General features: G+C 43.0%; 3 protein-coding genes across 5 annotated transcripts; 1 reads left to right on the forward strand and 2 right to left on the reverse strand.

Moving 5' to 3' along the window:
* Positions 1 to 27796: 27796 nt before the first annotated feature.
* SLC2A12 (solute carrier family 2 member 12) lies at positions 27797 to 62833 on the forward strand. 2 transcript variants are annotated; one of them, XM_030023298.2, is made up of 5 exons: positions 27824 to 28344; positions 36044 to 37366; positions 55571 to 55693; positions 57892 to 58024; positions 59919 to 62833. In XM_030023298.2, the coding sequence occupies exons 1-5, from the start codon at positions 28221 to 28223 to the stop codon at positions 60013 to 60015; spliced, it is 1800 nt and encodes a 599-aa protein (XP_029879158.1). In that variant the 5' UTR covers positions 27824 to 28220; the 3' UTR covers positions 60016 to 62833. The 2 variants fall into 2 exon arrangements, with proteins under 2 accessions (XP_029879159.1, XP_029879158.1); XM_030023299.2 differs by lacking the exons at positions 55571 to 55693; positions 57892 to 58024 and having other exon boundaries at positions 27797 to 28344.
* Positions 62834 to 65987: 3154 nt separating this feature from the next.
* TBPL1 (TATA-box binding protein like 1) lies at positions 65988 to 81263 on the reverse strand. Of its 2 annotated transcripts, none has more exons than XM_030022753.2 (7): positions 81058 to 81263; positions 74460 to 74646; positions 73720 to 73802; positions 72157 to 72220; positions 70307 to 70410; positions 70112 to 70206; positions 65988 to 67245 (listed from the first exon to the last, which is right to left on the reverse strand). In XM_030022753.2, the coding sequence occupies exons 2-7, from the start codon at positions 74592 to 74594 to the stop codon at positions 67175 to 67177; spliced, it is 552 nt and encodes a 183-aa protein (XP_029878613.1). In that variant the 5' UTR covers positions 74595 to 74646; positions 81058 to 81263; the 3' UTR covers positions 65988 to 67174. The 2 variants fall into 2 exon arrangements, with proteins under 2 accessions (XP_029878613.1, XP_029878614.1); XM_030022754.2 differs by lacking the exon at positions 81058 to 81263 and adding an exon at positions 80560 to 80863.
* Positions 81264 to 91296: 10033 nt separating this feature from the next.
* TCF21 (transcription factor 21) lies at positions 91297 to 94117 on the reverse strand. The gene is made up of 2 exons (XM_030022577.2): positions 93477 to 94117; positions 91297 to 91845 (listed from the first exon to the last, which is right to left on the reverse strand). The coding sequence occupies exons 1-2, from the start codon at positions 93924 to 93926 to the stop codon at positions 91756 to 91758; spliced, it is 540 nt and encodes a 179-aa protein (XP_029878437.1). The 5' UTR covers positions 93927 to 94117; the 3' UTR covers positions 91297 to 91755.
* Positions 94118 to 144179: the final 50062 nt, after the last annotated feature.

Here is a 144179-nt window from a genome sequence, read left to right on the forward strand (position 1 = left end):
TGGGTGTGTATAAATGTGGGTGCTCTTATGTGGTACAAATGTTGACAGTTCCTCAAGATGAGTTTCTCTACCTCTAGCAAAGTGAAGGTACTGCTCTCTGGTGTGGACAAAGCGTAACTACACTTGAAGAATTAAGTCCTTAGGTCAGCTGTATATAAAGACTTGAGCTGTTTTAGCACTATGCTGCAGGCATATGCTAAAAGCAGGTGGTTTTAAGGCTGATGGAAACTCCCTACCCCAGAGTCCATCCTGGAGCATCGAACGTTGCTGCTATGACGTGGGGCAGTGTAATGCATCCTGTGTTTACTGGTGTGACAAAATCTGTATCGGGAAGGCAGATTTCATCAACTGGTTATGTGCTTAGCTAGATGGGATATGCATACATGTAAAACTGAGCTGTTAAATACAGGTTTTTATTACCGAGTACTACTGGGTGGCCTGCAAGAGGGACTTTCAGCCAAGAATTAAGATAACCACTTTTGGGGTGATCCCATTCAATTTCTTCTGCATGGTGATGGATGGCTTCCTTCTATGAGGGACGGGGTGTCTGCACCTTATTTACGGCTCCCATTATCCACTGATTACTGCAGTTGGTGGTCTTAGCAATTTGGAGAATCAAAATGAGCAGTTGCTTAGAAAAACCTGGGCAAAGTTAACTGTTGCTTGGGCCACTGTGATAACAACAGTGTAAGCAAAGCTTTCATAGGGGTGATACTTCTGTTCATTATATGTCCAAGATAAAAGCATGCAGTTAACTTTCCATCTTTTATTCTCTGTTGGATGTAGGAACAAAAAAACCTGTATGGCTTCAGCTATAAACTGTGTCTGGGAGACCACACTCAGAGCTGAAAATGCTAATTTATAGAAACATCTCTCCTTTCAGATCGTGTTAGTATATGAAAGAGATGCAGCCGCCTCCCCCTCAAACTCCAACAATCCCAAATTCATGAGTTCACTAACTCTCTGAATAGTGTACTGACAGGCCTTGCAAGTCTTCCAGTGCTATAATGTGCCTGAAACATCTTTTGTGTTGATGACTTGTAGGCTAGAGATGTTAAAATGTATAGTGCTAATTTGCTCCTATAGAAAATGAAACTGCACTTGCTAAGCAATGAAGTTTTGTGATAGGCGTTATCTTTGCCTCACATTTCCCAGGCGTTAGCTAGGTGCTATGCGCAGATACACGAGCAGAGAACTGCAGCCCTAGGGTAACAAAACATTAAATACTATCTGTCATTTTCAAGGAAAAAAAACCCACTGGGGTATTAATAATGAAGAAGTATGGAACTTCAGCGACTCAGAGGTGTACCCTGGGTGTCTTTCATCTTTGCCAAGATGTAGGGTATTATTTTAATGGGTTACTTTTAAAAAACAATGTCTGATTCTAATTTTAACTGTTTTACCATGCGTAGGCTCATTATGTGGCTGCTGCTTTGTGCAAAAGTCTGCAACTGCTAGCAATGAATATTCAACACATGCCGCCTCAATTTTTTAGTGTAGAAAAGGTGAAAAATTTGTCCATGTTTTTAATCTCCCTGAATCTGATGTATTACAGTCATGTCTGAAGGGAGGGAGTCTATGGCAGTCAGCTGTTTTGGGGGTTTGTTGTTTTGTTTGTTTTACAGAATTCCCTGTCTGTAAGGTCTGTACTTCCTTATGAGAAAAATCTCTGAACTGAGAAGCAAAAGGCTAAGACTCCCAAAATCCCATCTGACATAGGTGTTATATGTTAATTTGACTGAGCTGAACCTGTGGTTTAATTTCACCCATTCGTAAAATAGAAGTAATCATCCAAATTTTCTGCTGGTGGCAGTGTTGTAACTGCCACCAGCTTAGGTAGCTTTACTTAGCAGAACAGTTGACCCAATGAACCTTAAAACAAACATTATATGGTATTTTGTATGGTGAGTGTGCCTGGGCTCTCATACACCCCTTGGATGGAATGTATTGATGATACACACATAAAAATTTAAATACATAAATTCAGACATTTCACATGGTTTAGTCTGTATTACTTATCTCTGTGTACCATAAGCCATGGACCGTTTCATGACTCTTGCGAAGATAAGTGAAACTTCTTAGTGACAGCATTTTTCTTGTGCTCTGTCTGTGCTCAGCAGGCCGTTGTTACTTCTGGAGGGCAGTCTGGATCTTAAGCAAGTTAAGCGGGAGATGCCTGTCTTGCCCCTGAAAGGTTTTCAAAAAGTAGTCTCTGCCCATCTTCTGTAGGCTTCTCATAAAGACTCTGTAGAAATTAGTGAAGAAAACCAAGGCTCTTGTATAGCCTTGCACCTCCAGTGAAACATTTTTACAGATAGCTGAAAAAAATGAGGGGTGCTGCTCAGAAAAGAGCTTTGGGTGGTGGTCCTAATTGGGCATCTTACCTGGGGTACCTAAAGTTAGGATAGATGAATCTTGGCCCAGCTGTATTCTTCTAAGAAGTGAAATTAAATATTCCACAACATTACTTTCCTGTTTAACTGCAGTACCAGCTCTACAGATGCTTCTGTGATACTATGCGGCTATAGTTATCCAGGTAGAGCTAGTAAGATGGCTTATGGTAAGGATGGTTTCTGACACTCCCCACATTGACAGTTTCTGCTATCAAGACCAACATATAAAGATTGGGATAAAATTTTCCATGCTGGCTGGAACTGTCTATGGAAAGTTTCTGCAAAAATGCTTCCAAAACTGCTTTCCAAAAAATGAGGGCTAAAAAAAAAAAAAAAGGTTTGCTATTTGGAAAAGAAAACTTTAAACAGTTAATATAGATATGTACTGCATTTATGTTTTGAATCAGAGACAATTTGGCCAGCAGATTGCTTTAGTGTCAGGTAAGGCTCTAAATGAAAGTCCTCTTCTTTGAGAGGCTGAAATTCAGTAGTTCGTGGCTTTTCTGTGTGGCTACAGGCACTACAGTAACAGTATATGACCACTACACATTTCTGTTTGGTCACCTGCAGTTGTGTGAGTGAGTTTTCCAACTGTGGATGCTTTCAAGCCCTGGATGGAGCAGGGTTCTGTTGTTTACTCAGCAGTTTCCTCCCGTTCCATCTGTTGGAGTGAAAGAAAAGGGGAAAAAGAAAAAAAAAAAGAGCCGAGACCTCTGTGCCTGGCGGCGGGGCAGGTGAAGCATGGAGGGCCCGGCGCTGAGCGTGCCTTCTGCTGCGCCGCCCAGGGGCCTTTGCCCCGATGTCAAAGGGCTGGAGAAGGGTGTCAGCATCCCCGCCGGGCCTCTGCCCTTCGTACACGGTACCCCCGACCCAGCGCAGCGGTGGCAGCGCTGTCCTGGCTGAGGGACCGCCTGGACCCGGGCACGAACCCCCTTGAGCTCTTTCACCGGCGGTGCCCCTCTTTGACGGGGGGGAGATCCCCGGAGGACAGCTGCCTGCAGCTGGAGGACTGCCTCCCCCCCGCGCCCGCACCACCCCGGGCTGCCCCGCACCCGGGGCTGCGGCCCATGGGTGTCAGCCTGGACCACGGGTGACACCCTGTGGTCACCGCCGGGCAGCGCTCAGCTTCTGCCGGCGAGAGGAAGACATCGGGGTGGCCGTAAAAACTCCGAAATAGGAGGGCGTGGGAGCTCCTGCATCCGGAAAATGATGTCCTTCTACCCCGGGGTTAGCGATCGGTTTAAGGCGCTCTTAAGTGAGGGGCAGGAGCGGTCTCATAGCTCCTATTCCTCTGCCACACAGGCCTCACCTCCAGGTGGCAGAGGGTTTTCTTTCCTGACGCTGTGCAGCCCAGACAAACCCTTCCTTTTGGCAGGTGCAGCCTCCTCCGCAACGGCCCTCTCTGGATCCACCTGCCTTTGAGAGGTACCCAGCTGACACAAGAGTTTCCTCCACATTGTTTTTTTGGTGCATAAATTGTTGACTGCTACAAAAAGCAATGTTTACCTGCTGTCTCCCTCCCTGTCCTCTAGCAGGTAGGGATAAGCAGCACATTGTGCCATGTCCATGGGCTCCTTCAGTAGTTCCTGATCTGGGAAGATTGAGCTGTTTAGGAAATGGTCCACAGCCTTGGCCTGCTTATTCGGTAAGGGTCTGTTCACTGAATCAGCTCTGCCCACCATGCCGGAGGATGTGGGGAACTTGGTATTCTGTGAATGGTCTCTCATGCGCTGATGAAGAGAAGATATCCCACAGGTCAGGCCATCTCTTATGAATGTAATATATGAAGCACACAAATAAGTGGTTTATAGGATAAGGCCTAAGCCGCCTTAGACTTTATCCTTCTTTCTCGGTACTCGTAAACATCCTTCCTTCTGCACTTTAGAATCTACACTTATGAGTGTTCTCTGGGGATTTGGTACCAAGATTTTCTGTACTGGTATAGCAAATATCTGTATCTTTACTTTTGTAAAGATGTAATCTTCTTTATAGTATGCTGGAGAGTGAAGTACAGCTCTAGTACAGTCCTGTATGGCTTCAAAAACATATTGTAAGTCAGTTAGTTACCATTTTTGCTCTTCCTGGGTAAATCAACTCATTAGTTCAGGTAAACGCACACACTACTCTGAAGACAGCTGTGCAGCTAATGTCTCCCCAAGTACAAAGTATATGCCATACAGAGAAGATTCCTGCTGAGAACTGTGCTGTATCAATTCAGTCATATATGCTAAAAATAGCCTTTGTGTGGATTTGAACAGAAGTAATATATGCCATACAACTGCAGTTAATGACTGACTGTGCTGAGACACACTGAAATAAGAAATAGAGATGATATGTAGGTATACAGCTTTTCCAAAGGGACAAAATAACCCATTTGCTTGTTTTAAGTGATGACCATGTAACGAGCTATGAGGCATGCTTTATTGAGTCATGGTAAAGAGGGTCTCAGATATGACCTGTTTCCAGATTTGGGCCTGAAGTTTCTCTGTGCTCCAGGATCATGGAGCTTCAGGATTAGGATCACATGCATAGCCCTGGCTAGAAACAGAGGTTGATGGTGTGGGTACAAGCAATTCCAGCCGTCACATTGGTTGTAAGTTATAATTTACTGATGTGTTTTGAATGACGAATTTGCAGACATGGACTAAACTTTGTAAGAACCATTTCTGCTTAATCAGTGGTTATCCAAGTACTATTTTATTCAATCCTGAATGTGGAATATCATCTCACTGAGAGATGTTGAGCCACACTTCAGTAAACAGTCTGTGGCTAAGATAATTAAATCACATTGCTTTATAAATACAGGTCAGACCTGAGCCAGCCACCTAGTACCCATATACAGTGACTTTACAGTTTACAGAGAGAAACAGGTACCCAGGGAGAGCAATTGATCTCGCTTGTCTTAGAGATGGTGGGCTCTCTGGAGGGGATGGTTTCATTCCATTGCCTATAAAGGGACTTTTCACTGACTAGTAAATGCAGTCAGTCAAAACAGATTCACCCCCCGCCCAAGTGATCATTCAGCATGTGCATATTTTGCTCAACGTAGATGTGTATTTAGCAGATCACATTATAGGCACATGGGATTGATATCACAGGGATATAGAACTAACTGGAAATCACGCAGCTCACTAGGGAGTTGAAGAACTTTACCTTTGCAGATGCTGATAAAACCTGCAAGCAATTAAAAACATTTAGCAAAGCAAAACTGTATTTGTTTAAAAAAACACCGCAAGCCCATAGAAGGCTTATCAGATGTGATGATTAACATACTTCCAAAGCATGGACTTTAAATTATGGTTTACAGATGACTAGTGATATACTGCTCCTTATTTTGTGGTGACAGAAAAATATTTCAGCAACTGAGAACAAGGAGAGAAGAAGAACAAGCAGCCTGTAAAAGGAAAAGTGCTAGAGAACAAGAGATATGAAAAGAGAAAAAAATTATTTTATTATTTCTAAAGCACCTATCACTTTGGCTATCTGCCCTGACATATACATGATATAGTAACAATTATTAACATGACATTGCATCTCTTGGCATGTTGCCATCATGCAAAATATTGTGACAGGTAATGGCAAAGAGCTGCAAATAGATAAGATGCTGGGACACTCCATTAGAAAATTATTTCCAGAAGAGTAGTTCTTATGTGAAACAGTGCCAAAATCTACAGAGTTATACTAAATCACATAAACCTGTAAACCATTTTTTCATGCAACATGAGAGCATTATTAGTGGAGCCATTCAGCTAGCATGAATCAAACCAAACATTTGATGAAGGCCTGTTACCATCTGGGTCAAAAATAATTCACCAACTGTTCATGCTAAAATACTGCGGTTAGTCCCTCTGAGCCAGATTATAGAGCCTTCCAACACACAGCACGCACAACATATTCACTCCAGTTCTCCCTTTGGCTTCAGTGGGACTATTTACATGAATAAAAGTTAACTCTGATGAATACTGTTCTACCACTGCATGTACTATAGGTCTTGCTAGTGCATTCAGATGAGCATTTCTTAATGTGATTTACTGTTTTCTTTCACTCCAACTATGCAACTTCTCTTGCAACAGAAAGGCCAGACGTACAATGACCATCGGTTTCCACGTCACCTTGATTGGAGCAGCCTGGTAAGAAAGACTGGTAAGAGAGCATGTGAGTTCCCATTGCCATTGCCCATCAGCTGAGGTGCCTTCTGTCCCTGCCAGAGGCTGCACAGTAAAGCTTACAGGGCTAAGCTACCCAAGACCTGTTTTACTGCACAGCTGGGTTAGGCCATCAGTGCTGATGTGTTTTCACAGACCACTGAGCCAAAATAGCAGTTCATTTAACCAAAACAGGAGGGTCCCATAACCCCCCTCCTTTCTATCCTGCCCTGGGGCTGGCACTCAATAAGGGTCCAGCACAGATGTGGAGATGGGAAGCTGTGAGGGGGAGCAGAACCCCACCATTTTGGCAAAAGTGAGACTTTAATTTGGCTCAGCAGTCTCATGCACATATCAGAACCACTGATGGTCACTCAGCTGGGCTATGGAAAATCGATCCCTTTGAGTCATGTGATTGCAGCTGGAGGTTATAAGTGGTGACTCCAGGCTGCAGGTGGGTTGTTAGCTGTGGGCAACAGGACTTCGTTGTTGTTTTGCCTGTGTATAACCCCACGTATCAGGGCCCAGGGCTATGGACCACAACAGCGATGTTCCAGCATGCGCTCGCCATGTTCATGAACTGTGCAACATTTTTAAAAGGTTCCTATGTTTCAACTATGGTGTTCACATGAAAGCTCTAAGAGAAGCAGTGCCGTCTTCCAGATAAGCATAAACGAACCCAGATAATATTCTCTTAAGTATGTTCACGCATCTGGGTTTTTCTTCTTCCCATTACATAGTCAGGTCTGCAGTCACTTTGGAAATCCAGGAATGTTCAACTTAAGTGTCTGAACACCGTTGGTGCACTTTAACCTGATAAATTTGATAAACATAATTTGCTAAAATTATTTTGGAAAGATCACTGATTGTGAAGTAAGAAAAAACAGAGTGAGCTTGATTCTCACCTCTGTCAGTTTCACTCTGGCACAGCAAGGTTAACTCTACTGACATTAGACTGAGCTTCTGTTGTGCAATTAAAAAAAAATAGTCCCACAACTGTTTTAAAATTACAAGCAGGTTCTTGTAGTGAGTATAATTTTTGACAATATATCCTTACCTTCTTCTGCCTGGGACAGTTTTATATAACAGTTCTAAATGAGACAAATCCCAAATATCTACAAAGTGTGAGGAATTGCAAACAGGTTATTTGCATCTATCCTCTGGCATTTTATGGATGTGCATGAACCAAGCAGTGGATATTTTTCCCACATGTAGCCAAGTATATGGTCTCTATTCAGTGCTTCCATTTCAGCTAAGCTCTTTCATCTGTTGCAGCAAATACACCTTTATATTATCATGTCATCTTGTAAGACCTCTTCAAGTAAAAAAATAAAAACGCTGCATGGGTCCCAGAATTGCCTTTTTGAAGAGACCAATTAAAAATAGAGATCAATACCCTTCCCTGGATGAGAATTCAAGAACTCAATTTTCAGTGCTCTTGTACTCCTGGCACAGTGCTCATCACTGATGGATGACACTTAGGTACACGGTATTAGTCATACAGGCACATGCAGTACCCAAACCCATTACACGTGGAGATAAAATAAACATTGCTTGTAGTTTAAAATCCAGCAGCTATCTATGTAACCACATATTAAAAATAGGATCTATTATACGTCTCTATTTATCCATCACTGAATAGCAAATTGTAATTGCAATTTGGTTTCACAAAGATGACAGCTGAAAACCCATCACCCCAGTTGCCCGTGACCCTCTCTATTTGTCTGCCCTTTGTCACACCCCTGTCTCTGTGTCAGACAAGAGTAGTTTCTCTGTGACCAGGAAATCTCACATCTTCTCTTTTCCCACCATAGATGGTACATTAGTTTCCTATATAAGGCACTGAAGTGCACCTTTGACAGCTTGCTTTCTGAGTCTTTTGATTCAGGTTCTGCCCTGATCATAGCATAGCAAACCCCAATAGTCTGACCCAATTTTTTTAAATTGTAGACATTTCTGACAATATGCTATCAGGTCTAAAAAGTAAGGACTCATACTTCTCAGCTTTTCCTGCATCTATCGTCCACTTTTTATTTCCAGGAAAGCTTTTATCCTACCCGAGATTTTTAATTCATAGACTTAACAAGATACTTGTTGCAGAAGAATTAGGTTCCACATTAGTCCTGGAGGCTTTAAATCCAAAAAGGAATTTAATCCTATTTGAAAGACTGAAAACTTTGTTTCAGTCCTTTTTAAAATGGCCAGTTTTCAAGAAGGGTAAAATTTAAAATAATAATAATAAAAAAATTTGGGAAAAATCTTCTGTTATTCATGTCAACATAAATTACAGTAAGGCTAAAGAGTCATGTGCATTTTCATAGTTAAAACTGAAAGCAAAATCTGGCCAATCATGGTTATTACTACTAAATAGGCGAGTCCTGCTAAAGAACTGAATAGCCTGACAGTAATCTGGTCCCATGATGCTATCCATTTTCCTTTCTAGCTCTAAATACAATGCTTTCCATTACCCTTCCTAAATTTAGACTCTCTGTCTTTACAGGTTTAGATTCTCCTCTTATGTTTGCCATAAATCGGGAGTCTTTTGCAACAGCCCTAAATAAGGTGAGGTGCTAATCCCAAATTACTTGCTGGCTAAGGACGAAAATACACTGATTACACCATCAGGATATAAAAAGGATGTTAAGAAGCTTGTGAGTTCGAATGTGGTATTTCCAGGAAGCTTAGTTCTCTATAAATGGGCCTTTTTTTATTTGTTTATTATTGAAATCTGCACTCTGAAAAGGCAGCTGGAAAAGCACTGTCACTAAAATGAAGAGTCAATTCAGAAGCTAGCTGATTACATCAAATGCAAAACCTACTCCCCTTCCCTCCTTTGAATACAGTGTCAGCTTGCCAGTATATTCCAGAGCTAGGATTATAGATATTTCATTCTATAACTTCTTCATCAGAAAAGCATTTTAATTCCATTTGTTTTAAATATTCTGTCCTGATTTTCCCAAAATAAGCTAATTAATGACATCTCCTTAATGACTTGAATGACAAGTTAATTTACACTCCGAATATAACAAAAGAGAATTTGTAGACACACAAACCCAAACACTGATAGCAGGCACATCTTGAAATCAGCAGAAGCATACCCTGATATTTTCTTACTGTAAGTATACTACTTCTATCTTCAGCCTTTTTACCTCAACAGCATTGAGAGCACAATAGGATAGGTTTTCTGCCCTCCAGGTAAGTGATACAAGAAGCTTTTCCCATCTGGATTAATCCAAAACCCCATGACAAAAGTACCAGTTTGCCATGTTTACCAATTTAAGAGGAGGCATGGTATTGCAGCTCAGAAGTAAGAAATCCTGTTTCCTCAACGGTAGCTCGAACCTGGCCCTGGTAGGATGTACACCCTGCAACCAGAGTGTGCCTGCGTGAGTGCACAGGCATCCTTGAACTAGATTTAAGGTACCTGTAGACTGCTCTCCCAAAGGAGCGCATGTGAACATCCCCAGCCCTTTGTGGGGGACTGCTAGCAGGGAGCTTGACTGGTCAAATACCTATTGTGCTTCTTAGCTGGTTTTGACAATCTGCACTCAATTCTGCCGCAGGAACATCGTTAGCTTGATCGATGCTCATCCCAGTTAACTCTGACAGCAACAGCAAGCAAGACACGACAGCCAGGCTTTCAGTCTAGGCTCAGCAGACCCACAGGGGACATAGAGTGCTCACTTCAGCAGTGAGCCTGTGCAGAAACCCCATGTACAATGTTCTTCACTACCACTTGTATTCAAGCTCACCAGATTAAGTTTCAACCAAGTGCATTTCCCTGTCCTGTCTTCACACCTTCTGGTGGCAACAGACTTCCCACCTTTCCTGACAGACAAGAGAAAAGTGTCAGGTCATGTGCCACAGGTCATGTCTTGCCTGTCAGTTCCTGCGGTGGGAGGACAGCAGTGGCACTTGACTACGGCCACGGACTATCTCTTCTCCCAGACCTCTCTTCTTCCTCTCTTCTCCTCGGTGACCTAGAATTATTGTATTAAGAGGATGGTGAGCGATCAGTCCCTGTTCACCTGCTCCACGCTACTTGTGATTGATAAGATGGTGAGCTAGAGGAGGGCAAAAGCAAATACCAAGGGGGGTGAGCATCCACAATTTAGTGAAAGGCCAATTTTATTCTATCCCAGAGTCTTACTTAAGCTATGCACATTGGGTTTTGACCCTGAACAAGAAAGGGCAAAAGCGATGTTGGCAAGGACCAAGAGAACTGGAGGAGCATCATGCTCTTCCTAAACTACACAGACTTCATTGCAGTGATAATGCTGCTGAGAGGCACTAGCTGCCATGGATTAAAGGCAACTGGTGCTTGTCAAGTGCCGTGAGGAGTAAAATTGCTCACATATACAGTGGTTTAGCTGTTCCTTCTAAATTTGTGGTGCATGGTAGGGCACTGGAAAGAGTCTGCTTCAGTTCCTGCTCCGGCCATCCCAAATGTGAGTGGCCCAGCTAAGCAGGTGGGGGTTTTGCAGTCTCTGATACCTCTAAACCACCACTTGATGCCGAAAACTTTTGGAAGTTTTGCAGCCACCTTCTCTAGCTCTCTGCCATGCTCCCCTCACAGCTGGAGGGAGTTGCAAGGAGTGACATTTGTTGCATTTTGGCACTCAGATTGCACAGTGACAATATAGCCAACACATTCGGTGTGCTATCATGAATCGCTCACTGCCTGACACCTCCTGCTCTCTCGCAGGCCAAAGTTGAACTGCTCCATAGCTGACAGGGACTGCAGTGGCTCCAAGTTTCATGCAGGTGAATGGCCCCTTGTCTCCTGACCTCCTTTGGTGGAGCACAGCCAAGGTGATGCCCATAGAGAGGGTGAGGTTAGGAAGGTGGTTAGACCCTAAAGTGGGCAGAAGAACAAGGAGATAACTGGGTTAAGGCTTTGCAAAGAGTTGGGGGCAGAACATGGGAGAGGAAAATATCTGCAAATGTGCATATGAACTCACTAAATAGTTTACGTAAGCCATCGCTCATGGAGCTGCACAATGTTTGGCATCTGCATTTGCCATTGCTATCAGGTGATTCATGAGCAATGCAGGACTTTCTGGGAAGAGACTCTTTTTGTTTCCCGTTGCCTGTCCCCTGACCCAGTCTGTCAGCAAAGGTGAAGTTCCTGGTGGTGTGCTAGGGGCTGTGCACCATGGCTCCGGGCTATTGTGTGCCCTTATCTCCTGGAGCAGCAGGATGTGTGATGGCCCTGCTCCCCTCTGGAAAAGCACACTGAGACCTGCAATTGCATTATTCATGGAAAAATACAACCTTCCCGCAACTGAACCAATACACATAGCCCATGGCTCTGCTATACAACCTGATCCTTTTATAGGATGAGGTGTCAAGGGCACACCATGTTAAGACCTTGGGATAACTGGTTAAGTAAGGCTTCAACCTGACACAGAGAGAGATAACAGCATGGTGCAGCTCTGGGGAAAGAAAAGTGGGCTGCAACATGGCCAGGGGGAAACAAGAGGGGAGCTGTGGGAGGCCTCAGATTGCTGCAGGGGAAAAGCAGTTTCGGTGCTCTGTTTGGGATACTCCTCTCGCTAGATGTGTGACATATATGGGGCCGATTTAACAACTGCTGCTGCCACCCCTGGCTCTGATTATTTATATGTTGCATAGCATATCACAACAAATTTGCTATTAGCCAGCTGCAATAGCACTCGCTATCGAGATGTGACAACCACTTGCTGAGCACAGGCTCCAAGCGCCATGGAAGAGGCAGCATAACTGATGGCATGGCACAGCAGCAACATGCCTGACTGAGCGTGTCCCTAACGAGTTAAGTTGTTGCTGCTATCACAGACCAGAGCCCCACATGGCTGCAGTGAGGAGGCAGCAGAAGTGCCACAGGCAGGGGTATCTGCCAGCATACTGCAAAGCCTTACGGACTTCGGAGTAGCCACAGGGCTAGTCCCAAATCTAGGTTAATGTTATCTTGCCTCAAAACATCCTCTCAGGTCTTCATTTACTCATCTGGCCACAAGAAAGAAGGAGCACAAAATCTAATTTCAAATCCTTATTTTAATTTGCTCTCCTATTAGTGAATATTCCACTTTTTATTTGTGGCCTAACCACTTCAAAATAACTGCTCAGTGTACTTATTTTGGTATGATCTAACTTTTCTAAGGTATCCTTTACGGTGTGAACACTCTAGTCCAGAATTAAAGTGATTTTTTTTTATTATTTTTTTTTTTTTCCAGAAGAATGCTTAGCTCCCAAAGCAGAAATCTGTGTAAGAAGTTTCTCCAAAGCAGTTTGGTACAAACAGTTATTCCAGAATGATCATCTGTCCAGATTCATCACATAGTTAAGTCCCTAGCGAACTTCTTGAACTGAAATTATCCTGCTCTTTCCTGTAGTGTTCCCTGTAAAAATATTGTGCTGGTGACCTCTAGTGGAATAAAGATAGACATATTTTATTCTTTTAAGATGTCTCAAAAAAATCCCCATTAAAAGCAGTGGATTTTTTTTTTCCCCAAACTGTATTATGAAAACCCCATAAAACAGGAGCCTATTTTGCTTGTCTACGCTCAAGAAACCCAGATCAACAATATGAAACCTGCTTCTGTGAGCTCATAGTTCCCATGAATTTATGTTATGGCGAAAATTATGATATCATTATTAACATAAAGGTGGTGAGTGACATCAGTGCAGTGCATTTAACTGTGGAGTCAGAGCGAAGGGGAAGAGCCCATAATGGGTAAATTCCCTCCACACCTCTGCTGAATCCCACCATGGGTCTCCTGTTCATCCCTGTCACCAGAGGGTGGAGAACATGAGGGCAGTTGGTCTCAAGGGTAGACCCTCAATGGACACCCAGTAAGCGGCACCAGGTATTCATAAAGTTGCCCCCTGCTTTGTGCTAGGTACCTTGTTTTGGGGTGCCTGTTGTCTTACTCACTTTAACAGCTTTGGTTGAAATTAAGGGAAAAAAAGTAAAAGAAAGACTGTCCTGAGGTGAACGTCAATAGCTGCTGCAAGTTCCCACACTATAGCTGGCCACAGACAGGGCTGCTGACGACTAAATACATACCAACCCAGTTAATATACTATACTGAAGAGATAGGGACTGCTTTTTTCCTTCCATTCATAAATATATGAGGCAATATCAGTAGTTGCCCATGGCTATAAAAAATGCTACATGTCTGTAACTGTACAAATGTGCCTTGCTTTTTTGGGGCACTTTGAGCACTGACTAATTCCTGCCATCTTTCCTTCTAGCTGAGCATCCTGTCCTGGGCTCTCTGGTTGCCTGCCCAGGTCCTTTTCATGTTTCTTGGACAGAACGGCAGCCTGGTACAACATCCGACTTTTCCAGTCCCTGACCTCACTTTGCCCTGGCTTTGAAAACTCGCTCCATCCACAGCCATTGTGATCAGCAGGTCCGCTGCATTTAAGATCTGCTTGCAGCAAAACTCACTGCACACAATGCTAGGAGAAAAATCTGCTTTTGCCAGTGCTCAAAAATATATTTCCTTTCAAAAACATTACTGTCGTAATTACTCCCCCATTTTGCCTCATACCAATCACTTGAAATTTAACAAGGGTAACCTTTTGCCAAGAATGTATTCTTTCCTCTTCCTGCAAAAACCTGTTTAGGTTTGGTTAAATCAGGAGTTAGGACATGTACAGACCTGCTAGAGCTTAAATGCTGAAGTATCTAAAGGTGCTATCCTCAGTGACCATGACCTTCCTTCCCAGCTCCTGGTGCCCAAGAGGCTGCACCTTGCTCTTCTTTCTCCTTAGGAGAGAGCAGCCCCTGGCCAGCCACCCCAGGCAGCTCTGGACTGAACGGGGGCCCAAGAACTGCCCCGTCCTGGAGGCAGATGAAAGTTGAGCTCCAACCCCAGCCTGTGACACAGAGTTGCTACCTGATGCTGGGGAAGTCACTTACACCAGACTTTCCACAGTAGTTTGTTCATTTGCAGATGCCTTGTTTCTTAAATGCTTGGAAAATAATTATGGTGGGAACTCTACTTAAATAATTATTTACAGATCATTGTTAAAATGGAAGAAAATCCACCGTTGTTTCCAAAGTGGTCTGCCCTGCGTCTGCTTCTCTTTTGTGCTTTCTGCTCCATCACTGTCATGGTTTAACCCCAGCTGGCATTTAAGCACCACACAGCTGCTCACTCACTCTCCCCCCTGCACTGGGATGGGGGAGAAAATCAGGAAAAAAAAAAAGTAAAACCCATGGGTTGAGATAAAGACAGAATAGGACAGAAAAGGAAGGGAAAATAGTAATAGTAACAGTAATAATAACAACAACAACAATAATAATAATAGAATAGAATAAATAAGTGATGCACAATACAATTGCTCACCACCTGCTGACTGATGCCCAGCTAATCCCTGAGCCACAGTGCCCCACGGCCAGCTCCCTCCAGTTTATATACTGGGCATGAGATGTTATGGCATGGAATACCCCTCTGGCTCGTTCGGGTCAGCTGTCCTGCCTGTGTCCCCTCCCAGCTTCTTGTGCACTCCCAGCCTCCACTAGCAGGGCAGTAGGAGAAGCTGAAAAGTCCTTGACTTAGTATAAACGCTGCTTAGCAACAACATCAGTGTGTTATCAACATTATTCCCATCCTAAATCCAAAACATAGCACTATACCAGATACTAAGAAGAAAATTAACTTTATGCCAACTGAAACCAGGACAATCACTCATGTCATTAGTGGACATGAGTATTAAATATTTGTGGGAGAACACAAACAACGCCCATCTGGAAGGGGAGCTACAGGCACACAGAAGGGCAGAAGGCTAACAAATTAGTGTAGTGAGTTGAAAAAATGTGGGAAATAACTCAGTAAGGAAGACCACAAAGGTCTACATTTAAATAAGAGTAATTGATTACAAAATTACAAAATTGGACCTGGCAGGATGGATAGTAGTTCTGCAGAAAAGGAACTGGAGTTGCAGCGTACCTCAAGTTATTCACGAGCAATAACATTGACACTGTTGTGAAGAAATGCAAGGATCACGTCGGGGACATAGAAGCAAAAAAGTAACACATAAGAGGCACAGAGAAATTTTTCTGCCTTACTCAGCACCCCTGAGGCCTCCACTGGTGTTCCGTGTCCCATTCTGGGCAGCGTTCCCCAAAGAGAAGTGTGAGCCAGTGAGGACTCCAGGGGCCAGCAGCAGACACTCAACATTTTCAAAGAGCAGAGGAATATACAGTTCTTCATGTCCCCTGCGGACACAGCAAGGAAAGATGGACTAGTTGTAGTACAGAGGGTTTAGTCTAAACACTATCTAACGACGAGCATAATTGGGCACTGGAAGAGAGCTGCCTCAGAAGACAGTGAAATCTCTGGGTTTAGGGTTTTTTTAAGAACAGGTTCATCAGGAACAAGTCAGCAATAGGGATATCCAGGGAACACTGATACAGCTGACCTTTTCTTAGGGCAGGAGGATGGACTAGGCGGCCTACAGAGGATGCTTTCAGACTTATCTTTTCTCTTTTTATGACCTGAGATCCTGAAGCTTTATTTTCAGCTGTGTTCAAGACTCCCAAGTGCGAACAAAGTCAATGGTAACTGCCTTTATATGTATTAAGACTTCTTTAATACTAAGTGACAAGGACAGATCCTAGGTTTTGCAGGCTGGGCATCTGAATTTAAGGGATATTTCTGGAGTTAAAATGATACATCCCAGTTCCTCAATCCTAATGCAGAGATAATGCTATCCCCTCATGTTATTGGCATGTCGTGAAGGTAGATTAACTCAGGCTTATGAAATTTTTATATATTACAGTACCATCTAGCATTTTATAGGGAAACTGTTAACCATACCTCCATGATGGATTATCTCCATTTCCAAGTTTTGGACCATAGGCTGGAACAAACCGAACAAAATCAAAATACTGACTAGCGCTGTAGGTTAGTAGTAATGTAGCAATGGCTGTGGTTTTGCAGTCTGAGCTCTGATGTAACACAGACTTCCAAATGATTATTAACTAAACATTATCTGCTCTGTGTACTGAACAAGGTGAGGGTGTGCAAGAGAAACTGTATGCAATAAAGATATTAAACAATGTATTGTGCATATGCACAAAAGAGCTGAGTTACAGAGGCATGACTACTCTCTATTTCTGGGATTTCCCAACTTCAACATAACTGCCTTTTGTTATAGTGTTTCTAGGTGCCCTTGTGCATGAAATAAACCTATGCGGTACTCAGACATGAAGAACGCATATATGTAAGAGTCATCGAGACAAACCTGTCATGTCATCGGGAGACTCAGCTTAAACAGGAGAAGCTGTTTGCTTCCTTTCCCTGTTCAGTTAAGGGGGCCGAAGCGGGGAGGTACAACACAAGCTGTTGCTGAGACAGCTGTGAATTGCTCCCCACCTTCCTCTTTCCCAGAGCGGTGCAGCCCAGGCAGCAACGATGTCCACGGGGACTCAGGGTGGCCCCTGGCCCAGTGGGCTGCCCTGAGGTCTCTCCTCTCTGAACTCACAGCAACCTACAGCAATCAAACCTCAATTTGCTCCACCAGTCACTTGGAAATGGATGGGGATGGAATGATGCAGGAGGTCTCTGAAAGCAGCCATGCCAAATCTGAGAGTGAACCACCGCTGTACTGCTGTTATTGCAGCCCGTGCGGCTCCTGCAGGCTGCAGAGCCCATGCGTTGGGTGCGAGCCCATGCGTTGGGTGCAAGCCCATGCATTGCACCCAGCCAGCTGCAGTTGTGTTGGCCAGCTACATGCAGTGCAGTGTAGCTCCTCTACTTTTTCTCCAAGAAGCTCCCTCCAAATCCCACTTGCTCCATGCCACCCATTATCTGGGAGGAAGCAGGATCTGACAAAGAAGAGGTTGAGACTTTGATGAGGAAGGTGGCTCTGCTCTTGCCCTGAGCTCCCAATGCCTCCAAACAGACACAGGCAGGAGATCAGCTTAGGGGAATACTGTTGCAGCTGTGTCCCCCAGCTCTCACTGCTCTAGCTTGCCACTGGCACCAGTGTCACTTGGCAGAGAGGATTTCAGGTGAATGAAGTGGTTTCAGGCTGTACTCAGGCCCTCCCTTCTCACTGGCAAATTGAAAACCTGACTTTCAGGGGTGTGTTGCAAAGGCGCTGCACATCTGAGCACTCTCCTTGGGGTATGTGCCCACCCCTGCCCCATCCGTGTCAGTGGTGCAAGGGCTGGACTGTTCCAACTATCCTGCAGTCATAATCCTGAAGGATTACATCTCTTCTATCCATAAAATTGCTTCTTCTCCTCAATTTATTTTTTTTTTTTTTGTATGTTCAAGCTGAAGGTGAAATGTGAAACACTTCGTATGCCTTTCAGAAAATCAAAATCAAAGGAGTGGCTTAGAAAACATGGCTTTTAAAAATAAAAAATGCTGAGTTATTTACATTCATATTCTCATTCTTGAGTTTCTATGAAGCTCAACTAACTCAGGCTTTCAAGTTTTTACAGCTAAGAGGGTGGATTGTGTAGATGTGATAATCATAATGCTCCAGGAATTAGGCGCTTTAACGTGTTGCCTCTGATGTCAGTGGCACATGTCCAAGAGTTTGAGAGCTGGCCCAAGTGTATTTGCTTTTAGAACTGGCAAGGGAGCCAAACACTACAGTGATAAATACAGATATGTATGTCTAAACATGTTGTTAGTCACAAAAAACTCTAAATCACAGGCAGAGCCATTTCAAAGTCAGATGTCTTGCAGCAAACTAGGACTTTTTTCAGAAAGGAACAGAAGGTCTGAGTTTCCCTCATTGCTGCTGTAACTGCTCTGTCCCCTTAGGTGGGCTGAGGGAGAGGAGAAGATGTGGTCAGAGAGCCAGGAGTGAGAAAGCATGAGTGTGCCTGTGGTGGGGGGTGTGAAGGCACGTTCACTGAGTACAACTGAAATTTCAGAGCTGTCCATCAGGAGAGTACAGACACCCACTTCAGAAAGCCAAGGTGCAATTCAGGGCAGTCACAGACAGGGAAGAAGAGACTTTTCCTTGGGTGGTGGAGTGCGTATTGGTCACTACGTAGGAAAGGGTAAGATTTGGAGAAAAAGGTGGAGCATGAGGGAAACGTTTGCCCCTGGAGGGGCAGACGTTGAAAGTAGTGCCAAAACTCCTCACCAGCTTCCCTGAAAGTCAGTGAGATTGGTGTGATCTCTCTGTGATGAGGTTGGAGAAGAAAATGGGTCCTTCACTTTCCCAAAGAAGCCAGGAAGAGACTAGCAAGTTCCCTTGCTCTCATAAAAGTAGCTGCAACAAAGCAGCTGCCCTAGTGCGGCTCTGGAGTTTCTGATTACTTTTTGCGGTATGCAAATAGCCTTCAGCCGAGTCAGTAACTCCTGCCTATTGATCCCACATGCGCAAAAAGCTTTCTCGTACGTTATGTCCACGGTAGAAAAGTCCTTACCAAGATCTAAACTTTATGACAGCTAACTACAAAACTGTGCTTTGTCCATGCTTCTTTGTCAAGACTTGCTGAAGTTAGAAGCTGTATTGGAAGGCTAAAACATTGTGTGCACCCTGTTTGCTGCGAACCCAATCTCAGACATCCCTTCCTCAGGGACATTCCTGCTCAGAGACAGTGTGGTGGCTCTTCAGGGCACCATGCATTTCCCACACAGCATATGCTGTACCACTGACAGCCCCTTGGCCTTTGCCAATGCCTATTTCATCAGTGTGAATTTAAACAACTAATGCTTCAGTGATTAGTCTGAAACAGAAAGATTTAAGCCAAACTGAGCAGCACAGAGTCTGAATCTGAATGAGAAGGGAGGGAGGAGGGTGTCTGCTGGATGGAGTTGCTCATAGGCTGGCAGCCCACGCTATGGAGAAGCCGAATGAGTGCACCAGGACTTCTGTAATCTTCGGAGAGGTCCAAGTCCTGATGCTAAGGTCTCTGGTTTCACAGGAGTAACTCAGCCAAGCAGCCACACTGGGGTGGCAGGGATCTTGGGGACAGGCGGCAGCTGCCTTCTCGCAAGGCTGTGCCCGCCTGTGCCAGCGGTGGGGAGGGAGGTGGCATCAGCCCCCAGGCTGCAGTCCTCAGTGGCTCGGGGAAGTCCTTTGTAAAAATCACACTGGTAAACTAAACAGAAAATTACAGGAGAGGGTTTGCTTCTACCCTGGAGATCACTAAACTAGCTTTGCCAGAGGTGATATATACCTTGGGCTTTTAAAAAAGCAAATAAAAGTGCAAATGACCGAAGAGCAAATGCCAGCTCCTGAACTGCAGCAGGCTGTAACCAGCACCAAGTGCTTTCAAAGGGTGTATGGCAGGGATCCGCTCTGATGCAGCGGCCCCACGAGCGTTTCCTCCCCGAGGAAGTCCCTGGGGACCCACGGGCACCCACCCAACCGATCCGTGTGGGATAACAACGTGGCGACTACCCCCACAGGCACAACCTGCCTTCGGGAGCTATGTCAGACGGTGCGAGGAACCGGAGAGCTGGTAGCCAAATGCCCTTCGCTCCCTCTTCATAGCAATCAGGAGAAACCATCTTTTTTTTTTTTTTTTTTTGAAAGTGGGAAGTAAACAGTTTCCACCCCAGCCTCTCTGCCAGCAAAGTGCATACCTGGCCCGTGGGGCTGACGCAGTGGGGGAAGTCACTGGCACCTCCCTGTCGAAGCACTGCCAGCATAGTATTTCCCCCACCTGTATACCAAAAGATGGGATTTTGGTGAGTACAGAGGCAGCAGGGAAGGATTCTGGGGCCCTCTGTTTTTTCCAAACAGCCTCTCCTATGTTGTCCTGGGTGATATCAGACTCGTCACTCCACCTGCTGAACTTTCAATGTCTCCTGCTGTGAAGGGAAATGATGGTCTCAAACCAAATTTCCCCATGACACCTCTGGATGTATACTGTCCATTGAAGGTGGTCTTTGCTACCTATTAATGAACCCATTGACTGAACAGATAAGTTAAAGCTTCCATCACATCGCAGGATTGTACGCTGCTTATTTCTTCGCACCTACCGGGTGAACGTGAAATGAGCTGTGCATTTGAGGCTGGTTTTGTTTCCTGCTTGCCTGCAATGACTTGAAAATTTTGATGGACTTTGGAAAGCTTTACCCAGACATTTGGTATTAATGAATGCATGTAAAACTCCTTTCAGGTTGCCAACTGTGGTCAAAAAACAGCAAGAAGTCAAAGCACAGCATTAATGACATTTAGCTGTTTATTTTTGCAACAACAAGATTTTCAGGAGAAAACAAAACACTTTCTCAGTGGAAATAATTAAAACCATGAAAATGACTGCATTTCCTGTGTGACTGACATATTCCATGCAGGAGAAAATGTTTCCCAGCAACAAAGAAAAATACACTTCAGCAGCTCACATTTTTCTTAGCACTGTGCATCCCTTTCTTTAATTGGAACAGGCAAGGGGAATTTCAGCTTACACATTTTTATCAATTCCTCACATGAGGAAACAGCAAAACCCTTTTTCCACTGCGCGGTGATCTAAAGGGCTTCCAATTTTTGGCACCTCGTTTGGAAATTCCTAAAAACCACCTGATTTCAGGCAGTGGGTAACATTATGAACTGGCAGCTCCTGGCCCAGCCCTTGCCATGGGACGGCGCACCGGCAGGCACTGCACCATGTAGGTGACAGCTCAATTATGGTGGAAGCAAAGCAAGAAATCAGGGCCATGTGCTTGCTGTTCCCCCCTCTCCATCTCTCTGACATCCCTCCTCCAAGCTCAGGCTCGAGTTCAGCCCCTGCCAGTGAAGTAGGTTGTTGAAATTACTCCGATCACACAAAGCAGTGTACTGGAAACTAATAAAGACATTTGAAATGTAGCTCTGGTACACCTCTTATTGTTTCATACTGGATTTTCTCCACTGATTCCAGAAAGTTATATCTAAAGCGGGCAAGAAAGAAATCAAGCCCATAAAAATTTCAGCCTGAGTAGAAAAACTGGTTTGCCACTTCCCACAAGATAATTAAATGGATAAAATTTGTACAGGTATTTTTACTAAACTTTCTGACATTCACTTTTTGCTCCCTCCCAATTTTATTTCAGATGGACCACTTTCAAATGTATGGTTTGTTAAAAAAAGGTATGTGTGAAATATCTGAAGCTGAGACAGGAAAACAGTGTGCGATGGCAAACCACAGACATGTTATTCAGTAACTGTCACAAGTGGCCCTTCAGGTTACCCAGAAGCTAGAAGACCTTTCCTTTTATTTGATGGAAAGGTGACACTGCCATGAAAGTAAAAATCTGAAGTAAAGTTCAGTTTTTATTGTGTTTTCTGAGCTCAATTCCTTTTGTCTTGTGCTTCCCAACCCCCATTCTTAACTTCAGTTTGATTTTAAGTTTTTGCCAAAACATAACTCTTAAAGTTGCTGACCCTGGCCACATTGTGTTTTTAAAGAGTACTTTTAAAGAAGATGCTAACAGAAAAGCAGCAGGAATAAATAGTTGTGCAGTGAGTCAGCAGGTGTTTTTCAGACCCTGGAGGGAGTTGTGAAGTGTGATGAGCTCTGGACTGTATCTATGATTTGTTCTATCAAAAGAGGTCAAGAACTTTTAGAAAACACTTTAAAGAAGTCAGATAGAAATACATTGGTATGAATCAGTGCCTCTCAAAGAGTAAGAACAAAACACAAACAGAATGACTTAGTAAGAAGCCACAGGACTCAGAATGAAGAAACTTGTGTTCTCAGTTCTGTCACGAATTTGCTATATGGTATCAGACTATATTATTTATTTACTTACTTAGTATTATCCATTTATTGATGTATTTAGAGTTTATTCATTTGCAAAATGACACAAGTGGCATAACCTAAATATTGCGTTTATGAAATGTATCTTACATTTATAAAAAGCATCTTTGCAAGGCTGACTCCTATATTACAATTCATTTGCTGTACAACAGTAATAACAATTATCCTCTCTATATTCTCAGTTCCTCAAGGATGGATCATTTAATTTTCTTGAGATAGCTCTCTCTGTCTTTTTTGTCTAGTTTTCATTGCTCTGTGACTGGAATTTTGGCACGTTTTCCCCCTTGTGTGTGGGTGTCAACGCGTCAACACTAATGGGAAAGGCTAGTCGTGCTTTTTTAAATTGGTACTTTTTTCCTGGAATAAATGGTACATTTTTTCTTGGGGTTTTTGCTCGGTTTCTTTCTTTTCTCTCCATCTCTCTTTCCTTCTCCCGTCCTCCCAGCTTCCCTCATGTCCCATGCTGGCTATCTTATGAACCTCTTCTGCAAACGGTGAACTAGTTTTGAGAGCAAAGCTCAGCAATCACAGATACAGGCAACATAACTTCAGCTGATACATCAAGAAAATCCTCTCCATAGTTTTGCTGAAAAGCTTTATTTCCATATTTTAGAATAAATTAATCAGGAGAGTTCCACTATCTTTTTTCTGAGAGTCGTAAAATCTATAGGGAAATAAGATGAGCTTCTTTACTCCAACTCTGATAAAAATGGCCTACAAAAAATGATTCAGAAAGTCCTTCACATCTTGATTCATTCTTATTGGCTTAACACCAACTTTTCTGTCTCTCCACAGTCCCAAATTTGAGTTATTAGATCACTGGAAACGCAGACAAATACAAATCATGACCAAAGATTTTAGAAGAAATGCCTACCTCAGCCTCACAGATTTTCCAGGCAGATTATTCAGCAATTTAATGTGAATATCTTATCTTTTTTTTTCTAGCCTAATCATGCCGCTAAGTATAAACTGTTTGGTCAGTTTTGAAATGAGGGAATTGAGAAAATATCAGAAAAGATGATTTCTTGCCAACTGCACGTCGACAAAACCAACAGGGGAACCTCACGACAGCATTACACTCATACCCCTGGCTTGTCTCCTGACCCTCTCCTGCTTTTGGCTTTTTTTTTTTTTTTTTTCACTCTTCTTTCTCCTGAAGCACGTGACCTGCCCAGCCTCAAATGACAGAGTCTTGGAGCTGGGGCTTGCACCCGTCAGAGCATCATTAAGTTGTCTGCCTATCCTGGCGTTTGGGATTTTTTTGCCTTCTGGAAACTTTCTTGCCACCCCCCGGGTTCAGCAGGACTCGCTTCCCAGGCAGCAGTGAGAGGGGCAGAGCGGGTGCAATCCTTTCCTACCTTGCAAACCCTCTGGCAGCCCCCCTGCTCCCGCTCTGACTGACACCTCTCGCGCTGGGGCACACAGCGCGAGCCAAGCCGAGTTGTTTTAACTGCATACACAGGCAAGGCAGTAACAGGAAAAGAACAGAGAATTGAAAAGTAGCGAAGCACACTCCCTTTTCTTCTTCCTTATCCCGTTTGTGTCTCTTCTACTGGAGTTTTGCTTGTTTGTTTGCCTGTTTATTTCTGCTGGGAATCGGAGGGGGTACAGGGCTGCGGGACCAGGACTCTAGGCACCAGCAAGGGTTTCGGAGTCGCTGTGTTTCATGAGATCCCTTCACAATCGCCTTGGCTGTGGAACCAGCACAGGCTGTTTGCTTTCCCTCCCTCTGTTTGCTTTCATTGGCTGGAACCGGCTTTTTTCCAGTTCCTTCCTTTTCTGGGATGCCAGTTAACACCAGTTAACACCAATAACATTGATGCGTCAGCTTTTTGGCCCCACTTGTGAAAACAGATTCTCGCACCTGCTGAGCTGTGGCTTTTCACTATGAGCTGGCTGCTGCTGATGCCACAAAACATCCCTCATACCAATGCCATGCCAAGCAGCAGATCTCAGGATGAAGTATTTCACATTTACACTTACCGGGAACATTTTTCCGTAAGATGTTGTCACCCTGATACAGTGTTTTTGGCATGGAGTTTAACTTAGGGAGCAGGTCGAAGCCTAGGAAGCTCCCTGATACCTCTGCAGCACCCGCAGCTCGGCATGGCAAGGGTGTGCTGCCCTCTGGGCACCCCAAACACAAGTCCCCCGAATAACCCTGTCTTCTTTCATTTTTTGTCTGGCCATTATGGTTTGTGCTGTGTACTGGCTGCTTTACCATCCATGAAAGCTAGGTACCTCCTAAGGTTACCACAGGGGGCAAAGTTAAGCCATTGCTGTGTTGCAGCTGGCGTAGACACCGTGAAATAAAGGCAGAACTAGGGAGGAAAAATGGGTTATTTGGCCTTTATTTTCAGAAGACGATTAGTCTGCTGGATTTCTGAGTAAACAAGTAGGTAAACATTTAAAAATCAGTCTAGACTCTGGCTTCTGAGGGGAATGTAGGTAGCACTGAACTCCAGGTTTAAACACAGTTAAAAGAAATCCCACTGTGTAAAATATCTTTTTTTTTTTCCTATTAAAAAAAAAGAATGAAATTGACTGTTGTATTCGCTTAACATTCATCACTTAAAATCTGTTCATCACAAGATTTGGGAACTCGATGAAAAGCAGCCTTTTCTTTCTATTACTTACTCCTGGAGGTAGTATGCCTCTTGTTCAGGGGAAGGTGCAGTTCCTGACGAGCTTTTAAGGTCTTCCAACGTATATGGGTGCCAGCAGCTATACATAATCAGTATATTTACTTGGAGGGCTACATTTAGTGTAGAGGGTTTTTGAACAGAAAGGGCTGCAGTTGCATGACATCTTTTACTTCCACCAAAATTAGTAATACCCTATAGCCGATGAGTCCGATTCAGCTCACAGCTGAAGAAGGACACTCTACATGTGTGATGGGAGTGGAGAGGCCTGCCCAGGGTGCCTTCATAGACATCTGCAGATTCAGTTTTGGGTGGAACTGAGGGAATGAGGGGACAAAGAAAGGCTGCAAAAGTTCTTCACAAATGCAAGAAGGAGAGATGGATATTTCCAGTCTTACCAATGCTGTGCTGCAAGCTTGTGTCAATAATTTCACTCAGCAGCCCTTATTTCAGAAAAGCAGCCTCCTGTCACCTGGATGGCAAAAGCTAATAGTAAAATTAAGTGGTCAGTTCTTGCATATCTGGTTACCTAAGGATGGGACAGATTTTCTACGTGGAACCTTCTGTAACTCCACATGTACAAACTTAACGGTTGAGAATATCTGAATAGCCCCAGTGAAAAGAGAGCATGGGATGGGGGAAGTCCATCATCAGTTGAGGCTGTTCAGGACGCCTCACTTCCCACCAGGCATTCCCCCTTGAAAACATCCGCCCTTTCTGCCAGACCTTGCCAAGAACCCGGAGAGCCTCTCACCAATTCTCTGTGAAGCTGAACCTGCCAGTCAGCTGAAGCCTGAACTGAACTCTCTTTTGCTCTCAGCTCCTCAGCAGGCAGTGGGGTCACTGCCTCGGGGTCAGCCATCCCCAGGCAGCAGCTCTGGGCAGGAGGAGTGAACCCCGGAGCATCCTCCAGGGCCACAGCTCTGGGAGCAAGGCTTTGCTCCCCAGTGAGCTGCTGCAGGTGTCTTGGCAGGTCTCTGACTTCTCCAGGACCATTACATATAAAGGCATTTGGGAGGTGGGAACAAGTGTATAGCTGTACTAGTTTTGGCTGGGATAGAGTTAATTTTCTTCCTAGTAGCTGGTATAGTGTTATGTTTTGGGTTCAGTATGAGGAGAATGTTGATAACACACTGATGTTTTCAGTTGTTGCTAAGTAGTGGTTAGACTAAGTCAAGGATTTTTCAGCTTCTCATGCCCAGCCAGCAAGAAGGCTGGAGGGGCACAAGAAGTTGGGAGGGAACACAGCCAGGACAGCTGACCCAAACTGGCCAAAGGGGTATTCCACACTATGTGACGTCATGTCCAGTATATAAACTGGGGGGAGTTGGGCGGGGAGGGATCACTGCTCAGAACTAAATGGGCATCGGTCAGCCAGTGGTAAGCAATTGCATTGTGCATCATTTGTTCTGTATATTCCAATTCTTTTGTTATTATTATTGTTATTATTATTATTTTCTTCCTTGTTGTTCTATTAATCTGTTCTTATCTCAACCCATGAGTTTTACTTTTCCCCCCCCCAATTGTCTCCCCCATCCCACTGGGTGGGAAAGAAGTGAGCGAGCAGCTGTGTGGTGCTTAGTTGCTGGCTGGGGTTAAACCACGACAGTAGCTATGGAGTTAGCTGAGTTTCCAGAGAGCAGGTGCTTGAGCAGAGCTGTGGGTTATATGAGGTGTGGGCTGTTAGAGGAGGTCAGTTACACACCACATTATAACAGAGGAATCTTGTCACAGCTAAGTTTAATCTTTGAAAAGATTTCCTCTCCTTCCCCAGCCTAAACAGCCTCTCATTTTTTTCCAAAACATCAGAATAATTTCTTTAAAAGTTGACATTACTTTTTGCACATACCCCATGAGGAAAAAACACCTCTCTGGATGTGGCAAGAAATTGTTAACAGCCCTGATAGCATCCTGTACCACCTGACAGGTGGACATTTTACATGGAAAATATGTTACACATGAAAGCAGAGCTAGACTGACTCATTTAACTCCCTGGCAAAGGCACTGCCAAAACCAAACTCCCCACTGGAACCAGTGCCCCTGTGGCGTCCCTGGCGCTCCAGCTTCTGAAGCTGACAGTGAGACAGCTGTTAGACAGGGCAGTTACAGTGTCTTTTGTCAAATATTCTTGTTAAGGAAACACCTATAAAGGGTTTATCATGCCTGCTCTACTTCAGGAAAAAATGTTTAGGAATTCTCCTTCCTGGAAACATTGCAAAAGCTACCAACTTTCCACCTCTGCCTTCTCTCCCACGCTATCTGCAGGCATTAGTGTATTAAAACAAAAACAACCAAGACAAAACAGCAAGTAATGAAAGAGAAAAAGAGCACAAACAAGAAGCCTGCAGCACTGCCAAATTATACAACAGCGATTCCCACTGGGGGTAGCTTGGACAACTTGCCTCACTGAGGCCAGCGGGTCTGCTGACAGCACTTGGAGGCTCCTGCACCAGGACCAGCACCAGGACCAGGACCAGGACCAGGACCAGGACCAGGACCAGGACAGGGCAGGCAGCCCCTGTAGGCAGCTCACCTGCACCCTCTGTAGCTTTCCCCGCCACCACGCTCCAGCCTCTGGCCACTGCTTCCACCGAAGCTAGTAGGGATGGAGCGATTCCTAGCAGCTCTCAAAATCAAGCCTTTGACTCAATGTAACAGAGACAGCCTCAGTTTTCCCACAAATAATTGTCATGGGAGAGAGGATGGCTTGCCTTTCATTTTTTGTAAAATAGCACCTGCATCTATGCCCTGAAAAATCCTGACTCCTACCGTCGCAGGCTGCCATGGGTTTTTCCTCTCCGCTATTTCTCACCGCAGCTTGCTCACAATTTACAAGAACGGAGCAATGCCGCATGTGTGTGCTCCGTGCCCTAACTTTAGCTGACGTAGCAAACACTTGAAATCACCCCCTTCGGCGTGCCTTCTCTGTTAAAAACCTGTGCCTGTGAACACCGGAGAGAGAAGGAAAAGAGACACAGGGAGGAGAGAGACCCTTTAAGCTAACGGGTAAGGAATGTGCATCGAGCTGCGCGTGGACGTCTGATGTCTCCAACTATTTGTTAAAAGGCAAAAGCAATACTTCCGACAGACGGCCCTCCCCTCGCCTGCAATAGGCTCCCAAGAATAGCAACAGCCTGTGTCACTGCAAAGGGCAAAGCCTTCTGAAATAGCAACAAAGTTGTTCACAAACCACTTTGTGGTTTGCATTTGGTTTCAGCCAGCTTCGGCAACTTGTTGCCATGAGGAAAATAACCTGCGCTTTCCTCGCGGGCTGGGGAAGGACGGCTGCCCTGTGAAGTGCTCCCGCCCCAAGGTGCAAAAGGGGGTGGCAATGGTACCTGGGCAGAGCACGGAGGACCTCGGCCAGCAGAACCAGACGATGAGAGCAGGGGAGGATGAGGAGAGCAGCCGGGGCAGCCGCCGCCGCCACCTCCGCAAGCTCCCGGCTGCAGCAGGTAAAGCGGCAGGAGCCGAATGCCAGCTGTTAGCCAGCAGCAGCGTGCCCGCGGAGCTAATGCTCGGGGCTGGGGGAAAACAGCCCCGCAAAGCCAAGGGGCTCTCCGGGCACGCTCTCTCAATTTCTAAAAGTGCGAGAGGGGGAAAATGTGAGTAAGGAAGGGGAATGCTGGCTTCAGTTTTGAATGAAGTTTATGTGATACTTTTCCCAAAAGGCCTCGGTCCCACTGTTCGTGCATGTGCTGTCTGTTGCATAAATCCCTTTCCTTTACGAAGATCAGTCACCTGAAAAATCGGAGAACCCGCTGCCATCTAAGATAAGAACGGTGCTCCGGTCCTTGCGTGCTCGGGAGCAATTCAGCCCTTTTCACTCAAGTGGAGGGAGGCCAGGCAAGCACTGCACCTGCTCATGCAGGGGCAGAGTCCAGGGTGGGGGGACGGGGACTCCCTCCTGTCTTTTCTTCCCTAGCATTTCAGGAAGAAACAGGGTTGCTGTGCTGATGCCCTGAAAAATCAACTGTAGATTTTCTTCTGCAAAAGATTTTTGAGTGCTGAAGCTGAATTCCATAGTTCTTCACCCTTGCTGTCCATCCCAGCCAGTTTTTCTAAGTTACAGCATGGTTTTGCATCTCTTTCATCAATGATAAGATCAAGGGGAAAATGACCCACAATCATGACATTTCTCACCCACAAGACAGCTGTACCCAAACAGGAAAGCAGGGTAGTAAGCCAGAAATGACTGTGTCCCAAGCAGGTTTTGTTTACTTAAAAATGAATGAACTGACTAACCCGTGAATGTTCATATACCACAGGCACAAATGCTTTGTTGGAGTGTAATAGTGATCAGTCCAGCAACATCTACTGATACCTGGAAGCAGAGGTTAATCAAGAACAGAAAGCCAATCGGTGTGCAGACATATTTAACATTACCTCAGGGTATGGGGGGAGCAATGCAGATGGTTATAAGATAGCGTTATCAAAGGGAAGCACAGCAGTTATAATAAACAGACAGCAAAGTTACTGCAGCACAAGAGCTACAGTTAGAAGAGTACGTGCAAATTACACGCTTGGCCTTACCCTCTGAAATTAAAGCAGTAACCTGAGGAATTTATAATTACCTAGCTAGGAATTAAAGGAACTTTTTGATTCTTACTGGAAAATAACAAAACAAAACCCAAATCCCATTTAATGTAATGAAGGGCCAGGCTGCCTGCTGACACAATGAAAATACATGGCAGAGCACTAAGAGATGGAGAGATGGCTAGGGTGGGTCTGCGCAGGATCTGTGTTCCCTGGCTTTCCATCAGTGCCAGTGGGGTTTTGTTCATGAAATTTTAATATTACTCACACAATACATTCATCGGGCTTATGCTGTACAAAGTATACAATGCCTCCCACCATCACAGGAATTTAGATGTGTGAAAATGTGCGGTACATTAGCTTCCTTCCGCCTTTGTTTTTAGTTCAATTTACAAAATATTTGGTTTGGGTTTGCCTTTCACACTTGGGTCGGAGGAGCCATATTTGTCAAATGATCATGATCCCACATGGCCCTGACACTTTTGGGGTAAACTTGGTATTTTCTGAGGTTTTCCAGCTCTGCTTGCAACATAACCTTGTCCCAAAGCCACCATTTGTTTCATCCCATAGGGTCTTGTTGGGTAACTGTTTTAGATCCCATGCCAGTCTTCTAGATGGGCAGTTAGATCAGATGTATCCTAGCTAATAGGGGAAATGCACCTATTGAGCAGCTACTGGATCTAAAGAAACCTCAGGCGTTAAAATAGATCAACAGGGTAACATAGAACTTTTTATACCAGACAACTGGATGAGACAGAGAAAGTGACTGTGACAGTTCACCAAAGATCATGATGGCATGAAAATGGGATAATCACCTTTTGCAGGAAGACAAACCATGATTTAATTATGCAGCAATTCCCAACACATGCCATTAAATATCTATCCTACAAAACCATGTGATCCACACACTATACACTTTAGCAAAATACTCCTCTAAAGACAATTTGGGGAATTTTAAACACTATTTACCTGTAAAGGCAAACTTTTTGTATGTCAGACAGCACTCAGATGGAGAAGAAATATGTCGTTAAAGATAGCTTAAATTTTTCAGATACAGATGCTGTAGTTTTAAGATTTATCATGGATAAAAGTTGATACCTTGTTCTACTGAAAAAGGGAGATTCCATGCTGTGGATTCATATCTATGCAATGCACTCGACTCGTCGTGATTTTCTGACCTATGCTTATTAACCAAGGGTTGACAGAGCTTGATTTCACCTTCCAAATATCTAAATAGATCAAAGAATCCCCAGTGATTTAAAGAACATATATATGACCTTCCAGGAAAATACTTTCCTTCCCTCCCAGACTGAGACATTTCTCACCTCAGATTAAATCGAAGTCAACAGAAGAAAGCACCATGTTAGTAGAGACAGTTGACCCCACTCCTATCAAAACAGATGTATTTGCACAGGTTACATAAAGAAGTAATCTGTCCCCCCACTCCGTCCCACTAATTTTCTGTACGCACACTGCATGTTCTCTTAGGAGAAAGAAAAACTACAACACAGAAATCTCAGTGTCTGGACTCATGTGGAGCAGGGTACTGATGAGATGAGCTGGAAAGGGCTCCCAGGCACCTTTCCCATAGCTCTCCTGCACGTGAAGTGGGCGAAGAGTGGTGTTTCCCAGCTCAGCCTGCTTGCAGATCTTCCCTGGCACAGATCATTTATCCATAATGCCCATAAAATACACACACAGAACAAATATTTTGCCTTTGGAAGGACTGTATTTTCCCAAATATGTGCTTGAAAATAAGTAAAGGGGCACAAGCCTACTACTTGGCCCCATCCAATCTCATCAACAGTACACTGCTACACTACAACTACGCTTGGTCTCCTTCTCAGGAACCAAGCATAAACATTTCCAGCAAATGTTCTTAAAGATAAGTTTGCTTGCCAAGTAGTTCTGCTTTTGACCTGAGTAACAGTTGTGAGAAATCATCTTGTTTATGTGGGGAAACTAGAGAATAGACTTTCCAATCACTTGTCACACACCAGCCACACACTCATTAGCCATGGTGTTTGTTGCAGACAGAAGGAGAAATTTCTCTGGAAGCCATCATTAAAATATTTTATTCCCCTGGGCTGCACACTGCCATGTATTTTGCAGACATCTCATAAAAATAACTGGAATATACATTTTAAGAAGCTTTTTTTTAAAAAAAGACATGCCTAAGAACTGCCAACAACATCATTAGAAGTGACACTTAAAAGGATTGTGAGTACAACTACTGCAACATGCTTTATCTGGAAATGTTAAAGCAAAACATATGCTGAAGTCAGAGGGAATTTTGTCTGGAGGAAGACCATGAAGGAAAACCAAGAAGAGATTTCAGGGTTTAACTCAGCAGGCAGTTCTGAGCAGGCAAGTCTTAGGTACAGCAGTTACAACAAAACCCCATAGTGATAGAAGGATGTTTCTCAGCAGAATAGTGCCTGTGAGGCACAAGAGATACCGAGTTAACTGCCGAGTTTGCTGCTGCTAATGCAGAAAGACAATGTGTCTCCCTTTGCATTGCATCAGAATCTGCTTTTCATTCAGGGGTCTTCTTTAGTTACAGCCCTCTGCTATTTCTATACGACTGTGGGTGTTTGTCATTGGATGTATGAACAAGGATACCAGTTGACCCAGTAAGAACAAACCAAAGAAACATTAGACATTGTTCGAGCTGCTGTACTTGGAGAAGCAAGAAATATATGGGCTTGAGTGCTTCCCTAGCAACTTCCCAGGTGTCCAAGCTCCACACCCAGCTTGTACAGCCTCTCGGATTAAAAGTAAATAATCACTTCGGTTGCTCTGATCTGAGGACCACAGGCTGAGGAGAGCACAGCCTGGATTGTAAAGAACAGTGGTGATGGTGGACTCCATCAAGATATTTGACTTGGCACTGTCATTTTGAATCAGAAACTGGAACCATACAAAACTGACGGTTGCACATTTAAAGAATTAAAGCTGTGCAGGACACAGACCTCAAATTATTAATAGGAGACACTGCCCACACTGCTGTGTTTCTGGTGGAGAGCCTTAAACTCAGTTTTTGTCCCTCTGTTACTTAATGTTTTTTCTCAGTTGCCTGCAAGAAGATAATAACAGATTATTTGTGGGTGATAAAGGTGACAGTTGATTAATAAATGGGATATGTCACTGGCTGAATGCAATTCGGATGGCTTGGCCTGCTGACTGAGAGTGAATGTGCTGTCTGGGGTTCCTCTATGCTAACTTTAGACTTCTGCATCTGAGCAAGCCACACAGATTCCTTTTATAGGCAGTGGAGAGAAATAGGCATCTGACCTACTTCAGACATCTAGAAGTGCCTATTTTTCACAAGTGGTTACAGAAGAAATCTAGAGATGCTGTAGATCTCTCACAGTTAGGTAAGTTGAACCCATCCTATGTGTTTTAATACAGACAAACATAAAGTGATTTGCATTCCTAGCTAGGATGCAAGAAGGCAGGCCATATTTAAAGGAAAGGCAATGCCTTGGAAAGAACCCAGTCAGAAAAGAAGTTGGTTGTCCTGGAGGATAACCAGCAGAAGATGAGCTCCTGTACATAGCTGTGACAATCCTTAAATGAGTAGAGGGGGAAATGTCTACCAGGAGCAGGACAATTATATCAAGTTCCTATCTGGCACTGTGCAACCACTGCAGGAGCACCAGGTCCGGCTCACAATTTGTTGAAGAAGTTGATAATCTGGATAGAGTTCAGAAAACAGGGCTTTGAATACTTAAGGGACTGGTAAACTTGTAAAGCCTCACAGGCTAAGTAGCTTATCAAGGAGAGGTCTGTGGGATGACTCGATGACAGGCAATAATTTTGTACTTACTGAACATAACTAAGTGCAGGCAAATGGAGAATGGGATCTGATGGCTGGAAGCTGAAGTTGCAGAAACTAAGTCTAGAAATAATTTACAGATAATTTACAGTGAAAGCAATTAACCATCGGGACAACTTATGACTTAAAGTAATTGGCTTTCAACCACTAGCAATTTTTAAATCAAAGCTGAATATTTTAAATGGCCTAGTTCAAATAAAATGTCATTTAAACGTGTCTGAAGGATTATGCTGTGCTGTTCATGAGTGTCAGACTGGTTGACCACAACAGTCTCTTTTGGCATCATAATATATAAATTAAAGCAAAATCTTAGGTTCAGTCTACATGGCTCAATGACGTAAAACCCAAAGATATCCAAGAAAGCAGGAATATCAGCACTGAGCAGTAGTTTGGGCAGAGCACTATGATCAAATTAGCAGTGTATCTTCTGATACCCAAGCTCATTCATTAAGCACAACACTGTGTTGTTACCAGCCCTGATTTCCAGCCAGGAATCATTACTAGATTTTCCAGATCTAGTAATATACAGGAACCAGGCTAGTAAAACATATAAAGGGGAGGGAGAAATTAGGTTTTGCAATGATAAAATGTATATTACATGCATGCATTGGAGGATGGAGCACATGTAGCACCAGGCAGCTTAACCGGAGTCAGTAGTACTCCCAGTGAAGTGCTGTTCAGTGTGTCAAAGAAATACAGCAGGACCTTGCCCTAACCCATGCACTAACCTCTGTTTAAAATAAGTGCAATGATCTCAGATACTGCAGACATAAAGGAAGAAAAATCGTTAGACATAATACAGACATGGACAACAACAATATAAAAAAAAAAAAAAAGTTACATCACCAGAGCATTTTGCAAATTTGTATCTGACATTTTCCTCAAGCTGTCCCACCTCCATCACAATATATCTACCATCTACCCCTACCTTCCGAAAGACTTCTCACAGTACTCCTATTTCCCCTGTGCCCTTACGGCCCATCATAACAAACCCATGTGTTTTTCGCCAGTCTCTCCTCTATCTCTGGTTTGCCAGCCACCCAAGCCCAGCAGCAGAGTGGGCTGAGGTGCGCCAAGTGCACTCAATAGCTCGGGGCTGCTGCTGCTTGGCTTTTGCTTGGCTTAAAGGGAGCGAGCCGAGAGCCAGGTAGTAGACCTAATAGACTTAATGGGCTTACACGTCTCCCCTGGCCCTGGAGGCACAGCTTATATTCACACAGTTGTACTCTGCTACCCTCCAAAATAACCCAGCCTCCTGTGGCGTATAGCCACAGGGTGTAATGCTGGGAAATGTTCGGAGAGGTGAGGTGGCTTGGGGCACAACCATGCCAGCGACCATGCCAGCAATTTAGTGGGATACATGGCCACATGCCAGGGACTGGGCCTGCACTCTGGCACTGTTTATTTTAGTAGTGCAGAAGTACTGCTAGGGCTGCCCTCCTCCTCTCTTTTCACAATCTGCTTAAGAAATGTAATATCCTCTGTCAAATGGGACTGATCCTTGCCAATGTTCTCAAAAGTTATTGGCAAGGAACTCCAAGCAGCCAGTATGATCAAAGAGCCTTAATGCCTTAGAAAAATAAGCTAAAAATAAACAAAGTCTATGTATCATTTTCAATTAGACCATATACTACTTTCCAGCTGGAAAGTACTTGTTCCAGGAGAATTAACTGAAATACGGACTCTGTTATGCTGCAAAAGCTACCTCTCCTCAGACACGTCCTATCTCTCCAACTAACCGGAAAATCAGAAGTCAATTTACTCTTTCCCTAGTTGTGTGGCAGCCAACATCATGATGAGAGGAAAATCATGCTGGGAGAAAGAACACGACCAACAATAACAAACTGATATATTCCTCAAGGTTTAGGGTGCAAAAGGCTTCACAGTTAGTAGAATGCGATCAGTCGACTCTATCTTGCAACAATAAACAATGAATTGCAGTTGTATAAAATGAGTTTGTTTTAAAGTGGACATTCAAAGACATATAATCTCCATTTGGTTTATGTTTTCACCAGCTGTTTTTTATTCCTGACATTGTGGCTGTCATAAACTATGTGAAATATTTGATCCTGATATTCGGAAGAATCTGAGATTAGTGATGAGCAAAGCCCAGAAAGTTCATGAATTTGTACCTCAAAGACTGGTTTCCTTAGAATATCCCAGCTATCTGGATCAGCCTGGTCCTCAGGGGAAAAGTTTCCATTTGGCAAAAAAACCCTCACGTGTACCAGCAGCCTTCATGGCATCCTCAGGTGAAGCAAAGGAATTAGTAAGCGGCAAGGGAAAGCTTAACTTGTTACTTATTCAAGTCAAGGTTGAAGCAATTTGGTTGGGAAATTACTGCTTTCCTTGCCCGTGGTACACTAGTTAGGTGGACAAGACTTTAGTACAGGAAAAACATTGAGAACGTCTCAAGGCAAAAATTGCTTTCTTAACAAAAGGTTGTATTGTCAGCGTTGCCTTTTGCAATGATATTCTGAGGCAGAAGGTTTAATTATTTAGGACCTGATCAAAACCTTTTTGATTTCTGTTCAGGAAGATAAGGAACCCAAAAGCATTAAAATTAAAGAGGGTTTTATATGAATTAAAACAGTTTTTTTTTCTTTTCAAAAATAGCCTTTTATGTCACCACTGCTGCTGGGTTTGTATGCACCTAACTGCTTTTCCTAAAAGTTACAAAAAGATTTTTTGGACTGGTATATCAAAGAAAGTTATTATTAGTTGTCAGAATGTCGCAGAAGTCACACTTTCAAGTTTTTGTGTTTTTTCTCTTATTTCAGGCTGTGGAACATTTACTTTTTTATCTTCTGCCGTTGCTGCCATAAGTGGACTTCTGATGGGTTATGAGTTGGGCCTTATCTCCGGAGCTCTTCTTCAGATGAGCAGCATATTAGCACTCTCTTGCAAAGAGCAGGAAATCGTTGTAAGTTCCCTACTTTTTGGGGCCTTATTTGCATCCCTTATTGGTGGATTCCTGATAGACCGATTTGGAAGGAGACTTGCTATTATTATTGCATCTTCTTTACTTGTGTTGGGGAGTCTGATTTTACTGCCTTATGAATCGTATGGGATATTTATTGTGGGACGGATTGCCATAGGTATTTCCATATCATTATCATCAATTGCAACATGTGTGTATATTGCTGAGATCGCCCCACAGCACAGAAGAGGCCTCCTCGTATCATTAAATGAACTCATGATTGTGATAGGCATTCTTTTTGCCTATATTTCAAATTATGCCTTTGCCCGCGTATCTCATGGCTGGAAGTACATGTTTGGCCTCGTGATTCCATTAGGTGCTTTGCAGGCTATTGCCATGTATTTCCTTCCTCCAAGTCCTCGGTTTCTTGTCATGAAAAATAACGATGAAGCTGCAAGAAAAGTACTGGAGAGGCTACGGGAAACATCAGATGCTACTAAAGAACTTACTGTGATAAAGTCTTCCCTGAAAGATGAACATCAGTATAGTTTCTTGGACCTGTTTCGTTCAAGAAACAACATGAGGGCCCGAATGTTGGTAGGACTCACTTTAGTCTTTTTTGTGCAAACAACTGGGCAACCCAACATTTTATTTTATGCATCAACTGTTTTGAAGTCAGTTGGGTTCCAGAGCAACGAAGCTGCCAGCTTGGCTTCTACTGGAGTTGGAGTGGTTAAAGTGGTCAGCACAGTCCCAGCCACAGTTTTTGTGGATCAAGTTGGAAGTAAAACTTTTCTGTGTATTGGCTCTTCTGTTATGGCAGTATCGTTGGTCACTATGGGCTTAGTGAACCGTAACATATATGTGAATTTCACCAATGTTTGTAGAAGCCAATCTCCAGAGGATTTCTTTCTCCAGAGACCGGGAAATCTCACTGGTGTCACCAATGGGAGTCTCAAGGACCTCTTTGCTAGCATGGCTTCACCAGAAAGATTGTCATTTGATGCGCAGAGAAGCCCAGATGTTGCCAGGATGGGAGAACTGAACAGGACTGCCCTGGCAGGAGGCAAAAGCACAACAGGGTCTCACATGGAAAGTGGGGAGGTTCCCATTGTCCTGAAATGGCTCTCACTGGCCAGCCTGCTTGTTTATGTTGCTGCATTTTCCATAGGTCTTGGACCAAGTAAGTGTTTAATTTTTCTAATTCTTTGTAATGGTTTACTTACAAGTAGATTAAGTGCTGGGATGACATGCCAAGCTTGGCATCAGGCAGTTCCCAAGGTGGGTAAAGCAGTGTTTTCTGCTAATATGCACTGGTATTGTCACAGACCCTCCTGGTGGGCCTGGGGTGTGCTTTTTAGGAGGAGGTCCTGCCCATTAAGGTCAATGGCCTAATCTCTCTTCAATTCAGTGGAATTAACTGCTCCTCTTCAGTGGAGTTAAGAACTGCTGTGAGCTTTTGTACAGCAAAATTATGGGACCCCTGACTATCTTTCCTCTTCCTAGTGTATTGTGTCCTTACATTGGGAAGTTAAGATGTAGGCATTTGCTGCTGCTGACTCATAAACCCAAGATAATCATAAGCCCGAGACCTCTGTATGGTATGACACCATCAAATCCATGAAATGCCACATGCCTGAGTCCTGCAGAGGGTGTGGCCCCCTGACTATATAATAGTCTTCAGATATCAGAAAGACATTCAAGGTGTCATAGTTCATGAGCAAACTGTAGTATCATCACCACTACCTGTGCTGAACAGCACCAGTGGAAGAACACACAAGCATGTCACTGTACAATCGAGGTACTGCTGCAGCTGCCATCACACTTGCATGGTTCCTGCTCTCTCCAGAGGAGAACATGTTTGCCGTTCCCAGGGACTAGCAATTAAATCTCTCCATTTTGTTTTCTTTTGTTTTGCTTCAATAGCACTTGCGTATTATTGTACTTTGAAGGGATTGATTTTTTTTAGCCACACTGCAAAACCCACATGCACAGAGTCCATTATTTATTAACGGACTTTATGTGCTTTTGTGCCCTGGCTCAAACTTGCCTTGCAAACACACTGTACTACTGCTGCACTATTATGATAAAAAGCTTGCCACAAGAATACAACCCAACAATTGCACTAACAGCAACTCCCCTGCAGTATTTATTTAATTTAAACATTACTCACTGGTTGAGCAGCGTGAGATAAGCATTCATTGCCAGGGCAGCAAGCTTGACTGTGTTATTACAGCGTTATTCCCTCCCTTGCAGATCATCTTGGGGCTGGATTCTGCTGTCAATGACATAGGTTCAAAACCAGGGGTGCAGCCCTGAAAAGAAAATGTAATTTGAGCTTTACTTGGGTGTTTCAAACCCACATTTAATGACCCTCAAGGCAGGGGCACGTGTTTAGGCTTGGCCTCCTGTTGAAAGCTTCTTTCCTGTTGACCTGGTTGTAAATGGGTTCCTGGTCATCTAATTTGGCCTAATGTGAAGTTAATGATAATGACGTCTACTTCCTTGAGGGCTACAGAAACTGAGGTGTGTTTGCCAGGCTAATCAGAGAAGTCTTTGAGGCCTGTGCTTGTTTTCTGACCTCTTTTTTGACAAGAGCACAAATGCTCTCAAACAGCAAATGGGAAAGAACAGCTACCGTCTCAGCTCCAACATGTTGAAATCATGCATGATAAAGACATGGTAAGGCAATTTAAACTGGCGGGTGTGTTTGTGTAGCAAGCGAAGGCCAGGTCTAGGAGAGATACAGGTATTTCAAACTGCAGTTAATACTTTCAAGACATTTCCATGCCTTTAAAAGTACACTATTCAGTTAAAATTGACAATGTATAGAAAATGCAAGAGTCAGAGAGAATCAAGAGGTTGTTGGAATCTGCAAAAGATCTATTGTGGTTAAATAGTCTGGGTTGGGACATGAGGCTATGATTTGTGTCTTATATGCAGCCTTCAACGTCTGCTGCTTAGAGTCCTAATCCTTGAATGCGTTTTAAAATCCTAGCTTTCTTATCCTCAATGTGCCTTTCTGAGTGTAAAGAAAAAACCTGTTTATAACCTGAATAACATGTTTATGTTATTCATCTCTAAATCTGGTCTGTGGTCCAGACCAGACCGTTAGTCATTGTCAACTCTGCAACGGCAGGGAGGCATCGAGGCTGGACTTGCTGGCTGCTGTGGCCAAGCGATGCCTGGGCTCCTGGGGACAGAAGCACTGTAACCCCCGCACCTTCATATTTTCAATGCAAAAATCTCATACTCCACGCAACGCCTGCCCATCCTGCTGGCTAAGGTGAAGGCGGTGCTGGGGATGTGTCTGTTTGTAACCTACAGATCAAATCAGCCTCTTTTGGACAAAGAGCAGAGAGGATCTTGCTCTTTTCCCTCCACCCCACAAGGCCACTTCTGGAACAAACTCACCCACTTTATTTTGAGTCCATGCTGCATTATGTTCTGTGGGGGTAAAGGAGACTCTATTTAGTGCCATTAGGAAAATGTCACACTCTTCATAGGGCAGATCATGCAACCTGAGCTCTATCATCTTTTTTTAAATTACTTTGGCCTTTTTTTTTTTCTGTTTCTTTTTTGGCATTCTGGTCAAAGAGCTAGTTACAGTCCAGATTTGCATATAAATGTTGTATTTTTCCAGGATTTCTCTTTTGTCTCCAAATTACATGAAGTAGATGGATTTTTTAATGAACTAAACATATGCTAAATATATTTATTGCCATTTATCAAAGCACCCAGGCAGCACAGTGATGGGCACTCAAAAATAGACAGTGAGAGATAAAAGCCATTTTTGCATTATAAAAGAATTCACAGAGTAGCAAGCATCTGCTTAGTCACTTTTGTGATTCTGGGGTGCTCTGTATTTATATCATCAACACTTAGGCAAGATAAAAGGAGTATTTCTGCTGCTCTGTTTCAGATTAATTATGTTTGATGAACTGCGATTCAACTGCTTGTTCACACTCAATTTCACACAATTATGAGGATGTTTGGTAGGTGCAACAAATCAGTGTTGCATCACTTCGCAGAACAGCACATGCCGTCTCTTCAGGGGTGTTTGCAGAGGTGTTTCAAGGCAGTTATTAGCTAAGGGGACTTGACACCCAGCTTTGTCTTGAGTTACCTTTGTCTGTGTATCAGAAAGGTCAAATGAGGATCAACTGTTCTCACCAGGGAAAGATGCCTGCAGAGCCCAAGAGAAACCTCTCTCTGTCTGCCACATGAAGGGTGAGGAGTGCGAGAGAGGCTCTTCATTGTTTGCAAGGAGAGGCATTCGAACCTCCTGTATGTGGAGGGGGGGACAGGAGACGCCTGAGCCTTGCAGAAGTGCTGCTATGCCTTGCACAGGGAGCAGTGAGTGCAGGCTAATGTGTGGAGGTAGATTACCAATTCGTCACCCAAGCTAAAAGCTCACTGTGACCCTGGAAATTAATTTCACACAAAGGACACACAGAGAAATTCTAGTCAGGGCCATGACCATGCATGACCACTTACTAAATGACACAGTGTTAACTGAAATAGTTGCAGAGCATCTCATTTGCCAGACGCTCTGTTCAAATCACTTGAAGGGCAAAAAATTGTGGTCCTTTCTTATAAAGAGGTGTCAGCTCTTTCACTCATCACTGTTGTGCGGTACAACATGTTGAGATGCAGGAACCAGGAGAGCCATACTCCTGCAGTATCAGACTTATTTTCCAAAATAAGGCTGTAAATGTGGGACTCTTGGGGTTGGATGGAGCATATGCAAGAGAGTTCTCTTGGTTAACAACTGTAGGGCAGCTCTAGCCTTTCTGAAACAGAGTAGATGCCCACAGCCCTGCTGCTTTCCTCACAGACCTGATGAAAAAATTCAGATTCAGGTGTCAGATGGCACCCATTACCAAAGATCTGCTTCTCTGCCCTGATATCTCCTTTTGCACCATTTAGGATCAAAGACTAAATAGGGACAACTTCCCTCCATATTTTCCTATATATGCCCTGAGTGAGGAGGTCTCACTGGGTGATCTCACCAATAAGTAGCCGAAAGAGAGGCAGTAGCACCATACACATTAATACAGGGATGCAGTGTGGTCTAGAGGCAATCCTCTTTATTGAATAAAAATCAGAGGGGCTCCAACAAGTCCTGGGCTGAGAAGCAAGTAATGCAAACTCAGTCTGGAGCCAACAGAGCATCCGTTTTCCCAGTCTAAATTTGTTCTAGCAAATAAAAAGCAAGTAAGCAAAGCAGGACTGGGGCAGTACCTCTTTACACATACTGTGGGAATGCAGTTCAAGGGGATCCATGCACATCTCAGGGATTTTTTGCTGTGGAGTGGGAACACTTGTTGAGAGGGGCATGTCAAATGTGTGCCTTTGGACTGCATGTGTGGCATGGGTGCCTTGCACAAAAGAGCTCTTCCTCCTCTGTCAGTCCTTTAAACACATTTCTGTATAACTGCAAAGGTGGTTAGGCAGTTGGCCAATGAACTTTGGGATAATCTGCTGGTGCAAATCACATCAGCTCCGCTGGTGTCACACGGCAGTTCATCCTGAGCGTGCGGATGCAAATCAACAAAAGCACCTGCAAGTGGGACTGAGGCGCAGTTTCCTGACTCGAATCATCCTCAAAACCATTTAGATGCATAAAGTCCAAAGGTATTTACGTCTCTGCCAACCTGGGACTGAAGATGTTCTATTACTGCATGTCCTAGAGCAGCTGCCAGCTTTGTGCGGCTCTCCAAAGCCAAAGGCCAAACTCCCAGAGCTTTTTTCTTGGAGGCCATCACAGGCTCCTCTTCCAGGGGAATTCTCAGAGCTGCAGGGATGCCCTGTCCCCAAGCACTCAGAGCCCACTTTGCACACACTGTGGCCACAACACACCAGAGGCAGATCAGTGTCTGCAGCTGGAGAAATGTCTTCTGGGTTTCAGGGCTTGGCACAAAAAATACTACATATACCCATCCACATAGATATAAAATCTAAAAAATATTTTTAACATATTTGTGGTAGACAAATAAGCGCATAACAGGGTCTTGGAGGAGGGATTTAGAACTTACTGCAAACCCTGCTTTTCCACATAGCTGTTACAGTCCCATTGAAGCACAGCTCCTGTGAGTGGGTGCTTGTAGGACTGGCAGTACTTTGGTATTGATTAAAAATTGTTAAATAGTGGAATTAAATACCCATGGGAAGCCTTCTCAGAGTGGGATATTATGCCCTCTGTTGCCATCTGCTAGCCTTAGCCATCAGGTGAATATTTCTGATTGGAAAAACTGGAAAAAATTTACATGCTCATCACTCCATCCACAGCAGTATTTCCTTTTAACTTCTGAAGTGAGCAGGTTACCCACAAACCAGGGGACTGGCTGGCTGTGGGAGCACCTTGCCAGTGCCCAGGGCTGTGAAGTCCAGACCTGCAGTGGATGCAAAGCATGTCTGAGGACCGTGTACTACTAGGGGAGGGTGAGAACAGGACTCACAAAATGAGGGACAGTTTTGGGGACAGTGGTTCCCCCCAGGGTGACTCCCTGATGGACTCTCAGCCACTGACTCACAGCCACCTCGGACTGAAGCTCCTCCTGCATTTGGGCACCCCCCAACATCTCCTTGCTCTCTGTGTGCAGGTGCAGAGGCACATACAACTGCCTGGCTGAGGTTAGCAGGCAGATTCAGAGCTGTTGGGGCAGGCTCAAGAGAGGGACGGACAAATCCCCACCTGCATCCACACACGTTAACAAACCAGCAGATTGTGGTCACTACAGTCACTTTCTTCATCAGGAAATCTGCTCTCACAGCCAAGGCTCAGAAGGAAAAATGGCTTCCCTTCTGAGTTACCTGTTGGTAAAGACTTTTTTGTCTCTGCATTCCATTCAGCTTTAACCTAGATGCTTGGGCCCCAGGTTTGAGCACCCATGTGATCCTAGCGCAGGGAAGGGTGGCAGGCCACCAAGCTGCCCTTGGATTACTAGTTTCACACTAGATGAAATTCCTCCCACATGAGGGACCTGGGACTGCAGCATTGTGTCCACTAGCCTGGATCCCCCCAGGAAGGGGCAGTGACTATGGTCTCCACGAAGCCCTGCTGCAATGCACCATCTCGCTGTTGTGGGACCTCTCTGTGTGGGTCGTCAGTCCTGTGAGAAACAAAACCCATTGCAGGGAAGTCCGTGAAGGCAAGCCCCTAGTGAGGGCAAATCTTAGAAGCAAATTTTTACTGATGAAAGACTAGTTTGTGATGAGAGACATTCGTTTCTAGTGTAAACGTGGGCAGATTTGCCCTATTGAGTATATCAGAGTTAAATTTATATCAGCTTGAATGGATGCTTTAAAACTGAGCTAATTTATACCTAAAATGGAACAGATGTTTCAACACGTTTGGAAATTTAACTGATGTGGGAGCCAGATTCCTCAGATAATCTACAAAGGGAAATATTCTCCCCACCTAAGGGGGGGGGGGGTTCAGACCCCTGCTCTCTGACCTCTCCTTTGGTGCAGCCTTCCTTTGCTCACTGGCTATTGAGGGAGTTTAGGGTGATCTCCTAGGAAGCTAAATTAGGCTGTGTGATAGCAGTCCACATATAACATGCTTTAACTTTTGGTCAGCCCTGAAGTGGTCAGACAGTTGACTAGATGATCATTGTAGGTCCCTTCCAACTGAACTATTCCATTCTGTTCTGTTCTGTTCTATTCTATTCCCATGTAGAAACCCACTTGTTTTGTCTACATCTTATTGTGAGTTGTTGAAGTCATTTAATTGCAGTTTTAAACCCATGTTGGGGCAGTGGGCAAGATGGAAGAAGGATCAGGCAAGAAGGATCAAGGAGGATGGAAGAAAGCTCAAGGGTTCACAAGAAAAGTGAAATCCACGGAGGTGAGGAAGGAAATAAATCCCTCTTTCAATACATCACTGTCCTTCTTATGCAATCTTATGTGGGCTGTGGTGGTCTTTCTTTATGTATTTCATTGGATTAAGCAAGCCAAAACCCAGAGCTGGAACATTCCCCTTGACTTTGCTCCTTTGATTCTTAGATTAAGAGGCTACCTCAGTTAAAGCATGATTCTTTAGCACGGTTAAATGCAGAACCTTTTCTGTGTCTTTCACCTCAGTCACTAAATGCATCTGTAACAAAACCCGAACAGCTGGTTTTGCATATGACACTGAACAGCCCAGGGACTCGATTACAGAAGTCATATCTTTTGCCACCCTTATGATCCAGATTGCATAGGACTGCTTTTTCTCTGCCCCCAAATGCTCTTGGACTTAATCTTGACCACCAAATGCTCTACCTGAGGGAAAGAGAACTGTTAGTATGGAAATTCTGACCCTCCATGGATTTAGTTGGTTGTTCCTGTGTTTTGTAATACTGTGAGCTGGATGGCCTTGCGCTCGCTTAGAAAACACTGGTAAAAGATAGGGATGTCTAGAATTCCATCGATATCTTTGATGTTAGAGCAATATTTCAGGCTTTTACAAAATGTGGTTATTGTATTAATTTATAGGGCACATGAATTTGATGTTAACAGGCATTCATGCTCAACATTGCCTTGCATGACAAATGTTTGCAATCTTTTATTTTTGAGCTTCTAGATTTTGCAGACCAGCTATGTCCTGGCCTTAAATTTCACATAAATGAGCAGCATCAATTTTATGTTGTTTTGTGGTTTACTCTGAAAAATGAGATAGTGGTGGGGATTAAATCAAGTGCTCAAAAATAAGCAAGTACTTAAATGCTTTGTTGGATCTGAACCAGGATAATAAACCTTGGAAATCTGCATGTTTCACTGAGGATCAGTATAGGAAGTCCTATTTTAGTTAATTAAAAAATTATTTTGGATTCCTTATTTTATGACAAGATTCCTAGTACTGTTCATTTGTACCGAATCATCTTTTAATGCATGCATCCATATGGTTTGAATATGACACTCCTAGTATTTATGTAGTTCATTATTCCTGTGCTATTCAAATGGTGCCTCATGTGACCTTTATTTCACACTGTGTCTGTACTACCAAGCTGCAGTGGAAAGTCAAGGCATGCCAAAATGAAAAATAAAGCAAGGATTGTGAATTGCCCGCTTCTCCCTATTTCCTTCCCCCAGACAAGGTTTACCTGAAGCCCCTTGTTAACAGGTCAGCTAACCCAGGAATTGGTTTGCCTTTTTACAGGCTGATTGGTAGTAGTGAAGTGCAAGCCAATTTAAGATATTTTGGATAGTTGGATGCTAAATTACAGGATTTCAAATTGCAGGAGGTGTTCTGTAAAACATGAGCCAAATAGGTTAATCTTATCTAACTTGATAGAACCTACCAGTTTGGGAGGTGTTTTTGGATGTGAAAAAGGTCATAATAAGGAAAAAAATGCTTTTTGCAGTAATGAGACATGGCAATGTCAGTGGGAGCTTCTCCTTAATTATTTTAGGACTCCATTTTGCAAAGAGCACAATAGCCTTGTTCAACCCCAAAACTGAATTTAAACTATATACTGAGGTGCACACCTGAAATCGGGGACGTCATTTTCACTCACATCTATGTTCCTGTTCATAACTTTACTTCTAAGTATGTGAATGAGGGAAAGTCTCGGCAGATCAGACTGTGAAAAGAGGGAGTGACAACACTATGCCCCAGCCAACATTCCTGTGTCTCTGCAGTGACAAGGGTTCAATCTGCTGTTGCTGAGCACAAAATTTGGCCCTCCAAGAACTACCTAGAAAAGGTAGGGGACTACCTGTGTTTTGGTGTACTATGCTCCACTTAAACAGTGATTTGAGTCAATATTCTGATCTTGGTGCTCTGGATTATATAGATACCTCTCTACTAATAGTTGTATGTTAATAAACCTATTGACACAAAGGCACTGCTTACGAGGATTGGCTCCTGTGCTTAAAATTAGGCATAGTTTTAAAGTTTGACTCAGGTTAGTTAGTAGCTGCTGGTCAAAATGAAGCATTTCACCTCCAGACCCACTTTATAAAAAAATCTGGAGAATGAATATCACTGTGATTCTAGCTAGTAATTGGGCCTAACAATCCTCTTTTGTTCCACGGGGACAATATCTTCTGTAAAGCCAGTGCACTGTCAAGTGAGTCTAGCATACCATCTTGTACAAGCTATCATATGAATATCAAGGCTGCCTATCATTAGCCAAATTTGCCCTTCTTACTTTGTAGGTCAAGTGTTGCATTTAAGCATTCAGTAAATAATAGTGGCCTTTGATAATCATATCAAAGACAATGAAAGACTTTACGTTTGTTTCCTTGACCATGTTCTGGGAGAGAAGATAATTGTGACACTGAAATCTATAAAAAAGTTTATAGGGCGTATGTCAAGCTTCATAAAATCCAGTTTCCTTTGGAAGAGAGGGCTGGGAAGAATTGTTTAGAGGCAAGCTGATCTTGGGCCAGCTTTGTGCAAACACTAGAACTGTCAGTAGGACTTCAAGTGCAAAGACAGTATTTTATTTCACTCATAAAGATCATCAAACTAGAACATTTATTATAAAGTATGAGAAAATAATTATGCCAGAAAGGTCAAAATGTGCAGTCACATAACTTACTGGCACTGCTGAGGAAGGTGTAGACTGGCAGCCAAAGTGCAGAGAGCATGGCCCGATGGTAAGGCAGTGCATGAAGTCAGGCGACTGTTTCTCCCCATGGCATCTGAGTTTCTGTGTCACACTGAGGTCTGGGAGGAAAGCCAGGAAGATTTTCTCAAAGGGAAAGGGGATGCAGGAGGTCACCCAGCTTCTGTTGCTTTTGAAAATCAACCCTAAGTGCAGAAAACTCTTATGAAAGAAGGAGAACTAAAAGAGACTTTGTGGGGGACGGACCCAGGGCCTTCACACATTCTTCCTGGCTGCCTCCCTCCAGCATGAGCAGCAGTGACCAGTGAGGGACTTAAAAAAATGGATCACTGCAGGCCTCTCACTAAATCAGGCACTGTTGTAAAAGGTTGCTTATCCCTTCCACTGGGAGTTTTGTAAAGCATACGCACAAATCTCTATTTTGCAAGAGCAAAGTCTTAAATTGCCCCCAATTGCTGTGTCCCAACAGCTCTTTTCTGTTGTGCACCCCCTCAAGGACCAACATTAGCCCTTGGATACTGGAAAAACAGGTTCATTTACCCCACCCAGCTGGGTAATTTCTCCTCACCATACTTTTTAGAAGTGAAATATGTGATAATCTGAACGAATTCACACACAACTTCCTCGCGAATTAGAGCCTCTGGCTTCTGCAGTCATTCCTCTGCAAATGCCTCAGAGGATTATCCTGGATTCAATATTCTGAACAAATAAACACCTACAAACAGGAATACACATTTCAAGTTTTAATTAAAAGGCCTTTTTTTGGATGGCAGTATGTGATTTATTATAATAAGCACATTCTCCCTTGAAAGCTTGTTTTAATTTTTTTCTTTTTCTCTCTCTTTTTTCCTTTCCGCTTGCCCTGCAAGCTGTTCTGTCTTGATGGAACAGTTTAAGTGTCAACATAATAAAGGATGAGAGAGAGAGAGAGACAGTGGCTGTGAAAACCAGTTGCAAACAGAACTGTCATTGCATACATCAGTTCAAATCAACTTCTATTAGGGGACCTGAAAAGAAGTACAGCCTATTACATACCTGCCTACAGTAAAGCTATGATGCGTCCTACTGATATATTTGCTGCTGAGTACTGTTACTGGGCAAGATGGGCCACAAATCACATTAACTAAGACAATTCTACCATTCCTAGATCCTTATACATCTATCACTTCTTGCCCAGTAATCCTTCAGAAGGGAATCACTGTCTATAAGAAAGTTCTTGTTTGTGACTATTCTTTCAAGCTGAAAATGGATGGTAATTGACGATCATTGAAAACAGATTTAAGAATATATTGAACAGCTTGCATGAAACAGGAATGCCCATACCAGGCATTGCATTTTTTTTCAAGTTCATGGAGATGAAAATTCCAATAGTAAAAAACCCCATGCATTAAAATGCAGGCTCACAGTGGTGAGAAGGTTAGGGGAGGAAGGACAGCTGGGGAAAATCAGAGGTGAAGTACATCTCACTGCCCTCCTTCTCAAGTGGCCCAGAATACAGGGGAAGGAGGTAATGCATTGATCTCACAGTCTGTTCCCCCAAAACCCTCCTGCTGCTCTAAACTGGAGGAGGTGCGAGTGAAGGGTGATTTCTGTGGTCCACCACAATGTTCCTTAAAAAAGCACATGTGAGTGTTCATCTTGTCTATTAGATAGTGATACAAATAGTACAAACACTGGGCAAAAATTTTTATGTACTCTGATACAGCTTCAGAGATAAAAGGATTAAATCCCACTTGTCCTAACATATGTTACTTCAAGGAGTCAGCCTAAAGAATTAACCATTAGGAACAGAAATGTAGTGTACCAGAAGAAAAGAAAATAATTTAACATTTGCCATACCACATCAGCTCCTTTTGGATCATCAATGGTATCGGGTATCTTGCAACCAGTAGTCATAAAGCTGCTCGGAGAGAAGCATCTCGGAAGCCGTAGAATGAGGTACATATTGCTTTCACCGGCAGAGATCAGGATGCAGCCAGAGGCATGAGATTAGCTGAGGCTTCTCCTGACTCCCCTATCTCTCAGCAATAGAGCAATTCCACTCCTTTTAATGTGCACACACAGGGTTTGACTTGACCCTTGGCAAGTTGGCATTCTGCTGGCAGCTTACATGCTCTCCAAAGCTATAGCCTCTCATTTGCTCCATATTTGCCAGTTATTAATTTTGAGCAGCCACTTCAGTCTCATATTATGGGGCAGAGCCAGAGAGACAAATGGCTCTCATTAAGCAAAGTCATTGATTTTTAATGCCAGTCATGATCATCTGCTTTGTCCTCTTGCACAAAACCATGGGCAGAATTACAGTCCACTTTTTGTGCATCATATCTCTTTTACCTGCTTTGGAAAAGGACAAGCTCCCTCTCACCCTCTCTTCTTTCCAGTCTAAGCATCCCTCACTTTTGCCAGCCCCCCAGATCTCCTTCACCAGAGCTGCTGCAAAAGCCTTTGCGTTGTGTGGATGCTGGGAGCGGTGCCAGGAGTGTCAGTGCGTTACAGCAGCAGGTCCTCCCCCCGCCCCAAATCCCAGCTCTGCTCCAGTGCTGCTTGCCCTCACGGGGCACCATGCACACCGTGAAGGCTTGTGCCATCCCCTGCAACGTGCCCTTTGAAATCAAGGCAAACTGGCGCTGAAGCTGGCCTTCTGTGAGAAGTAGTTGGCCATCTGGCTACTTGTGTTAATACCCAGCAGAGCCTGTAACCAGGTAAATGAAAAACCTGTGGGGTTTCATAAGGCTGGAAAAAAATCTGGTTTTGGCAAAGCCAGTCATTAGCCATGTCCTTTGACTTCCTTCCTCCCGTAGCAGCTTTGCAGTGGCTTGCTCGCATCCTTCCCCAACACTGATCATTTGTTAACACGTTCTTAGATGGTCTGCCTGCATTACAGGTGGGATAACCCCTTCCTTATCTTCCCTTAGACCTCATGTTGCTAACAACCCAGTCCTCCCTTTCAAAGTCTTACATACTTCTGCCTACTTCCTTCCTAAGCTGTAAGTCCACTTAATCTCTTTCCAGAGTTTATACCTCAAAAACTTGAATTCTTTCAAGTATTGCAACGGCCGCTTTCTAAATCTCACCATAAAGAACTTGATCTCACACAATACAGGTACAGGAAAGGAAAAAAATGCTAAACAGTAAATGAATACCAAGGGAACCTAATATTTCATTAATGAGAGCTGCTGAGCAGCTTCAAATTTGCTTCTGCCTCCTGGCAGGAATAAGGTCAAAACAAGGACATTTTTTATTCAGGTACCTCACTTGACTGTTGAGTAACCTCAAGCTTGCAGTATTTCTCAGATATTCTCAGATTTTTCTGCTTCTCTGATGTAAGTCTGTTAATTTTTTTATATTATTCTTTATTTACTGCATAGCTGTAAAGCAAGGAAGTAAGGAAGAAATCACACAAGGGGTTGAGACATCTCTTTGCTTATGGTCCAAATACAAAGCTCATTAAGTTGGCCATGTTGGCTCAAACAAAAGGGCCACTCAATCAATCTGTTACCCTGCCTCCAACAACAGCCAGTAGCAGACGCTGAGGGAAAATACATAGGAAAAGGCCCATGTAGCATGCACAGCATGTCCTTCTGCCTATCCATAGTTTAGGAAACTTCAAGAAAAATGTTGGGGATTTATTTTTACTATTGTGAACAATGGTTCTCAATGTATCTTTTTCCACACATATAGAGAAATAATGTTTTAACACCCATTTAATCATTTAACCCAGCATTTAATCATTTTAACCCACTAATATTTTTCACATCTGAACTATCTTGTGAAACTGAGTTCCATAGTCAAAATACGCATTGTCTGAAAAAGCATGTCCTCCTGCCTCACCTAACTGCTGACCCTGGTAACTTCACTTGGATTCTCCTGGTTTGTGCCTTTAAAAATGTAATGAAAACCTCTCCTTTGTTCATCTCCACTTCAGCTCTGTTTCCCTCTGCTGCACGTTATCTAAGCTGAAGAGTCCTCGTCTGTTTAATTGCTCTTTGCAGAGCCCATTACATACCTTTCTCCGTGGCTCATCTAGTTCTGAGTTCACCAAATCTGCATGCAACATGACAAATACAGAGGCACAACAGGCATGCTCAGTGGCATATTCAGTGTTCCCTTCCTAATAATTGCCAAGCCTCTGTTTGCATCCACGACCTCTGCCTCGCGGGAGCTGATGCTGTCCCTGAACTACCCACAGCGGCTCCAGCACTTCTGCCCTGAGCAGTGCTGGCGTGCCGGTGTGGGTACTGGTGGCTGGTTTTCTCCCTACGTGTTACTTTGCATGTGTGGATAAGGAATTTTATGGGTCATCTTTTCAAAGTACTCAATACTTTGAGATCCTTTTGCAATTCTTTATAATACTTCTTCATTTTTATTACCCTGAATAATTTTGTACCATCAGTAAGTTTTGCACCTGCATTCACCTCCCTTTCCTGAGAGATCTGGAAATATACTGAGCAGATCTAGTACTCTCCTTCCACTGTGAAAACTGGCCTTGTCCTTTGTTTCCTATTATAAACAGTTATTGATCTATATCCCAGGACAGTTCACCAAAGCTCTCTGAAACTGAAAAGCACAGCGGCTCATTCATTTCAATCCCCATGTTCCTTAACTCTTTCAGAGACACAGCTTTCCGCAGCAACAACTAGACAACTCTTCCTCAAGACACTATACATATCCTCTTTTCCTTCTTCCAGCTGAGACTACTTAGCTTTATCCTAGCTCCAGCCAGCAGCTCAGTACAGAAGTCTACCAGGGTGACACCCTCCTCTATCTTCATGGAATGTTTTCTTCAATGCTGGCACGTGTCACCTCCTCCATCCCTGGCCTCTCATCCTCTCAGCCAGCAGACTCTCGAAATACTTGGCTGCCTGATGATGGTATTGCAAGTAACTTTTCAGCAATTATACTGTGTTTTCTTTGTTCGGACACAGCATACACCTTTATGGAAGGCATATTCCTGTATCTAACAGCTTGCTTCATTCAGTTGTTTATCTGTGCTGAGCTATTTCTTTTTATTGTATTTGGTTGTGTGTGTATTTTAAGCCTCTAATCAAGTAATTTAAACATTTTCCATAACACCACTGAAGCATTTACCCTGATTGTCTTTTTAATTTCTTTATAGAAAGAAGGCTTATTCTAATACTGCTCTCCTTTTGAAACAAAATGTGCTAGGCTCTTGGCTCTTCCATTTCTACAAGAATATTGAATTTGAAATGTTATAACCAATATAACAGAGTATCTTTGTAACAGTTACATCTTGAACTACCCCTGCTCAGCACTGAAGCAAGATTGGCTTTTACTCTCATTAAGTATCAGGCAAAGTGCTAAAAGAAACCATCATCTATGGTATCTAAAATGTAGTCCCAGCACTGTGCTCCATTATGCAATTTATTCAGCCTTAATTGGAGCAGCTGAAATCTTCAGTTATTATTCTGTTTTCTGCCTTTACAGCCCCTGTGACCTTGTTCAGAGGTGAATGTCACCATCCTGGTCAAGGGGTTGTTTGTATACCTGAATCCTCTGCTCTTCCTACTTGGGCAAGGAATGTCAGGGCACCGAGTTTCTGCAATATTTAATGAAACAGTTAAGCTTTCTGATCCAATGCAATATTTTCTTCTGCATTTGCAGTGGGTATTCTTTTCTCTAGATTGTACCATAATAAAAGGCCATTCAACTGTACAATTTTTCTTAACTGCTGTCATCATACAACGCACTGCAGGTGAGCAAAGGAAAGTTATTACCTGCAGCCACTGCATGAACAAATCCCGCAGTTGATGAATCTAGCACAGAGACTCATGCTGAGCCCTTAGCCTCATCTCTTACCCACCTCTGACCTGGAGAGCATCAGCTTTTTTCCCATCCATTCCACGAACACCAGCCAAGCGTGGCCGGAGCAGACACTGAAAAGTATTGAGTGTGTGCAATGTGGTTACTATCACAGCATCTTTTTGAAATAATGTTAGATTACACAGCAAATGGGGGGGGGGGGGGGGGGGCGGTATTTGGACCCTCTGTTCAAGGATAGGCTGATTTCCCCTGTAAAATGCCACTGCTTAGGCTGGTGAAGGCAGAGCACATAGCTGACCTTGCAGTGACTTCGGGAGCGTGCAGGTTAAATTTCTGCAGCACTGTGTGCACACAGCGTACAAGGTAGCAGCAGTCATTATGAATGGGAGCCCGAACCTAGTTACTGGCTCCCCAAGAAAAAGCCACATCCCCGCCGTAGCTACAGCAGCTGCTGCTTTTTGGCAAATGTACAAATAGTAAAAACAATCCCAGCGAGGTGCTAAAAGCAAAGAATCGATCGTTATCGCTGCTTTAGCTTGGGGAAAGGAATAAACAGACTGTAATAAGTGTCAGATTTCTACAACTGCTCTTTCTCCATGGGGAATAAGACTATCCACTCCTCGCCAGCTAAGCAGAGGTCAGGGCCATGCCAGAGGAAGTAGCTACCATTAGCAGACATGAAGAACAGACGTGGTGTGTTGGTGGGATCTGTCTGAACTAACTAACTGGTTGATACAAGAGCAGCTAACCACTATTGGGGCTGATGCAGATCCTTAAGTATTTTGGTTTCTTAACAGGAAAACAGTATGTTTCAAACCTCCAGATAAATTGTAGTTAGCCTGAAAGGGCCAGTCCGTCCTTGGAAAATGCATGATATTGGAGCTGCCCCAGTGCCACACATTTCAGCTGTGGTGTGAGCCAGCCCCCAGTTCCCGTAATGCTGCTGAAGCTCATCTAGCTCAGGGCTCGCCCAGCCTCGTGGGGATGCCGTGTCAGTGCATGGGACTTGATCCTCCTCGCTCGGTGCCCCTCTGAGCTGCCACTGCAACTTGCTTGAACACAAGAAGATTCTAGAAGAAGCAAATACAGATCAAACTACCCACAGAAAAAGTTTATTCCTGGAGGTTGGCTTATGACCGGCAGAAAGCGGGTTTGAATTCTTTCAAACGTCATTTTAATCCTGTCTAATGTGACTATGAATATTCCCTTTGCCAGTCTCAGTGTATAATCATTTTTCCAGCCGAGCTCAGGGCTGGCTGCCAGGCCATCCTATGGAGATGCTGTGCACGCAGCACCCAGAAGGGCTCCTTTGCATCTCGCTTACTTGCTGCTTTGCATTTCAGCTAGCACTCCCTGTCGTGACATGTTGTATAGGCTGTGACTAACGATACCGGTTTCAACAGCCCTGATGCTGAGGAGGGACAAAATACAACCATGAGATCCCCATCATTGCCAGGGCCTGGCTGTGCTCAGGCACAGGGCTGCTGGCCTGGCAGGGAAAAACACCTGCTCGAGAAGCCAGTTCTCTTCTTCTTTGCTCCCCCCTCGTGTGCAGACACCCCACAGAACATTCCCAGGGCATTTCTTTAGAGCAATGTTTGTCTTGTCAGCAGTGAGTGTGTTAAACTTTGCTGTGATCCAAGTCAGAAAAAAAAGAAAAAAAGCCTCTCTATGGCTGCTGTTAGACACGGCGGCTGTGTTACGACTGTGTGCGCCACTTGACTATGCATAACAGTGTTAGGCTGCTATGCAGTGCGGTCTTGATTCTCCGGAATAAAATCGCCACTCTGCCAGGTCACTCCCACTGTGGGAGTGAAGCTGTTTATATTTTTCCTTACAAATTAAAAAAAAAAAAAAAAAAGAAATCTGTGCCTGCTCCAGAAAACATTATTGAATTCAAATCTGTGGTACAAAGAAATCTAGAGTTTGCTCAAATCTGCTCTGTCGACTCAAGGCTCAGGGGTTTTTTTTCCCCTTTCAGCTGGTCCTTTCTAGTCTCCTTCCACAGCACTTTTTTCTAGCTTTACCAGTACAGGAATCCTACAAGCATTCGAAGGGATATTGCAGCATGATACATACTCACACGTACAGGAGCCTATTTTTAAAATGTAACTTTAAGACTGCCCAGTGCGAGTGTCTTGAGGAAACTCCCGTTTGTTGTTTTGCAGAAACAACATCACAGAGGAGCAATTTATAATGGCCACGTTCAAGGGTCTGAAGACACAGTTCATCCACGTGTACCTCTCTGCTCTTGTGCTGGTCGTCTGCTAACCCACAACCTCTCCACGCAGCAACCTCTTGCTAATGCATTGTGCTTATGAACAAGAGGAAGGTGGAGGGGTTTTTTTCCTGTTTTCTAATAACCAGGAATGGTACAGAAATATAGTGTCTTTTTTTTTTTTCCTTTTTTTTCTCTTACTATAAAGGTGGTTACACAGCTAGCTCTTCATGTCTGAATTTGTTTTTGGGGGCTAGCAACACCAGCATTTAGATCACCTGTGGTGTGTGTGATATGAAAGAGCAAAAAATCAGGCCCTCTCCATTTATACCTCAGCAATCTCATTTATATGGAGCGGCGAGCTGGGATAGCAAACCTGCTTCAGTGTGGCAGGTTGATTTATAAGGTGGCATAAACGCACAGTGCTGCTCTGAGGCTGAAGATTACTTTGGTTTGCTGCCCCACTTCCATTAGTGTTATATCACTTGAGAGTTACTTAGTCAGAGCTCCCTTTCATACAGAGATGTGCAGTCAGAGCTGACTTCCCCGGTTCCGTGCGTGCTGGTGCTGCCTGTCATCGGTGCCACCCACCACTCGCTTGGGCAGGGATGGTGCCGCAGGGTGGTGCTGACTGCTGCACACACTGCTGGCAGAGCGTGGGTGGTCCTCCAGGGCTTGGGCCACCCCCAAACCTAACATCCCTGAATATCGCCTTATTCTTTCAGGTGGGCTCACCTGAATTCATGAACTACCTAAATTTACAGCAAGGAAAGCCACCCTTTCGAAGACAACATCCTTTTTTTTTTTTTTTTTTTCCCTTCTATTTCAGTGTCCTGGCTGGTTCTGAGTGAAATTTTCCCTGGCGGGATCAGAGGACGGGCCATGGCTTTGACATCTAGCATGAACTGGGGTATAAATCTCCTCATCTCCTTGACATTTTTGACTGTAACTGGTAAGATTTCTCTGTGTCCTTCCAAGCTTATATTCTCCTAGTGGGCAAAATGAATCTTTCCTATACAAACAACATTGCTAAAATTGCAGCCGTGATGCCCCAGCAGCCAAATTCGGATCTCCATTTAGGTGCTGTTTGTTAGTGTAACTTCACTGTTTCCACCACATCTTTCTAAGTTTGGGCTAGTAATTACAGCCTCACGGTGCTGGCTATCAGAGCGCCTTGCACATCAACTCCATAGGCTGTGAACCCCAGCTCTTAAAAACACCATTGCCTTAGTAGGTTGAAAACACATAATAGTTAGGATTTAGTCCTGCATCTTCTGAATTCAATGGAAGTTCTGCTCTAGATCAGACCGCAGCTTTTCTGATCAAACATTTTTAAAGACAATCCCATTGAAATCATTCCTTTTCACAGGAAAGTCCTGGCTTTGAGAAAATTTCCTTTAGAAAAAGGTATCTTTGTAAGGTAAAAGTGTTTCATGTTTTAATGTGAGAAAGTGGACTACCATATAGTAACTCATAATATGATGATCAACAAGGGAAAAAGTTAAATGCTGATGTTGAAATTCATTGATTGGCAAATATTTTTTTCTAATTTTATTTCATAAGAAGTTTTGCAAATTTTAGTTTTCAGTCTTATTCTGAGGAAAATATGTGCTGAAAATAAAAATATATAAGGGAACAGAAATTCCAGGTTTTGTTCAACTCTACATTACTCTCCACTGGAGGCAAGCAATCAACCCACAAAAAGTCGAGGTGGTTTTCATCCTGTTAGAAGCATTTTGAGACAGATTCAAAAATGACTGTGATCTGTGACTAAAATAGGTTTTACATTGGCGTTTTCTTTTCTTAAAAAGAAAAAAAAAAAAGAGAGAGAGAGAAAAAGCCCTGAGTACTATCCTGATTAAAACTAGGAAAAATATGCCAGGTCAAACTCATTGTGTCCACACTAGCACTTCAGTGAGATCAAGGGTCCTCTTCAGAAGCAAATCATCCAGTTGTCCCCACTCCCTGCACTTTGGTTTGCATCATAGAACTGCCCTCTGGAACTACACAAGCTTTTGGACAAAACCAAACCGGAAAATTCAGTGAATGCACTCCAGCTGCCAAGACTTGCTCAGTCCTTGGACCAGACTAAAGCTCTTCCTAAGGAAATGTTCCCGAAACCAGATAGTGCATACCTCAGGTCCCCAGCATCAACTGTTTCACCTGAAGATCCCCTCCCATTACTTGTTAATGCACACGTAGCCATTAGTCTGGTCTCAGTTTCAATGAGTGTAAAGCTGCAGTGACTCTATTGGCTTAGCTGGGTCTAATCTGGATTTATGAAAGTGTAACTACAAGCAAATATGCGTTCCTAGTCTACAGCAGAAAGGCAGAATTGGAAATTCTGTCTACAGATGAATACAGGTGGAGGGCACGGTGGCCAGCAGCACCTGCACTGAGGTGTCTGATGCAGAAGATAACTGGCTGGATTAGCAGCTTCAGCTGCAATTTTTAGCTCACGACACAACTGACACGTCTCAACTGTCCAGCTTAGTTTTAGCAGGGAAAAGGGCTAAGGGGGCTGCAGCAGCCTGTTGGGTTTATATATGCTTTACTTCCCAGGGGCTGTAGAGTGCATCCCTCAGCCTGAGGACCTACCTGCCCCTGGACTGTAGGCTCAGAAAACCACTAGTTCTCGGCTGGCCCCATTAGGAGTTCGCTCTTGGATCCCTTTCTGGCGCAGGACTTGCAGTGGAAATGCTGGGAACTGACAGGCAGGGAAGATTAGGTGGAAACAACTGCAACAGTGTGAAAAACGCTTGGTTTTGCTCCATGAAAGAATGTGCAACAAAACCAGACACAGGTGGAAATTTGAGGTGCTTGTGACCCCCGGTGCCTTTGCACAAACCAGTAACAATGGCTACTTACTGTTTCATCTAGAGTGACCACAAGCAAAATAAATCAATAGGTTCATGCTAAATGGGTCAATATGGGCTCATCAGTTTTCTTTCATAAGGAGTATTAGAAAAAGCGAAACCACTCTTCTTTTTCAAATTATGGCCAGGCACAAATAAGTGAGCCAAGAATAACAGCCTAGCTTCTTTCTAACTTTCCTGTGCATTAGGGGCTGTATCCTATAAAAATAATGGCAACAGAAAAAAATTATAATATTTGAAAATTTAAAAAACCCCATGTTTTCTTCCTTTGTAGAGCTCATTGGCTTGTCCTGGGTGTGCTTCATTTACACAATAATGAGCCTAGCATCCCTGGCTTTTGTTATTGTGTTTATACCAGAGACAAAAGGATGCTCTTTGGAGCAAATATCCATGGAACTAGCTAAACAGTAAGTACCGAGCCTGTGACCGCATCCCCCAGGTGCCAGAGGGACAAAGCCTTTCAGTGCCATATGCTAAAAGAAAGGAAACTACGCTGTTTTTTTCTGGAAAAATCAGATTCTCTCAAGGTTTGAGCTTTGTACGTGTTCATCTGAGTGGCCAAGCAAACATTTTGTTGGTGCTGAAAGACTGGCCCTAAAGGGATGGTGGTTTCCAGCACCACTGTGAGAAACACCTGCAGCCAGACCTGGCTCCCCTGCACTTTTGCTGACTGGCATTCCTGGAGAGGAGGGTAACTGTGTTCTCACATTTAGGGCTGTGTGTCTTGGTTTGCATGCAGAAAAAGGGAAGGAAAGAGGCTCTATCGCAAATACTTCAAGGCCCTGTGTGAGTTTTGATAGCTCTTCTAGATGGGCATTTTTTGGTGCATTTACTGAGTCCTGTGGCTCTGTAGACTCTATGAGCTGATACCCAAAAAAGGTTCTTCTAGCATGAGTTTCGTGTCCTCACCTCACCAGATAAAAAGAGTAGAAGAGCAATGAGAGGGAGAGAGTGTTGGTGACGTGAATGCCACGTGCTGGCTCCTTTAATATGACCCATTCTGACTGGTTTTGTGTCTTTGGAGTCTACTTGTCTTTTCTCAACCCCCAGAAGTAGGGTGGCCCTTGGAATTATATACTTTCGACAAAAGTAGCACAGCAATTTGGAGAACAGAATTGAACGGTCTGCTGATACAAATGCTGTTTACTTACAATCTCCAAATGCAGGTGTCATCGACCATAAATTAACTGGCAATTTTTACTGTCATTTTGCTACTGGACCCAGTCTTTTCAGTTGGTTTTGGCCATTAAAAAAAAAACAAACAAAAAACAAAACCCCAAAAACTAAGCAGCCCTGGTGTTTAAAATGCAGCACCCTCCTGGTCTGTGCAAAGAGCTGCTCTACAGCAGCTACTTGCTGTTTTGGGCTCATTTCGGAAGTTATTGGCATAATGAATAAAAGGATAAAGAAATGACAGGGAAAACGATTTAGTAGACCAAATTTTTGCAGGGCTGATGGCTTGAGGTGAGAGTCAGGCCTCACCACAGCTGGTGGCACGCTGCTACAGGGGAGGCAGCATCCCCCGGGCCCTCCGCACACCCAGGCTTGATGGGGAAACGGAGGCTCCTTCACTCTCTCCCTGCCGAGAGCCCGCCAGCAGGCCGCTGCCCGTCGGCAAGACGAGTGACACCCAGAGAAAAAGGCTTGAAGGCACGGGTAGAAATATTCAAACTGAAAATAAGAGACATACTTTTCGACAGCGGAAGTAATTAACGTGTGAACAGCCTAGTGCGATGGGTCATCCTGTATTTTGGGGTTTTTAGATTACCAGAGAATATTTTTTTTTTCTAAAGGGTACGCTGCACCTCAGCCAGGCTTGGAGGAGGTTGTGTACGGGCTAATTAAGAGCAATTATGCCAGTGCAGAAAGCCCGGAGCTAATGGCGCTGCCGGAGCCCCCGGGCTCTCCCTCGCAGCGGTCACTGCCTCCCGGACTGAGAAACTGGCGTTTCTGGTCGTCCCGCCGCGGGCTCCCCCCTCCCTCCCTCCTTCCCCTCTCCTCCCCTCCCTCCCTCCTTCCCTCCCTCCTCTTTAAAGAAAGACGTAAATCCAGCCGGGGCCGCGGCCGGGGCCGGGAGCAGCGTGCGGCGGGGCCGCCCCCGCGCGGGCAGGCGGGGAAGCGCGGCGGGCCGGCGGAGCACCCCCGGGGCCGGGCCGGTCGGGGGGTTCGCCCGGCCGTGCTCCGCCTGCAGAGCTGTCCTGCCGGACACCCCTGCCCTCGGGGGCGGGCGCATGCAGCGGGGCGAGCGCTCAGCCAGCTGTGCTCCGTGGCAAACCTCTGTGGGTTTTTTGGCTTCTCCAGGAAATACGTGAAGACCCCCTTGTGCTGGATGAGCCAGCGCAGAGAGAAACTGGTGCCGGTGGAACTTGCCAAGAGAGAGAAAGAGCAGCTCTACTAGACCCGGGGCAATCCAAGCAGCCTTCACCAAAAGACTGATTAAAAAAAAAAAGTTCAGCGATGCTCACGCTCTGATGGGACATTTGGTATCTTTATTACACGCACGATAGTCTCTCTTTCGTTTCTTAGTAGAGCTTCTTTCAGTGGCAGTTTACAGCCAACATTAAAGATCGTTGTAGTTTATAACTTACTGGAAGGCTAGGCTCCCTCTGTTTCAAACCACCAGCCCTCATCTCCCCTGAGGTTACTCACCTCTTACCTGCAGGAGGTGAACGGACATTGGGATATTGTGCACAATTCTAGTTAGCCCTATTCAACAAGAGTTCAAAGAACGTTTGGGGTGCCAAGGAGAAGGAAGAGTCTCACAGGAGGAGCCCACCAAAGACAGCTCTGTTTAGCCTAGAAAAAGGGGGCTGAAAAGGGTTAACAATGCTCTGTCAGTGTATTAGGGAAGACAACACTATGGAGCAAAAATGGACAACTGTGGAGTGTAAAGGATGATGTTAGTGCAAAGCAACCGGGTATGAACTGTTTACAAATTAATATAGGCTTCAGCTTAACAAGACTTGAAAAAAGGATCTTGTTCATCAGAACTTAATTATTTATAACACAGAGCATGCTCAGCTTCTAAGAGGAACTTTACATACAGTTTCCTGGGAGGGCCAGGATTCAGTGACCTAGGAAATACTCCTCAGAAAAACCACAGTCAAATTGTTTAATGGGGGGACATTTGCATAATCAATTACTCGAGACTGAGGATGGCCTTACAGAAGAGGAGATAGGATTTCTTTGGCTTCCCAGTCCCAGGAAAGTTAGAAGCTGGCAGTACAAGAGTTGATGCCAAAATCATTCTATTTCTCAACACAGGGCACACTAGACTTTGACTTTTGGATTCAGAAAGCGAGAATTGTGTGGTACAGGGCAGCACAAAGGGAGTTCAGAAACTGTAATCACTGCAAATCATAAATTACATCCAATTCTTGGTTATTGCTGAGCAAGTGTATCCTGAATTACTCAACAAGCCTCTACAAAGGGTTATCTGTATGGCTCCCATCAAAGAATGTAGGTCTTTTTTTCTTAGAAGGTTAATAGATTTTTTTAGAATGATCAGTAGATAAATATTTATTAGCAGATAAATAAATGGTTCTTTGTTTAAAGAAAAAAGCATGCCGGCTGTCTCAGCAGCCACACAGTGGCATTTCTTCCAGCATTTAATTGAGGAAGCAAGACTGACACTGTCAGCTGGAGTGCAGATACTACTTCAAACTAAGCACATGATCCCACTTTATTTGCTGTCACATAGCATAAAAACCACATGACTGTGTCCTGCACTGAAGGAACGGTAACTTCCTGATCTAGGTAAAGTTTTACTTCTGAGCAGAGCGGATCAGTTCTGATCAGATTCTTACATGGTCACACTTCTAGGTACTGACGCTGTAAATTTATAGGAGCACATCTATTCAGACAGTGAGCATGTGTTCAAAACCTGAAAAGAAACTATTGAAGCCACGGACATGGTTTGCCAGGAGTCACTGGAAATTTAGCTACCTCAGGTTGGCAACCTACTGGCCAAGTCTGTACCACAACCTTCTTGTATCGTAAGCTTTAAGGGAACCAATATCAAAACCTGTTGGACTTTGGTACAAAGGTCAGGTAAATAGTTATCACAATGCAGGATTTTTAACTATGCAGATCCCATGTAATCTAAAACAAGCAAAACACTTACTTGCTAGGCCACTGGCTAGCAGGTCAGCTTATGGCTGCCTTATTTTCTCTGTCCTGATCTTAGAGCCAGCAGTCCTCACAATAACCTCGTGGGCACTATGAGATCAGGCTGCATTCAGGGATTCTTATCATAGTATGCATAAGGCTCAGCAAGGTGCAGTTTTTGGCATACACAACGTACCAAAGATTAAGTAAAATCTTCTCATAAGGGTCCATGTGAGCCCTTTTGACATAGTCTATAAGCAACGAGAGACCAAGTACACCCAGGACACACGGACAGACAGTGGGGCTGTACACCTGAGATGTAGGTGACTCAGACTGAAGGCCCCATCAGAAGCAGTAAGCTTGGAAGCCTTTTGCTCTCATTCCCTGTGGGGAATTGGCAGGTTCCCATCCCAAGCTAAAATTCCACCCTGGATCTCGGGTGCTTCCATCTATTCCACAGACATGGAAAACTTTGGATTCTGTTCCTTTGAATTTTGCAATAAGAATTGAAGACCTGCTTAGAATTTTGTTTGAGGTCTACAGTTCCAATATTGACCATAACAGGCTAGGAGAAGAGGTCCCTGCACGGGAGACAGCCCATAGCAAAGAGCCTCATTGTGCTTCCCTGACCGCAGCAGGAACAGTTCACTCCACGCTGCAGCAGCAGGAATTGGCAAAGGTAAGAGTATTCCTGTAACTTCTACAAATAGTCAGGAAAAGGATGCCAAATGTATTAGAGCTCAGCCACGTAAAAGTTTCATAGCAGTGTCAAACAGGAAGAGCTGGAGAGCTGGGTTTGGAGCAGTGGGAGAGAAGAACCAGGACGTGGCCAAAACCTACAGGATTTGGTGGTTTTTTTAATTTGGGTTTGGGTTTTTTTTTTGGGGGGGGGGTATTTGGAATGCTCAGTTCAGCATCCTGATTTTTGTGCTTTTGGGATCAGATCACATTCTGATACACAGCCTGAATTTCATTTTTTTTTTTAACCATAGTACGCTCAAGCAAAGAATAGTTTTGAAAAATACCGATGCCTTCTTGCTAGAGAAAACACCACATTCTATTACTGAAATGGAAAGAATAATAAAACATGGGATACGTGGTCGGTGCCATGTGTTGCATAATGAGTATGTGTCAAGCCTGGAAGCCTGGCAAGCATTTGTTGAAGAAACTAGAACTTCTCAAGTGCCCGCAAAGGGCTGCAGGTGGACCTGCTAATACTGTAAAGCTTTTCTCTTAGATCAACAGTGGTATTTTCTTTTTATAAAACCTATACATTCCACTGTCAGTTCTGAACACTTGTAAAATGATCTTGTCAAAAAACAGAGTCCAAACCCACCATTTTCTGGGTTTCTGCATGTTAGTACCTTCCTCAGTTTTTTAGCATTGATGTCTACTGAAATCTCCCCACCCGCTTCATGTTTAGGCTGGAGGACAGTTATCAGTATCATGCGTTCTACTAAATCAGCTTCAGAAGAAGAAATATTAAGGTGACTCTGGGTAGTCTTCAAGTATGCCGTTAGTTTACCAACATCATTCTTATACTAACAAGTGCCTGAGATTAAATCAAGTAATATAATGTATTTTTAATACGACTATATTACAGGAAATTCATCCATTTCCTGATCTGTGACTTTACCAGGTAGTGCATTACCCACATTTCCAATATCATCCCCATTTGCTCTGGCTGGTACTGTTTTTTGATAATTGCCTCTAGATAGCAGACCTTTTGCACATGCAGTCCAAGCCCATACCAGCTTACAATTTCTATTATATCACATTTAGTGAAAGAAGCTTCTGCAAAATCTTTGTCAGCATTGCAGCTTTCCAAACACACCTCTGCTGTAGTAAATTTTGTGAGTGTTCTTGCAAAAATAAATTTAACGCAGAGAATACCACAGAAATTGTCTCCCCACCTTACAGGTTTTGGGTTCATTGCGAGCTCTTCTAAACTTTCCCCATGTGCAGCTATTTAGTGCATACACAAGTAAGTAAAAATACCATCTTTCTGAATAAGGCATAGCTCCAACACTGGTTTAACTGCAGAGACCATAATAGCTTCAGATACCTCCAAAAGGTGATGATGCTGCAGTCAAGGGCATTTTAAATCATTATCAGCTATAGTCTTAATTGTAGTCCTACAGACTTAGCCCTATATAGCCCTATAATTGTAGCCCTGATTGTACTGGTCTTTTATAACAAAGCCTGCACATCTGATGACATAGAACTGGCAATCACAACCTCATCAACTATGAAAATACAAGGGAAAAAAGGGACACGTCTTACAAATCACATTCCTGCATCTCCACAAAAAAATTTGTCCCAGATCTAAAATTATTCAGCAATGGATTGGATTACAGAATAAGCTTATTAAATTTGCAGGCAATACTAAACTGGGAGAGACTGGGTTGGAATTCAGAGCTTCACAAATCCATGAGAAGGGTCTGAAAAAAGCAGGACACAGTTCTGAAAGCCTAAGTGCAAATTTCTCTGGTAACGCTAATTGCAAGTCAGAGAATGATAAAATAGAGCTAGAAACTGCAGGAAAAGATCTAGTGGCTATGACAACTCACAAGCCAGCAATGAGTCAGAGTTATCATTCTACTGCAAAAAGGAGCCCTTAGTAGGTTGTATAAATAGAACCAACCCTTCTCTTTAAGGAATGTGAAATAAACTTTTTATGGCGCTGCTAGTGCCACAGCTGAGCACTGTGCAGAGTTTTGTATGGGATCTACCCAGAGAATCCAGGGACAGATGAACAGTTCCCTAGAAAACACAGCCATTGAGGAAGAGCTGATTGACTGACTGACAGGTAAGTTTAATCAAAGCACCACTCCCCACACTGGAGGTGAGAGCTAGCATGCTGAGGCATGCTGTCTGGCCTCAGGTCCACATCGTGACTGCAGGAGTCGATAGCAAGAGCCTAGGTGGAGACAGCATAACACAGCAAAGGAAACAAAGACAAACTCTTGAAGATGGGGAAGGGGGGTGTGTGTGTATATGCATGCATAAGCAGCAGCAGCAAGTCTTATTCCAGACTGAGGTGGGGACCTACTGATTTAGAGCAGTGATGGGAAATAGTGACATCCCTGAGCATAAGCGTACACTGCCAAATGCCCTTCATCATCACAGGTTTTAAAGAGTATTTGTTTGAGGCTCCCTTGGAGCTAGGATAGGTGAGCACACATTTTAAGGAATCTTTATTTGCTATTATTATTTCTCAATACTACCCTGGAAGTTTAGTAGTGTGCTTTTTGTTCCCCTTACAGATTGTTACGAAGGCCCCAAACTGCGAGCGTGGATCTAAGCAGCACTTGAAAAGAAACAGTTCCCATTTTAATACATTGCAGCTCATTATTACATTCCATTTTTGTTCTAACAGGCAGACTTCATACTACGTGACAGTGCTAAGAAAAAAGTGAAATGCTCCTCTTTCTCCATAGGTAAATTTAGGAGACACATATGCTTCACAAAAGCTCCAGAATTTCACTGGTAGCACTCAAACGCTTTGTAATTTGATCCAAAAGAAAAAGAGGCAAGGCTAATCTAAGACAGCTATTGTAGTTATAAAGGCCAAATCCTCATTCATCAGTTTAGGACTACACTTTGTTCCTGGAAAACCCATTACAATTTTGTTCATTGTTCAATACCTTCTGCTTTTTCTTTTTTTAAATTGTAACAATAATACACTAATGTTCCCTAATGATGGTTTGTCCATTGCTCTGACTTTTCACAAAATCCTCATTAGTGTCAGAAGTGCCGAGGTCCACATTATCTTCTATAAGAACTGGAAAGCTTGCATATAGCAAGCATCCCTTTCCCTGCTCTTTGTCATGAATTCTGTGACTGTTGAACTCAGCTTAGTAATTTCATGCTTATAAGTCCTCTCTTTCCTACCTACACTGAGCTTAAAAGGGCTTTTATGAATATATTGCTTAAAGCTTGTGACAAATTGTTGCTTCTTTTTGTTCACAAAGGGTTTGGTTGAGTATTTCCCATACTATTCCTTCCTTTCCATAATTTCTGCATTAAGTCACTATGAACAGCCCCAACTTCTATACCATCCCCTCAGCCAGATTAAATACAATACACTAGGCAGTTGCTTCTTCAGGATATTCTTCCACCTTTCTTTCACAGCTGTGACTTCTGGTACAGTAACAGCTCATGGTTTACTATTTTTAGCACCCACTAAGACTGTACATTACCTGCAGCACACAATAGTAGTGTTACATTTCTCTTCAGTGAGATAGGGAAAAAAGACATACATACATTTATACATATTTATTGTATCTTTTTAAAAGTAGCATTTGCAGTTACTTTTAAGCATTCACCTCTCTTCTGCTTCAAATGTGCACTTACTGAGAGAAACATCTACTGGCTTCCAAGTCCAAGATTAATACCAATAATAATACATGCCAGAATCAAGCTTCATTGCTTGTTGGCAGCTCCTGTCATGAAAATATTATACAGTAAGAAGAGCGTAGAAAAGGTCTGTGTTAATCCTTCAGCAATAGGCTGGGGCTGGATTAGCGTGACCATACCATCTTCTCAAGTTGAAGCACAACACCACTTTCCTGAAAACCGAAGCTCACATAGTAACTTTTTTCCTTTTGCATCCAGTAGGTGGACAAGGCAGTTGGTTTTTCTACAGTAGCTTCTTTAGTTGATAAGATTTCCTCATCATCTACAGGAAAACACTCGCTGTAGACCTTTATATTTAGAAATGTCTTCTCTTCATGTAACAGCAAGAAAATACTTGAAGTCTGGCATGTAGTTAAGAGAACTGGGAACAAACCAAATTTCATCCTCGGATAAACATACGTAACTACTATAGATTTCAATCTAACCCACGCACAAAGTTTTACACGTACTACAATTAGAAACAGAAGGTATCAGCGAAAGACTATTCTTACATTGTTTCAAATTAATTTGCAGCTATACAATTTTAAGTGTAATAGAAAAAGGGAAAGGAATATAACAGAACAGGTATGAAGAGAAATATTTTCCAAACTTTTATTTGTGCACATTCATCAGGTGAAAAAGATAACTTTTACAGCTTCTTTGGTGCCCAATATTCAGCATACAAAAATGTAAAAGACTATTCACAAATAAAACACAAGCTCAAACTAAGAAAAAAAAATAATGTTTTAAAGGTAGTGCACATCGTGACAGCTTTGCTTATGAATACACAGAAATTACTGCAAAAATAAATAGAATGTCTTTTTAAAAGCAGCAATTTCATATCTTGTAAACTTCCGTTTTTACAATACAGCACTGTTAAGAGTAAAATCCAAAAGAACTGGAGTTTATACTGTAGCCATGAGCAAGTAAAAGAGTCTGTATTCCTCTGCTATGGTTGGTCCAGTTTTCCTTTTTGCTTTTAGTCCAATGTGCAGCAGTCTTTAAAGGTGCTTGGTTAGGGAACCTAACCATCAAGTGGTGAATTATAAAATTTATTTCCTGCTTTCAAACACGAACGGGTAAATCTGTTCCACAGCACTGGCAACAGCCTTTACATTTGGCCCTGAGACGTATTTAAAAAAAAAAAAAAGGCAGTAGGAAGAGAAAAGTCAGGGAAATGGAAATTAAAACAATAGTATCTTTAAAATAACCTTAATATTTTTAGCTACTACAACTTTATACTGTAGACAAAAATAATTTCTCCCCCATTCCTCCCAACTTAAGGTGTTCCTCTGATGACTTTTACTTACAAGAAAAGACTCTTGCATGAAATCTGCAAGATGTTCTACACTGGTCAATGGCTAGACTACAAATAAATAATACTGTCATTTAATTTCATAACAACTTGGGTGCTTTTTGATTTACTGGCTTAAAAAGTCAGCCCAGAGAAGAAGGCAGAGCCTGAGTGGCAGAGGTAAAAGAAATACTTTTACTTATGTTAATCTTCTAGGAATTTGTATTAGTCAAAGCCTACCCAATTTTAGCTTTTCTTTTAAAAACCTACCAACAAAAACTACTGCTAAATAATGCTGCATTTAACCTGAGTATGTTTCAAGCAGTGTTATTTTATGTTTGAAAATTGTAGACTATTACTTTCTAGTCTGGATTTTGCAAATAGCACCACCATTGATCTCAGGACAAAACCTGCAAGCCAGGGAATGGTTATTGTCTCAGGATGAAGCATATGAAGGTTATCTAACACAGTCTATGAACATTTGGGGAAAGAAAAGGAAGAATGAACTAGCAATGCTTTCTAACGGTACTAGACCATTTTATGCAATGAACAATTAAGATTGCAAATAAGTGAGCAGTAACATGGCAGAAGAAATTCATCCTGGACAGAAGTTTGGTGATGCAGATAAATGAAAACAGCAATTTCTCACGTGCTTTGATGACTGTGAACTCAGTGGTTTTTTACCTTGCTTTAGACTTCAAAAATTTCTTCCAAGTATAGAGAACTATTCAAAATGGCTCCCCAAAATCATAAGTAACTTATAACTTATTTAACTTATTTAAGTAATGATGGAAATACTGTTTTAATTTACATGTTTAGTCAGAAAAAAAATGGAATGGAATAGGATTCTTCCTGTATTTTCAAACTTTGCGAGTTAAGCACTCCCCTAAAACAAGCCTGGTGAAAGATACTTGCTTTCTGGGCAGATATTGCACCTTCCTTAAATTTGTCTGCTATTACAAAAAAAGCAAGTTCTAGAGAAAGCCTTCAGAAAGTGAGAGTATGAGTAGGCAAATCATTCTTGTAAAAAAAATGTCACTCCCTGTAGGGTTGAAGAGGTGTAAAAACTGGATCATCATTGCAGGGAGTGTAAGAGAAGAAAACAAAACAAACCCCCAAACAACCCCCTCATCGCTCATTTTGGAGGAAGAAAAATTACTACTTCTTCCTATTACATATCAGTTCTTTTTCTTCTCTCAATGTAACTCTAAATCTTTTTATACTTGTCCCATTAAAAAAAAAAAAACACCTTCCTGTTTTTTTATAACATTTCTAATTATGTATCTCAAATAAAATTCTTTGAGTAAGTGGCATGACAAGTACTAGTACTACAGTAATATGAATGGTGAAACAGAACCTCATCTGAATGCACTTGAGAGGGAGTAGAGTAAGGTTGAAAAGTAATTTTAAAAATTTTTAGAACAAAAAGCATAAGACTGTGGACTTTTTTTTTTTCCCTAGAAGAAAGGCCTAGGCAAAACAGAAGGCTTCAAAACCAAAAGGGGTCTCAAATATTTCAAACTCGCTGTAACGTAAAACTTTGATGTTTACCATATTTGCCTTCATATTTGAAAGAACAATTCTGGAAATACGAAAGTGATTTTGTCCCGTATATGGAGTAATAAGAATCTTACAGAAAGGCTAAAACTCATTAGGAGGCTGACAAGACACACTGACAGCCTTTTATTACTGCAGTGATACTCAAGCTTCTTATTTATTTTAAATTTAGTTTCTAGTTTTGGCTAGACCAGTTGCTCTGTTCAGAACATATACTGCTATCTTGAAATACTTTTTAGCCCTATATTTTCAGATTACCAAATCTGATGGAGTCTTCTTTAAAAAATACTTCTCCTGATATCTTGTGAGAAGTGTTCCCCTTAAAGCCTAGGTATTTGTTAAGGAGTTAAGATGTGAAAATAAAAATCCCTACCCAACTTCTGAACCAGTAGCTGAGCTCTAACACAAGACAGAATTCCCACTGAAGTGATATAAAGTGATGTTTTTTGGTTCTGTACCATTTTAAGGGGTATTCTCTAAAAAAACTGGCTTCTCGTATCTGGAAGCCTATGGTGGACACCTCACAAGCAAACATAACAAAGAATGGAAAATGAAAATTAGGATGAGAGAGGAAAAAAAACACGGCATGGCATCTTCAAGACCCAGGACAATCATGTGTCTGATTACATGGGGAAAAATCACTAATGCCTGTGATTCAGGTGGTGGTTCTCTCTCAGCTGAGCTTTAAGAGAAAGAGCACAAGTCTGAAGAACTGCAAGTATTGATCAAGTTCAGTTATGACAAAATGCTATGCTATCCTATACATTTCCATAAATCTCCAGTTTGGAAACATATTTATGAAAGGGATGTTAATGCTACATATGCAGTGTAGTCTACAGCACTATGAAGGCGAAAAAAAAGAAGAAAATTCAAATAAACAATAAAAACCTGCATTCTCAAGTCTTATCTCACTTTTGTTTCCATAAAACCCAGTAATTTTTGAGCCTACTAATAATAACACCTTCTCTACAACTCTTTCAGCACTTTCACTCAAAAACAAACTAGGTGCTAGTCCTGGGAAACAAAATCCCTTCACCATATCTTTTGACTATTTCAAACATCTTACTTTCCTAAACCTACTGGCCCTAAAGTTAAATATTCCCAACAAGTTAAATATTTATTTTTGACATCAAAATACCTGTAACTGTGATACTGCCTGTGGAAAAAATCTGTAAGGTAGCTCTGAGAGTTTTTATTCTGTAACACACGGCAGGATGAAGTTCTGGTTCATAACTAGAAAACAAAATAAAAGGTAAAAATTATAGATCTAGAACGGAAAAAGAAAAGCTTAAGAAGTATGCCAAGATTATAATTCTTTAAAATCCTACCGTACCTCGCATGAGGTCTGTTATTCTTCGTAAATTCTGGCAATCTGATCTCAAAGGGCATGTTGCACACTGCTAAAACATTCACAACTTTAAAATCTGTGAAAATTACCTTTTCAAAAGAGAGGAAAAAAAGACATTAGAAATTCAGTTTACAGTGAGGCAGATGTATGGGCTGCAAAAAAAAAAAGTTAGAATACTAATTAGAATATTTTGATGAGATTTCAAAATTAAAACCTTGTGATTGATGCATTTCTAATCGCAATCTAAACAGTACTTAATGGACTCAAATCACTTACTTTATCCTTCTGTGGTACAGTAACTGTTGAACTAGACAATTCACAGTTGTATTATATGGTTATAGCACAGTTTAACAATGAGACACAGAAACAACTCATATTGCTGTACTAAACACCACCAAATTGAAAATAAACTAAATTAAATAGCTCATGCAACATCAAAATAAGCAGAGAAAAAGCTTAGATTTCATTGTTACAAGAATCTTACACAATTTGAAAACTTCTTTAATGCCTTGTTGCTATACATCATTTTTATTAAAGCTAAGAATAAGAAAAAAGGTGAAAATTTTTTTGTTTCAAATCTCCAGTGGCTAGTACAGCAAGCTGTTTTTCTACTCCATTACTTTCTGAAACCCAGCTCAAACTACTGGCTTTCAGTTATTCTTTACCACAGCCATTTTAGATGACAATAAAATAGTCAATGGACAATTCCTAAACAAACAACTGCACTGCTGAGAAGTCAGTGTTGGAAATACCACTGAATAAACTTTTGTTCATTTTCTGAGATTTCCTAAACTTAAAATGACCATTACTTAGTCAAAACTTTTTAGAAGAATACTACCAGTAGAAGCAACTTATCTTTATAAAAGGTCAACTATCAATTTAATCTTCAAAATATATTCCACTTAAACCACTGACTTTACTATAAAACTTGGTGTGTCCACCCTGGAAGCACTGTTCACCTCAGTGATTTAATGTTCCATTCCAACTTTAAGAGGCTGAGTCTAATGTATGCATTTGTAACAGTAAGAGTGTCTAACTTCTGCTTGGGTCTGATGCAGCACTACCATGACAGCCCATCACCACTGCCTTTATGTACTACAATCAAAGGTATCCTGTCCCTGCCAAAGGACAGCCACTGTGTCTATGTAATTGTCTGTCTGTAAACTGAAACTGCGGGTAAACAGCATAACTGACTACCAGAAAGTTTTAGAGTACTAAAATGTGTAATTTTAAGTCATTCATGTTGCTGTTTTTCAACATTTACTGTGAAATGCAAGTGGTGTTTTTGACTGGTAATGTTAACCCAAGCCCAGAAAAAAGAGGGGTTTCACATTCTAAGTATTTTATTTGGCTTATTTCTTGCTGTGCATCCTGACAGTGCAGAAGCACTTTTTGTCTCCTCTTTAATTAAAGAGGCTCAAACTTGCCCTTAACAAGATGGACACATATCTGCTATTCCATCAGAAATGAGGGAAAACTATGTTAAAATGACAGTTAGGTTTATACTCTTCAGCACTCCTTCCAAATAAATCTTTCAAGATACTCTAAATTCTATCCAAGAAACATCTGTGGGTGGTTCATTTATTAAACAAATTTTGTTGTTCATTAGCCAGTGAAGAAGCACTTCTCTGAGCTGCCAAACGAAACTCAAATCCACAAAATAAAACAGCTTCTCTTTAGCCAGCATCTGGAAAACGTATGCCGACACAAAAGGGACATCTGAGTGAAAACATGCTCACTGCTAAATTGTTATGCTCCCTCGTATTTGTTTCTTTCTTAAAAAATGGTCTACCAGCATTGCTTGAGTCATACAAGTCCTTTTTCATTAGAATTACCTGAAAACCTAGTTTCTGTAGACTACGAGCTAATCGTCTGGCACCAAATTTAGCTTCTTCTTCACTATAAAGGAGAAAAAAAAGAATCTAGCATTAACAGAAATAAAGTATGTATTTGTGTGCACACATACCACAATAGCTACTCAGACTACAAAGTGAACTGTTATATCGTGCAGCACATGAACCATGATCACATGGACAGCCTTCATTATATCCTACTGTATGTATTACATTTTAACTATCTAGATAGTCAAATGGAGTCCTTTACGCCCTGTTTGAAGAATATCCTGGCACTTGGCTCCAGCTGAAGTGGGAGACATATTTTGATCATACATACTCTCAAGAAACAGATACGATCACAGGTAGTCTGGAGTTAACGTCCTAAACAATCATCTTCCTTTTTGAGACAGAGATTATATACAGAAAGTATGCAAATTTACTATCGTACCTTATCCTTACTCCATAATGCAGACATATCTTAAAGGAATTCAGCTGTTAAGAGTTTAGCAAGTCTCAGATCTATCTGAACTGAGAACCTGCTGTTGCTTCTTTCCAGTCCCTCAAGACTGTACAACTTGATTAAATTCAGGTGGGTTTTCATGAAAGAGTAGGAGATATCCCTCAAAAAAGGTCATTCCTTCCCAAGTTTCAAGTTCTGACTAAAAACATAGAATTCTTAAAGAGTTCTCAAATTAAATCTCTAGGATGTTCTTCATAAAGTAGTCTTCCCTGCTGCTCTCCCAGAAGGCTGAACTGATGTTGCTTATGATTTCACCTTAGTCTGAGTGTTGTGGTTTAACCCCAGCCAGCAACTAAGCACCACACAGCTGCTCACTCACTTCCCGCTACACCCAGTGGGATGGGGGAGAGAATAGGAAGTAAAAAGGTAAAACTTGTGGGTTGAGATAAGAACAGATTAATAGAACAGAAAGGAAGAAACTAATCATGATAATAATAACAATAATAAAATGACAATAATAATAAAAGGATTGGAATATACAAAACAAGTGATGTACAATGCAATTGCTCACCACTCGCCGACCAATGCCCAGTTAGTTCTGAGCAGTGATCCCCCCCCAGGCCAACTCCCCCCAGTTTATATACTGGACATGACGTCACATGGTATGGAATACCCCTTTGGCCAGTTTGGGTCAGCTGTCCTGGCTGTGTTCCCTCCCAACTTCTTGTGCCCCTCCAGCCTTCTTGCTGGCTGGGCATGAGAAGCTGAAAAATCCTTGACTTAGTCTAACCACTACTTAACAACAACTGAAAACATCAGTGTGTTATCAACATTCTTTTCATACTGAATCCAAAACATAACACTATACCAGCTACTAGAAAGAAAATTAACTCTACCCCACCTGAAACCAGGACACTGAGGCAGACACTTCATATAGAAAACTTGATCCCAAATATGTAGCTTGGCAAAGATCTATGTGTGATCCTGTAGAAGTGAATCTTAACAGTGGCAAGTACTGCCTCTTGCCATCTTCTTCATTTACAACATTCTATTTTAAAATACACAAGAATTTACAGCTAGAGAAAGAATCTTCATGAACTCACCTTGTGGCTCCTGTGCAAATAACTTTTCCTGAGGACCAAATTGTGGCGGTAATCCTAGGCTTCCTAAGCTTCATTAATACTTTCTAAAAAGAAAAAAAATAAAAGCGGAAGAATTGGGAATTAGTGGTAGTTCAATTTCATACTGGGGAAAAAAAAAAAATCAACTGTTAGACAAATCAACTGTTACACTAATACTTCCTTTATTTTTGATAGCCTTGAACTGTTCCTTAATCTCTTTCAGTAATTAAAAAAAAAACCAAAACAAACAGCTCTTGAGAAGAGCAAAATAAGCGTGGAATATCTCAGCCAGTGATTCAGTGTTCACAAAACAGATTAAATTAAGGTATTTTCCTCTGAATAAAAAGCTGAAAGCTACAAGCATTGTGCTAATTTTTTTCTATTTACAGTGACTCCCACATTGCTGGCTCCTTATCAGGATATATTTTCTTGACAAAACCGTCAAATTTTGGGAGGCAAAAATGGACCCTGAGGTGTAAGATGTCTCATCACATGCCTTATACACACTAGTAACCTCAATAGTTGCAGTCTTCTGAGACAATATTTACCCACTCCCCTTACTGTACGTTTAGTCTATGACAGACTAAATGCCTATCAAGACAGAAATACAGAAATAAAACTATGCTTTTCTCTATCCACCATACACAGGTATCAGACACAAGAATGTTTAGCTTAAGGAACATTCGTAAAAACAGATAATTGAGGTATGTTGAATCTCTTACCCCAACATCACGCTTGTATATCACATTTGCTCCCTCTAATGCAATCTTCCTCAAGTTTAAATGACATCTTGTTCTAAAAACACACACTACATTTGTTATTAAAATGTCCAATGCAACATCACTGTCCGCATCCATTGGGGTGATTTACAACTCAGTTTTCCCACCAGCTCACCATGAAGATCACATCCTGAGAAACAAAAGTGATAAAATTAAACACAGCAGTAGAAAATTGCCTACTAATGCCATTGTATATATTCGTCCCTTAAATGAGACAAGAAGCAGAAGTGACTACACTCTGACTCATTTAACTGTGTGTGGGGAAGGGGGGGTGTCTGCATCCTGTATGCTAGAAAATAGGTTACTTGTTTGAAGCCATGTTGCCAGACTTAACAGAAATAAAGTGTGTATACATATATATGTATAAAATATCTGAACAACTCTTAAATATGTTACAACTCTTACCAACTATATTGGGACACAGTAAAGATTACTGAAACTTTTTCCATAGCTCCAGTGGATAATCTTTCCTCAGCTCATTTGAGGATGTCATTAGACACCTCACGAAAATGTACTTCTCTGACTGCTGAAGTTGATAATTCTGAACAGCTTGACGTTTGTGTTGGAATGGTCGAGCCTGCTGAATAACTTTGAACTAACACGGGTTACACAAACTGCAGCCTGTAGACAGACTGCTACCACAGCTTTCCCATCTCCATCCAGCACTCTTGGCCCATCTCTCCCAATACAATAGCATAATGCGAACTATACAGAATGTCCTGGTGGCAGCAACAGCCTGGGCTGAGCCACAGTGGCCTCTCACCCCCTTCCACACTGCTCACAGGAACTGCACAGAATGAACGTATTGTACGTGCAGAGTAAAATCCAGTGTTTCTGAGGAAAAGCATGAGTACCTGTGAAGGCACAGGATGACCACCCAGTGCACGCACAGCAAACCTAAGGCAGCCAGGAAGCGTCCAGTCTGCCTGTGCACATTGAAGGTGACACTCCTAATGCACACCTCAACTGGGGGAGGAGGATCACGAGTCGGGCTGTTGGGCTACTGCTCAGCCCAGCCCAAGACTGCCTGACATCTGTTCTGTAAGCATACCAAAGCTAAGACAGAAGACATCTCAAATAAATCTCAGGTGAAGTATTTGGGGAAAGGAGAGGCGAAAAAAGTAAGAACATTGGTATATAGTGAAAAGGACTTACATCAAAATACTGTAGTTCATTAAGAAATTTTTCTTTGTAGAAGAATGTAAAAAACTTAGGTTTACTCCAAGAGAAGTAGACTAAGTAGAGCACAGCCTAAGAGATAGGGGCAATATTATCTTGATCCATTCATCTAAAATTTTAGTAGTATTTAATCCAAAATGTCCACAACAGAAAGCAAAGAGCAAAATCAAATTAAAAATCCAGATATATGAAATGCTCTACATGGTCATTGCCATGGAAGAAGCAGGAGACTATGCATCAAGAACAATAATATACATAACAGACTGTAATGCATTTATATCACTTTAAATGTTTTGGCCTTATGTTCTATATCAGAAATCTTCAAGATACAAAATTAACATTATTATCAGTATTTTCATTTGACTACGACCTCCTATACATCATGCCACAGTCTCTAATTGAGAACTCACCCAAGGTGCACCTTTGACTAGAACTCACTGACAATAGAGAAGTAATAAACTACGAGGCAGATGCGCATAATGTACTGGGTCAACTGCTGTGATGGTTGCTGCTTCTACCGCACAGCTTGTTCCCAGCCGAAAGAATTATTCTGTAATTGTTGGCTTGTCTAATATAAGAAAAGGTAAGACGAGTAATAACACAGAAAAGAGATGAAAAAACAGCAGGAACAGCGAGAGAAAACCAGAGAAACCAAAGGCTATGTGTGGGGGTGAGGGGGAAAGCAGGCAAAGAAGAGAACAAACAGTAACTAATTAGTATTCCCAGATCCTTTTTTTTTTTTTTTTTTTAAACCAAAAATTATATGAATCCTCAAAGTTAGAAATTACTTATTCCATCTGGTTTTGATGGACTACTACAGATTGGGTTAGCAATTTATGGCACCAGATCCAAAGATAGCACATGTGCAGATTTTGAATGGCATGCAGGCAGGGCCAGCACAGAGCAAGGAGCTGGAACCCATGGCATCTTCAGAGAGGCATTTGTTTTCCACCCTGGCTCCAACTCCTGGCTCTTGCTGAGTTCACTTACTAGAACCCAAGAACGATTGCCATGTAAGAAAACAAGATACCTCCTATCAGTAGCATCTCCCAATTATCAGCAAGTTTCTACTGGTACCCTCAATCTCTACATTCTGAAAGAATAACATCGTTATGCATAACACCCTTAAAAGGTTGCTAACCTCTAAGCAAACCATAATACTGTACGATAATGTCCCTATAAAACTCTGATGGCTTGTCTTAAACAGATCCGGGGAGAAAAGTCACGTGCTCATTAAGAACAAAGGAAAAAGGGGTTGAAAGCGAGGAAAATTACTATTTAAAAGGAAAAGATCTATAATTAAAGGGGAATCTACAGGAAAAAAAGAACATTAATATGCTGTGGAGCTGTCAGTAAGGATGTTTTCAGCAATTATGGTGTATCTTGGTTAGAAGTACAATCTACTTGCATAGATTTTAATGGGAGAAGAATTACACAACATTACAGTAAGTGTGCCCCCGTTTTCATTAGCCATGTTCTGAAAGTTCAAGACAACAGATATTTAGGGAGGAGCTTTTTAATCTGATATTTAATTTCACCTGTAGCTAATATTCTAGACTATGTTTTGTGATGTTCAGTTAAAAAGGGACGTAATTTGTTATAGCAGCAGTATATGAATACAGCATAAAAATACTGAAGACTGCCTTTATTCTACCTTAATGTTACTTGATCTAACAGAAGCATTTCATTGTTAAAATTTTCACTCAAATATTGAACGTTGCAAATATTAATTACCAAGTTTTTCTCATTTGTATTGAGAAAAATCTTTATTTGCTGCTGCTAAATACTACCCGTGTTCTTTGAGAACCTGAATCTAAGTGTCAACAATTTTGAATACACCCATTCCCATTTAGTATAGAAATACAATGTTAACCTCTTCCAAGGCATGGTTTAGAAATATTGGGTAAGCCAAAATGTTTCTAGACTTGGATATTTCTGTCCAAGCAGTTAAGTGAACATAACCTATTGCAATCTCTGCCTTAAGTGTTAATTTTAATGTCTCACACTGTACTGACAACAAAGAAAAAAAAAAATCTAGAGAAAAAACATCCTGCTACCTTTCTTTGGTTAGTCTCAAGGAAATCCAAATTCATAGGAATCATGTGAGCAGAAGCTCTGATTTATATGTATCTCCAGTAGCATGACTAGCTGGAACACAGGAGTCCTGAACAACATTCCGATCCTCCTCTTTCCCAGTTTTCTCTTGTCTTCTATGCTATTGATACACACTACTGTATCCCTGCCATGTAGCCCTGACCCATTACGTTACTTCCCAAAACCTGAATTTCTGCATTTCTGTCTCCTATCTGCAAAATGGGGAAAATAATGCTCCCATGCTTTTACAAATACGTTCTGAGATCAAGCAACAGCCTTACATACAAGTCAGTTACTATTCCATATTTATGCAGTTACACTTGCAGAACAGAGGGACCGAGTAGAAACCAAACATCTGGTTCTTTCCACTTCTGGATCTGCAAATGCCCAAGTTGATTTTACTGAGCTCACCTTAGGTTTTGTTGATTAATTTTGCCCAAAGGTTCTCTCATCTGAATCTTTGAATTTTGGCAGCTTAAATGTCATTTCTAAAATTTTATTTTTCCAGTTAATTTAATAACAGGCTAAAATTGAAAAGAAAATCATTTACCTGTCTATATGTGCAGCGTTTCTTTTAGATTATGGCTTTCTCCAGCACAAGAAACTAGACAACTTTGATTTCAAGTTATCTTGCACCAGCGTAACACAATCTACCCCAACAGAGAAAAAAAGCTTAAATACATCTCTGCAAAGTTTGTATTATTTTATTTTACTTTAACAAGGAAATTTTAAAAGTTTGTTCTTTCTTTTCAACACAGATTTCAGGGATACATCTGGAATATTACCCTAAGAATTAAAAAAGAGGAAGGGGAAAAAAAAAGTAGATACGTAAAGCATAATAAAGAACATGAAAATAAAACCAACAAAAAAACCCTCAAGGATATTTGACACTGTAAAGTAATGTATTCTACACTGAAACTAGAGAAACTGCCCAGAATAAGAAATACTTCGGAGGAAGGAATGAACACTCAAGTTCTTAACAAAGCATTACCCATATATCCCCAGTTAGGACCATGGCCATACTATTGTAGATACTATATAAACACACATGAAGACAAACACCCTGCACTGAAATCTTACAATCTAAAAAAAGCCAGCGCTCTCTGTGTTCAAAAAGTTCCAAACCAAACCAACCACACCACCATCATCAAAGAGAGAGGAAAGGCACTTAGGATGGGGTATATAAACAAAGTCTTATTTTAAGCTTTTGGCTACCTTTGATCCCAGAAACTCCGAGCTGTAAAGGTAGATGGGGGTATCTAACAATGGTTATGTTAATGTCAGAACAGTTTAATAAACACCTTTTTCACCAGCAGCCTAAGTATAAGCAACTTCTACTGGTTATTTTTAACATTGCTCCAGAGCAGTTAACCAACTGACCAACCCCACAAACAGTTCCAACGGCCCAGCTGAAGGGCTATCTGTCACTACTGTGCCAGTAGGCATTCATCAAACTAACGCTTCAAAAGCATTTTTGAAGAAGTTAACAGTAACCTCCTCCATATGAGGTTTCCACATGAAAACAGAGAATGCACAAAATAAAGCCCATCAGGAACAAGGAAAAGTTGATTACATCTTTCCACTGAAGGTGCATTTTTTAAGATTTGCGTTCGGCCTCTCAGGAAACAGGTCTATATGAAGCGCTGGAGGTGACAGACCTCTGAAATCTGCTTGAATTCTTAGATACAATATACAGTCATGGTGGCAGGTGAATGACTCCCCAGAACTGAGAGCAACATAGCTACTACGTCTGTATAGAAAATCCTCTGGTCTGAACAACTCTCTTAGGTACAGCCAGTGAGCTAGCAGGGCATGCTTTTACTTTTTGTTGTCTCTAGTGGCAAGTTAAATTGTCCCTAAAGCAAAAGGTCATCTTGAAGCTAATATTCTCACCTTTCAAGATTTGCACAGTCACGACTATTTCCCACAGAATGAAACAAATGTATTTTGGAGAAGGAGAAAATTTCCAAATATGCATAAAACCATTGTCAAAGTAGGGATTTGTCCAATTAAGACCAATGCACAGAATGATGATACCAGTTATGCCATAAGCAAGTAGGACACAAATGCCCAATCCTGCTGTCAAGTCTCTCGGATAAGCCTACTGCATCCCCGCGGACCTGCGGTCTGCCAACACAAAGCCAGCTGCAGGAATAAAGCCAAACAGTTTACAGAACAAGCCCAGAAAGCGTATTTTTAAATAATTAATAACAGGCCCTTTTCCTCAAATCTTTCTCATCAAAAAAAAGTCCATTCATATTCAAAGCAAGAGTCACTCGCATCCCATTCTGTGCCATCTTTCCCTTATAACACCCAGTAACAGCCGAACGCCAAGCATTAAGAACAATCCTCTAGGTCTTTACGATACGTCGTAAGTATGACAAAAGTCTGGGCTGACAGGCTAGGTGGCCATTCTAACTTGGTAAAATACTGCAAGAAAAATAAAAATCTGTTTTGCTGTTATGAAATATTTTAACACAACAGGTAAGCCTCTCGTCCCCCCCTCCCGGTCAAACATTTCCCATTTGCACGGCGGGACTGAGGGAACAGAAGTGCTCTTCCTATTCACGCTGCTGGGAATCTCACTCAAAGCCCTGCGCGTACCACCGTCACAACACTCAAGTTAACAAATAATCACTTGTTTTCCCCTCCAACCCCGGCCGAAAACTTCTCCGCCGAGCCCGGCAGAAACAAAGCGCAGGCAGGAGGCGGCCTAGCCACGCCGGTCTCCGCCGCTCGGCAGCGCCGGCTCACGCCTGCCCTTCCTTACCTGCAGCGCGGGGCCGGGGCTGTTACAGAGCCCCCGGGGCCCGACACGCTATTTCGGGGGCTCGGGCGCGGGGCACCCGGTGCCCCTTGGGGAAGCCTCGCCGGTTGCCGGGGAACGGGCCGTTTCCCCTGGAGGATGCTCTGTCCCCTTCCCCTCCCGGATACGGCGGCCCGCCCGCCCCAAGGGGGGAACGGCACCGCGGCGGGAGGAGCCGGCAAGGGCCGCGGCAGGGCGGGGGCGCGGGGGGAGGCCGCCCGCCACCTCCCTCACCTCAGCCGGGAAGGGACGGCGGTAGCGGCGGGGGGGGGGGCTGGGGCCCAACGGCCCCCCCCCCGGCGCGCGCGGGCGGCGGAGCCGCGTCCCTCGTCCCCCCCCGCCCCCGACGCCCCGGGCAGGGGCTGCAGGTCCCGCCGGGCCGCGGCCCCCCGAGGCGGCGGCGAGGAGGAGGAGGAGGATGAGGAGAAGGAGCGCGGCCCGTCGGCGGGCGGCAGCCGTTACCGTGCGGGCGGGCGGTTGCGCGGGCGGCGGCGCTCGGGGCGGAGCAGGGCGGGGCGGAGCGGGGTGCCGGTCGCTAGGTGCCCCGCCGCTGGCGCCCGGCGGCGTTCCGGGTCCTGGGCCGACTCCCCGCGACAATAAACATCCCCCAGCGCCGCGGGCATAGACGCGGCGCCGGCTAGAGCGGCCGCCGGAAGTCACGGCGGCGGGAGGGGAGGAAAGGGGGGGGCGGCGGCCGCGCTAGCAGCGCACTTCCGCTTTCGTCTGCCGCCCCCTCAGGCACGGCGGGCTGAGGGTGGCGGCAGCGCCCGGGGCGGGCCGCGGGCTCCGGGCTGCCCTGCCGCGGCCTAACCGGGCAGTTACGGCGCCGGCCCTCGCTCCCTGGCGCTGGGGCCCGTTGGCGCTGCCTCGGCGCCCCAGGCCGGGCGCAGGGCGGCTTTTACCCTCAGCTGCGCCGCGGCGCCCGTCGTGAAAGGGCCCCGAGGCGCCGCGTTGCTTCGGAGCTCCCGGGGGAGCTGCCGAGGCCGCGCGTTTGTCAGGTGAAATTTTTCCGGCTGTGAAGCAGGCGGGCTGGCTGTGGGCCACCCTGGAAGCCCCTGCCTCCGCGCCCGCTGCCGGTGGGCCAGCGGTACGCGGCTTTTGGCCAGCTGATACAGGCTTGATCCCAACCACACCGTCTGAGGCAGCACCTTTGCCAGCAGCCCGGCAGGAGATCTGATCCAGTTTGCAGACCAGATGGCGTGAACGCTTGTGGCACATCCCTGGCGTTTCTGTGAGGCTGCTCGTCCTCAGACTTCTGTAGTTTGCTACACGCAACTTGACCGCTGGCTTGGCTGCTCTGTGCCCACTCCCTGACCGAACCGAGTGGTCGGTGCTGGTCTTGGCACAATCCGGCAATCATTAGTTAGGACTCGGCAGCAACATGCTGCCACTCCTGCTGCTGCACACACGCGTGTTGCACAGCAGCAGGATTCTGGTCACTGCCTCTTGCTTTACAAATGCTTTAAAGATTTCTTTTAAATTTAAAGCAACTTTGGTACCAAAGGGATAGTCCGCAGCAGTAAACTGTGGTACCTTGGTGTGTGAGCAGACTACTGACCCTAAGTGAAACAAAGATACGAGCAGGTGACCGGGAAGCCTCAAATAGTCCCAAGCACTATGCGGCCCTCAGCATTTTTTTTTGTCGTTTTAATGTTAAAATGACTAAAGTAAGACTGCTGCTTTAGGCTCCTTCAATTTGCAGCTTGTTTAATCTTTGCAAAGTGGGCACGTGGTGCAGGCTTTGAGGAGAGAAGGAAGGGGACATGAGGACACTGGGGGTGGCTGGGATGGCACTGCTTCTCTCTGTCCAGGACAGTCCTCCAAATTTGGCACCTGTGCTGTCTGTAGGGACTACAGCCTGTGATGAACTGCCTTTCAGCTAGATTTAAATTTTCTCTTGGAAGAGCTGTTTATTGTACTTCACTTGGGAACCTAGGAACAAAAGAGTGTGGTTGCAGTGTGGCCAATTAAGGACCCACCACCCAGACTGAAGAATGAAAGTAAGTTGTCAGGTCGACTTTAGGTTTATAAAGGCACATCAGTCTTTATATGAAAAGTACATATATGTATATTTATATGTGTGTAGTGCAGAGTATTCACTGTATTGACAGTTTTCTGAAATTGAGGTTCTGTAACGATGTGCTTTCCGTGTGTGAAGAGATAGCAGATAAGCTTTAATGAGGATAGTGGGAACAGTGTGAAATTTAAATTTTTAAGTCTCAGAGTTAGGATGTTTTCCTCTGCTAGATTCAGTTTAATCCTTGAGATGCATTACCAGGTTCACTTGTCAAGAATAATTATTTCAGATTCTCACTTCAAATCGGCTGCGAGTACATTAGTGGCAGTATTGCTTGTTAATGCCGGTTTTGCGTCCCTGTTAGCCGCCTGGCTTCACAGCAGCGTGCGGCAGCGCTGCCACCCTGCGGCTTCTCACCGAAACGGATCCGCGGCAGCTAGGTGAAGACGGTCGAGCGAGGCAAGCTTTTGGAAACAGGATTCTGAATTTAGAGCAACGGTTGCCACAGTTCAGTAACTCTGCACGGGATCTCCAGCATTTTTATGGAGTGCCTTAAGGCTGTTTTAATTCTTTATGGGCTTCAGCCGAAAGGCTCCGAGTCATTATAATTAACACTGCTAATATGGGGTAGATTGTTATGGTGTCTTCTCCCTGACAGTTCTTTCAAGGTTCTACATAGCTGTATCACAACAGATGCTGATTTTTTTTTTTTTCCTGAATAGCTGATCGCATAGGCAAGTTATGAAGAAAAAGCTTTATAAACCCTGATTTTGTGTGATTTCTGACTGAGCTTCTGTTTTTTTTTAGCATACTCTACATAAATTCAACACAAAATGTCTTCTAGCAAATACACATCCATTGTCTATCTCCACATGCTTGCTCTTTTCAGGATATAACTTTTTCTAGCAGGTATTCTACAGAAATATGCAGTCATCACTGGACATGAAGAATTTTTTTTTACTGATGAAGAGATGAACCCTTACCATTTCAAAGTTTTGGCTGCTTTGTCAGCCTGAGCTCTTCCCATTTAGACTAGGACACGTTCTGAAAATTGCATCTTTAAATATGTATTCAGCAAATGTGCAAATGTATGCAAGTAGTTATGGTCACATTAACATGGAATGCAAATAAGGTGACTGGGCACCTACCTAATTTGACATGTAAGTTTATCAGGTGTGCCTGCAATTTTATTCCATGCCTATATAGTTACCAGACGGGTTATCCTGTCCTTCTGTTCTCCCCCTCTGGTCTCCATTCCTCTGTGCAACTCTAATTTGGCTCTGTGGCTTCCTCCACTAGTATGACTGAGATGCTAAGGATTTACCACCTGCAGGACCTGTGTCCTCATCTGCCTCTTGCTATTCCTTGTTCTACCTTACCAGATGCTGTACTGACATCGAACAGGGAAGGCACAGAGGCCATTTCTGACACTGTTGCTTCCTTACTGTGTGATTTCATTTTCCTATGCCTTTGTTTCTCAATCCATTGTTTGGGAAGTAAAGAGGAGATGGAGGTGTGGGGAGGCCGTTTCCTGTGCTTGGACATCCCGCAGAGTGGAATTGTGGGCTGCTTGGGACCACCGGTACTAGTGCAGTAAAAATAAGGACAACTGAACTTTAGGACATTGCACATATTTTTGTTCTGTAATTACAGCAGTGAGAGTGAACAAAGATTTAATTTCATGATGTTATTCTGCTCTTAACTGCAGGTTTCTGTCAAAAAAAACACATCAAAGTGAAGCAAATGCTTGTTTATCTGGATTTTTGCATTTTTACAGAATTCATTTTCAGTTGGATAAGATCCAGTGCAAGGTAGACTGTGGGAAAGTGTAGGGGGGAGAGAAGAAAGCTGGATGGCCCCTTGAGGCAGCCCACAGTGAAGGCTAGATGAAGAATTTTATACAGCTGCGTCTTAAGTACTGTGGGCTCTGTGCAGAAGACTGTATCGAAGTACTTGTGTTCGAAGAGCGGGTACCTAGGAGCAACCCGTATCTTGCACATTTCATAGAAATGACATTTTGTGGAATGGTTGTCAGCTACATGCATGTGATACTGCAGGTTAATTATGAGACATCTCCTAAGCTGGCAGCCAGCAGGGAGCGAGCTTAAACCTGTGGCAGGAGATCAGTCAGGGAGGGAATCCTTCGCTCCAGGGCTTAGTTTATCAGGTGAGACTGTACACTCAAATGTGGCTTCTCACTCTTTGATGATGATGTACAGTATGATGTACCATGCCAGCACTATTAGGCTGTTACCTCCCTGCCATAAGTGGTACTTCAAGCAGCTCCACAATATTCAAACGTTCTGCTTAATTTTAGAATATAGATTATTTTATATATTTGTATTTATATAAAAAAATAAGTATAGATACTATTAACATGGAGCTGCTTGGCAATGGCAAAAAAGAGATACTCTAAGGGCATATGTCAAGTTTTGGCATCAGGGAACTCACAACTCGGGTAGAAAAGGTACTGCAGAGGTTTGTAGAGTTGGGCAACAAATGAACAGGGGGTTTCAATGTCGTAATTTAGGATATAATGTTGTTTAAATCTTGTGTTATGTTTGTTCTTGAACTTGGCCTCTTGCTTGTAGTGACCTGTAGTCTTAGTATATTAGTTATGAGATACAAATAGTAAAGAGGGTCCCCACTAAGAATTTTTGGCCCATAAAAGAAGGTAGCAGGTTGATCTAGAAAACAAGTGAGAAGAGCACAAGGCTGGGCTGAGACAAAGCATTGAAGTACCTTTAGAGCTCTAGCTTCTAAGGCTGCAGTGACACTGATAAATAAAACAGGGCCAAGGCTTATTTTTCATAGTGCTTGGTTGTTGGCAGGGTCCTTGGCATGCCTTTGGCCTGTCAGACTAACTTTCTCCCAGAAAGTGCCCAAGCGTAGTTTGGGAATAGTGTGTGCCAGGGACTGTTCTTACCCTTTGATGAGAGTGGAATAAAACTCAGGTATGTGTGGATGTGACCCCGGCCACAGTCTTCTTATTCCTATCTTTATACTGAATTCAAAGAGCAAAGATCCCTGGTGATTTCAGCATGCCAAGGAGAACAGGTCATAAGTTTGTGCACCAGAAGGGCTGGTGCCCTAGGCCTATACCAAGCTTACTTGTGAACCCTTCAGCCAGACAGTTGTCAGCTCTACGCCTCTTTTTCTTCCCATCTGTATAATGATAGCGACTTCCTATAGAAAAACTTTTGGTCATGAAGTGATGGCAAATGCTCCAAGGTAACTGCCATCCTCTGTTTAATTTCTGCATTGAGGTGCCAGTGGTATGAAAGTCCCTACGTAAGAACAAAAAACCATGTTATCAGTGAGGAACAACTGTTCCCATTCTGGTCAGCTCGGCCATCAAAAAGCATCACAAGAAACAGGATGCTGAAGGAAGAGGCCACGCTGACACTTGGATTGCTTGTTGCACGCGATGGTCTTTGCCTCATCCCTGATGGGGGAGGGAAGTGCCGCTGCAGCAGCCTGGGAAGCCATCCAGTGGGACAGTTATCTGTGTGAGCACATCCCTGGGAACGATCGCTGCCTGTGCCCACTCCTCCTCCCCTGCTGCTGCTGCACAGGATTTCACAGATGTTCCTCCCTGAGAAGGCAGCTGCAGCTCTCAACCTCCCAGTTTCCATCTCCCCGGTGGTCTGGCTCCACCCGGCTGTGATGGAGCTGCTGATAGTTCCTCCCTTCCCCAGCCCCTTTTTTCACAAGGACTGAGCAGTAGTAGTCAGAGGAAGAGGAATTATTCTATGCCTTTTCCCCGCTTTCTTCTTGTCTCCTGGCTGTGTAACTGTACCCTTCCCTTTTTTTCCCTAGTGTTTCTGATCCCTGTTCCTTAAACAGCACGTAAACAATGAGAGAAAACTTGAGTGTGTAGATAATCCGTATTTACAGTCAGATACGGTCTTATAGTTTACACAGCAGCCTGAGATGTAAATAAGGGTTGGGGTTTTTCTCCTTGCTTAAGGAGAATTAAGAATTTAAAGTGAAGGAAAGATTTGCATTAGTTTTTATTCTCCTGCTTTTGTTATGATCTTTTTTTTAACTTGCAAGGAGGTTTGGATCTCTCCACTCCCCATGCAAGGACGGTGCACGCACGCGCATCAGCTTGAAAACGCATTTCATCTGTTTACAAGTTTCAGTTTAAGGGCAAAACCCTAAGGCAAGAAAATGCGTCATCTCAGGACTGTTGTGACCCTAGGGTATGTCCACGCCACATTTGGGAAATGCGATGACTGCATGCCTAGGCCTACTCAAAGTCGTTTTTGTACAGCTAGCTCAGATACACCAGTGTCTGAAGTGAACTGAAGAAAAATCAGTTACTTGCAGACCTTTGCTGGGTTTGGAGTCTGCTGACAGCAGTCCTCGCAAAGGTAACACGTGTTTTTTTCCACCCCTCCCGGAGCACAAATTTTAGGTCAGACGTATGACGTCTTCTCAGATGCAGAAATTCACCAAGCCGTAACACACCAGTAACTTTGCAGCGCTAGAGACAAAAAAAGCCATTATTGCTGGTTGTGCCACTTCCCATCCATAAAGCATGCTGGGCTGAAGAGCATGAAGCAATCCGCGGCCGAATAGTGAGCACAAAGTTGTATTTAGCCTGTGAGCTGCCTTGGCAGCACAGCCTCAATACGGGAATAGTCAGTACTCCATGGGCCTCCAATGAACATGGACAATTTGAATCACTGTCTGTTGGGAGAAATTCTGTATGGAGGTTTTTCTAGGTGTGTATATACATGGAAATGACAGAATGCTCTGTTGTTTGCTGCCACACATTTCAATTTCATTTAAACTGAATTTCATTTCAATGTAATTGACATTTCTTTTGAAAACCAGTCCCTTTTGGGAGACTGTGAGTGATAATCTACATTCAGATACCCAGACAGAAATTAGAAATACTCTGCACTTTTATCAGATTATACCCTCCACTTGTACACCAGATATATGTGAGTTTTGTCCTCTTTTAGACAGCTTATTACCTGCAGTTAGCTAATGTCTTTTGCATACTATATTTTTTTTTACTACAAATAATAATGAATGGCAATGACACTGGGGTTTTGGGAAAGATTACCTTTTGAAAAATATATGCAATTCATTTACAGGGAAGCATGTTTTTCCAGGCAGACACAACTGTGGGGTTATCAATACAAACGCTTCAAACAAACCTGTGCTTGTGATCCTGTCATTATATCCTGGATTCAAAGCAGCCTTCCTACAGAAGCCACACAGACTTCCTATGTCTTTTAATTTCTGAGGTGAGCTGGGAATTTCGACATTGGAGGCACTTTAAAGAATAAGCTATCTAGCATATGTTCTCCTTGTGCACCTTGCAGCTTGGGGGCATGACCATCACCATGGCCTCGCTTCCCCAGTCAGCGCCCAGGACAGCAAGGCATTGTGCAGGTGTCTGCAAAGTGGCTTTCTTGCTATGCTGATGTTTCAGGCTGGCAGATTTCCATCCCAGCCAGAGGATAAGATAAGCCTAAAATGTATTTTCTGTAACGGATGGAATAATGCTTGCTCCTAAAGACCTTTCAGACTGTGAAAACTGCTGCTAAGCAGTACAACATGAGCACCAAACCCAGGAGCCAGAGCACTGAGTGCAGCTCTGCAAATAAAGGATTTTTCCAGTCTCTAGCTGAACTGAAAAATGGTCATGAAGTAGTTGGGTGGAACTGGGTTCCCCCCCCCCCCCAAAAAAAAAGAATAATAGTATTAAAATCAGATGGGACTAAAATATTTTTAGACAGTTCTTATCTTAAAACACATAGGTCCACAAGCAGGTTTTCTATTAACTTGTATCCTGTGATTGAAGAAGTGTTTGAAGCTTCATCTACGGCTGGGACTCTGCTCTGTATGCTCTGGTATCTGATAAGGGCTGAGTTCATGTTGAAACCTTTTCTTTTTGTTGAAACCTTGCAGAATTAAAGATCTTTTCTCTACTCAGCTGCCTGTTTTCACACACACACATACAGACACACACACACAAAAAATTATAGCAATTTAGTTATCTTTGAGACCTCTGTCAAATTCATTTGAAATCAGGCAATGAGTTCAAACATTATTAGGAGGGAATGTATACAGACACTCACACAGCTGCACCTACATCCATGTAGATACAGAAAGATATATCAAGTCAGCTTTGTTTCCACATGGAGAAGGGGTATATTTCGGTAAATATTAAAATGCATCACTTTGTACAGAAATGCAAGAAAGCAAACAAAATATTTTCTTTAAAATCATTGACATAAATATTTAAACTGGTTCCCTGTTTTCCCTTAGCACATTTCCGAGTTCCTTTCAAAATCATCAATTGCTTCAGTCAGACTAAACATAGATTTTCTGTTTGCAAATATTTTTCTGTAAAATTGCACTCAGCAGCGGGGAAGAATGATTTCACTCATTGTCCTACTGAGATACGTGGTAGGACTCTTAATTCATCTAAGAAACTTGGGCCGTTGAAGCCAACTGCCAATACTGTCAAGGCTGTGCCCTTACACAAGAAGCCAGTGGGCCAAGGGTTTCCAGCCACATAAATCCCCCTGGAAAATTTATTTGTTGTCTTCAAAATGGAGATAAAGCCAATAATTTTTTTACAGTCAGAGTAAAGCCGTTATTTACCTTCTGTGTACTGCTGGTTGCTTTTGTTTATTGCTTGTTGCTTTTTGCCTTTTTGTTTGTTGCTGAACTGTTGCTCAGAGGCAAGGTGTGAGGAAGGTGGAGGATGCTTGAGGAATAGTTTGGTCCCCAAGAGGCTTGCAATCTAGACTGCTAGACAAAGTGAATAGCAGCACGAGAAATAACGGTGTCTACAGCCTCCTCTTACCATTACGCTTACATTGCAGCTTTCGGCACGTGGTTATGGCTGTGTTCCTCACTTTTCACAGGGGACTGTTGCATTTCTCCCTTCTCTTTCTCCATGCTGTGTTTCAGGTGGCAAATGAACGCTGAACATGGCTAACTCAAAAGGGTTGGGAAGGATGCTGAGTGCAGTTAGTAAGCATTGCAAAGCAGGGTGGCAAAGAAGCACATGTGACAATATTCAGAATTTAACTCTTAGTTTTATGCGTATCTCGCATGACAAATTGATGCCTATCACTTTCTGCTTTCTCGAAGGAAAACAGCACCTTGCTGTGAGTCTCGAGCAGCATGGATTTAAGTCGAGATTTTGAGTGGTTAAATCCAACGGTTAATTTCAATTCACTGGGTAAATTCAGTGGTTAAGATGGTATTTGTGCATTTGCTGTATCAGTCATTTGCACTTAGCTTAAGGTCGGAGGGCTCTATTCTGCCTCCCTTTAAGAGATACCAATTCCCACTGAATTTCCCAATGCCTGGGGTGAAGAGATCAGCCATTTGAACTGTGCTTACCAGAGCTGCTCATCTCTTCAGCAAGAGCTGTGGCTGGTCAAGGTGATGTGTTTGGCAGTAAAGTCAGTCAAGCCCGTGTGTGTAACTGCGTGTCTCAACCGGCGCAGCCCCACTCACGGCAGTGAAGTTGCGCATGGTTCGGCCAGGCGAGGAGGTCTGCTTTTAATTGTGCGGGGTGGAGATAAAGCTGTGAAAAAGTGAAATTAAACAGCTCTCCCCTTCAAAACCATTAGGACGATACAGCAGGCCCTGGCCCCTTCCATAACGAGGGCCGAGATGTTTGCACAGCCCTCAGCTCGCAGCGAGCTGCTTTAATTAAACCTAGCCCACGCACGAACCCGACTGGTGAATTTGGGTCGCCTGGAGGACGCGCCACCTCACCCAGTTATCTCGGGGGGAAGCAGGGCATGAGAAGAAACATCATCCAGCCTGCCCGGCTGCCCGGGGCGGCTCCGCGCCCGCCTGCGGGGGGTGACCGGGGGGAGGCGGCTCCCGGGAGGGTCCGTGGCCCCCGCGCCCCGGCCCCCGCCGCCGCAACGCAGCCGGGCCGCAGGGCTCGGGCCGGGGGGTGGCCGCGATGCCTCCCAGGCCCCGGGGCGGCCCGGCAGCCCCCGCTGCCCCCAAACAGGGCGCTGCCCCCCTCCGGGGGTGCCTGCTTTCGGCCAGAAGGTACCCAGGTACCAAACGGAACGGAGGGACGGTATTGAAACAGCAAGTGAAGCGGAAATTTAAAGCCCCTCTGCTAATAATAACAATATAAATAACCGAAGACGTCTTGTAAACAGTGCGGTCATAACCCTGAAACATTAAACAGCGCGGTGGGATCTGGCGCATCAGCTGCCGGTGCAGGGGGAGCGCCCCGCACTCCTGTTTATCTCAGCCTCCTCTCCCACGGGCGCGCTGATCGATAGAGGGGAGATGTTTAAGTTAAAAATTCCCGGCACCGAGGACCGGGGCCGGAGGGGGATCCTCCGTCCCACTGTACTTCACCAACAGCTAACTGCTCCCGTCCCCGCGGTGCGGAGCGGTGCGGAGCGGCGCGGAGCGGCTCCCGCAGCGCCCGGGCGCCGGGCTGCGGGGCCGGGCCGGGCTCCCGCAGCGAGGACAGGTCCCGGCCCAGCCACCCCCTCCCCCAGGGCTTTGCTCCGAATCTTTAGCTCCGGGGAAACTGCCCTCCCGTGGTCCCGGGCGGAGCGGCGGGTTCCCCGCAGCGCGCTAGGCGAGGGCGGCCGGCGGCCGGCGGAGGCGCGGTCCTTCCTTCCCCCGGCGAGCCCGAGAGTCGGAAACGAACATTACACCGCTCTGTGTTCAGTGGAAAGGAAGGTTTATTCACAGAAATAGAGCAAAACCTGCTTGAAGAAAATATATCTATATATCTTTAGGGTGAATTACTTCATAGAGATGACTGTCAAAGTCAGGTTTTCTAGGCATCTACATATTTCACAGGTCTCAGACAAAAGATACACGCGTGGTAGGTTTTGTTTGATCTCTGTCTTTTCTCTAGTAGCGCTTGAACCAGCAAGGCTCTTGTTGCAGGACACTCGACTGTACACGCATTTAATAAAGTTAAATAGAGTCGGGATCTCTCGGGGCGGAGTCTTTGCTAGGGCACGTTTGGTCGTCTCCGCGCCGGGAGAGAGGCTCTCCCCGTCGCTCTTGCCCGGGGCCCGGGGCCCGGGGCAGCGGCGGGGCCGCGGCGTGTCCCTGCCCGCCCCGCCGCCCGCTCCCCGCCCGCGCCGGGACGCTGCTGGCCCGGCCGCCGGGGCTCAGGATGCCGTCGGGCCGCACAAGCGGTTTGTGTTCACCACTTCTTTCAGGTCACTCTCGGGTTTGCCGGCTACCATAAAAGGCCAAGTCTGTAGCCAGGAAAAGACACGGGTGGGAAGGGGGTTACATACGGAAAAAGGCACATTGCAACGCTTATTTCGCCAGCGGGTCCAGCTCGGGAGCGCCCCGGGGCATCGAGCCCGCCATCCAGCGCCGCCTGAGCCCGCTTCTGGCAGCCGCTCAGCGGGGCGCGGGCCGGGGCGGTCGCCGCTGGCTTCGGCGAGCACCGCTTCGTCTTTCGCCGGCGGCTGATGCCGCTTCCCCTCCCGGCCGCGGCGGGCCCCCCCCGGGCCTCCTCGGGCCGGCGGAGCCCGTCTGAGCCGCGGCGGGAGGGAGGGCAGAGGAGAGGAGGGACCCGCGCCGGCTCCGGCACAGCCGCGTCCCCCCGGCACAGCCGCCGCGGGCACCCCCCGTCTTTGGCCGTGACCGGCGTGGGGGCTCTTCCCCGCGGGAGCCGCCTCACGCCTCGCCGCCGCCGCGCTGCCCGGGCGCAGGAGCCGCCCGGAGCCCCCGGCATCCCCCCCGGGCCGCTCTCCCTGGCCTCCCGTGGCTCGGGGGACAAGTTTTGGTGTGCCTCAGTGCGGGGGGTTACAGCTGGGCTGGGTGTTGGGTTCGCTTTACTATTTTTTTTTTTTTCCCCTGTGTTGCTGTGCTGAGGATTTTGGTTTTAGCCAAAAAAATACCTCCCAGGCCTTTATCAGCTGACACAGTGGGTAATGTGCTTTCCCCCAGAGTCCAGAGCTTAAAAGGCAGAGCCGGGCCCCAGTGAAACGTCCCCACAGATCCTCTCCGCCATCCCTTTATGTGACAGGGTCCGCACGTGTAGGCAATGTAAAGGCTGGATGTTTAAAAAGAGCCCAGGCGGATCTCGCCCGCCCCCGGTTTACATCAGTTGCATGTATTTTTAGAGCTGGAAACTGGGTGTTTCTGGTGGCCAGGGACGGCAGGGAGACCCTGGGCTGCTGGGGAAAACTTTCTGTGCGTGGTGGGAGCAGCAAGAGGGACACTGTGCAGCCCAGAGAGGATTTGCAGAGTGTGCCTGGGGCAGACACCCGCCCTGGGGAGTCCACACTGGTATTTATTTCTCCTTTCCTAGTTTACACGGATAGGAGAAACGACCTGGACCCAGCAAATCTGAGCGGCTGAGTGCAGAGCCCCAAGAGCTCTGTCTTTAAAAAGCTAGGGCTTGAGCGGACTGTTATGGCAGGAAACGTTAGGGTAGAGAGGAGGGCTAAGAGTAAATCCTGGGTCCTTGGCTTGGGTCCTTCCTAAAACATACCTTTCTCAACCCAAATTCCTATACCCGCCTGCTTGCAGGTAGAAAGCTGCCATCAACTTGCTGAGGTTTCTCAGGCATTTCTGGGGCAGTAAAGCCTGTCCCTGCCTACGTGTGGCCAGCGTGGCCCCTGCCTGTCCCCTGGAGGGGCTTGTCGGGAGCAGGGGACGGGGCCCGGGAGGCTCAGCTCTCGGGGCACCGGGCGGGAGGGCAGCTGGGAGCCTGTCACCTCACACAGTACCCCTTGCCACCCCACTGGCACCAGCCTCTCTGTGAGAAGCACAGCGAAGGTTTCTCCCCGCACATGCCCCATCCCAGCTCCTCGCCCGCCTTCCCCCGTGCACATACACGCAGAGTGCCTGGCCCCGGCGGGCTGTGACTTACCAGGTTGACTGGGTGGATGTAGCCGTTTTCGTACTTGTCATTGGCCAGGATCTGCCTCAGGTGAGCAATGTAGCTGGAGGCCAACCTCAAGGTGTCCAGTTTGGAAAGCTTGGTGTCTGGGGGCACCCAGGGCAGGGTGGTCTTAAGCCTGGAGAAGGCTTTACTAAGGACCCTCATCCTCGCCCTCTCCCTGGCGTTGGCAGCGTTTCTCTGGACCTGCTTTCCCTCCTGGCTCACTCCATTTAAAGGGCTCTTCTTGGGGGGAGCTTTCTTCCTCTTGCCCGAGGCCCCTCTCCCCTTCTGAGGGGAGCCATTCTCGCCATTGGATCCCTCCTCGTTGCTCTCGGTGGACGCCCCAAACTCTTTGTTAGTATCCATTTTCAGGCCATCGCACTCCAGCATCTCCACCTCCTGCAGATCTTCCACATCACTGAGGGACCCAGTGGACATGGTCTGGAAGATGCCAAAGGACCAGCGGGAAGGGGGAGGAGGGGGAGGAAGGGCAGCTCCTCAAATCTACTTCAAGGCGGCAGAGGAGAGAAGGGGCACCAGTATTTTCCTCCCCTTCCCCCCCCCCCCCCAGCACTAAGGCGCGATACCAGTCCAGAGAGGACCCCCGCCCTCCCGCCCCCCAACCCCGCTTTGCCAGTGTTTGAGGGAGGGAGTGAGCGTGTGTGAGAGAGGGAGAGGGAGAGAGAGAGAGAAAGCCGAGGAATTTAGTGAGGACACTAGTAATTTATCTGGGGGATAAGAGAGGCGGATCCAGCCCAGGGGAGGGGCCCTGCCCACTGAGCACACCACATCCCCAATCACAGACCTTTGCACAGGACAGGGAATGAGGTATCCCGGCAAGCCTTTGCCGAGAGCTCGGAACTGGGATTCAAATCTTCACAACTGGAGCAAAGCAACTCGCTTTCTCTCTCTCCCCCCGCTCCGTCTTTCTATCCTCCCCCTTCCTCCTCCTCCTTCTCCTCTTCTCCTTCCCCACTTCCCTTTCCAGCCCAGGGTTGCTCTCCCCCTCCCTGCCTCCTAGATGACCCAGGCAGCTGGTGTCATGATTCTTGATGAAAGCCAAAATGGGTCATGAGCAGAGAGAGCAGCAGATCCACCAGCCAAGCCTTCCAGGGAGCTTTGTAATGCGTGCCGTCGAAACGCTGCCTTGTAACCTAATCTGGGGGAGATTTGTGGATGATTATATTTGTGAACGCATCCTGTCCAGCTACTAGTGTATTCCAGGAAGGGAGCGCTCCGCCGCCCGGCCGGCAGCGTGGACCTCGCCGTCACAGCCCAGGGGCTGGAGGCAGGAGGGTCTGACTTCTTCCAGCTTTCCTGGGTGACCTCTGACAAGTCCCACTCCCCTCTCACTCCTTGAGTCCCCCCAGCTGTAAGCATCCCGGAGGCTGCCCAGTCCGCAGATGTGCCAGGCGGCCGAGATCCCGGTGGTCCGCGGAGCCCGCCAAGACGAGGGACAGCACCGCGCCACCGGGGAGGGTCGGTGTGGCTGTGGATGGGGTGGCAAGGGTGTGCGCTGAAATGAAGGAAAAGGGGAGGGGGGTTGTTGCATGGTAGAGATCACACAGAAGAAAACGCGTTCCTCGGAGTGTTGTTGCAGAGCAGATGTCGGTGGTTCGTTCTGCTGTACCCGTGGAGCATTTTGTCTGCCGATTCATGCGTACTCAAAAGTCAGGGAGTTTTGTCTGAATAAAGAGGCAAGATAAGGCCACTTCTGTGGGAGTGATGGGAGCGAGGGCATTAGGCCGTACTCTGCAACCACTGAAGCCAAGCGTTCCCAATCGTTTTACCACTAGTGTGAATGAGCGGGTTGCTCTGTAGTTTGAATGAGCAGATGTACGCTGCAGTGACGATCTTTACGCGTATGTGTATTCAGTCTCTGCAGAGCAGGCTTTTACAAGCAGTTAACCTTGGCCTAGCTCTTCTTGCTCTCCATGTAAAATCTTCTTCTGAACCCACATGTGGAGCCCAAAAGAGGCCAGCGAAGCATGAACTCGCTCCCATAGCTCCTTCCCTCCTCACACACTTCCTGAAATCTCACAGGTCCCCCAGCAGCCTGGGTTTTGAACACAGGGGACTAAAGAACTGGGCACGGTCTGAACGTGGGACCTTTCTGAACACAGTGATTGATCTGAGTGCAGGAGCAACTCCACTTACTCAGCTGCTTACCTGAGGATTCACATAGCTCTGGACAAAAATGTACAGCCTAAGATGTCACCATGGTATGAAGTGGCTTTGGAATTAATCCAAGGTCACTGGAGCCACAGGAAGGTCTCTTACTGATCTGTGTGAGCATCACATTGGGTTTTCTGTATGCACTAAACAAAAACCAGCCAAACAAACAAAAATTGTGGTGGACCAAAGTGGTACGTCTGCCAAGTGCTATGTACTGTCTGCAGATTAAAGTTTCAGTAGGAGGCAGAGTGTCATGTTCGGTAACTAGCAAGGAAGTCTTTCCTATCTCTTGATCCGTCTTGGTTCCTTGGCTCATGTAAGCCAGAAGAAAAAGGGCAAACCTAAACTTTAAACCAGCTCTTTACCATTTGGCTGGAAGATAACACCTTCCCACTCACAATAGGATAAGTACATTAAGATATCATATCTCCAAGCCCTGGGCTCTTGGGAATTCACTAACTTCTAACATCATGTTATGTTAACTGTGCCCTGTTTGTGTTTTCTCTGTGTATAAACTAAACAGATTGTCAGCATATCAGTCCTAATTAATGAATTAGCTTTGCTTTTTTTTTTTTTTTCCTTTTTTCTTCATAACATGCTTGTTGCAGATCCAAAATACTACTAATCACCAGCGTGGAGATTTATGAGCCTCCTTATTTTCTAGGCCTGATTGTTGTTTGTGCAGGTGGAGATTTAAATGGCCATATCCATTCCAGAGATTTATAGTCCAAGTGATTGATGTTAGAAATGAGCTACAAGACTCTTACTGGAGCAAGGATGATGGAAAACTAAGTTGAAGTTGCTTGTGTCTCTAAGCACGAATGACCAGGGAGCACAAAATCTGAACAAAATTTCAGCATGAGAAGTTCCCAGAAGAACAAAACAACAAAAAAAGTATATACTCACATCCTTTCTGTCACTTATTTTTAGCTTTACTTCAGTAATTTCTAAAAACTTGTAAAAAGCAGAAGGAATGATCCGGCTTCTTAAAAGTGTCTTTAATATGTTGCTACACGTGCATTCTAAAAATCAAGGTATGCCTACATGTGTGCTATGAGCCTTTAGAATTGCCACACATTTGTAGCTTTTATTGACTTACATACTTTTTTGAGTCCTCAGAGCCAGTAAAATTGATCTAATACAGACCACACACTTTTGTGGAGATCCAGGACACATTTTTGTATTCATTTGGTGGTGGTTACTCTGTGTGTGTGTGAGATATACACTTACATACATGTAGTATAATGTACTTTTGAGTCCTTTATGCATCCAGACTGTGACACACTTTTTCAACAACATAATCGTCCCTTTTTCCCTCTCCAAAGGGGCCAGCGTGGGCAGACCTAAAAAACTGTATCCTCTCATCTCTGGGTGACTCCTGCTTCCTTATTTGTTTGCTACATGAGTTGAACCTCTCCTTTTCCAACCTTCCTGCTCCTTATGTCCTTCCTGGCAAGCCGAGGGCTTGTACCCTGATCTGGCTCCTGATTTCAATCCCTCTCCCCTCACCTGAATTGCCTAGCCCAGTCCTCCTGACTCGTTCTGAATTGCAACCCCAGTTTGGGGTAGGGACCGATGGGGTGGAAACCAACCCAGTCCTGTGGGAAGGGTAGAGCTGAGATGGCTGCAGCCACAGTGGCAATGGTGTGGCTTCTTACTTCTCCAGTTAAATGACTAGGACCACAGGCCAGCCACTGGGTTAATAACTGGCTGGGAAAGACAGATGGAGCTAAAGTCCTTTTGGCCTTTCCAGTACATTCACATTTTAAAAAAGGAAGTTGAAATACTGGCATGGGGAACATCAGTACAGATCTGTGGATTTGCCCTGTAGATAACTTTCTCCTCTGCATTGCTCTGGCTACACAGGAAAGTGCATCTGTCTTTTACTTCTAATAGAGGCCCACTAAACCATAAGGTCATTTGGGACATGCCAGGCATGCTGGGGGCAGAGATTCGGGATGCCTGGTCTGAGGGGTGTTACGTATGGGGGACATGTCACACATAGGCTTGTGCTGGTCTATGGTTACAGATTTCCCCCTGGAAAAAAAGCCCCACTTTTTATGCCTCCAACCTTCCCTCCCCTGGGCTGGAATAACACGGTAATTTGAGAACAGCTTTGGAACTTCAGGCCAAGATTTCTGCAAGTGTTGCATGATTTTGCATGGCATGGCTTGGGGTTTGGGGGGTTTTATTTGATGTTCTGTGTCACTTATCAAGGCACTGTATTTTCACTGTGCATTGAACAGTCGCCCAAGGAAAACCTCAGATCACCCACAGCTGAGGAAAACATAATCAGTAGCTGGTTTTAAAACTCTTTGCCCAAGTATAATACAGGTGTTTTCCTGTGTTTGGAGAATAACCAAGGAAGTCACCCACAGGCAGCCAGCTGATCATGAATCATGTTCAGTCAGGTTTGAGAATAATCAGGAATAAAAGTACAACCGGATTAATGTTTTCAAGTTGCAATTTTAAAAAAAAATCTCGTTGTGCTGAGATTTCTCCTCCTCACTCTTGGTCTTACCTGGAGACGAAGTAAAATGGTGGAGGGACCTCAGAAGCATACTTTGACATACCTTAAGTGAAATAATACTAATAATATATGATTATATATGAATAATATTAATAATAACTAATACTAATAATATAATACTAATACTGCTAATAATATAATAATCTGGTGACATTTTTGCGATAGGATTTTGTCTTGTCCATTGTAGAGGATGGACAGTGCTGGGGAAATGGATCAAAGTTGTTTGTAACAGTGGGGTAGCTTTTCGGAAGGACCAGGGCACTGAAACCCTCCCACAGCTCCTTTCCAGTGCTGTGTATCTGTTTCTGGTCACAGTTTTGGTTTGAAAGGTAAAAGACATTGTGATAAATAACATAAAGCAATACACAAAGAGAAAAAATAATGTAATTGCCAAGACTGTTAAAAGGCTGTCCTGGGGGACTGGCCCAAGAGGCACATATTTGTATGCGATACCAGCATCACTACACCTCCCCAAGAAATCCCAACGTCTTGATTCAAAGCCCCGAGAAATCAGAGCTTTTTGAGAAACTGTTTTCTAGAATAGTTTATTGTGGGGAAAAAAAACCAACAATATTTCCTTCTCTTCTCATTTAGAAATATCCAAAAGTTTTGCTGATACCTAGAATGGAAGAGTTTCAGTCTTACTGATTAGAGGAAATAAAGTGCAGTTTCAAGAAAATTTATGTAGAAAGTTATGCAGCAGCCATAATTGTATTTCATGTGACTTTTTAAACCTTGAAATGTCACAAACCTCAAAATATTGAAACTCTGGGAAATGGAGTTCCAAAAAAACCTTGTTAGTGGATATTGAAAAAATATTTTATGAAACTCAGAATATTTAATTCCAGATTTTATAATTTAATCCTTTTTGTCACATTGATGACAAAAGCTATGACACATATAAGTAGTTCTCTTGTCCACGGCAGCGACCTGTTCATATAATAACGGAATGATTTCTACCAGCCTGACTTATGCCATCTGGTACCTTTTCCTTTGAGTAGCTTCACAAAAATCAGCAGGGCTGCTCACAGAGTAAAACAGAGTGTATGAACAAGAATGGCAAAAGCTGCCTCTTTAGAAACAAAGCCATGATTAAATATCCTAATGCCTAAGAGAGATGCTGACAGCAAGGTCAGTGTCCTAACCATGAAGGATGCATCAAATCCCGGTGTGACTCACTTCCCCCTCCTATGCCAGGTCTCTGGTGAGGGTTTCTGGTACTGCTGCTGTGTTAAGCAATGTCTTGCAAAAGATCTGTCAGCTAGAAGCTGAGTACACCAGAAACAAGCAGTGTGTAAGCTGTAGAAGTTATCGAAGCAGAAACAAGACAGCTAATCCTCGACATGAGCACTGAGCCCAAACTTTCAGTTAACTTTTCACAGAAATGCAAGTGAGTCTCCTTTTGCTGGATCCTTGTAGGAAGCAAACCTAAGTGGCTGAGTCATGTTTGTTTCATAATGCACATTTATTCCAATCCAAAAGGAGATTCACAGACAGTGAGAAGAGGTATCCTCTTCCATCTCTACTACAGGGACTGTTACTATCCACTGCTTCCAGGATGCATCTCTGAAATATTACTCGGTAGTTGACATTGTAAACTGCAGACTCTTTTATGAAGTGGTCAAAAGAGAAATATGCAAAAAAGCCAATATATCTTATGCAAAATTATCACTGAAGGATTAAAGTGCAGACATAACTGTTTTATTTTAAATATCTATTTCCATGATGTTTCTTTGTTGGTTAATCCTTTGCATTTTTGTGGCTTTAAGACATGATGAAATTTGTCGATAAGGAATAAGTTCTCTTTTGCCTTCCAATAATTAGCACATTGGATAAAGTTTTGGAAAATAAAAGATTTTTGCTTCAGAGGGAAATTTGGAAAAGAAGAACATTTTGTCAGGGAGTGGCAGGAAGAATGTCAACTATTCTGGTGAGCTTTTATTACTTGTATGGTTTATGGCATGATATGTGTGCATGTAGACACAGATTTTCTGAAATTCCTATTCACTTAAAGTGCTCACAGCTTCTGAAAGTCGAGTTCTCACAGCATCCATCATTACATGCAGTAGGTTGGCCCATGTTCTCTGTTCCCATCCAAATGAAACATCACATGCTGGGACCCAGACTTTTTGTGGGCTGCTTAACGCTATTACAGATCGAGTTGGCCACAGTTTGTGCTGTTGGACTCCCTGCACTCCATTTGTCATGGGGGCTTTGCATTTTACCAGCTCTGATAGGTGGCCACATTAAACCTTTAAATACACATGCCTAACTGCAGTGACATCAAAAGGAGTGGGTATACATAGCTGGAAAAAATATTTGGGCCAAAAATACTGATATAATAAACCAGAAAACTGGTAATATTCAGCTATCCACTTGTGCGATTGCACATAGGGATTCACCCAACACAGTAGTTAGCTGAAGATAGTATGTGTTGTGGATGAGTCTTAAATGGGAACGTTAGCTGGCAAGGCAAGGGAGAAAGATTACACATCCTACTCAAGTGACATAGAAAGACCACAGTCACTGTGCATTTCTTTTGACTCTGGCAGGCCTTATACATGCCTCACTAACTGTGACTCTCAGAGCTCCTGGAACATCCCCAAAGTGGGGTCATGGCACTTTGCCACAGTGCAGTCCTCTGGTTTTATGGTGCATATCGTAGTTCATAATACATATAGAAAATGGTGTTGTTTTAGAAAGTGGTATTGCAAAAGCACGTAATAAAAGTCTATTTAAGTAATTTGGAGGAAATAAATAGCTTTAAAAATGAACTAGGGGATAGCAAGAAGGACAACTATAAACGTGGGTTGCAGTGGAGTCCCGTGAGGCTGGGAAAGGACCAAAGAACTGAAACTACAGAAGCGAGGGGACAAAAAGCCCCAAGCACGGACTGTGAAGGCAGTCTTGCTCTCTTTCCCCTCCCTGCTCCTCTCTTTTCCTTTGTGTGTACAGGTCCGGGGTGATGCTCAGGCTGCGGTCTGACAGCCATCAGTATTCGGTTCTTAACCGGGGGTGTGGCTAACCCAGAAGGAAAGCGGATTAAAGGAGGAAAAGAGAGATGAGCCATCAGACCTTCTGCTAGCCACAACTAGCAGGCCCTGGGTGCTTGTGCAGTTTGGTGAGGGGAAATAGAAAACAACGCTTAATAGCTGCTCTGAGTCCATCCAAAGCAGAAAGGCCAAATTTTTAAAAACTGCTGGCAAGATAAGGCCTCTGTTCCAAGACACCAACCACTAAAGCAGCCTTTTCTTAGGAAGAAAGGTATGGGACTCAGATATGTATCTGCTTATGTTTTAAGATCAGATGGGATGATGGCTGAGGGTAGTGTGAAGAGAAATACGTTATCCAGAACCTCCTGATTTAAAACAGTAAGGAAGGATTTTGTGGCTAGCTAAAGGGTTTTCATTTTGATGCTTTATTTCAATCTCCACATCATTTCAGCTTGTTCTACCCTGAACAATAGATTTCTATTAGCCAAATTTTGCGCCAAAATAAGGCAGGTCTGTCTTTGTCACGTAGGCCATTTGGATTACATAGCAAATATACCAGACATCATATGCCGTGCCATTCACCATATACCAAAATTTGGTGGCAGAAATGTCTTGATGTATACTCTATAAGGACTGCAGAAAGATGTACATGTGATCACAATGAGCTGTACTGACTGAAATTCCACAGAGTGGAAAAGATGACATATATGTGTGACATAGTATCCACAAGTTTTCTCTCAACACTGCGGATGAATTCCTCAGAAAAGTTTTCCACAAAACACCTTCACCAAGGAGCTGCTCAGCCAATCTGTTTGAGCACAGGGCCTTTAAGGGGAGTCACAATGCAAACTTCCATAGGGTGCCAATGCACACTGGACGTCTGGGGCCAGCTTGGGCTTCCCAGGACGAGAGCCATATTCTGTCCTGAAGAGCAAGCAATTCCAGGGAAAGCCTCTGGGAACTGCCCGGTGCAGCACCCATAGCAGTACCCCATGTCATCTTTCTTTTTCTCCTCCCCCCGTGGCCTGGCTCACTGTAATCTTTCACCTCTCCTTGGCAGCGTGTAGCCAAAGCCCTTTTTGGGATGCAAGCCCTGGGTTGTTCCTGTGTTTCTAAGTGGAATGGTGGAATTAGTCTTATAGCTAATGGCTCAGTGATATGTGTAACACAGCCTTGCTTCTACAATTTATGGTGCAAATTAATGAAGTGCAAACTGAGCCAAATTAAAAGAGACAGGCTCTTCTTTGATTAAGGTGCTAGCTGGAGACCCGGGGTATGTAGGTTGATTTTCTGCTATGTTACTGGCTTTGGCCACAAAAGGGGGATCCTTTCTGCTCCAGTTCCTCAGTGGTAAAAAAGGGATGAGGACACTTCCCTGCCCTACAGAACATTATGAGGGGCTTAGGCACTATGGTAATGGATACCAAGGGTAGCTAAGATAAATAACCTGATAGTTAGTTGCAAGAAAATGATTGATGTTAGAATACTGCAAATATGTTGAAAGCCTAAAATATCTTTGTAATGTCTCCCCATTTCTTGAAATGCCAGTTAACATTTTTCATTCAGATACCTGATGTTTACATTGGCGCATTTTTATGCTTACGTGTCTTACAAGATGGATACTTGCCTAACTTTGATTTTAGATGAAAGCACTCATCCCTCAACCTCATAGTAATTCTGAAAGATAGAAAAGTTGCTTTTATAAGAAGAAAAACAATGAGTTTTGATCCTGTTAGTGATGAGTGACAAGTGAAAAGTTTAATAAACAGACCACGAGTACCATCATTGGTAACACTATAGCACAAGTAGCAAATCACCATTGACTAAATTTCTCCAAAGTCCCCAAGCTCTCTGTGAAGAAAAATAAAGTGTTACTTTGGTTTCCTGTAATCCTTCCTCAGTAAAAACACAGGATTCCCTTAGGAGAGTTAAAATCCATTACTAGGCTTCTTTATGCCTTTTTGTAACTAATTGTCTCTACCATGAAGGGTCTTACTTCCTCAAATCATGAGCTAATGCAGACTCTCAGGGTGCAATGGGGCTGCAGAGAAGTCAGCTTCTAGGCCCATCTTCTTTCAATGTCCTTTTTTTGAGTTCCCCCGCTCCACCTCACTGGTTTCTAAGACTCCCTCGGTACTTACCTGTGTGGTAGCCATGTGCAGGATAACATGCTCTGAAGCATCTCCTTGTACGGGCGTGGGAAGCAGCCAGGCAGGCTCAGCACCCAAAGCAGAGTACTTTGTACCACAAGCAGCACGAAGCTGGATTTGTTAGAAGGAGGAGTACAGCTTCATTTGCTTCCCTGAGAGCAGAGCATACATTCAGCTCATCAGAGCAAGCCTAGCTGTTTCTTCTCACCCGAGGTACTGCTTTTTCCTATGGCCATATATATCCCAACTACTTTTGTTTCCCTTCTTTGTATGCCACCTTTCCCCTTTTCAGTCTGCTTGTCTCACAGCAGTTTTGTAATTTTTGCAGTTTGTTCTGTGTGGGGTTGTGTATCAGTGATTTAAATAGATGATTTAACTCAAATTGTTCAAGGAACTTCTCAAACGATATTCTCCGCTTTCCACAACTGAATGGTAAAAGCACACATTTGTAAGTCCATAAGCTGCATCTGAGATGACTTTGAGGTTGTTGGTACACAAAGATGAATGCATTTTTTTATGAATAAGTAAATGTATTTATGACCACAATTGCAGAAGCAGGGCTAAAAAAGGAGGTCCTTTGATATTAAACTTACCTTAACATAAGTGGCATGTGATGAATATGGCAACTGTAACAATAGACAAGTAATTTCTTTATTGATCAGTCACTTCCAATTCTGAACTATCTTTATTACAGGAAAGTTGTAAAATACATATCTTGCTACTTGAAATTCTTTGTTTTCCTTTTAAGAAATGGATGAGGAAAGCTAAATAGCTCCAGGATATACAACCCTATACAAGGTGTTGGAGAGGGGGGAGGGTGGCTCAGTGATGAATGACCAGTCGTTCGATTGTTTTCTTTCTTGCAGAAATCAGAGACAGAGTACAGTTTATCTTACCCTGACTTTTAGCAAGACAGATTGCCAAGCAAAACCCCCAGGTTGAAGTCATCCAACCACCAAGTAGAGTAAAGAGACCATTGCTGTTACCTTTCCAGGACACACTCCCACCCCCAGTGCCTTTTATAGTCTACGGTGTTTCTTTCTGAGGTTGTAACATGAACTTTAGCTACTTTCACACTGGTTTTATGCTGAACGCAATCTGGATTGATTCATTCAGGGCCTGAATCCTCCGCTGTAAGACAAGCTAAGACCGGCTCATTCCTGTGTGCATCCCTCACAAACAACAGTCACTGCCACAGAATTCCCCCTCACACTGTGTTTAATCCCCCCCTTACTTTCTTTCAGCTGCCACTGAACTTGGTTTCCTCCAGTTTGAACGTTTCAGGCCTATGCTACTACACTGGCATCAGCCAAAGCTCTCTTGCGCCACACAGGTATGAACGGGAAGGAAAACTGTGTGCCAAGACGATAAAATCCCTGAGTAACAGCAAGCTAACTTCAAGGCAGGCTGTCATTCTTCCAGGTTTTTCCTGCACTTCCCTTTAGTTTTTTTTTTCTTATCACCTCCATTCCAGTCATTTGGAACAATACTTCTGGACATGACATCCTGAATTTATTCCATCTGCATCTGAGAGGCAACGTAGATCTTAAGTGGCCTTAATCATGCCCGAAGGTGCTTATTTCCCTGTGACAACCATAAATGGATCAGTAGCTTAAGTCAGCTCCGAAGAAACTGGACCAAAGTGCACATTATTGAACTGTTTGATAAAATTCAGAGGAACACAAAAGGCAGGACAGACAGAAAGAGTTAAAAGGGAAAGATGGATGCAGTTGCAGTATCTATTACTTGCAAGTGACTGTAATGTGTTTATACAGCTCTCAGCCAGGCTAGCAGATAATTAAAGGGAAGAACTGACACTAGACACTACACCACCTTATACACTATGGCATGGGGAAAGTCACACAAGTGGGATTGTAAAAAAACAGCAGCAGATTCCCTCTTCCTCTTTTTGCCATGCTCAATCTCTTCCCTTTTGCAGTTAGAAGGATGCCTTGCTGGGAGGGAGTTAAAATATACTGCTAAAGTTGGGGTCCAAATTGATCCTACTGCATTACAGTCAAGTATTTTAGAAATTCTGTCCTCAACCAGACAAACACCTTTGCTAGGCTCCAGTTCAGCAGGACGTACCCTCATCAGCATAAATCCATCCCATGAGCTCTTTGTTACCTGGCTATTCCTATAGCTATAGACTATTCTTTCAGCTCAGACTTGCCTTTGGGTGAGATCAAGCAAAGATTTGAGCCATGGATGACCAGCTTCTGGGTGGGTGGAGAAGTCTTGGCAACGATGTGATTTCTGTGTGTGTTTGTGATCGGGGAAATGATTACCTGTTCTCTGGCCATATGAGGGGTCAGAGAACACCATCCTCCCTCTGGACTGCCCAGACCACTCGGCCAATTTGTCAAGAATCCCATAGGATAAATAGCTGTCTCCAGAGACCTTTATAGTGACAAATCCAAATAAATCAGAGTCACTTTTACTGAGCACTTCAGCAGACAGATCAGATTTAATGAATCAGCCTTCAGACCCCCAAGGAAGATTTTCTTTCCCAAGCCCAAGGGGAACAATAAGTGCCAAAATTTGCTTCCAGGGTAAAAATCTATCAATCCAGCCTGTGATATTTTGTGATTGCAGTTACTAAGACCACTAACAGTGTTTTAAAAAGCACTGGGAATGCAGCAAAGAGCTCTCAGGATCAGCTGTATGATCAGTGTGCCCAGTGTAGAGAAAAGGAGGCCGCTATGGATCAGATGATTTTCCTCATCAGTGATTAGGGACGGACTTTGCATTCCTTTACTAGTGCCCTTCTGCACTTTTGGCTAGAACTCCCCACCAACACAAAAAAAAGGAAAAAAAAAAAAAAAAGAAAAAAGAAATCAACGCTAACCCCCCCCCCCGCCAAGTCATTACACAGAAAAAACCTTGCAGGTTAGTCATTGTGGGTCATTCAAACAGTTTTAAGGCTTAACATCTTGATCCCCTTTAAAAACTTCCATCTCCATTTCCTTCCCCCCTTTGGGATCCATCCAGATGCCTACTCAAATACCTGCTGGCGCCAGAGGAAATTCTCCTGTAACGGATACCCTGCGATGTAAAACCAATATTTTGTTTCCAGGGTCATCCCTTTCACACCCCCACAGATTCTCTTGCTTCACCAACCTGCCTCTTGGTCAAGACAAAACATGAGATATTGTGAATCCGAAGGGTGGGATTTTGGACCAGTTTAATAGGCTTGCTGATTGCTAACCCACACATTTCCTCAGCTTCCTCCTCCTGTTGTGGTAGCCTCGTCTGATAATTTATGTCAGGTTAACAGGCTGCTGGGCAGATACCTCTGCTCACAGTTCAGCAAAGAGAGAGAAAGAGAGTAATTTAACCCGACGCAAAGTGTTCATGACGATCAGACTGGTGACATCTTTTCAGATAGACTAATACCTAATACAAAGGCCTAATAAAATTAAGATGCATCATTCAGTGGTAGGGTGTATGTGAGTGCATCAGGATCCAGTTCCAGGTAAAATGGTTAATTAAAAAGCAGGTTTTGGTATCATTCATGTGCAAACAAAAAGGCAGAAACATTTCATTTGCGATGGTTCCTCATCACTTGTTTGGGGAATCGTGTTGACAATAAAAAGTGGATCAGTGTTTGGAATTTGGTCAGAAACTTCTTGGTTTAACACTTTATCCTGTCCTACTTTTGGTTTTTATTTGTGCTCTCTGGCCGTTCATACACTTTATGTGATAATCAGCAAATTGCTTTATATTAATGTATTGCAATATAATGAGCTTTGTTAATTGTCATATGGGATACATGAGAAGGAGTTCTTCAGAAAGGACTGAAAATAAGCACTCTTTTAAAGTGTCATTTTAGGTGCTCATTTCCTCATTTAGCCTTATAATACATAATATGGGCAATACCTCCAGTATGATAATTGAAGAAAACAGTTAAGATTATTTACTTATGTAAAACAGATAATCCTACCTTTTATGTAAGTTTAATGAAGCTAACTGCAAGGATAAAATAACAAGAGCTCATTTCAGGTCCCTCTAATTGGATTGCAACTGAATTTTATTTAAGAAACTTTGTCTTTTTTAATTTTCCTCATAAAGGAAACAGAATAGCTGACTTTTTTTCTCCTTTCAATCATTTAAATAAAAAATAATATACTGAGAATGTCAGGAAACAAATATTCTTTTGTCTGTGACTGTAAAAAAGAACACATAAAACGAATTTTTACAAAATGGCTGGATGTAAGACTTTTCTATAGAGTGGGCAATTTATTGCACTAGGAATTTGTCATCCAAAATCCTGCAGAATATGCCAGAATGCTTGTTCACTTCTTAAAAAAGTCTCTTCCATTCCAACATAATATATTGCATAAAGTGCAGGAGAACATGAGTAAAAATGTGTTTTTTTAATGATTAAGGACTGATCTTGTTCCAATTGAGTCAATGGCAAAACTCCATGGAACTGAGCTGAATATATGGGTATAGATAAGATGTTGTTTACTGTGCTCTCGCTTTTTCTGAGAGCAAAATGTAAATGAAGTATATTCCTTGCACAAATTAGATTATTCCAAGTCATCTACTGACTCCTACTTACAACAGAGCATAGGGATCTCTCCATGTTCCCCGGGGAGCTGCAAGCCCTTATATCCATGCAGCCTTAAGGACACTCTTGCCACTGTGTGAATTGGCTGTTGCACCGAAGAAGGAATTAACAGTCATGGAACAAGAGTTCGTGAGATTTTGCTTGTATATATAAATGAATGTAACATTAGTAAGTTCTCCCAACCCTCTTTCAGCTGCAGTTATGATTTTTTTAAAAGCAACACATATCTTTGTGCAGATTCTTGCCTGGTTTTAGCACAACCATGCGCAGAGGGAGAGCAAGTTTTTCCTCCATGTGCCGCATTTGAACTGGGAAATAAGCAGAGGGAGCACGAGCTGCCTCATTTGTGCTGCAGCTCACCCTTCAACAACTGAGTGGGCACTGGCTGAAAAAAAAAAAAAAAAAAAAGAAGAGAAGAGAAGTAAACAGCCTTGAGTTAGGTTCTGCCAGCATCAGCCAGGTAACACATGTGGTAGAGGTGGACGGAGGTTGTGCCAGTGGTGGAAATTATTCCTTCAAAGGAAGAAAGCAGGAGCAGAGAAGGCACCGTGCCTCTGAAAGTCCTTGATTTTCCCCAAAATACCTCTTTGGAAGGTAAAACTTCCAGTTTGCATGTCTTAGAGTAGCGACTCAACCAGTCCCTTGTAAGATGAACAAGGAGAATTTGCCAAGAGGGCTCTCATTTTTGTTAACAAAACTTTTGGAAGACAAACAAACAATCTGACAAACTCACCTAATTACTTCAGTGGCACAAAACATTAGTCAGCTTGTATAATGCCTTACCAGCAGAGGTGGAGCTGCATGAAAAAAATAATTACCTCTGAAACAGGAGGTAGGGAACCGTGCTGCAACTGCTATAGCGCAATGTTATTAGGAAGCATGAAGGAGTAGAAGGGAGTTGTTTATGATAAACTGACCAAATGATTCCTAAGTTGTTGGCTGTACAATTCATCAGCCCATCAAGTGAGAAGTGCAAGGCAAAGTGAATCAACACGGTTGCCCCCTTCCCTCTCTGGCCCATCCTGGTGGGTGATAGAGCATAACAGTGTTGGTTTTGACATTAGTAGGTTATCCTGAAAATAAATCACTTTTGAAAAGATGAATAATTGGACAGAGCTTAGTGCTGACAAGCAAAAGGTTGGAGGCAGGGGGGATGGCGGTGGGGGGGAAAGGAAGGGGGGCTGTGGTGTCAGAGATGCAAACCCATTCCAGGAGGCCACCAGCATGTGAGGAGCTGTAAGTCTCATTCTGGTTTGTACTTTGGCAAATGAGTGCAGTTTTTGGTCTGATAAGTATCAAACTGCATTTATGGTTTCTGAAACTATTTTTGACCCAGCAGAGAAATCAGACATACCTTTTCATGTAATCTAAACTGTGAGAGGTATACCCCTGCCCAATAAAATTAAAAGGTAGTAAATTTTGTCCCTATAAAAGGAAATCCCCACTTTTCCCAACATGTAGCTAATCTGTGGAGTTCACTGCCATAAGTGGTCATCAAGATAATATATTGTGGCTGGACTCTTAAAAGAGCTAGATAATTTTATGACCGTCAGCAACATCTGTAACTATGCAAACGAAGATCATAATAATGGTAATCCAACCTCATATTTTACAGCATAGAATAAACCCCCTTTGGGACAGAGGAAAAACTGGATAATTGACTAGTTATCTGATAGGGGGTTTTAATCCTTCTTCTGACACCTAAGAGACAGGGCACCATTAGACACAGGGTACCAGACTATTTGCTTGTGTCTACTCCCACCAAAGACCATGGCAATATTTCAAGTGTTTGATGTGAACTCAGACTTCATGTAGACATGTCTGAAGGTTTGGTGCCAATAGTGGGTTGTAATTTGTCATTTTTGTGATGAAAACGTAATGAGGTCCATCTACCATTCCTGGAAAGTTTTCTGAATGTGAGTGCTGTGGTTCTGGCACTACATTGTCATTTAAGGAATATAAATTCACATCGTAATGCCCAGACATTTGCACTTTGAGCATGGGTAAATCATGCATAGGTGCATTACGCATTAGCTTCCCCTCTCAAAATGAGTGTAAGAATAGGTTTTCTTTCATCCAGTGTCTTTCTGTCCCATCCATTCCATCTTAGCTTGTCTAGATGAGGACTCATAGTCATTTTATACAATATCTGACACAAAGACACAGCTTGCATCCTGAATTTCTTTGGGGTTTACTCATGCAAAACTCTCTGTTGCAATCAATGGCTTTAATTTTGATGTTTACAAGATGTTCAGACATACTCCTAGCCTGTTTGTGGCACCAATCTACTAAACATCTTCACTGCTCAAGGAATACACCATGTTTGGGGATTGAAATAGTGAAAAGGATCCTGAAAATGCAGTTCCAAGTAGTGTAAAATTCCATCTCGTTCTTTCTTCTTATCTTCTAGGAGGTACTTAAGAGACATTCAGAAATCTGTCTTCCAAGAGCTCCCCTCCCAAACACCCCCATAAATGTCACAGTTCCTTGCTGTGCCTGCTGGTGGTGTGGAGATGGGAACACAAGCCACAGAATAAGAGGGGTTGTCAGGGAGCTGGGTGAAACATCCACGTCTTCTCCCGGCCTTTTTAGCATTTGCGAGCAAGTCCTTCTCATTCAGAAAATGCATGATGGGAAATTTATGGCAGGAAAACACCAACAAATTAAATGGGCCATAAGCCATCAGCTTTTAAGGCTTCACAACAGTCCAAAATGAGCCCTCCTCTGAGGGAACCCTTATAAAGCAGTGTATTTTGCAATCCCGGACATGGTTCCTCCACATGCCAAACCCTGTGCTGGTGGACCCACTCAAAGAGATCCTTACCACCCTCTTCGCCTTCAGCGCTCCTTCCTGTTGTCCTCCCTGCAGTGCTGGAGCTCACGATCTGCTCCACTGTGATGAGTCAACTGTTTGGGTGGCTGTGCTCCCAACCAGATTTGTCATAGTGCCTGCTTTCAAAACAACGGAGAAAGATGTCTCTTTTCTTGATTTTTTTTAAAAATCAGACCATTCCCCAGCTCTGGTTTGGAGTTCAGCCATCAAACTGGCATGACTGAGGGGAGGTAACCCCTATCAAGCAAGGAAAGAATCCCTTAACACTTCTCTGCTTTTAAAGAATTTGTGCCCTGGAAAAACACCCTCTTGTTAGATAAGGGACAACCCAGAAAAGCCACCATCCATGAAAAGCGGAGGGATATTTCAGGCCACACTGCTCTTCTAATAGAGCTATTCAAATTCATTATCACTGCAGGATACGATCAGTCCTATATAGTTATCAGATTTGGGGCTGTTTTCTTTTTCTGCCACTGACAAATAGGCCAAAGTAAACCAGATCACTGATAAGACAGACCCCTGGGAAGATGTTCTGCCACGCTTGATGCATGGATAGGGCTTTTTGTTCATCACTCAGATGATTTTGTCTTGCAGCATCTGTTTATTTTCCCTTTTCTTTCATTGCCCAAGTTTGAAAGCAGACTGAAGTAGAATAGGATTTATGCTACGATCTGCAAACCCTGAACTTTTTATTTAGGACACTCAAAGACTGTGAGGCCGAGAGAGGCCTTTGGTATCCTCTTGTCTGACCTCTGCTACAACCCAGGCCATTAGCTTTCTCTGACTTAATTCTTGTTTGGTCTATCTACTGGAAAAACATCCAGTCCTGATTTAAGAATTGCAAGTGGTGGAGAGAATTCATCACAACTCTCCATGAACTGTTCTTATGGTCAGTTACCCCATCTGTTAGAAAATTTCCATCATACTTCAGTTTAGATTTGCTGAGCTTCAATTCCCGGGCATTGGCTCTCGTCCTTGGTGCACCTCTGTAACCCTAGATTTCCACCAAGAGTGAGATTAGAGAATGGGGTGGTAATTAGGCATGTATACATCACTTAGAGATATTTTCACTCAGCTTGCCTCCTGAGCAGAAATGGGGTCTGAACAGAGTCATGTAAAGGTTTTCTGAGAAGTAGATTATAATTTGTTATCATTCCAAATACAACTGTTTACATTTGCTGCCATTTGAATTACAGGCATATGATTTTCCAATACCTGTGGAAATGTAATTCCCACTAGATGCTTTTAAGGATCACTGGGTAATTTTTAAAATGAGAAATGGCCTGTTACCCAGAATTGCAGAGGGACCACATTTGCCATTGTTGTCAACTGAATTAAACCAAAATATTTTATTTGCAAAGAGAATTCAGCAAGTATGAGAGGCCAAAGTGAATTCAGATATCATACTTTTGGTGTTACAAACTTATGAATTACAGTTGATAAATGGACTTGAGATCTGTTTCTGAAAGGTGCTTTCATGATATTACAAGATGTTTCTCTGACATGATGGCCACTTTCCTGAGGATGCTCTGTCAAACACTGTCCAGACGCAGGGAAGCGTGAAAAGACGGCAGAGCTAAATTGGGATGATACAGCCGAGTACCCACAACTTGCCTTTTTAATTGCTCTCTCTGACAGTATTATGTAACTTTACCCTTTCTAAGGCAACATCCACCAGCACTGAACCATATTAATTCAGATGATGCTTTCTGATCTGATTACATATAAAATTTCATTTTCTGGTTACATATAATATTTTCATTGCCTAGTTATTGTTACACTCCCTGGCCTCTGCTCCTTAGCTATGGGTTTGGCTACTGCCAGCATCATGTACACCAGTAACTTCTCTCCTGAGCCTTGTCCCCTTTGATCACAAATACTCTGCCATTTTTTTGCTGTAATCTGGGGTTTATCTAGCCCTCCACTGCCTGATGACTGAGCTGGCTAATCTCCTCTGTGGGAAGGCTCCTTTCCTTCTGCCCTCAGATGAGGTGAAGGGAAGACCAGAAAGTTTTGAGCCTGCAGTGTGTCATTCTTGTAACAGAAACTGAACTGGCACTGAGAAGTTTCCTGAGTATTTCTTGAGACTTAATTCTTTAAGAGTCTTTAGATGGGAAGATCTTGACAAATCTGAAAAAAAGAGGGAATCAAAGATTAAAGACCAGGAGAAAGAACAAGGCGTGCTTCATCCCTGAACTGGTTTTTGCTATAGGCACTGGTGCACCTTCCACTGGGAGACGCGGGTCTGGAAATTGAAGACAGGTTACATATAATATAATACATATAATAAACAGTAGTGAAAACAGTGAAACATAACTCCATAACCCTTTGTGGCACTACCTCTTCTCCTGGTCTATTTTCCTAATTCAAAAAGCCACAGTCTTGTGAGGGCCAGAGTGGGGACAAAAGAGCTGTCAGTTGCCTTGCCCTGGTTGCTAGACCTCTGGGGAGCTAGTGTGCAAGGTAGATGATAGGATGTTTCGTAACAGATGCAGGAGTAGGCATTCAGACCTCCTTACTGCTGTGCATAGTTGTCCCCAGGTGGGAAGAGCTGCTTTCCCCATTGCTCTCTTGTGTTGCTTAGGCCTGCTAGCTCATGAGGCCAGGACAGACTTTGAGTTGGATCAGGGAAGTCTTCCTCCAGTGGATTATGCCACAAACTGGAGAAGAATTGGCAAGGCATGAGAAAATGCCCTGTGCCATGTGTCCTCTCCCACACAGAGCAAGGAGAGTAGCTGGCCTAGGAGGGAGGTGTGCTGGGTTGACACCAACTGGGAGTTCTCCTTTGAGGATGATGAATTCTCAGTAGCTATTTAGGATCAGCCCAGATGGGGGGTGGGAAGGGGAGAACCTGGCCCATAGGTGGATCATGCTGACAATTCCATGAAGATAAACTGGCTACACCAGAGCCAATCCACGACCATAACTGAGCAGACAGACTGGTGAAAAGGACTAAATCCACATCCAAGTGAAGACAGCAGTAAAAAGTCTGTTGTCACCTTTGGGACTCAAATATAGTCCTACCACTCTAACCACTATCATAGTTTTTTCCTTCAGTGCCACTTGACAACAGCTTGGTGCTGGGGATGGAGAACATTTAAATAGCAAGCAAAATGAAATTAAATTAAATTTAGCTAATTTGCAACGAAACCCTCTAGATGTTGCAACTAATGATGCTAGATCATTCATTGAGAAATGCTGTGTTGCCATCCATGTGACAGGGATGCAAGGACCACTTACTTTTTGAAGTTACAATGGGATGGTTTGGGGTCTTTTTGTCAGTCAAGTTGATGCAGTAGGAATTAATATTACATGTGAATGAACAATAATAATTATTATGTTCTGCAGTTAGAAGTTCCAGTGCTTTTTGTTTATTTAATAATTTTCTGGAATAGTTCACAGACATTGGCTCCTGTTGTCCAAATATTTCATTTAGATTCAACTTAATAGCTGTCCTGAAATGTAACTGGTCATCTGGCCGAAACCAGAAGGCAGCCAATTAAATTCACAGGAAAACATTAATCTGAGCTGAAGAATTCACAGCACATGTGTGCAATCATTCCTCCTTTTACGTATACTTTTTGTTCTTCCCCTGCTCCTGCTCCCCCAGCTCCCACCCCCCGCTTCTTGTTTCACCGGCCGAAGGAGAACGTGCCAACTCTAACAGCACTGTCCGAGGGAAAGGAAAATTAACACCAGCTTTGCTTTTGTACATTCAGGACCCGGTCCAAGAAGGCCACTGGAGTGAATGTGAGTTTTTCTCCTGCTTTTACCAGGCCTGGGATCTGGCCCAAGCGTTGTATTGCTAACACGTAACAGTGCAGGGTGTGAGGACAGAGGAGGCAGGAGCCAGGGCGTGGGTGGCAATGAATGAGCCGCAGGCTGGAAGGGGGGAACAAAATGGAGAGGGAGGGCTCACAGGAACTGGGGAGGAGGAGAGGGGAAGTTGGGCAAGCTGGGAGCAGGAGCAGAGGTCTGGGACCACGAGGACATACTCTCTCTTGGGCTGGGAGCTGAGGCTGGTCTCCTTACTCCTCTGCTGTCAGTAAACATCTGTGAACAACGGCTGGACATGTGTGTTTCTTGTCTCCTTCTCCCTTCTGTCTCATTCTGCAAAAAGTGTCCTGGCTCTGCTGCGAACTTCAGCCGGGGAGATGTGTGCTGTGGCTGCAAGGAGGTCACGCTCTTCCAGCGAGCCAAGCTGGGGTCACCCTGCTTCCACCTGCTGGCATCTTGGAACAAAAAGGGAGGTGATGTTTTTCCAAGGAAGGGATTGCATCGAAAAACAAACAGACTTATGTCAAAAGGGCATCCAGGTGACAAAGTTAAGCATTTACCATCCGGGGAAATAATGGAAAGGGTGGTGCTTGCACTCTCACATTGAATGATAGTTGTACAGCACAGGAGGGGGTAGTCTCCAGGACTACTGCCTTAGGTGTAGCAGAAGGTGGTAAAAGGGTGGTAAATAAGGTGGAAGAAGATTAGGGTTGAAATGCCTAGTTAATGTTCATGGCAAAAACGATTCCACCCATTGCCTGTGTCACAGTGCTCCTAAGTAATGCTGGGTCCTAGTTTTCCAAAATCAAGGATCTAGCCATTAAATAGGTAATTGTGTATCCCCCCATTTGCTGGGGTGCCACACATGGTTCCTAGGCTGGACTTTCACAAGGGCACAGGTCTCGGCAAGAGTCTTGGCATGATTTGAGCTTAAGAGGCATTAAAAAATGCTCCACACATTGGATAATCAGATCCTGGCTGTTGCGAGGCCTGCCACTCTCTGGGCATTCAGTTTCTCATCTATGAATAGTTACATTGCCGACTTATAGGTGACAAGTTTCACAGTATGACATTTCAGTGTCTCTCGGGGTTAGATGTGATCTGTACATGCATGGAAAGCTGTCTGAGTGTAATAAAGTGCACAGATTTATATATACATATATATGTGTGTGTGTATATATATATATGCATATGCCATATATAGTACTCATGAACACCGGATGAGAGATAATAGAAAAGCTATACTATCCCATCCATACCGGTCTATGTGAAATAAGGGACTCTGCCATATTAATACCATGATTACATTTGGCACTTTTTAACACCCTTATTGATGGACACAAAGAAATAAGGTTGAATGGGGAAATACAGTAACTTCTCAACACCAGAGGGAGCCCATCTGGGCTATCATCCACCTACTGGCAAAGGGAGCGTGCTTTATTCTGAATATATCCTCCAAATATTTCTTTTTTTCTCTCTCTCTTGCATTTGTGTGTGTATGCACACACACACGCACACCAAAGTTATATCAATCACCACAGATCCACACCACTTACGCGCATGTGTGTATGTGTGTGTATAACAAAAGTTGCGCGATGTAGTGTGCTTTATGCTTTTTGTTTTGATTTGGTCATTTAATTCATAATTCAGATGAGATCTGAGATACAAATGCTAAGTAGTTTTTTGGCTTGATGTCATACAAAGTTTTAACACAATGCTTTTGCTTATGGCCTTCAGCCAATGTGTATGCCTTGCACGTCATTTGTGGATGCTCTCAGGAAAGAATGTGCACAATTGCATTTATTTTTTGGCATTATGAATTGTATGAAAGCTACTTTAATGCTTATTCCAGGCCAGCTATTCAAAAAAATGTAATACTACTTGAATATTATAAACAAGAGTTTAAACACGGCTGGTTTATGTTATTGTTACTTACATTTTACAATGAAGAGGCAACATACTGACCATCAGAAGTCAAACTCATCTTTTGCTTCCTAGCAAATGTATAAGTTACAGGTATGTTGAAAGCTTTTCTTACTGTTGAGCCCAATTGTTTCTGACAGAAAGCACACAAGAAGTCAGGAACAGTATGCAACTCTCATTTAGTTAGAAGTTTTGGTATTGGTTTCAAAGGAAGCAGGAGGAAACACAAATGTGAAGAACTATTCATGGGGCAAAAATCTACCTAGACTGTAAGTAAGCATTTTTCAGGCATGAACTTCATTTTCACTCTATAGATGTGAAATGCCTGTCAGTAAAAGATTTTTGACTGGTGCTCTCTGCAGTATGACATGAAAAATACGGTTTTAGCAACTGTTCTTTCTACGTACAAAATTGAATATTCCAGCAGTTCAAAAGGGAGATGGCTGGGGGGGGTAAATGCCTTGGCTGCCTGGAGTGTAAAACAAAGTTTATCCATGTTCAACACCTGACAACTAGTGTTTAGGAGCCGAGATGTGGACCTCAGTCTGGACATACCTTCTCTATTTCAGAAGCTTTCCCCAAACTGCATGGCAGCTGCTGACCTGTTCCTGCAGTCCTAGTTCCTGTCACAACTGGTAGTACCACGAGTGCAATCATTTCTGAGAAACGTCACAGCAGATGCTAGAAACGGAGGGAATTTCAGGGTGAAAGGTGTAAATATTCAACCACTTGGCCCTCACAGCTTTGTCCTGGAAATCTCTTGTCTAGAAAGAAAGGAGAAAAAAAATTGCTCGGGATCTTTGGGTTAAAGCTCTGTGATGCCCCTCTATTCACAACCCAAACTGAGCAGCACCTTCTCATCTTCAGGTTTTGGCTTGCTCGAAGGAACATTGCTGTAAAATATAACAGACAGAGGCTGCTCTAATTTACAGCTGTCTGCGGGCTTCTTAGCAACCAGCAGGCAGGACTGCTAGCTTTCCCATATGTGTTTCTTCCTCCTTCCAGTCCAGCCCTTGGCAGAAACTAAGGCTTAAAGGAAAGAAAGGGAATGGCTTGAAGTGATCCTATTCAGAGTCAGTTTGTTCCCCCTCAAGCAACCTAGAGACCCCACAGCAGAAAGGAAGGCTAATAACAGCACCAACTTGGTCTGATGACATTGGTGTGATAAATACCTGCAAAACTGCAATAAATATTGAGAGCTGAGAAATACAGTGAGTGATGTATGAAATGAAGAGTCCTTTGGACATAGGGAGTGATGAAAAGCACTGGAGTAGTGTGGACCGTTTGATTTGGAGAGGAACAGGTCATGTACTAAAATACCTATTAAACATAAGCTCTAACAGCTTTACAATGCCATCTATTAATTGATTTTGAAGTGACTTTCAAGTGTGAATATAATTCGTTCTGTAAGGAGAGAAAATGAGGTAAGCAAACATTTTGCTTAAGTACAGCCTTCAGTGATTATGGGGCTGGATAGCTGTGCTAACTCAAGGTTATTGATTTAGAAACAAATACTGACTTCTTTAGATTTTCCTGTGAACAGGTGAAAAAAATGAGCTAGAATAACATCATGTATACATTAAGTCAGAGCACAATATGTTTGGTTATACCAGTTGAAGAAATGATTGGAATATTTTTGCATAGTGTGAAAAGGACCAAGAACTCATTTTTTACCTTAAAACATTCCTGAATCCAGGAATTTTAGTTTTGATTACTTCAGGTGAAGTGTCTTTTGTTATAGTTGAATGTGAAGGTTGCTAAAAGAAATCTTACAGGAATGCTTGTTATTGTCTGATCATCTACTTTTAATCAAAGAGGTTTGGAGTCAAATGAACAGGTAGATATTTGGGTGCTTCCTCCGAATTTCCAAGCTGGGCATACCTGACATTTTGTAGAATCTTATTACCCTGATTTTTTCAATGTTTTATGGTTTTACAGTTTCCTAGCTTCTTGTCCTCCAGACTTCTTTTCTAAGCGGCTATTGCTGCTGTCTACCTCCGCACTAACTTCTTGGAGCAAACAGCTTAAAATCTCTCTATTGAATGCAGTGGTAAACACTTTGCAATCTATTTCAAGAAAAGGAGAGATGTCTGTCAAAAGAAGACTGGGGGATCCTCATCAGTGATGGTTTTCAAGGACCTGTTGAACAAGTGTCTGGAATGAAAAAGATGTAATTGAATCTGTACTTAGGCAGGAGAGTGTTGCAGATGGTCTCTGGAGAACCCTTTGATTCTTGAAATACTTTCTATCATTCTAAAATGTAAATAAAGAGTTAATTTCCATAAATATTTTTTAATGTATCATAATTTCTGGAGTTTGGTAGCATAGCTAAAAATCTGTTTGGAGACACATCATTCTGCTACATTGCATGCTTTTTTTTGTTGTTTTTTTGGAATAGCTGCTGAAGAGGACTTTTCACTTGAAGTTTTTGTATAATGATGCTGTTGCCACCTTCATTAAATCCTCTGGCACTTTGCCAAAGGATTAACCTTTGCTAATCAAACACAAAACAGCAGAGGTCTTGCTCTCACTCAGACTTTGCTGCTCCTTACCAGGTGCTTGCAAGATGAGCAGCATAGCAACACAATCTGAGAAGGTCTGAAAGCCTCTCAATTCTGGATACAGAAGCAGTGCTAAAATACAACTTTAGAAATTTTTTATATGCCATAATAGCAATCGAGCACATAAACAGCCTTCAAGAGTTTTTGAGTGAGAGTTCAAGTCATATCAAATCAGAGCAGGCCAGCAAGAGAGGATGCACTGGCCATTAGCAAAAGGGAGTTAACAAGTGATGAAGTCAGGAATGTGCTGATGTCTTTAGGCTGAATGAGGGGGATAAAGTGTGGGAAGTCACAGCTATGTAGAGATGAAGCCACTGTTGGGTTAATTAATTGGGGTGGGATGTCTGCACATTGAGGGGAGGAAAGGAGCTTCATTTGGTACAGTCTAAGTTTTGAGCAGCAGTTACAAAGGATTGTGGAGCTAGGGGAAAGACTGAAGAAGTGTTGGGTACAGCTCAAACAGGCAGGGAGCCAAAGAAACTTGTCAGATATTTGTGAAAATAGGCTGCAGCTGCTCGGGCTAGGAGTGCTTCGCTGTCTAAGCAGCATGCGGGGCCTGAGTGAGACCCCACACTGACTGTCCCCACAATTTCTGACAAGGATCTGTCTGCCGCAGGTCAGATTTCATGCATGGGGACTGGTTTTCATAACACGAAGTGCCACACAGCAGGCTTCCCACAGTGTAGCATCTCCCCCTGGCTTGACAATGCCAGGTGAAGGAACTCGGTGAGATTTCTTTTCAGGACAAGCGCTGTGTGCCTGTTCCTCTGTGCCTGTAGAATATGTCTCTTCTCCCTGACTTTTGGCTCTACAGCAACATCCAAGTAAGCTGTTTCCCACTAATGGCAAAGCAAAGGAGTTAATTTCACCATAAGCTATGCTCCCTGATACCGAGAAGGAGTAGAGATGACTGGTTGGTTTGACCAAGAAGTAGTGGCCATTCACCTTACACTCAAGCAATTTTAAAAGCCTCGGTTACTTGTTTTTCTTTCAGTCCCACACTCTTTCTCCCACCCTGAGAATTACTTTGTACATTTACAAACTTATCTAAATGTGACTAAAGACATTTCCACATGCCCATCATTGAACATTTTCCTTCTCTCTTTCAAATCTGCTCAAGGTGGAGGAGGGGAAAACCCAGGAGAAGGGCTGCATGCCTTTTTTGTCTAGCCTGCCAAGGGGCACAGTCAGGAGAATGTGGCTGGAGCTTCTCTGCCCAGCTTCAGAATGGGAAATAAAGGAGGATCTGGATGCAGAAGTATAAGAAGGTGAAAAGCTTTCTTTTTTTCTTTCTCTCTTTCATCTAGTCCTCTTGAACTGAAGGACTGATGTTTTTATCTCCATTTTTCCCTCCACTCCATCATGCAAAGAGTTATTCCAAAATCACTTGGCAGCTGCAAGACAAGCTATTTCCTAACCCTCAAAATAACTTTTGTTTTGAATAGTTCCCAACTCCTTACAAATGCATCCACATGTATGTATGTTTTGCATGGGAAAGAAAACTTATAGTAGAAATAAATACTCACAGTTAATGACTGTTAAAATCCTGTTACAATCATTATTAAATTTGGACTCATTCTGTGTGTAGAGTCCTAGGCATTAATCAATATGTATTTGTGATATAAACTTTGCAAGCACTATGGAAATGGGCAATCCTAATCCTAAATTTCTGCCATCTAGACAGAAAGGGTGAGTCTGGTAGACCCCCAAGTTCAAGCAGGAAAGGGAATATTTTTCCTTGCTACAGTCTGAAAAGGCCTTTTAAACACTTTTGGCTGGCAGCCACGTAAACAGAAACACCAAGGCTGACCGACGCTATACAAAATAAAACCATGGGGGTGCAGTTTGCCCAATTTGCTTGACAGCCTTGCTTCACTAACTGGCTGAGGCTTAGTGCGTGTTGTTGAATGCTTCTGGTACCTTTCATCTGCTCGTGGACTGCTTAAGCACAGACTGGCCGGGAGGTTTCTTCCTAGCGTTGGTCAATAGTAAGCTTAGTAACTTCATTTACACTATAGTTGTACCTGCTCCCTGTTACTTTCATTGAAATGGAGACAAGTTTGGTATTAATCTCTGAAAACTCACCAGAGGCATTACAGCAGAAGAAATGATACCAGTAAAGTAGACCTTGGAAAAGAAGACACCTATACTTGGTGAAAAATTAGCAAATAAGGCTGGCTTTTTTGAATCTATACATAGCCTTTCTTGTCTTTTCCAAAGAACAAAAGTTATGGATAACCCTACCAGCATTTTCATAGTAGAAAAATGTCCCCCCTCTTCAGGGCAGTAAACAGAGAGATTCATTGGTAGAGAATGAAGCCATGATAAAAACATTCTGAAATTACATATTTCTCAACTAGTTATCTTCTACTTCTTAACCTAACTCCTTCTGCTTGAAGAGAGCCTGAGGATTTCTAGCCTTCCCTCCCCTTCAAACTGGAGCTGTGAAAAGCTGTTGTTGCTCTTCTTCATCAGGGCTTGTTACTGTCTGAGTCCTACCACCCTCTTCCCCTCTGTGAATGCTGAAGAATTTGAAAAACTCCACACTGCTCAAGGAGAGAGAGGCTTCTGCATGTGTCAGGGTCCCCTTCACAAGCACATTTAAAAAATTAGCCTTATTGCTGATTTCAGCAGATCTCCAGCCTACAGATTGTTTGTTTCTAATTAGCTACTTCCAATTCACTGATAAATAAAATATACTCCTGTTATGCAAATGCTAATGACTTGCTAAGGCCAGTTCAAATTAAAAAAAACTACAGAAGGTAGAGTTAACTAGGAAAATAAAAGGCCAGGAAAAGCAGTAAGTGATAAGCAAGTATTTGACTGTGATGCATTGCTGGACTGGAAAAGTTGAACCATTTGACCTCTGGAGGTCTGTTCCAACCTGAATTATTCCATGATCCTAAAAATATTTGGCTTTCTCGTCCTGCAGGATTTCCTCCAAAATAAAATGCCCATTTAATGTCTTCTTTTTCCTGTAGTTCTCAGAAGCCAGCACCTCTGCTTGCTCTTTTCTTGTCTTGCTTTCCAGCTCTGCAAGTACAGCAGTAAAACCATTCCCCTCTCTGCACATAACTTGGGCAAGGATTGGATACTTAAGGAAGATAACAGATTTGATGAAGAAATTCAGAAACACAAAACTGACAAATGAAATAAACAAGTTTATCATATTTCCTGCATGGAAGCATAAAAAGGAAAGTTTCAAAGGAAACAACTTTCAAGCAACAGAACATGTAAGAACATGTGATTTAAATGAGTTTACGAAGTAAGATTTAAATATAGGCTTTTAAGTTGGCTGGATGATATCTACTCAGTTCTTTAAAGGTTCTGGATGGTTTTGTTCAATGACAGAAATGATTTAACTTATTAATAACTTTATTATGTTAGTTAAACAAACTGAAATTTAACAAAATAGATAAAAAGAATAAAAAGAAAACCCCAACAACTTAAATCTATCAACACCCAGCAAAAAAGCCCCAGACTATAACTCAGTCTGGTCCATTAAAACTAACATCAAAATAAATTAGGAATTAAGCAATGCGGCTATCAAATCAAGACCAGGCCAATTATCAGTCTTCCTTCTTTGAACTCTGTTCTGGTTATGATGCCTCCTGGAACTGCATCAAGCAGTGGTATTACACAACAGACACCAGGATAGCACTTTTGATGAGCAGAATTTGGTAACTTTTCTTTCCCAGAAGCTGTCTTTTCAGAGCTCTGTGGACTATTAACACAAACCATAAAGCAGGTCCAATTTCAGTCCTTCTTAACTTGTGAAGTATCTTACAGATAGAGGACCAAGGAGCTCAAAAGTGTGAGAGAAGGCAACAGCATGTTTTGAGTGAGGGTCAGGCTGAGCTCTCTCTCTCTCTAGGGAATGCTTAGGAATGTTTCAAACAGGTGGACAATTCGGCCATAGACATATGTACTTTCCAGTACCAGCTATGTTAAGGGAGATGGGATCTGCCCTTGCTGTCCCCCAGCTGCTCATCACCAATCTTCTGCTAGAAGGTATGCTTCTTTCACGTCTTCTGATGGCCCATCTTGTATGAGCACTTCCCAAGAAATGGGCTAGGTTAGCAATGACATATATGTGAAACTACCAGTTTTATTTTGGCTGTCCTAAGTAGTTTTGGATGAGGAGAGTTCACTGGACAGCTTGCCACCTCCTGTGTTGGACTGAGCACTGGTAGCAGTGGGGTGTTGGCAAGGACTTGGGACTAGGTTGGAACTGTCATCTTTGCAGGGAACAGCTGAAGCTGTTCTGAGGCTGAAGGAGGAGTGTCTGCAGTATTATCTGTTGTGATGGGGACTTTGACTGACCCTCATACAGACCTGCAGCAATTCCACAACAAAAATTTAAGTATTTAAAAAGACTGGGAGATTTCCCAGCTAGAGATAAATCAACAGCTAAAAAGAAATCCAGAAGACAAAACAAAAAGGAAGGAAAAATATGCAGTTCATGAACTCTAGCTTTCACAACAGTTGAGATTCTCTTAGCATATATCTTGGAGCTCTGTTCAAAAAAGAGACAATGCTGGCAAGTTCATTCTACCAGTGGACCCACCATGAGTGAAGAAAGATTGGGTAGCTGTTGGCACAGTCTCTTTAGTGACATCTTGAACTTCTTTTCCCCAGGAGGCCCATGGACTGAGATTGAGTGACAGCAGTGTTCCTCAGCTAAGGGGCTTCTTGGCATTTCTCTGGTCTCTTACAAACAGCTCTCAGTGTGCTTGGTCAGATCTTCCTCCAGACCTATGGACAAATCAGTTCCAGTGGGACAATGTGGAAGCTATGCAACTTTATCTAGTCGGGTTCAAATGTGGTTTCCTTGGTTATTGCCTGTTTTGGGCAAATTCACACTGAACCAAAACTTTGGAAGATTTTCCCTCTTTATATCAGAGCATGTATGTCTGTGATCTTCTCCTCCAAACAGCAAAAATGTAGACACTGAACACCCACATTCCTGAAGAAGCTGAGATGGTTTTATCTGATTGACAAGGTCCAGGGATGATAGCACGTTGCCAGGTTATGTAAGGTCCAGTTCATATATCCAATTAAAAAGAGGGCTTTTGTCAACAACTTAACGTTCGACCACTTAACGTTCATTTATCAGTGCAGATAAAAGTTAGCGAAGCAGAGAGCTGACAATCATCTTTCCATTTGGAAGGCAGCATTGCATCAGACAGCTGATCTTCTGGAGTCTCTCTCAGTACAGAAATGCTACTTTAAAATTTCTAAGATGAAATGCAGTTAAGAAGTAAATTTATCTCACCCTGGTGTATTATTGCTCTCACCATGCGTAATGTTCATTTCCTCTCCTGGAATCCTGATGTGCAACAGCAGGTTACACAGCCCTGGCTTCTGTGAACCCATTGGCTTCACTTAGGATACACATCTTCATTTTCAACAGTTGTCATGTTCCTTCCTAATCCAGGCCACTGTGTCTGCTTATTAACTAATAGGAGGTATTTCCTCAGGACAGTTCTTGTCTTCATTAGTATGTTTGCTGGTTTATCTCAGACCTGCCAAAATAAAGAATGCATAATAAATTTCAGAATAAAAGCCCTGGACTTTTTAATACTTCATCCTTATAATGAAGAAGTAATGTCTAGGTTTTTGACCTCTTACGTTCTCTTTTGGAGGCACAGTTTGAACATGACAAGAACTGGAACCAAAGCAGTCATTAACTAATTAAGATTTAGTAACTTCAGACCATGAATGAGCTCAAAATATTACTTGCCCCTTTGCCCCTCTTGTGTCTGTCTTCCCCTCCAGGTGCCACGCTTCTGTTTTGAGCCCAACAACTGAATGGGTCAGGCCAAAATTTAGCCCTTAGCAATCTCAATAAAGGGTCCAGTGCAAAGACCCACGTGGATAACACAACAGACAGCATTTAATCTTTTGAACACTAAAGCTGGTACACTTACACCATGTAATAAAAAAGCACTGCTAAAATAAACTAAAAACTGTCAATGGGAAAACTGATAGTAGCTGGGACTTATGGGGGTTTAAGGAGAAAATTTTAAAATAAGCTGTGACAGCTCAGTCCTGTAGTCCTTTCTAAAAGGCACTCATCTCATAGCCAACAAAAATGTTACCTGATGGAGGACTGTGCACTCCAGAATGACATCAGCAGCATTCTTGATATTTATAGTCCTGTAAATTATGGATACGCAGCCATTTATCTTTCCTGGAGCAGATTCAAACCTGGCGTAAGCTTGCTAGGCTTGCAGCTGGGTAGACTTGGCCCTTCTTCTCTTACACAGATCCTACTCCAGAAAAGCACTTAACTCTTAAGGACGAGAATAATCTGATTATTTTTGCTGGAACCTGCGCATTTGAATTTAGGCATGTATTAGACTTAAAGGGCCCCCAAAAGGGATGTGATCATTCAGTTTACTCTTACTGATAAATAAAAACGTAATTATTCCTAAATGCACCTGAAACTTTCAGCTTTGGATGCAACCATTTTCCTTCTGCTTCAGACTGATACTAGCACACAAGAGCAGCTAGATGTCTCACTAGAACAAACTCTGAAAAACTTTTCCTTTCCCAAATAAGATCAGTTAGAGACTCTCTGTTACTAGCTATATTTTCCCCCAATTCACAGCTTCAGTACATTTAAAAAAAAAGTCACAGAGAGAACTTCTTGGATAGGGTCAAAAATAAGTGGTGCTGCCCCACTTCAGTGTAGATTGTTCTGAAAAAAAATACATAGGGAAAAATCACCTATGTCATTTGCATTATTTGCTTCAGTCCATTTTGTACAGCATGTAACGCAAAGAAGTGAAAATCTCTCTGAAATGAGAGCAGTTACTATTTTCTGTGAAGCTCCATGCACTCATGATTGTTCTCAGAATATCTTCACAGAAAGAGGACTGGCATTTTCCATCTTTCTATTGACTACCGTCAGTATTGCATCAGGTTTTAAACAATGCGTGCAATTATGTTACTTCTTTAGAAGCTAGCCAGCTTGCTCTTATTGACCTTTAAGAAATAAATACACGGGCATTAAACAACCTAACAACCTTGAGAAGTGGTTTCACCGCCGGAGAGTCATGCTTTAGGATGGATAATGAATAAAAAGCTTATCAGAATCTTTGTAACATATTAGAAACATTCTCCAGAATACCTATAAAATTCATTATACACTAATGACCTGCACTGAAGCCTGATAAGACAGAAGCTCAGGAAAGAGTTGAGAAAACCATGATCCATCAGAGTCATGGAAATCAAGGGTCTGGAGTAGAAGAGTACCAAGTATATAGATAGGGAGCATTTCTATTTGGAAAAAATAGTGAAAGGAAAAAAAAAGGTTTTCTCACAGGGTCCAGAAAAAATCTTAGTTCTTAATGCTGCAAATATCCCAGGTGAGAGCTTCCGCACTGAACTGTATAGCCTGTAGGCTCTATCTATGTTGTTAAGTAAAAGAGGGTCAGGAATCCAAGCAGTATGTACAGACCTGTGTCTGCTCTACTCGGGGCTCACTTGCTTTGGAGTGGAGTGACCACATCCACGCGACGTTACGGTTCTATGGGTCCCCTATGGCCCTAAAATGCAAATGTCCTTTTGTATATGCTTTTTAATTTCAGGTGTCCAAAATATTGTGATGGCCACCTGACTGGTGCTTTTGAGCATGAAAGGGAGGGCAGGTGTGGTATGTCCTGAGGCATTTAGGAGTGGTCCCTGGAGTGAAGAGCTGACGCAACTGTACCAGGGCACTGCCTGGGAGAAAGCTCGCTGGAGCAGTCTAAAACCAAAATTAGGGACTGAGCAAGCAGTTAAGCAGTATGGATGATCAGGGGCCCTCCCTGACCTCATCTCCTGGCTGTTGATTAGTTCATAGCCTAGTCATTCTTTCAGAGACCTCTCATAGCTGAGTGGCCTGCAATAAACTGTAAGTCTCAATCTGTAACTAAGTAAGAAAGAAGCCTGGTGAGGGTTTATGTAGCATAATGATGCCATCGTAGAAAGGGAACTTTTGCATTCATCAGCCAGTGTGGACACACATGGGATTACACTGACTGATACGAATGCAGCCTTTTTGCACTGAATCTAAATGTGGATCTAAATGGTAAGCAGAGGGTCAAGGCAGAGGGTGAGACTACATAACCTACAAAGCTTCCTTAAAATAAAGGAACAGAGGTGGTTCATAGGTCTTGGGCTGGCCCTCTTTAAAGGAATTCACTACCTCTCTATGGTGTCAATGGAAGAAGAAAGATTTATGAGCATTGGTAATAGAAGTGTATGTCTGGAAGCAGGTGGAAATGCCAGGAACGAAAGGTTATAATTGTAAAATGCATGAAAATGTAGAAACTGCAAAAAGATCATGAAAAGCACAAAGTAGTAGTGTTTATATATAACTGTAAAATAAACATAAAAATGCCTAATTATTAGGATTTAAGAGGATAAACTGCAAAATGAAGAGTAATTTTTCTACTCCACTTTTAAACTAGGAAGAAATCATTAGTAGTTATTTCAGTTGCTGTATTTTGTAGGGAATTATCGGCTGTGATAACTAGATGGCATTGCCTTATATGCTTTGAGGTCTCTGAGCCTCAAAGATAGATTTGGCTTACAAATTACTCTTTGCTACTGTAAGAATCATTTTGGTTAACATTAATGAAAGCTGTTCTTACTGCAAGCTATCTCTAGAACTGGGGTTTTGATAACAATGCCAAACTTCACAATGCAGGTAGTGAAAACACAAGCACCATTAAGAAGCGATGAAATTACACAGAACTGAGATCCAGATGCAATTTCAAAGCCAAGTGTGGGTCATGATTTTGGAAAACTGAAACTAAACAAACCCTCAATTAATCAAGGTTTTAATTACACCAAGTTCCCCATGCTGTTTCCTATGTTTCTACCAGTGGTGCTGACTATAGACACAGAGGTGCAGTGACTTCCCTCTGAGATTTATGTCCATCAACAGTGTTGCTAGTGTCAGTCCAAATGATCAAATTTTATTTCTTAATTTCCCATTTTCCTTCCAGAGAGTGAGTGAGCCCTTCAGGTATTAAAGAATTTCTTAATTTCTAGAGGTAATTTCCCCCCCGCCCTAAGTAGAACCTTTTGCACAGAAAATATCATTTTTGAGAAGCAGCCACCTGCTCCTGAAATAGAAGGGGTCATTACCAGAGTATGCAGCAAATTAGAGTACCCTGCAGGCACTGTGACATCAAGAGATTTCAGGTTGGTATGACAGAGGCTCTAGCTGCACGTACACCAAACCAAAATAAGCTAGAGCTAGCACAGAAGCCAACAGTCCTGTGCAGTCCTGCCCCTGCTGCTTGATAAGAAAAAATAGTTTTAATTTTGATTAGATTTGTGTTGCATCTTTGGTACAAAAGTTGAAGATGTTCTTGAGGCATGAAGAAGTAGAACAGGAGTGTTTTATTTTCAGTTGCGACCTCAGCTAATGTTGGCTCAAAATGTTAAAGTGAACACAAAATAAAGGCCTCAGTATCGGTTTTAGCCTGGTCTATTAGAAACCGAATCCATATACGCCTGAGTATAATGGGAGTTCAAAACATTCACTTGTGCCAATTGGGGCCTTTTTTTTTTCCCCTTCCCTGTCACAAATACATTCACTAAATGAAAGGGCACACTTATGCTGCCAATTTTCACAGTTATGATTAAATCTTCACACAGCCTCCAGTGGAAATCCGTTTCTGAGGACGTGAAGTAAACAATGTTTCCCCCAGTGTGTTGCAAAGATAAGTGGTTAATGCATTACAGCAATGACTTTAGGGTTTGAATTAATTCTGACCTTCTTCTCCACAAACAGATATCTGTAATACAGTACAGCACTGCCAGTAAGTGCAGAGGTGCCTTTGATGAGATCTGATGCAGTGGCATTCTTTTAAGGGAAAAGTAAGACATGAATAGGAATTCCTGACAACCAGCATTTGAAGAGGTGATCAGTTTTTATGCAGTAAAGTTCTCTACTATGTCACATGCTATATTTAATTTATTTCATCAGCTTGAGAAAAGCTATTTGGCTAAATTCATACTTCTAACATAAATGCTAGCTATGACATCAGGAAAGATACTGGCTCATTGATTTTATATTCCTTAGGCTGCTCAGGTTTTGGTTTGGAAAATATGTTTTCTGATGCTGAAAGAAACAAAATGCCTAAGTTTCAGTTCCTAACTGTCTGATTCTTGTTTTGGCATAAACAATACTAAGAAAAAGAGTGTACACTGGCCAAGCCATGTGACTGGCTTTCTTAAGTTGAAATAAGTTCCTTGTGTGAATCCCTATCTCCTAACAGAAATGGTAAGAATCTTTTGACTAGAAGAGAGCCAAAATTTATTCCTGATGTTTTTAGATAATAATTGCTATAAATAGATTAAATGTGACCTTTTTCATGTTTTAATTATCAGGATATTGAGACTGCAGTCTTTGAATCTGCTTTATGTCCAGATGCCTGGAAGAGTCTGAATCTTGCTAAAACTTCATGGCCCCGTGCATGCAGATAACGAAGGGCCAGGACCCAACCCCTGGATTTAATTTCTGTAGCAGCTTATCCCACACGCAGCTGCACTGACACCAGCAGTAAGGGTTGCAAAACCTCATCCAGATGAGATTTCTGGATATTTTTATGGGCGTTAATTAATTCGATCCTCCCATTTCTTTCATTGTTTTCAATCTTCAATAATTACTGTTGTGCTTATTTCGCCCCCAAAATCTGTGTTCTGGGAATTCTGTTTATATTTGAAGTCTTTCCAAAAACCATGAGACCCCTAAACTCTTACTTCTTCCATGCCACAGCTGGGTACAGTGACTTCATAGCAATTCAGCCTGTTTTCAGGCTGAGGGCGTAATGATGAAATACATTTTGCTAGAAGATAGCCTCTCTTTCCCCAGTACCTCTGGTATTCATTCAAGATGACAGAGATATGCAAACGGCCTTCAAACCCATTTTATTCTCACTCATTGGAGCAGACTTCTCAGGATTTGCACAGATGATCTGTGGGTATGATTATGTTGAGAATATTTGAGGTCCAAAACCACTGGGAGAACCAAGGACATGCTTTTGGCCATTGCTGAAGACTACTGAGTACTTTTCAGGGCACCTTTACACCAGGTGCTCTAGATCCTCCAGCTGGCCACAGGAGAATTGTTACATTACCTAGAGCAGTACAACTCTGTATAATCACACTAAGTGAGGTGCCTGGAGAGTACGTTTAACTGTGATGGCATGATCTATTTAGCTGAGCTTTAAAAGATGTGGCTGTACAGCTTGCAATTCTGGAACTAGTACAGTCAGCTCTAGGGCATCTCTATATTGACTGCACGGGGAGGATAGCTCCTTAACTTTTTTCTTTTATTAAATATAAAGCAAATTATAAACAGTAAAGGGATATTGAGATACTTTTATAAGTGAGAAATTCAATAGTCTCAAGAGTAGAGCCAGATGAGTCACTGAGTCCTGATATATATGTACATCACTCCCTGCAACCTGCTGCCCCTGCAGCACAGCTGCTGGGTCCAGCCTATCACAAATATATGCTTAGGACTGAGAAACAGCAAAGTCTGGGTTGCAGATTGTTTTCATGCTTGCTGCAGGAGTTGCAAGGTAATGATTTAATAGAATAACTCTGCTGTTCATTTGTGGTTTCTAAAAAGGCATTTCCTAGCCTCTGTCCCTTGAAGGGCATAACCTTACCTGAGCCTAACATCATGCATGCCCTGTCATGTGAGAACTTACTGGTCAGCCCAGCTCAAAAGTCAGACAACAAGTATCATCCTTTTTGAAAAATCTACCCGTATCTTGGTCTGGAGATTTTCTAGTAACCTGTTCTTGAGAGCAATTGCAAGCATGAGATTGGCAGCAGATATTTGACTGAGGTCCCAGCTGCATGTAAAGGTTTCTGGCAGTTCTTTCCAATAGGTCATGAACTACCCTCTTCTTCTGTCACATATACTCACCCACATTTACATTTGGGTACAGCACAGGCCAGTATACCAACGCAAGTAATTTCAAATTAAGATTCCCAGTCTTTGCTGGCTCTATAGTGTAAGTTCCAATGCAAAATGTACAGAACACCCACGTAACCCATGGCTTTTAGATCTCAAAGTAAATGTTTTCACATAATCATGGATTGCATCCAAGCAAATGTCTGTAAGATGACATTTCTGGAAGCTTTTGCATCTTTACATTATATTTAGTTTACACAATATACTGTACAACTGGAAAAAATGGCCATATGAGCCAGACCAACATCTGACCTCTTGTAGAGTGCCTTTGAGAACAGGCTATTTCTCTACCCTCCTCTAAGCTAACACCTTTTACATCAGACAATTTCCAAATCAGGAATTTCTTTGAAGTTCCTGGTCTTTCTTCCATAGTTTACTTTTCAAAACATCACAAGGCCAGTGGAATTCTTGTATTCATGTGCTGGGGGCCCCCATGCAATCCAGCCTGGATCTGAGTTTCCCTCTCTTCTTTACATCCACCTTATTTTCCTTTCTCTCCGAGGCAGTCCTGTTCCAGTCTGAGTCACTGGGAGTCCCCTGATTTTCTGGGAGGAGCTGGAATTTGGACCACCAGGCCCTACCATCATGCAGCCTTTGTCCCTGAGGCACCATCCACTGTGTTTCTCAACAGAGCTCAGCATGGCCATCGCGTTGGAGCACCTTCTGTGTAAAGGGATAGGGGCTGCTTGTCCCTGTAAAGGCCTCCAATTCTACAGGAAATTGATCCAAAAAAATTTAGGGGAAGGGAACCAACATATTTCTACTGGAAACGTATCAAAGGGCAAAATCCAGCGCCTTCTATCATCTGGCTTTCTAATACTATACATGCTGTTTCCAGGGCTTCTGTCAAAATAGGCAGTGAGCTGTGCTCTTTGTGGGAACTGCTGAGAGGAGGGCATGACAGGGGAAAATAATTTCCTTTTGAGTGCTTTCGAGTATCCCGTGGAGCCTGATCCAAAGCCCACTGCAGGCATTGGCAGTCATGCCAGAGGGACTTTAATGTTCTTTGGATCAGGCTTTAGCCTATTCACACATCAGCAAAATGATTTTTTTTTCTGTCACTAGTTTTACAGAAACTGCTGCGGTGCCATCTGGGAACAAAGAGAGGGAATGTCTCCATTTCCTGAGCATAGGTGAAGGGGGTTTTTTTTGGTTATTTGTTTAAAGATGCTGTGAAATCCAAAGATGCAAAAGCCAGTTCTCTCTGTGCTCAGATATCTGAAACCAAAGTTTATCTTTGGTTTTTAACTTTTATCTTTTGTTTTTCATTTTTCCTATATTTTTCAAATATATTGTTTAGTGAGAAGAATCAGACAGATGGGGCAGAGATCTCTGTCATTTTCAGCTTTTTTTTTTTTTTTTTCATGTGGTACTCCCCAGCTTGCAGAAGACAAGATGTCTTTCTGATGGGAACTGTGACTTCTTCTGCTCAAAGGAAGAAAAGCAAAGAGAAGTAAAAGATGGGTGAGTCAGCAAGTAGCAGATATGAGAAGGTGAGTGGCAAGTAAAGAAGCCAGCTTTCTAAGAAATAAATTGGCTATAGTGCTTCTCAGAATAAGATGGCAAGTGCTGAATGCAAAATGTAGGCTTTTTTACTTGGTTTCTACGTCAGATTTTCACTCATGTAACATTCCTTTGTTCATGCCTGCAAACTGGTACTTCTTGAAATGAATGTTACCTTCCCATGTCAGTCCTTATTTTGTCCTCTGTCTGTTCCTTGCCACACTAAGCTACTCCTTACAGAGTTGCTGGTTGGACAAGGTCCCAGGAAGCAAGGTGTCAGTTGTCCACATCTTCACCTGAGACACATCGGCATAGAGTCCCTAAAGCCAGCTGATCCAGATGCATAATCCTGAGTGTATGCTCAAGTATTTTATGCCTCACTTATGAGCTCAGGATAGGGGTGGCTTAGTGAAGATCTGCGCTTTGCGCAATCCAGAAGCGTAGTCTGGATGCTAACAGCATCCAGGCCTAACCTGGTCTAATGCCACAGTGTGGGCGTAGAAATCTGATGCACTTGTGCGGTTAAGTAAATTGGTACCGATGGAGTAAACAATACTGAAATACACTCCTCTGCCTCCAGCAGGACACACCAGGTGAACGGAACACTTGTACTCCTTCTTTACATGCTCCAGCTGTGCAGATAGAGAAGCTTCAGGAGTGGCCGAGAGAAAGATTTGTGCTGTGAAGTGGGTTCTTCAATGTCCCATGAAAGACAAGGTCAGGCATCAGCCTTCTCCTCAAGAACAGCATAATACAATTTTTTTTCTCTACCTAATCCACTATTTCCATGAAACTTGATTTTTTTTTTTTTTTTTCTGTCTGTGAGGCTGCTGCTGCTCAGTCAATTTTTGTTAAAATTGATCAAGGGGTTCAACAGCTAAGGGCTTGGGCAGAGACACACTCACGTGCATACGCACATATGCTGAAAAGCAATATGTGGTGTGATGTTGTAAATGTTTTCTTCTTAGAAAGACTGGCAAAAAATGGACTTTGCTGCCTGTGGCTAGAGATTTAGCATCGCTTACAGCAAATAAGTTCACTCTAGCAAGGAGGCTAGAGTAAAACAATAATTATGCAGTGTATCCTCTCCAGTAAACATGCAAATTAAAAAACTGTTCAAAATTTTTAAAAGAGCAAACCCACCAAGCCTTTGAAAGAGAACACCACTAAGATACAATGTTAGCGACACCAGTCTTAGTCAAGACAAGGCTTTTAAGATAAAGTTGTATGATTTTATCCACCATAATTGCTTTTGCTACATCCCAGGGACCAGGGAGGGGAACGTGAAACTTCCCATCAAGCTATTTGTCAGTGTAAGTGAACGTTTAACAGGAAAATAAAATAGTTAACAACCTTTAAAATAGGCTGAAAAACTTTAAAGTAATGGTGTCTTTAAAAACTTCAGGAGTGGGTTCTTTATGGGAAACTCAGAATTTAAAAAAATGTTTGGAGTAAAGTCAAAATGTTATGAGCAGTGCTCTGCAGTAATGACACATATCAGCAGTATTTGTAACCAGAAGAACAATGTGATAAATTTTAATCGCAAGGGACCAGGCTTTGTGGGAAGTGCCTAATACACAGACATCCTTTATAGGTTTCCAGTTATGACCTATGTCTAAAAGACATTTTAATGATAACTAAGGAAAGTAGATGGATTGTCTTCCCAGAGTGTTGAAGGTCCTGTTTGTTGTCATCCGCAGCTTCTATAAAGACCAGAGATTTTCAAAGGTACTCTTCTGTCCTGCTATCAGCACGCAATACCGCAAGGATGGGACTATCTAAGATAAAACATGCCAGAGACATGTACTCCTCAGGATTTCCTGTGGGAGTCTGACCAAAAGAAGGCAATATTAATAAATATAAATTCTGGAACATTATTATCACCAGAACTGTGTCATGTAGTTTACCCTTGAATTCTTATAACCCCTCTAGTTTTCTCAGGCAGTTCAAGCATTTAACTGCAACTGGTCAGAGTGTTAGACCTCCCCACTGGGACAATTGTTTTCAATTACATTAAAGGCTCAAAGACTTTGATAGACATGCCAAAGCAAGGAGTTTAGCTTGCTGAATGTTTTAACTCTTTGAACTAATGTGGGATCTGGGAGTCCCCCTACTCTTGGACCTTGAAAATACTTAAAAAATAGATGCAATCTGGAAGCAGATTAGTGCCAAAAATATGTAATAGTCCTCCCTTTGAGGATGCCGTTGCCTTTTTTTATTTTCACTTTCTTGGAAGTGGTAGTTAGAGGGAGCAAAACAAACACATTGTTTTTCTTGAGGAGGATGAAAAACACCATGGAAGGAAGTCCCAGTCAACCACAACCTTCATTAAATATCTAAAGGGAATTCGCCTATTTTTTAGATCTTCAGAGCTATCTTTTGTTTCTATGCTCCTCATCAGGGGCATTTCTTGGCAGAGAAGTGAAAATACCAGTGCTTGGTAGCTGGCTTACTGCTCCTAGAAGGAAAAAGAAACAAGAAGCAAGAAAAAAACCCTTAAAATATGCTGATCTTGTGGGATTTTTTGGCCAAAGTCTGGTACATTATGCAGCATAGCATATAATACCATTCTGCTTACAGGAACCTCCAGGACATCTTCTCTTCAGGGTTTATTTTTCAGAAATTACTCTAAATTATTCAGATTACACAACCGTTTGGGGACTCTCTGCCCCTACAGACTAACACTCGGGTTTGTCTAAGTAGATGGTTGTTTCAGAAAATCAGGCAAACATTAGTTCTGTAACAGTTCAGCCTTACACTGAGCTCTTATTAACGTATGGGCAGTGGTGGTACTGCGATCTTGAGTGCTTTGGGATGGTTTCCACCAAATCCTGCTATCTCCACTTCCTTTCTAATGCAGGACAAATCACAAAAGGCAAATAACAAAAAGTAGTTCACATCAAGTCATGCTAACTCGGTGGAACAGTAGCTTCTAGACAGGAAACATGGTTTAAAAGACAGCTGTGAGTGGGTGGATCACACTCTAATATTGTATCTCAGCTTTGTTGAGAATGTTTTTCTTCATAATTTACTAGGAAAGAGCTGATTAAATCTCTGCACAAGTACATTTGCAACAGACTTTGTCCTACACATTCCAAATGGAAAACTAGAGCCTGCCTTTCAGGCAATGTGATATTTTTGCTGTTCAAACCAGAGCATGCTATTATTTTAGATGAAAAGAGCAGCGGAAAGCAACTAAAAGCTTAGCTCTAAATAAATATAATACACATAAATTCTTTCAGAATGGAGCTTTCATGATTTTTGCTTTCACAAAGGTCCTATGAACTCTATAAAACATAAACAATACCTCATAATGAAACACTGTTATTTCAAAGTTGACATCACATCTGACTCAAAGCATGACTTTTTGATTGGGATTAAATTCAGTTTATTTGAAGGTTTTAGCATAACTCCTTAGTTATCTAGAACACAAGATAAACATAACAAACTTAACATTTATCTTACAACTAAAAATGCTGATAAGTATAATTCAGATAGTTAAGAAATATCTTTCTTTCTAAATTCTTTGTTTTACACATTTGAGAGCATTTTGTGTATAGAAAGGTCACTGTTATACATGTTAAGATGATCATCTCTCCTTTGTTTATATGGGCTTTTGTATAGTGTGGAGAGGGAAAAATAATGTAAAAAAAAAATCATACCCACATGCCTAAAAATCAGCAAGTCAGGACCTATACACGAGAAAGACATTTTTGCATTGACTAGCTTTCAGAGTAATTTGAGAACTTTCATCTTAGATTGCTGAGAACAGTGCTGGAGTCTCATGAAAATAATATCTGGCTTCAGGTACCCTGATGGTTAAAAATGTGCAAATCCCCAAACAGCAATCTTTGGTTGGAGCTCAGTCCAGCCAGTAGCTCTGGCTATCTTATTAGGGTCCTGCTTATATTCATACCTGGATTTACTCTGCAAGTTAGAGGAAGTGTTGTGGTGGGCAAAAATGACCTTTCTTAACCCACATGTTAAGCAAATGAATGAACCTTTACAGAATGAGGAGCAAAAAATAACACCCCCAGGGCCAGGACTGTATTTCTGGATTTGTTTCTTAAACAAATGGAATCCTAGCATTGTCAAAATAAAAAAATAGAGGTACAATCTGGGATAATAAAACCCAGAAAATTTTCTCCCTGAATTGGAATTACATGAACACTGCACCCAAAAATGAATCACTTCCAGGTGTGGAGTGACATGGTGGTAAAGATTTCCAAATTACATAACTACCTAAGACTTCCTTTAAGTATCATCTCAGATCAGTTTTAATACTCATATCCCAGGAATCCTCACATCTCACCTCATTTAATTACTCAGTTGTTATGTTAATCAACTAAAGGTATCTAATGTGTTTGCTATAATATCTGTTGCTGAATAATACTAATAAATCCTTAGAATAAAGTGAGAATCATATGAGAAGAGGTCAATGCTTTATAGCAATATGTGAAATGTTTACTTCCCTGTTACTTTGGACAGACTACAGTACAATTAAAAGTTGTTAAATCTGGGGTTGCTTCAAACAACTATTCAAATGGTCCCTCCCAGGAAAGAGCCTAACTGGACCTAAATGTCCTAGTGAGTCCTCAGAAGAGAAGAAAAGCTCTGAAATCCATTGTCCAAGTATATTCTAATGACTGGTTATGGTTATTTTCTACTTGTTAAATCTGTAATATAGACAAAAAAGGGAAGAAATTTGTAAGCAAGTAAATAGCACATTGACACTAACAAACTCAATTAATGATAACCTCAAGCAGGTAAATCTGTGATTAAGTTCCCCTCGTTTTGAGAGCATCACCAGCCTGTGAGTAAACACTGGCTAGCTTGGCACCTAGTTCTTATGCTTGTGGTTCAGATCTAAGATGATTTTTATCTATGCCCAAACATACTGGTTGTTTTTTCTTCCTAGAAATACTAAAAAATGAGAGAAAATAACCTATACTTTCAGGGTATTTAAAAAAAAGATAATTCAGATAAGACTACCCACAGCAACCAATAGAACTTTGCCTCTATCCTCTCTGCTGTACATACTGAAGTGTAAAAGCAGACAATGAAGGGTTAAATAGTAGTGGTGCAGATGCAGCTGGGCCATGTTACACTAAAAGGACCAGCTGATGGGCATAAAAGAGGATTAGAAAAAGGAAAAGGAAATAGATGAAACTGGATTGAGTGCTAGTGGGAAGAGTCTGGATTTTTGGGGGGGAGGGGAGAGTAGAGTAGATATGGATATGGATAAATCTGGTTTTGGCTTTTGTGGGGACTTCAGATTATAGAGGGAATTTGGATTTGTTTGTTGGCTGCTTTCTGTGCTATTTTTTAAAAATTGTTTTTAAATTCCAGAAATCTATAAGACCTAGAGTTGTGAAGGTGCATTGGCAAATGTATACTTACGTGTGTAAATATGAAGACAAATCTTTATAGGTAGGGTTTTCTGGGTCATAGGTGGGAGTGATAGCAGGCTAGTCTGATATACAAGGACTGTAGTAGTATGGGGCTGACATGTCCTTCACCAGAAAAATGGTGGGGAAAGAAAATGGAAGATATTGAGGGTAGGTCTCCAGAGTTGTGCCTGGAGGAGGTTCTAGCTCTTACTCTCTCCTCTGTGTACTTTCTTCCACTACAGAGAACCTGGCAGGGGTTTTAACAGCATGTAGGTAACGATCTACCTCTTCAGATGGCTATCTGCCCATGAACTTTTAGGGGGAAAACTTGGTGAGCGGTTGATTTAAAGAGTCCCTGGGTCATCTTCTCCTTTTCTATGGGAAGGAAGAAGCCCCCTGGGAACACTGTGCCATGTATTTTTGTTTCTTTAGTTTTGGTTTTGGTGGGGGGAGAAATGGGGAGAAAGTTAACGTTTGGATAAATAAGTTGTCAGGGTTCTGCTCATCCAAAGTGTAGCTATACTCATTCTTCTAAGTATTAACTGGTTTGATGAAACCCAGAACTTTTGAGGTGTATCAGTACTGCAGTGTAATGGAGATGCTCTTGAAGTAGTTTGATACAGGTTAGTTCAGGCCCTGCTAGCTGCTCACAAGGGGACTAGTCACAGCTTCTGTGTATGTGTTTCTTAGGTGGTCTTTGCAGCTCATAGCAAGCTTTATGCTGTTGCAGCTATTTACTAAATCAGTGTCTCTATGCTAGGCTGAGGGTAACAGAGTGCGCTACCTTGCCTGAGCAGCAGGTTTCTCTTAACCCAATTCTTGGTCTGTGGATCTAACTAGACTTCATGGTTGGAGGGAGCTAGACTTGCTGTCCACCTAAAGGTGGTACAGTGGTGGTACGGGGCTATGGTGTTCTTGCCCATCCTGCTATCCCTCAGCTTTAAAGTAATGCTGTGTAGCTGTCTTTTTTTTCCAAAGACAGTCCTGTACCAGATTTACCAGTACAAAAGATTTGCAGGCAGTTCAAAAATCCTTAAAGAAACTGCAAAACCCACCAAAAATCCAAACTCCAGACGAGGTGGAGTTTTTGCTCTTGCCCTATGTCTCTCATTACAGAGAGACAGAGTAATCTCTCCATTCTTGCTGAGGTTAATCTCACCTTCAGAGCAGGATTCATAACGCCTTAACTCCTGGAGAGTCTCTGACTATGCCTGCACAGGTGGGTTGTAAGTGTGCTAAACCCACTCCTTGGCAATGGGGCCACCGGGGAGCACTGGGACGGCTGAACTCCCTCACCCTGCCGCAGGGTAGCTGGGAGTGCTCTCTGAGATACTGATTTCCAGGTAATGCCCAAGGCAAGAAGAAAGGGGTAACTTCAGCTGGATCAGGCTCCTGCAAATGGTCAGGAATAGCTCTAACAACAAGTTGGCTGACCAGACTTGTGTCTGCAGGAATGGTACTTGGCATTGATTTACTAATATAAATATGGCCATGTAATTGAGGGCACAGACTGCAGAGTCCTCATGCATTTTGTCTGTATAGCTCTGGTATTCCTTACCCCTGCATAGGTGTGTAACTTGGGGCAAGCAAATTCAGTGTAAATGAGGCTGACTTGCTTTAGCTTCTCCCTCACAGCAGAAGCAGTGTTTGCCATTACTTTTTTTTTTTTTTTAAATTTATTTTGGTTTTATGGATGCTGTCTTTGGCAAGGTCACTGAGATTGAAGGGACTGAGACCGAATGTCCTTGGGCAGCTACCTGCTTGTGGCATGCTAACATGGACAGTTACAGCTGACTGATGTCCTGGACTCAGGTTCATTGGCTTATTACACAGTTTGCAAGAGATGAGAATAATGAGCCTGTGCTTTAAATCCATCTGGAGTTTATATCCAAATTCCCTCTTACTCTGATAACTCAGTATTTATTACAATCCTAATAGACCTCCTGTTCTGTGGCTTCTTCCTGAAAGATCATGAGACTATGTAATGGTGCTGGCAGGGGGATGTTCTCCTCCTCTACCTCTCTTACTCTTAGCCCTTTTTTAGCTCGCTTTCTGGGACTGCACTTACCGTTTTCCCACAGGACAGCATTTAATTGCTCCTTGACTGACCTTCTGCCTTGTCCCAACAACTTTGCCCTTGAGGTCATTTCACCAATTCATTATTCTTGGTGAGGAGAAAAAAGTCCTTCTTAATGTCTAAGCTTCTCTCCCTGTTATTGCAGAGTTGATTTAAAAGAGAATGATTCAGAGTTATTTACCACCACCTTTTAAATTTCAGGAAGCAAGGTGTTCCCTGAAAATAATGGCTTGAGAACCCCTCCAGCACTCTGTGTTTAGAAACTTTGTCTTTCATATCCAGAAATACATTAAACTTGACTTTTTGACAGAGACCTAAATATTGTGCTGGATCATTCAGCATTTTCATCTTCCTCATTGCACCCTTTGCTTTAAAAGCAACAGGGTAGTAGAGCCGATTCAAATCTGTGCTCTTTACAGGAAAAATAACAAGCTTTGTGAGACAACATGTTTTTAAAGGTTCGGAAAACCTGCTAGTTGATCACACATATTACTGATGCTTATAGTACTCTGCTGAAATCAGGTGATGCTGGTCCATGGTCTAAGAATATTTATTAACAAGCCATTAAGAGAAAAAAAAAATAGTCCTGGGTATAGAAATCATTTAATCATTTCCACATGAGTGCTTCTCCATGAAGCCAGTCCTTATCTTCCCTTTTCATACACTCCCCTCCTGTCCACTGGCTTTCAGTTTGGGGGAGAGCAACACTGGCTTGGTGTTGCAGTAGCCCATTAACAGTTCATAAGACACTTGTAAAATAAGCATGGAACATGAAGTATGACCAGAGCAAACCACCTGCAATGTTACTGTATTTTATGTGCAGTTTGTTTTGTCCAGCACCAGTGTTCATTTGGCTGGTGGGATGGCATCGGCTCTTTTCTCTGAGGGAACTTTCTTTCTAACTTTGCCCATTTGTGCAGCTTCCCTTTTACAAATACATCACTCATCAGAAGTTTCAAGGCAATATTTGTAAAAGGTCTTCAAAACAATGATGAATTACTAAAATAAGCATTAAAAAATAAATAAATTCAGTAACTATTCATCAAGATTATAAACTAGAAGTGTCTTTCCTCCAGCTAATATGTGGAACACTTCATCCTGGCATAGATAAATCATGAATCAGCCAAGGGGTTAGTTAGGGCTTACAGTTTCTATTAGGTTGGCTTACTAAAGGCTGGCTTTCTGAAGAAGGAAGGATGCAGGGGTTATTTCTTTTTTAAATGATAATAATTGACTCTGGGGATGAATATAGTAGCAGAAAAAGTGTATTTTTTCTTGTATCCCATTGAAACAGGATCCGAAACTCTTCTTACACAGTATTTTCTCTCTTTTGGTGAGAAAAAAAGAAGACCCAGAAAAAGGAAGGAAGGAAGATTTCTCTCAAGTGCAGGGCTACAATCTGTAAGAAAAAGCCCTTCCTGTGAGCAAGTGAAGGGGGTGGAGATTTATGCTAAAATAAACACCACGGTAGGGTCTTGTGCTGGATGTACTGACAAGGCTGTGGGCACTGGCTTTAAAATGTTTCATCCCAAGTATCCAGTGTCTCCCAAAAGGACGTGCAGTAGGAGGAAGTGTGAGGTTAAGAATTCAGTGAGATTGGGCAGATAGTAGAAAGGCTTGGGTAGACAGTCTGAAATTCATTACGAGAGTGTATCCAGGGGGTCACCACAAACATCCTATAAACACCAGTGAACTTTTCTGCAGTCCAGAGCTGCAGGAGCGAGCGTGGTGAGTCATGAGACGTCTCCCCCTCTGCGCACATGTACCGAGGGGGAGAAAAGGGGAGATAATGACGGGTGCTCTCTGAAGTGGTTAGAAATGTAGGTTCCTAATCTATTTTTAAATGTCTCCAAAGTGACTAGCAAATATGATCTGACTTTCCAAATGTCATGAGCATTCTTTAAATCACGCCTCCTTTAAGTCAGGCTCATGAATACTTTTCAAGTTGAATAATCAAAACTCCTCAGATTTCTTCCCATTTCTTAGTAATCTAGCAGAAATGCACATTTATGCACATGTACACTGATACCCTTTTAATGATTAGGAGTGAGGGAAAACACACAAATACAGTGAAATAGAAAACCTGGAGTGAAAGAAGGGTCATAGGTTGATGACGTAAAAATCAAAGTGAAATGATTTTGCATTTCAGTAAATGCTTTGATTACCATGTCCTATCCTGTTCAGAAGGATTTGCAGAGTGACTCAGTGAAAAAGGAATTAAGTGCCTTAAGATCTTACAGTGAGGTTACCTAGTACTGTAAGTAGACGTCATCTCAAGTAGCGGAGTTTATGTGCAGATCCTGGATCAAGCATACATGATGTCTTTGATTCTGAACACCTGCCTCAGCTTCCTTTCAAAGGTTTTTGGGTGTTTCAATTTCCTCTTGCCATTGTGATGTTTTTCGTTTGCATAAATGTTTTACAAGTTGAGAGAGGCAAATATACCTCAATCCTGTAGTGTCATAGGAAGTATCAATGAAAGAAATGTAACTAAAAAATAAAATGACTGTTCTGTACTCCATGTTGCATATAAGCTTCAAATCACCTGAGCTTTAATCTTGAAGGTACTTTGCACAAGCGTAATTCTGCTGAATGTAGTGGGACAGCTTTATCTCTGAATATAGTGTAAAATGTTAAGGATGTGCATAAGTGTTTGTAGGACTCGGGTCTAATATCAGAAAGCTCTTTTGCAGCCACAAACCTGAAAAACTGTAACGGAAAATAACTTCATATCACATTTGCTCAGGTCAGAATTGCATGCCACTTGGATTGTTCCTCTTGCAACAGTCTGCCAATTTGTTGTCATCTTGTACAGACTTCATCTGAAAGTTCAGTTTTGCAAGTACAAGATGTGGGAGCTAAGATGATATATTGAGGCATATAAGTAATCAGGAAAAAATGCAGTTCAGCCCATGTATTCTTTGGAAATATGTATAAATATTTACAAATTATAGAGTTAAATCCAACTCATTTTGTAAATGAAGGGATATTCTGCTTTTTTTATGGGAAACATCAAAATCCAGGAAGCATGGGAGAATAAGACATGAAATCTTTTCCAAGGGACATTCATAAACTCTCATAAAATCAGACATCATGCGGACTTCAACCTTTCTCCTATTTTCATTGTGTGCACGCCTACGCATCCGTGCGTTTGTGGAAGAAACTTTCATACAAGAACGTTTTTTTTCTTTTTTGCATTTACCAATTACTTTGTAAACAACTTAAAGAGATTGGTGAGGGACTGCTCTGCAGAAATGATAGCACATCTGCAGCACAGGCAGTTAAAGTCAACAATTAATTAATTGTTAAGGGCTCTGTTCATCCAAACGTTTGGCTCTGTATTTACTGCATGATTCATGGCTTGTGATCCCTGGTTTCCAGAGAACTCAAAGCCTGGTCCTCCATTTCAACCCTTCCCCTGCTCCCCATTTTACCCTTCCCTGCCCGCACCCGACTGTAGAGAGGCGAAACCGTGTTCCTTACAGACTAATGGTGCTTTACGGCAAACAGCCCACCCATACATCGTGCAGACCCACTGAGCGTGTTCGGCAAACACGGGCAATACTCCGCTGAGGTCTATGAGAGAGAGAGGAGTCCTTGCTTGGTGTCAGCAATTCACTGATAGACGAATATTTACAAAACAAGACACACACGGAAGCACATGCAGTCATCTTTTGTGTAGCTGGAATTTGGTAGATTAGACTTTAAGCCCTCAGCGTAAAACAGTGGCTTGTCAGTTGTAGAAAACAGATTTTATATCAACCTGCATGAAGTTGTGCAGTGCTTTGGTCAAGGGAGGCTCTGGCGGTCTGGGAGGCACTTTGTGTCCCAGTTTGATTCTGAGCCTCCAGATAAGAAATGTCATAGTGATTTGCTCCAGTTGCTTCCCAGGGAAAGATCTACTATCTTCCAGTGTTTACAGGATAAAGAGAGTTCATTACATTTACAATGAACCAAATTTATAATAGACATGGACCAAAATCTTAGAAGTTCTTAGGTAAATTCTTAAGGGAAGCTGTTCTTTAAATAAGGACTGCCAAAAAATTGCAGCAACAAGAGCTAGAGTTAAAACATTACTTACTCATTAATATTTTTATTATTACTAACTTGCAAAGCTCCCTTGGAGTATAACAGCAAAACATTAAAAGTGTCTAGCAAATTAACAAGTGCCTATCACCGAATAATTAAAGTCATCACTGAAGAAACAAAATGTAAAA

This window comes from Aquila chrysaetos, chromosome 8, assembly GCF_900496995.4.
Source record: "Aquila chrysaetos chrysaetos chromosome 8, bAquChr1.4, whole genome shotgun sequence".
Lineage (NCBI taxonomy): Eukaryota > Metazoa > Chordata > Aves > Accipitriformes > Accipitridae > Aquila > Aquila chrysaetos.

Coding starts and splice junctions, on each gene's coding strand:
- SLC2A12 (XM_030023298.2), top strand. CDS start 28,221: ATGGTACCTGGGCAGAGCACGGAGGACCTCGGCCAGCAGAACCAGACG. Junction 37,367..55,570: donor TTCCATAGGTCTTGGACCAA/GTAAGTGTTTAA, acceptor CTTCTATTTCAG/TGTCCTGGCTGGTTCTGAGT. Junction 55,694..57,891: donor GACATTTTTGACTGTAACTG/GTAAGATTTCTC, acceptor CTTCCTTTGTAG/AGCTCATTGGCTTGTCCTGG.
- TCF21 (XM_030022577.2), bottom strand. CDS start 93,926: ATGTCCACTGGGTCCCTCAGTGATGTGGAAGATCTGCAGGAGGTGGAG. Junction 91,846..93,476: donor ACATCCACCCAGTCAACCTG/GTAAGTCACAGC, acceptor TCCTGGCTACAG/ACTTGGCCTTTTATGGTAGC.
- TBPL1 (XM_030022753.2), bottom strand. CDS start 74,594: ATGGATGCGGACAGTGATGTTGCATTGGACATTTTAATAACAAATGTA. Junction 73,803..74,459: donor TATACAAGCGTGATGTTGGG/GTAAGAGATTCA, acceptor TTTTCTTTTTAG/AAAGTATTAATGAAGCTTAG. Junction 70,411..72,156: donor TACAGAAACTAGGTTTTCAG/GTAATTCTAATG, acceptor TCTTTTGAAAAG/GTAATTTTCACAGATTTTAA.